This window comes from Quercus robur, chromosome 1 (genome assembly GCF_932294415.1).
Source record: "Quercus robur chromosome 1, dhQueRobu3.1, whole genome shotgun sequence".
Classification (NCBI taxonomy): domain Eukaryota; kingdom Viridiplantae; phylum Streptophyta; class Magnoliopsida; order Fagales; family Fagaceae; genus Quercus; species Quercus robur.
Genome location: NC_065534.1, coordinates 20,970,209 through 21,096,149, shown reverse-complemented (window position 1 = coordinate 21,096,149; position 125,941 = coordinate 20,970,209). Strand labels below are relative to the sequence as shown.

Here is a 125,941-nt window from a genome sequence, read left to right as displayed (position 1 = left end):
GTGATCCTATAATTTTTCAAAATTAAAAAAAAATCCAAACGGCTAATTATGGAGAAGAACAAAACATGCAACTGTCCAAGTACCTGAATACACATGAAGGTTAAAGGTGGTGCTCGTACGGTTTGAAATTGTCTCAAATTTTTAATTTAAATTGATTATGTTTGTTTGTTTGTTTTTTTTGTTTTTGTTTTTGTTTTTTGTTTTTTTTTTTTTTGGTGAAATGTAAGTTTATTTCTTATCCACTATGAAAAGTATTCTTTATTCACCAAAAAGAGATATTCCTTGCCCACGAAGGAATATATATTGAACTTTTAATTATAAATAGACAATAATTTTACACAAGTTTGGTATCTTTACTCAATGGTCCTCCCACAAGAAAAGAGACTTTGACACATGCATTTATATATGCCTACATGTGACATAACATGATCATGGCTTGTAGCAAGATCTTGAATTGCCACGTGACTTCAATGAGACTTGACAAATTCTCACTTATGCAAAGTGATTAAGTCTCTACAAAGAAGTTTCAAACACATATACACTTAGATTATGTTAGAGTAGAATTCTATCTATCAATTAAAATATAGATTATAAAAATGAAGTTTTAATAGTATAACCTTGCCCATAAATAAAACTTGGAATTAAATAGTTAAAAGAAATTGGCTAGATTCTGAAAGAATGTCACGTGCATACTTGTTTATTAAAATTATAGAACATATGGCATATGGGCTCTTTTTCTAAGAAAATTATAACACATTTTTATTAATATCTCTAACATTTTTTTCAAAGAAAATTAAGTAGCTTTTCCATAAAAGAACCACAAAATGGCTAATTTCATATTTTCGTGATATCTCAATTTAAGTTTGATTCTTGCTAGTAAACAGTGAAATTGAAAGAGAATTTCATGCTTGTTAATATTTATTAATAAGATGGTTTAATTTTCAACCAAAGCTTGGTTAAACTCGATTTAACTTGTATAGATCAACCAAACTTAGTTTTAACTTGTGAAGAGCCACATTTAATCAGTAGACCTTCAATTAATTTGGTCGACTGTGAGATTGCAGACCGTCAGTAAGATGGGTTGTTAGTAACTATTACACACATTAATGATCTGGTTCTAATTTCCTTAACAAGGTCTAGACGTTACGGGCTTCAACAAACAGCCTCAGACAGCTAAGCTGACCATTGTAAAACCGTTACAAGACTTTAAACAAGGATATAATGGCATTCAACAGGCTATTCAAAGCCTCCAAAGTTTGGCACAATAAGTGCCCCGAGCATTTATTCACAGACATGCTATATAAGGCAAACAACAACAAGTGAGCAAGGATGAATGCATACACTTATGCACTATACTCAGACTATCTCTTACTTTATTCTGTTTTTCAAGGAGATAAACTGACTTAAGCATCGGAGGCTCCCCTGGGACCCTAAGTGCCCTCTTACATTGTTTCTTTGAAACAGGTACTGACGGTCGTCCATACCACTGACGAGGAGCATACTGACAAGTGGCAATTTTCTGCTTCTTTAGTTTGGCGTCATCTGTGGGAAATGATTGAGTTGCAATTCTTTCTGGCAAGTCATCGTATCTCTATCGACAAAGTTTCTCAAGACACATGGACACTTTCACTTCATCACCTCCTACGGATTCAACTGTCATGGTTGAGCAAATCCGAGCTCGAACATTCGATGGCCAAGAGTTGATGAAGCAAAACACAAAATTCAAATAGCAAGGATGTCTCGAGAACCGAGGACATCCTAAGAATAGCAACGCTTCTCCGGTGCGACATGATTGGAACAATGACGAAGGCCACAGCCCAAGCAGCAACAAAGCGAACTGAGGACATCCTAAGAATAGCAACGCTTCTCTGGTGCGACATGATCGGAACAATGACGAAGACCACACCCTAAGCAGCAGCAAAGCCATCTCTGAACAAACCAGGCAGACCATGCCCGATAAGGATCAGATGTTGAAAGCTATGAGAAAAGAGTTGGATGAGATCAAAAGTGCCACAAACTCACCTTTCATTGCCAAGGTACTCGAGCGCCCTCTTCCCCTCAAGTTTAAACTTCCACAATTGGAGGTTTATGACGGCACGAAAGATCCTCTTGATCACGTTAGTGCATTCAAAACAATCCTAGACCTTCAGCAAACACCAGACGAGGTGAAATGCAGATCCTTCCCAGCCACCCTCAAGGGGGTTGCTAGAGAATGGTTCAGCAAGTTACCAACGGCCTCAATTGATAACTTTGAGTAGTTAAGCGACTCCTTTGTTTGTCACTTCATTGGAGGCTAGCGGCATAAAAGGCTCACTGCATACTTGCTGACCATAAAACAGCAAGAAGGAGAAACCTTAAGGGAGTATGCGAGGTGTTTTAACGAAGCGGTGTTAGAAATTGACAAGGGCAATGAACAAGTTATAATGACGACCTTTCAGGCAGGGTTGGTCAACCTAGATCACATTTTATCTCTAGGAAAAACTACACCAATGCCAATGACAGATCTGTTGTTCAAAACCCAGAAGTATGTGAATGAGGAAGATGTCTTGGCCGCTAAGAGCTTAACAGGCAAATGAAAGAAGGACGAGGAGATTGATTTGCAGAATAGAAAGAAGGACCATAAATTCAATCCTTTAGACAGTCGAGCTAGCAAGGCTAGTCCAAAGACTGTAAAGAAGAGATTGAACTTGACTCCTTTACTAATGCCTATTGATAAGATTCTCATACAAATCAAAGACGATCCAACCCTGAAGTGGCCAAAGCCCTTAAGCTTAAGGCCAAAGGGCAAAATTTTTTGGAAATACTACCGATTCCACGAAGGTAATGGTCATTCCACTGACGAATGTCGTGAACTAAAGGGGTAAATTGAGGAACTCATCTAGAGAGGAGTTCATAAAAAAGGAATATCAGCCCAGACCAATGAAAGACGGCGTGTCCAATGATGACTAGAAGGAAGAACGGGATCATCCAAAACCAACGGTAGGGGAATTTAGATGATTACTGGAGGACCACACCGGAGGTTCATCCACGACCCTGAAGAAGGCTTATCAGAGGCAAGCTAACTACGTCCACGTGACTTAGCCAGTGATGAAGTGTCGTTATACAGATAACGTCACCTTCTCTGAACGAGATGCAAGAGGGATTAGCATAGCGATCCTCTTGTCATCATGATAGCCATTGAGGGATTCAATACAAAAAGGGTATTGGTGGATAATGAAAGCTCCGCTGACATCATGTGTATGACGACCTACTAACAGATGAAGCTAGACCCAAAATGACTCCAGCCATTTGAGTCTCCTCTAGAAAGCTTCAGTAGAGGTCGAGTCTATCCTAAAGGGTGTCATCTCCATATCCATTATGGCAGGCAGTTATCCAACACAAGGAACAAAACAAGTAGATTTCTTGGTGGTCAGCTATCCTTCCATTTACAATATCACTCTGGGACAATCAACTCTTAATCGTCTAAAAGCAGCAACCTCCACCTATTGCCTTAATGTGAAGTTCCCAACTCCCAATGGGACTGGAGAAATTAGTGGAGGTCAGCCACTGACCAAAGAACGTTATAATGCTATGTTGGCATCCAAAGAAAACCATCCTTAGATGATAGGAGAAGAATCAGAGACGACCGACAAAGAATATAAGCCTGCGAAGGAGACCTTCCATCTAGAACTGGTTGAAGGTGACTCATCAAAGGTCAGAAAGATCGAGGGAAAGCTCCAGTCTCTGTTGAAAGAAGAAATCATAAACTTCTTGAAGAGAAACTTAGACGTCTTTGCCAGAAGCTATGAAGACATGCACGGTATTGACAAACGAGTAATTAGACACCACTTGAATGTCTGCCGAACCAAGAGGTCCGCTCAGCAAAAACGATGAATATTCGCCCAGAGCGAAACAAAGCAGTAATGGAGGAAGTAGACAAGCTCCTCATGGCAGATCTCATTTGCGAAATCTACTATCTAGAATGACTTGCAAAACATCATCGCGGTAAAAAAAAAAAATTCTATGGAAAATGGAGGATGTGTATCAATTTCAAAAACCTAAGCAATTACAATCAGATACTTATGAGTGAGGAAGACCAAGAGAAGACCCTGTTAGTAACCAGCCAAGGTCTGCATTGCTACAAAGTCATGCCCTTCAGTCTGAAGAATGCAAGAACAACATGCCAGAGGCTAGTAAATCACATGTCCAGCAAGCAGATAGGCAGAAACGTAGAAGTTTATATGGACAACATGCTCGCAAAAAGCCGAGAGGTAAATTCCCATCTGGACGACCTCCAGAAGGCCTTAAACACTTTAAAGAGGTATCAAATGAAGCTAAACCCAGTCAGGTGTATATTTGGCCTCAAGAAAGGATTAAAGCAAACCTAAAGAAGGTAAAGGCTATACTGGACATGGCTTCACCAAAGAACAGCAAAAGAGGTACAAAGACTGACAGGACGAATTGTGGCCTTGAACAGATTGTCTCTAAAGCTACAGATAAGTGCCTGCCTTTCTTTAAAATCCTCAAGTAGAATGGACAAGTGCGAAGCAGCCTCAAGGAGCACTTAGCAAAGCCTCCCCTCTTGAGCCTGTCAATACAAGAAGATCTGTTCTTGTATCTGGCTGTATCCCAGATGGCAGTCGCTTCAGCCTTGATTCATGAAGAAAACAAGATCCAACAATCGATTTACTGCACAAGTCAAGCTTTTCAAGAGGATGAGATGAAGTACCCAAGGATGGAGAATTTGGCATTTGCTTTGCTCGTCACTTCGAGCAAGCTTCGTCCATATTTTTAGACTCATGCTGTCATTGTAATGACAGACCAGGCCCGATGCAGCAGGGTGCATGGTTAAATGGATGATCGAGCTCAGTCAATTCAGCGTTGAGCACAAGCCGAAGATAGCAATCAAAGCCCAAGCTTTGGCAGACTTCACTGTTGAATTCACGCTTCCAGAACCAGACTTTAAGACAGAATACTGGATAGCCTATGCAGATAGCTCAACTATTACAGGCCCTGGTAGGATCAGGTGTAGTCATCATCTCACCAGAGAAGAATATCCTCAAACATGGAATACAACCAAAATTCCAAGCCAACAACAATGAAGCAAAGTATGAGGTCGTCCCCACCAGCTTGAGGATAGTCAAAGCCCTGGGGCCCAAGGACTTCAAACTGAAAACCGACTCCAAGCTCGTCGATTGGACAGACGACCAACGAATAACGAAGGCGAAAAAGGAAATACAAAAGAATTTAAGACTACCTTAACAATTGGTTGACTACTTTGACGATATCAGGATTGAATAGATCCTAAGGGAAAGCAATTTCGAAGTTGACAAAACTGGCTAGGCTGGCCTAATCCAGTAATGTCACAGACCAGCAAGGAGTGCACTTGGAAATACAGACGACCTTAAGCATGGAAGGACTACAAACCTTTCCAAATCAAGGAAGATTATTGTTTGCTGGTTAGGAATCCCAGGAGTGATTGTCTCAGATAATGGTCGTCAGTTCGACACCATAATCACCTGGGAACCCCTAAGTAAACGGCTAGACAGAAGTCACAAATCGAACTTTATTAAAGATCATTAAAGCTCGACTTGAGGGGGCTATGAGAATTTCTTTTGAGTATGATAAGGCTTTCAACAACTAAAGTTACAACTGAATTGCCTACCACTACCTACTTGAAGTCAGAAATGAGGAGTGGCTTGATATCAACAAAAGATGTCAAAACATCAGGTAAGCATAAATTTTATTAAAGCATTTCTTTGGAGCATTTCTTTTCAGTCAAGTTATTTCCCTTACAATCCCTTTATTAAGGTGAATGAAATAAAAGAGCTTCCAAGCTATTCAAATGCGTGATTGTTCAAAAGTAATATAAGCTCCAAGGACGTTAATCAAAGCTCCACTATCAGGCACAAAGCTTCAGAAGTAAGTCCATGATACAGACTCTACAGATGAGCATAAAGCTTGATGAACCAGAAATTTGTGGTCGTCATTATACGTAGATTGTCATTCACCCAGAGAAGACGTTACGCATTTATTATGCACATTGATGACGAAACGTAATGGACGGAGCAACGGTCATAGAATGAGTTGTGATCTCTAAACAAAGATTTTGTAACGCACTAATCATTGAGCATAAATGCAGCACATCATTGCCCATTAATGAGGCATATAACTATAAAAGAGAAGATAACAGAAGTTAAAGGTACACACAAATACTCTATGAAATCACTTTCAACTCATTTTTCACTCTAGAATCTTTCTCCTTACTAACTTAAGCATTGGAGGTGGTTTGGCTGATGCCACACCAGCGTGTTACTCTTCCCCTCAGTCCATTTTGCAGGATTCTCACCTACAGAGACGACCCCATTCACAGCATCATCCATTCACTACAATGAGGAGCTCAACTATTGATTTTTGCATCATCAGTTTGGCGCCGTTTGTGGGGACGCTAATCATTCAAGCCATCTTTCTCAGTGACAAAAGAGTTCCTCGAAGTACGAGATGGAAGTAGAAACTGGACCTTAGCCAGATGCTGTGCAACAACTACAAATCCAAGCCCTTTTGGCCAACGTGGATGAGCTGACTTGCCAGAATAAAGAACTGTATAAAACAATGGAGTTTCAAAAAACAGAACGTTGGTGGACAGGTGAAAACCAAAACGAAGAAGAATCAAACTCTCAAGCCAATAGGCTAGACAAAACTTTAGGAGAAGATTCCACTAGGGTGGAGAATGAGTTCCGCAACATGAGAAAGGAGGTGAACGAACTAAAAAGCGCCATGAAGGACAAAGGTAGAGAGAATCTAGATGGGATGATTTGAAGGACGGACTCACCATTCACCAATGAAGTGCTAAATTGTCCCCTCCCACCAAAATTTCGTCTCCCACAATTAGAGTCATATGACGGTTCCAAGGATCCCTTGGATCACATCGAATCGTTCAAGATGCTGATGCTGTTGCAGATGACCCCAGACGAAGTGATGTGTAGGGCATTTCCAATCATACTAAAAGGAGCGGCCAGAGTATGGTTTAGCAAAATACCTTCAGGAACTGTTGCAAACTATGAACAACTCAGCAAGAGTTTTGTTTGTCATTTCATTGAGGGGTAAAGACATAAAAAACCAACTAGCCATCTTCTTAACATTCAACAAGCAGAAAGAGAATCACTAAGATAGTACGTCACTCGATTCAATAAGGAACTGCTGCAAGTAGTTGAAGCTGAAGATCAAGTCATCTTAACCACCTTCCAAGTAGGGTTGTTGCCAAGGGATTTCTTCTTCTCAATCACTAAAAGTCCACCAAAAACAGTTGCGGAGTTGCTCCGTAAGGCTCAGAAGTACATGAATGTAGAAGATGCGGTGCTCGCAAAGGAAAATGAAGGGAAATAGGAAGAGAGACGAAGGAACAAGCAGCAATCGCGATAAGAAGAAGGAAACACGAAGTGTTGGGCAGGCCACAGGGAAAAAGAAGGAGCTTCCAGACAGGAAACCCAAGTTCACCAACTTCACTCCTCTAATAATGCCAATTGAGCAGGTCCTTATGTAGATAAGAGATGATCCTTTCCTACAATGGCCCAAGCCAATTAGCACTCCATTAGAAAGAAGAGACAAGAGCAAGTACTATAGATTCCACTAGGACCACGGGCATCGTAATGATGAGTGCAAACATTTGAAAGACTAGGTGGAAACTTTAATTCGGCAAGGGAAGTTGTAGAAGTACATTAGAAAGATGGAACCACACAGGTACCAACGAAGGGACGACCAGGACAGAACTCCGGAGATAGGGGATACCAAACCCCCTGTAGGAGAAATAAAGACGATCTCGGGAGGACTAACAGTAGGTGGAACATTGAAGTCCTTGAAAAAGGCATAGAGAAGGGAAATAAACAGCGTCCATTCACGGCTCCCTCCAATGAAGATGCCAAAGAATGACGAGCTTGATATTGTCTTCTCAAAAAGAGACGGTCGTGGCATCAAGTAACTGCATGACGGTCCACTAGTAATCATGCTTAGAGTGGAAGAATTCAACATCCACAGGGTGCTCATTGACAACGGAAGCTCAGCAAATGAAGCTGGATAAGAAAAGGACCAGGCCATTCACCTCGCCTCTAGTAAGCTTCACAGGGGATAGAATCGTCCTTAGGGGCATCGTCACTCTAATTGTGATCGCAGGAACTTACCCAGCACAGGTCAACAAGGAAATTGATTACCTCATAGTTGATTGCCCTTCAACATACAACATCATCTTGGGAAAACCTGCACTCAATAGACTAAAAGTAGTGACTTCAACATATCACTTGAAGGAAAAGTTTCCAATAGCTCATGGAGTAGGAGAAATCAGAGGAGACCAAGTTCTAGCAAGTGAGTGCTATCAAGTTGCCCTAGCATCGGGAGAGAACCACATATGGGTAATCAATGATCAGAACTGTGTGTCGTTTTCACAGACTTAAATAAGGCCTGCCCAAAAGACAGCTTCCCCAGGAGATTCGACGAAGGTATTGAAGATCGGAACAACACTCCCAACTTTTGAGAAAGAGAAAATGATCTCCTTCTTAAGGGCAAACTAAGATGTTTTCGCCTGGAAACACGAGCATATGCCCGGGATTGATAGGAAGATCATACAACATCGTCTCAACGTCAACCTAGAATGCAAACCTGTACAGTAGAAGCGGAGAATATTTGCATCAGAACGCAACAAAACTGTAACTGAAGAAGTAGATAAGCTGCTGAAAGCTGATTTGATCAGGGAATTCTTCTATCCAGATTGGCGAGAAAACGTGGTCAAGGTAAAGAAGAGCAACGATAAGTGGAGAATGTGTGTTGATTTCATAGACCTGAATAAAGTCTGCCCAAAAGATAACTTCCCCAAGAGATTCAATGAAGGTATTGAAAATCGAAACAACACTCCCAACTTCTGAGAAAGAGAAAATGATCTCCTTCTTAAGGTCAAACCAAGATATTTTTGCTTGGAAACATAAGGATATGCTCGGGATTAATAGGAAGATCATACAACATCATCTCAACGTTAACCCAGAATGCAAACCTGTACAGTAGAAGCAAAGAATATTTGCACCAAAATGCAACAAAGTTGTAATTGAAGAAGTAGAGAAGCTACTGGAAGCTGATTTCATCAAGGAAGTCTTTTGTCCAGATTGGCTAGCAAACATGGTCATGGTAAAGAAGAGCAACGGTAAGTGGAGAATGTGAGTCGATTTCACAGACCTGAATAAGGCCTACCCAAAAGACAACTTCCCCTTATTAAGGATTGACCAGCTAGTAGATTCAACTGTTGGACACAAGCTCTTGAGTTTCATGGATGCATTCTCTGGATGCAACCAGATTCTTATGAATGAAGTCGATTAGGAGAAGACCTTGTTCGTCACTAGCCAAGGGTTATTATGCTATAAGGTCATGCCCTTTGGACTGAAGAACGCAAGAGTCACCTACCAAAGATTGGTGAATCGTATTTTCTCTCACCAGATTAGGAGGAATGTGGAGGTGTACGTGGATGATATGTTGGTGAAAAGCAAGGATGAAGCCAACCACTTGGACGATTTAAAAGAGACCTTCCGCACATTAAGCAAGTACAATATGAAGTTAAACCTTGCAAAATGCATTTTTGCTGTTACTTCAGGAAAATTCTTGGGATTCATGGTGTCCCAACGAGGTATAGAAGCAAATCCAGATAAAGTAAAAGCAATAATTGAGGTCAAATCACCAAAGATAGTAAAGGGGGTGCAGAGCTTGATGGGAAAGGTTGCAGCCTTAAAGATATTCGTCTCTAGGGCAACAGACAAGTGCATGTCATTCTTCAAGGTATTGAAAAGAGCTTTTCAGTGGATTGACAAATACGAGGAAGCCCTTGCCAAGTTAAAAGAGTACCTGATGAAGCCACCTCTACTAAGCCCCTTGGTGATGGGAGAAAAGCTGTACCTCTAGTAGTATCCAACACTGCAGTAAGTTCGGCATTGATTAGAGAAGAAGGGAACATCTAGAAGCCAGTTTATTATACCAGCCAGGCATTTCTAGGAGCAGAAGTAAGTTACCTAAGGATGGAAAAGATAGCTTTCGCATTATTGGTCGCCTCTAAAAAACTCCGTCCTTACTTCTAAGCACACCCTATTGTCGTCATGACAGACTAGCCCATAAGAAAGACGATGAACAAGATAAACGCAACGGGACAACTCATTCAATGGGCAATTGAATTGGGCCAAATTGACATCGAATATCAACCTCGAGCAACAATAAAAGCCCAGGTACTGGCAGACTTCATTGCAAAATTCACTTACCCCTGTAAGAAAGAAGAATCCCCCATGGAAATATGGACGGTCCAAATAGATGGGTCAACCATGAAGAAAGCGGGAGGAGTAGGAGTAGTTCTTATACCTCCAGAAGGAGAAACATTGAAATATGCAGTCAGATTGTAGTTCCCAGCAACAAACAACGAGGCAGAGTATAAGGTATTGTTGACAGGGCTAAGTCTAGCAAAAGCTTTAAGAGCAAAGAGTCTCATCACCCAAGCTGATTCTTAGTTAATAATAGGATAAGTGAAGGGAGATTATGAAGCCAAAGAAGAAAGGATGCAGAAGTAAAAAATTGTCCAATGATTCTCACAGCACTTTGACAGTTTAAACTTTGTGCAAATCCCTCGAGCCAAAAATGCAAAAGCTGATTTTCTAGCAAGATTGGCCTTGTTAGACGATTACAATGTGACCTCCGAACTATGTGTAGAGAGAAGGGGGTAGCCAAGTACAGAAGGTGAACAAGTCCTAACGATAAAAGAATAAGATGAGTGGATGGCTCCCATCGTCCGTTACTTGAAAGAAGGATGGCTCCCTGAAGATGAAACAAAAGCAAGGAAGATACAGATCAAAGCAGCTCGCTTCGTCATTATTGACGACGTGTTGTATAGACGAGGATATTCGCTCTCATATCTAAGATGCGTTAGTTCAGAAGAAGCAGATTATGTACTCTGCGAGATACATGAGTGAACCTGTGGAAACCATGCTAGGGCAAGATCCTTAGTAGGAAAAGCGCTTGAAGTAGGATATTACTAGCCAACCCTACAGAAAGACGCATACAACATCGTTAGAGCGTGCGACAAGTGTCAACGCTTCGTAAATGTCCAGACGAGACCAGGAGAGATGATGACACCCATCTCCTCACCATGGCCCTTCGCCTAATTGGGAATTGATATTATGGGTCCATTCCCTCTAAGAAAGAAGCAACTTAGATTTCTAATAGTTGCAATTGATTACTTCACAAAATGGGTAGAAGCAGAGCCAGTGACGACGATAACAAAGGCTAAAGTCACAAGTTTTGTGTGGAAAAACATCATTTGCAGGTTTGGAGTCCCACATGTCATAATATCAGACAATAGAGTCAAGAGTCACTATTCTTCTCCAAGACACCCTTAGGCCAATGGCTAGATAGAAGTGACGAATAGAAGCTTGTTCAAAATTTTCAGAGCTAGGCTTGAGAGGGCAAAGGGGGCATGGCCTAAAGAACTATAAAATGTCCTTTGGGCATTTAAGACGACCACAAGAGTTCCAACAGGAGAAACACCATTTAGATTGACATTTGGCACTGAGGCCATCATACTGGTGGAAGTAGGACTGAAGAGCTACTTAGTCAAAACATATGAAGACCAGAAGAATCAGCAGGAGCTTAACAGCAATATGGACCTAATTGACGAAGTCAAAGAAGAAGCTATGAAGCGAATGGCCAAGCACAAGGAAGCAATAGCCAGATACTATAACAGAAAGGTTAAGGTGAGAAGGTTCAACATAGGAGACCTCGTCCTTAGGAAGGTGTCATAGGCAACAAAGGACCCATCCCAAGGAAAATTGGGACCAGCCTAGGAAAGCCCCAAGGTAATCCGTCATTCTAGAGAAGGCTCCTACTATCCGAAGTCTCTAGATGGCTAGGAACTATCTCGACCATGGAACATAGAACACTTGAAGAAATACTACCAGTAAGGAATGCTTTACATTTCAAGTTGCCTAATCTTCATATCAGTATGTATGGCAATCGTCACTTTCATCATTCATAAGATCAGTCATTCATAAGATCAATAATACATGAAATCATTATCCATGCGTATTCATTAATGATTATCCATGAACTGTCATGTGCAATACGTATTTATCAATGATTATCCATGATAAATCACTATCAAAATGTGTGCAACGTTTAGGAGTCGTCCTTGGGAGACGTCTCAAGGACCTCTGTCATTAAAATTTCAAACCAAAAGCTATTCACGCACAGCCAACGGCATCATAGCCATCGAAGTTGTTGATACACAACTACCAAAGTCGATTAAATCAGAGTTGTTTAAACACAATCAATATAATCGTAACAAAAAATGGTTAACCTAAAAGACGCTCCAATACCACGACTCTAAGTCACGAGTAAGGCGCAACATCGTCATTCAAACATGACTCAAGAAAAAGCTATTCAAACACAGCTAAAAAATACTATGTTGTTCAAACACAACTAAGATCGTCATTCAAACATGACTTGAGAAAAAGCTGTCGAAACACAGCAAAAAAATTCTAAGTTGTTCAAACACAACTAAGATCGTCATTTAAACATGACTTAAGAAAAAGCTATTCAAACATAGCTAAAAAATACTAAGTTGTTCAAACAAAATATTCAAACATGACTCAATAAAAAAGTTGTTTAAACACAGCTAAAAAATACTAAGTTGTTCAAACACAACTAAGATCGTCATTCAAACATGACTCAAGAAAAGCTGTTCAAACACAGCTAAAAAATACTATGTTGTTCAAACACAACTAAGATAGTCATTCAAACATGACTTGAGAAAAAACTATTGAAACACAGCTAAAAAATTCTAAGTTGTTCAAACACAACTAAGATTTTTATTTAAACATGACTTAAGAAAAAGCTATTTAAACACCGCTAAAAAATACTAAGTTGTTCAAACAAAACTAAGATTGTCATTCAAACATATCTCAATAAAAAGCTATTTAAACATAGCTAAAAAGTACCAAGCTGTTCAAACACAACTAAGACCGTCATTCGAATATGACTCAATAAAAAATCATTCCAACACAACCTAAGGTAAAAAGCTATTCATATACAAGCTAAGTACGAAAAAGCTGCTCAAATGCAAGCTAAAACATTGTCTTAACACAACTAACATCATCATAAAGGGTTGTCTAAGCATAAAAGAGTTGTTTACTGCAGCTAAAAGTAGGAAATCTATAAACCTATCTATAATCGTCAAAGGAATTATTTAGTTGCCCAAAACAATGGGTCCAAAGGAATTGTTTAGTTGCCCAAAACAACGGGCCCAAAGAGAAATATTGTTCTTGCCTTGCAAAGAAATTAAAAAAAAAAAAAAAAACTGAAAAGAAAAAATAAAGATTATTGCTTATCAGGGACAGGGTCTGCAAGGGTTATAATAGTGGCCTCCTTTATTCTTTCAGCAACGTCTGTGGCTTCCTCCGTCACGTTCTTCGCTATAGCCTTAGAGCACATGAGCTATTTCTTGATGTCGTCCACGGCTAAGCCAGAAAGGTCCAAGCTAGGATGGTGCTTTGCCATCGACTTCACGAGAAGATCAAAGCCCTCCATGTAGTACTTGCACAATTCATCAGAATACTCATCAGAGTCTTTAAAATCTTGTACCGTCGTGGCCCTAACATTCTGTAGCTTCAGCTCTAGGTTACCAATTTGCTTGTCCTTTAGCTTGCAGAAGTCCTCTCCACTTGTAGGCTTTTATCCAAGGTTGCCATGGGCTCCTTGTCATTCTCAACTTTGGCAGGGAAAATAGCAACCTTGTTCGTAAGCATCTCATTCTCAGCAGATAAAGATTTGACCAAAGGCTTAGACGTGGCCACTTTCTTTTCTAAATCCAAGAGCTTCTCGGAGACGAATAGGGACTCCCCCAAAGCCTACAAAGAAATTTTCTCCCAACAGAAGTAAAGCAAAGGAAAAAGAAGAAGCAGAGATGACCAATGACACATACTTGCACAAGCTTTTGGATGTGAGACGACATCACCTCACTGGATGACTTCTCCATCAGAGGGCTCAGATCATCCACAAAAGTGCCTCATAAGCCTTTAAAGCTGCTGTGTTAGCATCATCCCAGAAGGTAGGAAGGAAAGATTTACCACTAGCCTTTTTCTTCTTCCTAATCTCCTCTCCACTAGAGGCAATCATCTCCAGTGACGAAGTAGGAGAGGCAAGGTGCTTAGCAGGTGAGTGAGAAGGAGGAATTGTTGACGCAGGGTCTTTCTTAAAAACGTCACCAATCTTCTTCTTGGATAAAAGACCACTGATGGTGCCACCCTTGGCCTTCTTCTTTTGGGCCTTAGCTAATTTCTGCTTGCTAAATCTAGTCGTCATTCCTGAAAGGACAAGGCAAAAAGTTAAAAAAAAAAAGGAAAAAGAAAAGAAAGAAAAAGGCAAAAACATGTACTTTTTCTCATAACTTCCAAATTCTTCCAAACCTTTGTAGACGGTTCCGGACCCAAAAAGTGTAAATACAAGGACTGAGGAGAAACAAGCTCGTCAAAATCTTTGACGGACTCAAGATACTTCTTTGCTTTCTCAGCGTGACACTGGTACCTCTTCTTCAGACGAGGACGCTGGGAACTGCAAAACAAGAGTACCAGTAAGCCATCTATCATTGTCACTCATAAAAAAAGGGGGAAAAACAATTGAAAAGACGAGAAAGACACACCAGACACAGGAACTCCCCAACTAGAAAAAACTTGAGGGCTTCATCTAGGTCCTCACTAGGGACGAACTCCCAATCACTTCCAGAGATAAAAAGGAAATTTGGCTTCCAGTTTCGGAGAGACGATGGGTAATCAAGGATTAACCTAGAAGCCATATCCTACAACTTAAACTTATAATAGCCGGGGTCCTTAGATTTCCTCAAACGATAAAAATGGAGAAACTCGTCCCTCCTAATGACATCACCATCATTGGCGGACATCCACACCACCATGCAAGAAACAAGGATCCGCCAAGAGTTAGGCACTAGCTGTGCTAGAGTGAGATGCAAATAAGAAAATAGTTCCCTAATGAAGGGATGAACAGGGAAACGAAGGCCACTGGCAAAATCGGCCTCGTAAAAACAAACCTCATTGGCATAAGAGTAACAAGCCTCTTTGTCACTCAAGATCCTAACTTTTATAGAGTCAGGGAACTGGAACCTATCCTTGATTCGCTGCTCGTCTTTTCCCATAAGGGAACTCAAGATGTTCCAGGCTTTATAAGGGGTGGAAACAGAAGTGGCCTTCGAGACTACACGTTCATCAGACGAGGATAACCTCGTCTCCAGGTCACTAGACCTTACCTCAGACATCCTCAACAACCTAGCTACCTCAACAGAATGGGAGACTAAAGGAAACAAAGAAGAAAGGACAAAAGTATACGGACAGTCCTTCCCTACGAAGGAACTGACCCTCTCAAGACGCTCCCCCTCTACGGACTCAAGTAAACTACCTAAATGAGTAAAAAAGAAAGCTATCAAAGGACAATCTGCTCTAACAATAGAATAATCTACCATGGAAGAATCAGAAAAGAAGAAGAAGCGCAAAGGACTTACTAGGAAACGCAGAACAGAGAAAGGAAACTCGGAGGAGAGACAAACTCTAGAATAGAAAACTGAATAAGGAAAAATATAGAAGAAACGAAAGAGGAGGGAAAAATGCAAAACAAGCGGCCAAAACTCAAGCGGGAAAGCCGAGACATGTTCACACGTCAAGTACATCCTAGCCGTAAACGTGGTGCCCAACCACTCAGACATCAAGTCATCATAAATGCGTAGTACATGGAATACGAAGTGTCAGACGAATTTATTCTCATCTCGTCTAAAAGACGAGAAAACAAACAAAGGGGGTAGTTGATGAACTAGAAGTTTGTGGTTGTCATTATATGCAGATTGTCATTCACCCAGAGAAGACGTTATGCATTTATTATGCACAATGATGATGAAATGTAACAAATGGAGCAATGGTCACATAATGAGCTGTGATCTCCAGACAAAGATTTTGTAAAACACTAGCCATTGAGCATAAATGCAGCACATCATTGCCCATTAATGAGGCACATAACTATAAAAGAGAAGACAACAGAGGTTAAAGGCACACACAAATACTCTATGAAATCACTCTCAACTAATTTTTCACTCTAGAATTTTTCTCCTTTACTAACTTAAGCATCAGAGGCGGTTTGGTTGGCGCCACATCAGCGTGTTACTCTTCCCCTCAGTCCATATTGTAGGATTTTTCACCTACAGAGACGATCCCATTCACAGCATCGTCCATCTGTTACGACGAGGAGTTCAACTGTTGATTTTTTTTTGCATCATCAAAGCTCAAGTAGTCAATCTACATCAAGTCGTCGGTTAAGATTCCACAGATAAGCATAAGCTCAGGTAGTCAATCTGCATCAGACCAATGATACCGATTCTACTGAAGAGCATAAGCTCAAGCGGTCAATCTACATTAAAGCAGATTTCGCTGATGAGTATCAATTCAAGTTGGCAATCTATGATACAAACTCTATTGCCAAGATCAACTCTGAGGTATAAAACCCATTATGAAAGAGCAAATCTTCAGTAGCCAATTTAAACCTACGCAATGATAAGAACTCTATTGTCAACTCGTCAGTAGTTATCGATTCTACTGAAGAGCTTAAGCTCAAGTGGTCAATCTACATCAAAGAAGATTCCGCTGATGGGTATCAATTCAAGTTGGCAATTTATGATACAAACTCTATTGCCAAGATCAGCTTTGAGGTACAAACCCCATTATGAAAGAGCAAATCTTTAGTAGCCAGTTTAAACCTACGCAGTGATACGAACTCTACTATCAACTCGTCAGTAGTCAGTTTACGTCATCTCAAAACTGCAAACTTCACTGACGAGCATAAGTCCACATAGCCAGCTTGTAACACCTTTACAAAGCTTCAACAACATGTTTTCACCACAATTGATGGTACAAACTCAATTGGTAAGCTAAACTTCATGAACAAGCTTGAACTATGTCTTTTATTGGCGAGCTTAAAGCTCAAATATACATTATTCCAACTCTATCGATGAGTTTAAAGACGGTTAGCTTATGTTATCTCTATAAAGCTCTGATAGCTTATTTGTAGCATGACAATGTTACAAACTCTATTGATCTCATGACAAACCTCAAAGTTGTAAAATTCCTAAGGGAATGACACCAAGGTTCAAACAGCAAGCTTTAAAGCATAAAGCATGATAGCAAAAGCGTTAAAGCGAAAAGCATGATGGCAAACAAAGCATGAAATGTAAAAGCCTCAAACAAAGAGGCGACCATTGTTTTTTTTTTTTAATTTTTTTAAGGCCTCAAAACATGAAGGCAATCATTGTTTGGAAATAAAAGCCTCAAAATAGGAGGCACCCATTGTTTATAACTTTGAAATAATGGAAATAAAAAGAACTAAGCTTGCCCTGAGGGATGATCTGTAGATGCAGTGATGGTTTGTCCATCAACACCCTCATCAGTAGCATCACCTCCTCTGACAGCAGCAGCAACGTCCTCCCCAACAACAGTTTTCTTAACTTCAACTTCAGTTTCAATTTCAGTAAGAACAGAAGCAAATTCTTCAGCAACTCGGCTCTTCTCCTCCTAGGCTTCATCAGCAATCATTTCTGTGTCCACGACTTCAAAATCCAAAGCTGAGAGGTCAATGGCTTCACCCTGGTGCTTCAACATCCATCTACGGAGAAGTTCAAAGCCCTTGAAATACTGGGAGAAAAGAAGGTCGGAGAAATGATCGGACTCTTGGAATTGAGCAATCACCTCGTCTCTTGCCTCAGCAGTCTGGAGGAGAGCAGCTTGGAGTTCATCATCCTTTTGAGCAACGAGCTTCTTCTCAACCTTTAAAGCCTTTTTGAGCTCATTCGCCTTCTCCTTGGATTTCAAGGCCTAGACCATAGCTTCCACTAAGTCCTTTCTCAGACGAGAACTTTCAACCTCAGCAGACTCGGCCTTAGATTGAGCGATGACCACTTTCTCCTCAACACTCAGGTAGTCAGCTGTCAGTCGAAGGGACTCACCAAGGACCTAGAAGACAAAGACATAGCCAAATCTCACATCTTTGTAGAATGAAATCCAAAGAAGTGCTAAAGGAAAAAACAAATAACATACCTATACCAATTTGTGAATATGATGACTAACAAGCTTGTGAGAAGGTACAGCAGAAAGGCCCCTTAGCTCCTCACCAGTGATGATGTTGTGGGCTCGGCCAACGGTGGTAGCTGGGTCCTCCCAAACACTTTTCCCAACCTTGCCTTTCCCTTTGGAATGAGTGACGGGAGGAGCGATGACCGATGAAGGAAGTGCAGCCACTACCTTCGGAGAAAGAGTTTGGGAAATAGGAGCCTGGAACAAGGCTAGAGGGGTAGGCCCTTTAAACTTTCCTTCGCCAAATTTTTGCCTCTTTGCATTAGGGGCCAACGAAGATAGAGGCTCACTCTTCATGCTTCTTAGACGAGTGTACTTTTCCTTACTTTGCCCAGTTGCCATCTCTGCAAAAGACGGACGCTCGTCATTATAAAGAGATTTTCTCGTCATAAGAAGTGCGTAATCGTCAGTATAAGGAAAATTGCTCATCATTCAAAAGTTAAAAAAAAAAAAAAGCGAGCATACTTCTTTCTTCGAGAGGAATTTTTTCCAGCACTAATTAGGAAGGTTCAGGTCCAAGACAGCATTCGTATAACCGACGAGCACCTACAAGACCCTTAAAGTCCTCAGACGAAAGAGTAAGAGCAAACTCCAAAGTAGCTTCAACACGTCCTTGGTATCGCTCCTTCAACTCAGGTCGTTTAACAGTTGCAAAGCAAATAAGAAAGAAGGTTAGAAAATAAGAAATGAGCAAAACGAAAATAAAACAGAAACAAGAAGAGAAAAAGTGCGCACCAATAGTGGGTATTTCCCATCTTTGCAATAACCTTGGGACCTCACCCCAAAGGTCGTTTCTCAACATCTCAAATTCTCCAGACATAAAAAAGTAACGTGATTTCCAATCATGAAAAGAAGTAGGAAATTCAAGGACTACCTTGGTTTGCTTATCCCAAGGAGAGAGTTCAAAGTACCCGTAGTAGGTAGAAGGTTTCAACTTATATAAAAACAGAAATTCATTTAGGGTGATCATCTCCCCGTCATGAACCATGAACCATATGGCCATACAACTGAGGACTGTCCTCCAGGCATTAGGAAGAAGTTGCCCAGGAGCAATATTAAGATTGGACAGAAGGTGGTGTATGAAAGGGTGAACAGGAAACCTTAATCCATAGGAGAAAGCAGCCTCATAAAAGCTCACATTCCCGTGAGCAAAGCTACAAGCTTTCTCACCATTATGAGGCAGCCTAGAGATGACCTCGCTAGGATTTTGGAATCTTCCCCTAATGGATTCCAAATCCTTACCATCTAAGAAATATTCCTCAGAAAGAGCATGGAATGGAGTCACAGACGAGGATGAAGAAGCTCGCAAAGATGAGCGATTACGTGAAGAAGGAGTTGAACACTTGGGAAGTTTAGAAGGAACTGAAGGTCTCAAAGAAGAGGATGGCTTTGCCTGTGAAATTTCAAAAACGAAATCGCTGCTAGAAGAGGAACTAGACTCTGATTCACCAACCCTAGCCTCAATTTCTCTATCACCCATTTCTACGTGATAAGAAATCAAGGGGTAAAAATTGAGAAGCACTGGCCTAAAAGCAGCACAATCACGGGGAAGAAACGACCTAACTCGAGGATGTTTTCGACCAGACTTCTCAAGAAAAACTCTTAATCTAGCAAAGAAGAAGGAAACAGAAGGACACTCACGCCGAACCAAAGACAAATCAACCATAAATGGAGTTCTAAGAAGGAGAATCTTAACGAGATTTTGAGAAGTAAGGAGTTTTGATACTTCAGACCTCAAATATGAAATTGGCGCAGAAAGAGGAAGAAAGAGGATGAAGAGTTTTCTTTTTTCTAAAAAGAAAAGCTTGGTTTATGGCGCCAAAAGCTCAAAACACATAAAAACCCTCACATGCACGACCAAGGCATGAACTACACGTGGCCAGTACTTGACAAAAAATCGCGTCTCCATTAATGAGATAGGATGGAAATTTCGGGAAGAGGAAAAGCAATCAAAAAACACCAGAGTTATTCCTCTACTTGTCTCAAAGAAGGAACGACTAAGGAATAAGGGGGCAACTGAAGAGCCATATTTAATCAGTAGACCTTCAGTGAATTTGGTTGATTGTGAGATTGCAGACTGTTAGTAAAATGGGTCGTTAGTAACACTGATGACCGTTACACACATTAACGATCTGGCTCTAAATCCTTTCCTTAACAAGGTCTAAACGTTACGGGCTTCAGCAGACAGCCTCAGACAGCTAAGCTGATCATTGTAAAACTGTTACAAGACTTTAAACAAGGATATAATAGCATTCAACAGGCTATTTAAAGCCTCGAACGTCTGGCACAATAAATGCTCCGAGCATTTTTTGACAAACATGCTATATAAGGCAAATAACAACAAGTGAGCAGGGATGAACGCATACACTTATGCACTATACTCAGACTATGTCTTACTTTATTCTGTTTTTCAAGGAGATAAACTAACTTAAGCATCAGAGGCTCCCTCGGGACCCTAGGTGCCCTCTTACATTGTTTCTTTGAAACAGGTATTGACAATTGTCCATACCAGTGATGAGGAGCATACTGACGAGTGGCAGTTTTCTGCTTCATCAACTTGTATGATCTTTTTCCCATGTTATTAGAGCATTAGCATTCGGTATTTACAAAAAAAAATTTATTTTACACCACACAAAACATCCCATTTCTTAATTATCTCATCTATTCATTAAAATATTATTTTCACCAACTCTTTCTCTTTCTCTCCCTCTTCATAAAAAATAATTAAAAAAACCCAGCTACCACAAGGAAAAAATCTAACCACCACTCCCATCAACCACTGGCATCAACACAACCAAAACCATCACCATCAACCCATTTTTCCTCTCCATTTCCTTGTGTCTAAAAGCTTACCACCACCATAAAAAATATTTTAAAAAAACCTAGCTACCACCAAGAAAAAAAACTAACCACCACTGCCATCCAGCAAACCCACCATGCTGCCGGCCAACAACCACCACCACAACCACAATAGCCACCACCATGCCAACCACCAAAACCATTAAAACAACCACCAACACCCGTTAAAAAAAAACCACCAAACCCACCACCAACAAAAACCACAAGAAATAGCAACCACAAGAACCACCAAGAGTAAAAAAAAAAAAAAACAAATAAAAAAACACAAAGAAACCCACCACACCAATCTCGTTGACAACCACACCACCATGCCGTCAACCACGGCAATCTAGAAACCCACCAGGCCAAACTCATCGACAACCATGCCACCACGCCGGTCTCCACCTCACCATGCCACCACTCCAATCAACAAACCTAAGACTAAAATCCACCAACCCATGACTAAAATCGACCCATGGCAGCAACCCACCTATGTTAGCAACTAGAGAGAGAGCGACAGAGAAGATAGAGAAATAAAGAGAGGATAGACAAAGAAAAGGGAGAAACAAAGAGAAGAGGGAGAAGAGAAGGGAGTGAGGAAGACAAAGATGATGGAGAGTCAGAATAAAATAATGATATTTAGTTTTACAATCTGTGAATAGTAAAGTGTAAATGTAGAAGTGTATTGTAGCAGGATTGAAAAAAATTTACCAAATAAACACCTGGGTAATGCATGTACTTAGTGGTTTAATGCTTAAAAAATAGGATATCCGGAGTTTACAACTCTAATGCTCTTAGATCTTTAAACTATTTAGTTGATTCTCTTGCAACTTGGGCCCCCTTTTGTAATTGTCCCAATGCCATCGCCATCTTCTCTCTCCCCTCAGTTATTTTGTAGGTAGTGAAGGCAAATGATTGTGGTTGCGGATCTTTTCCTTAATAAATTTTGTACGGGTTCCATTATTGCATGCATTTAAGCTTGTGGGGCCAGAGAACTTACGACCCGGCCCACTTTCCACTAGGGCCCAGGGCTCGTGCCGAGGAGGGTGTGCCAAGGAGGGTAGTTGCCGAGGACGAGTAGGGAAAGACTAAATAGCCTAAAGACGCAGCCGAGGATGACCCTGTCCTCGGCATCCCAAGACTTCGAAGGGAAGAGTGACATGTCATCAAAAGCAGCCTCCAAAAGGCCCCCAGAAGAAGAGGCGAGTAGAATGGAACCCACGTGGGGGTACGGTGTGGAGGTGGTTCAAGGTAAATATGTCCCCTCCACATTGAATGCGTCCACAAACGTCCTAACCATATTAATGAGAAAAGACGCTTGAACAGTGTGGTTTCGGTTATTGCAACTAACAAAAAGCAAGGGGAGGCGGCTGATGAGACAGGTACTTGAGTAGGCACCTGCCTGATCAACAGGTGGAGGGCCAGGATCAGCCAAGAAGGGCTATATAATGTGAAGATTGATGCGCCAAAAGGAGGTTGGGAAAAAAGACCAAGAACTAGAGCCTCCCAGTCCGACTCAAGGAGAAAGACTCCTCGAGCGAACATGGTTTAATTTTGTATGAACACCACGACCAATCACCGTTCGGTGACCAAAGCCTAGCCTTTCAAACTCATGCTCTACAAATTATATTGTTTGGACCCTCAACGTGCGAACCCAATACTATTTTGGAGCCGTCGCGAATTGAGTCCTTACAAAGCTGTTAATCATCTATTTTAGGAAATTCTTTATGAAAAAAAAAAAAAAACTGTAAAAAATGTAAATAACATTTTTCATAAAAAATTTTCAAATTCAGACAACTACTCTCTTGTTGAAGTTTAGAACTATTTGCAGCTAATAAGAAATAATACTAATCCATAGAAGATCTCTGTTATGTTATTGCATGCGTTGCTCTTAGAGGTAAGAGCTAACATGGCATCCACTCGTGACATCGTACCCTTGTACGCAACACTCCTCGACGCTTGCTCTTCCACCAAAAACCTCCAAAATCTCAAACGTCTTCACGCCCGAACAATTAGACTCGGCATTTCACCTCACGACTTCATCCGAACTAAGCTCATCTCCTCCTACGCCTCCTGTGCCCAACTTCACCAAGCTAACCTTCTTTTCTCCTTTGCCACTCGCCGACCCACTTACCTTTTCAACACTCTCATCAGAGCCTACTCATCTCTCAGTCTCTTCTCTCACTCTCTCTCCCTTTTTCGCCAAATGCTCCTTGCTGCCAAACCCATTGACCGCCACACCTTGCCCGTTGTGCTTAAATCGTGCGCCGGGTTATCGGCTCTACGGCTTGGCCGGCAAGTCCACAATGCGGTTTTGGTTAATGGGTTTACCTTAGATTTGGGAAATTCGAACGCGTTGATAACAATGTATGTTAAGTGTGGTGATTTGGAAAATGGGCGTAAGGTGTTTGATGGAATGCCTGTGAGGAATGAGATTTCTTGGTCAGCGATGATGGCAGGGTATGGGATGCATGGGTTGTTTAGTGAAGTGTTTGGGTTGTTTGATAGAATGTTGGAGGCTAATGAGAGGCCGGATGGCGTGACTTTTACGACGGTACTGACAGCTTGTAGTCATGGTGGTTTGACAGACAGAGGGAGGGAGTATTTCAAGATGATGCAGGGGAGGTTTGGGGTTAAGCCAGGGCTGGAGCACTATACGTGTATGGTGGATATGTTGGGGAGGGTAGGCCAGGTGGAGGAAGCGGAAAAGTTGATTTTTGGAATGGAGATAGAGCCTGATGAAGCTCTTTGGGCCGCATTGTTGGCTGCTTGTAGAATTCATGGGAAGCTGGAGGTGGCTGAGAGGGTGGCAGAGAAGGTTTATGGGAAGCGACTGAGTGTAGAATCTTTGTGAATCATTTTGCTGCATGGACTTAAGATTGTTGCTTGAATGAGTTCTATAGTTCAAGAAGCTATGTTGGGGAAGACATTTTGACTTCTTGGATCACCATGAAAATTGAAAGTCATTTCTGGAGCTGAAGCATTTAGCAAGCGAACAGATAAGAGTGCTCATTTCACCTTTGCCAGCTTCTTCATTTGAGAAATACCTTTTGGTGGCAACTCATGGAAATGCCATATCAAAGTATACCATAAATTCTTTAGTTTCTTTGCTCTTCCTTTGCATGGTTTAAGTGTTTCTTGATGACCTTGCTATCAATATTTAAGTGATATTGATCGGTGAGGGATGATAAGAACACGCTACAAGTTGTTACATTGACCAGAAGATAAAAGGGGTTGGTATTTCATGAGTGGTAGAAGAGCTGAACTGAAGCTACTATTAAAATGTCCAAAATTGGGGAAAGGAGCCGTTAGGATAGTTTGGCCAACAAATAGAGATCATTATACTTTTCAAGAATATATTCATAAATTTTAAGGTGACACACTTCTTTCTTTATACAGATGTTATGTTCGTTATTGTGTCTTTTTCAAGGGATTGAGGTTGTGAGTTGTGAATAATGATTGATTTGAGATTATGACAATTATCATCATCATAATCTGCTCAATTAAGCTCTGTAAGGATCTATTTTTTAGTGTAATTTTTTTTAGTTCCATACCTAGCTTCACTAATAACATAATATGCTTGTACAGAAATATTGAATTAGCAATTTTATTTTCTATGTAGACTATGACGATGTATTGGCTTTCATTCACCTTCACATTCAGGCTTCATTATGATTGGTTCCCTGTATGTCATTATTCCTTTTGTAGCTCTAGTTACAACAGTATGGCAAGATTGACCGACTCTTTCTATACATATATCATTCTTCCTTTTGGAGTCTTCCATTTTGCATTAAAATATATACTTGTGTATCCATACATATATACATGTGTGTATATCCATATATTTGTGTATGTGTATCCATATATACTTGTAACATCTGCCATTTTTAGATCATTAGCTTTGCATTGTGGTGAAAGAGACTCAATCTAATTTAAAGAAAATGCAAAAAATATCCCTGAATTTTGATTCAAAATCAAACTGATCTCTTACTATTATTTTTTAATTTGAAATTTCAAACCTGTGAGGTTAAAGAAATGACTAGATTGTTCCTTTTGTAACACTTTGGTTGGTTCCGTAGACAAAAAAAAAAAAATGTTATCACACATGTTACACATGCTTTCTTTTAATAAAGAAAAAAATAACTTTAATGTAAAATTTGTTTGGATATTCTTCTTCTTTCATTTCCTGAATAGATTAATTAGTCATGGTTCTGAAGCTAAAAACATTTCACATGCAATCAATCTAAAACAGAAATTTATAGGCGAAAAATATGATGTCTTTACTCTTTAGCTTGATCAGCAGTTCACAAAAAACATATATTACATTCTTGTGTCTGTTGCTAAACCTCAATAATGTTTTTTAATCATCTTCATAAGATTCATTTTCAAAGGTCTGAGGTACATAACCACATAGTTTCAGTTCAAGGGACAGAAGCTCTAACATTGCATGAATGCTATCTGTTTCAGCATGGCAGTTATCGCCAGCCACAAATTCGTGAATGCTACAATCAATTTCAATTGAACTAGATCCCGGTTTCTTTTGTATTCCACGGGCCTTCATTGTCCTTCTAATCTTGCTAGCACCATCCCACCTACCAATGGCTGCATATATATTCGCAAGGAGAACATAATTGGAATCGCCACTGGGGTCCAATTCAGAAAGATAATTCATTAACCTTTCAGCCAAACTGACATTCCCATGAGTCCTACAAGCAGCCAGCAATGACCCCAACACAACTTCATTTGGCTTCATTGGCATGTTTTCTATCACATTCAGTGCATCTTCCAACCTGCCTGCACGGCTATAAAGATCCACTATGCAGCCATAGTGCTCTATTCTAGGGGTAATTCTATGAACTCTCTTCATTTCATCAAAGAATTTGAGCCCCTCATCAACTAATCCAGCATGGCTACATGCAGTAAGAGCTCCTGTGAAGCTGATCCCATCCGGCTTGAACCCTTCCTTCTGCATTAAACCGAAGAACTCCAGAGCTTCTTCTACATGACCGTTAACAGCAAAGCCTACAATGATTGAATTCCATGATACCAAGGTTCGCTTCGTCATTTTCTCAAAGATTTGACGAGCAAATTCGATACATCCACATCGGGAATACATGTCTATCAAAGAGTTACTTATCCTAATATTGTCCTTAAAGTCTTGCTTCATAACAAATCGATTCATCCATAGCCCCAAACCAAGGGTTCCCAAATTGGCACATGCGGAAAGTACTGCAATAATGGTGACATAATCCGGTTCCACTCTGGCAAGCTGCATTTCTTGGAACCATAGCAACGCCTGCTCAAAGTGATCTTTCTTACCAAACCCACCAATCAAAGCAGTCCAAGAAATCGCATCTCTCTCAGGCATTTCATCAAACAGCTGTATTGCGTCCTCAACTTTCCCATTCCGCATATACCCATTAATCATAGTATTCCAAGACACCGAATTCTTCACACCCATCTCATCAAAAACCATTCTCGCAAGATCCACGCGTCTGCATTTTGCGTACATATCGAGTAGTGCAGTACCGACCATGACATTGTTTGTAAGCAAACCAAACTTGCGAACATAAGCATGAATTGAAGACCCAAAAGCCACACTCTCAAGTGGGAAATCAGCACAGGCCGAGAGAAGCGTAATGAAAGTGACGTGATTGGGTTCGACCCCAGCTAGTCTCATGCGTTGAAACTCTGCGGCGGCTTCGGGCAGTTGGGCATTTCGGCAGTGGCGAGCAATGGAAGAAGTCCATGAGACAACAGGGTCAATGGTGGGCCTGTTGGTCTGTGGGAGGGAGACACGGTGACGGTGGTTTGGTAAGGAGGAGGGTTGGGTTGGGAGTGGTGGTTTGGGTGTCTTCGGAGGAGAAGAGAGTTGGGTTGGAGTGGCTGTGTTAGTGTAGGCGGTAACGTTCATTTTGTTGTTCAAACTTCAAAATACCGTTTGTTTGATGAGTGGATCGAATGGAAAGAGAACTAGATAGAGAGATGAAAGGAGCTGCAATACCTATGAAACAATCTCAGCCATTGATTAAAAAATTAAGAAAAAAAGTTAAGAAAAGTAAAAAGTTGAAAAAATATTGTGAGAGAGGGTGGGTGAATTGCACTTGGATCCTAATCGAGAGGAGTTAACGTATTCTTTATTCACTGTTATTCTTGATGAGTAGCAAATATTTTTTTTACAAAAGATAGAATCTGGAACATAGTTACGTGGATTTGATTTTCACCACAAATATAAAAAGATAATAAAGTATAGGATTGACCAATGCACTGGTTGGCCTAGGGGTAAGGGCCAACATCAGCCATATGTTTGAATTTTATTGTGTTGATTCTCTTTGGATCTTACTTTATTCACCTAGCTTTTTTTGTGTGAAAGTAGTTAGGGTACTGTCATGGTCACATTCAAATTGGGAAGTGAAGGTTTTATTTTTGTTTTTTCTGAATAAGTACGATACTAGGTTAAGAGAAGGTGTGTGTACACAACTTTTGTTGCAGGTAGTGGTTAATTTATCATAGTCACACATATCATCAAATTGTGGCAAAAATTAGAACAATTTCAATGGTCCTAAATGATCAGTTGAGTTAATGAAACATTTCAAATTCATGCAAAAGAGAATGAACTTTTGACACAAATTTTATATGGTCAATTGTGAGTTTTGAAGAAAAAATGGTGAATTAATATGAAAGTGAGATAGTGTACTACTTTAAGTGGATCACTTGAACATGTTTGTGGCAAAATGTGTGATTGCGGAAGAATTGATATAGCAACAAGTGATGAATCGAATAGTATATTAGTAAAATGAGAGCCTTAACACTTGGGGGAAAAAAAACATTTTTTATTTTGGTAAACTGGATAATTATATTAAAACTAAGTGGTAGCCACCACAGAATTACAAATACGATCTTGGGTCACGCCCAACTTATCCGAAAACAAAAGACTAGCAATTACAGAAGGAGGAGAAGCAAATACAACAAAATCATCCTCCATATTAGCTCCTAACTTGGCAAGAGCATCTATGCAACGGTTAGCTTCTCTAAACATTTTAACACTATACATTGACATTTCCCTATAGGACTACGTAATGATTCCAATTTCTCTTCTGCTGACAATAAACTTGAGTAGCTTACCTGATGAAGCACCAAACCTCCCAACTTCATATGCTTTTGCAAAAAAGCCTTACTAGCACTTTTGAAGTCTCCTGCACCAATTTTCAGGCTAGCAACCAAGTGTCCTCTCCTATCCCATCCACTGCTCTGATCCTGAATCTACTTCAGACTAGCTCTACATTACGAAATACCACTTGGGGAAACTCGAAGAGCTCCCCTTCATTCGTTGCTAAGCGAAGGTCTTAGGTCTTCAAATCAACTCGTGCCTTTTCAAAGAATCTTGCACCTATGGGCATACAACCTAGCAGGGCCTTCCTAGGCATTATCATCATGATAAGAAATCAATTAGTTTTTAGTATAAAAAAAATTAAAATCCAAATCCCTTATTTAACGACAATTTTATGACCTAAACACACTGTACATCAGCTTTGAAATTATGATTAGGAATTTATAAAATTATGGAATAATATGAAATAAACTATATGTGTTATATTTTTTCTAATGCATTTGGGAGGTAGAATAGTAAAGAAAAAAAAGATATAGTTTTATTATTAAATCATTCATCTTTTTATTTATATTTTATGCAAATAGGGATAAAATCGATTTCGCTTCCTTTTTATTAACAGTTTATAAAAGTTCTATAAATATTTGAATAAAGTATGAGGGAGAAATTGTTTTTTGGTTATTGACATTGCCTGGATTGCACGCCATCGGAGTTTCATTTTCTTCCATCCAAATCTAATAGTGTTTCTGTATTTTCACGAAGTATTTTATTTCTATTTTTGATGATTGTAATTGGTTGGAAGATTTGCCTGCTCAGTTTATGTAGGCTGTTATATCTTTTTTGAGGAGAAGATAGAAAATAAATCTTTATTGAACAAAGAAGAGCGAATTGCAATATGATTCTAAAACTAAGGGGAGGTTCCCCTGTCCATAACTGATCAAACTAAGTACAAAAAGCAAAATTTACCAGTTGCAGGGCCTCCTTTTCCTCATGTCTGGGATAACTAGCCAATGGGCATCAATAAACATGCAACACATACTCTCTACACTTACAAAATGGTATTTTGGTGATGGATGAGCTCACTGTAACTGAGCTATGGTTCATTCCGTAACTGCATGGTATGTAGGCTGTTATTTCTTATGTACCCATGTAATTTTTTAGTAATAAATATACTTCTAATTCTTTTTTAAAGGGTTCCATATGCATATCCTGGGGCTCCCACAGTTGGCTAAGAGGGAAAAGAAATAGAACATTTAGGGGAAAATCAAGAAGTCATGATGAAAATCTGAAATTAATTGATGCTTGATAGGTTTTTAAATGACATCAAGTCTTAACAAATCAAAATGAAATAGGTATAAAAGCAGACTACATAATTCAAGGAACAACAAACAAAGAAAGTATAAATTACTGCTTTTATCTACATCACTGTTCCAGTTCTCAGAGCTCAAGAATGAAATCCTGAATCACTGAGGGAAGTATACCTTGGGCACTTGAATTCTAACCATGAAATTATTGTGTGCAATCACCAAAAGGAGATGCTCCTTGAAAGCACAATGTAGATATATTGGGATCAACTAAATAACCAACATTTTTGAGAAGAATGCATCAAAACCCAATAATCAAAACTGACTGGGACTTTACTCATCGACCATCAGTAGAAGTGAAGGAATCTGCAAATCCAGTAGGCCTTGCTGGAATACTTCCCTTGCTACTATTAATACTAGTAAAACTGACATTGCTTTCTGTTTCCTGCCAAGCCTTTAACATCTGTGGAAGGGGCAGACTGTAATCAATTCCAGAGATATACTCTGATTCATCAGTCATTGGCTTCCATTTTTCAACGAGTAGAGACAGCACATTCACTGCATGGCCCATATCAGGCCGATGATTTGGCTCCCTCGCAGTACAATGTCCAGCAAGTTCAGCAATGATAGAGATGCTCTCAAAGGTCTCTTCATCTACTTCGATAGCTGTATCAATGGCAGCCATAAGAGTCTCTTTGTTTGATTTGATTCGCCAAAACCACTCGGCCAAGTACCGGCTTTCCTCTGAGCGACTCTCATCAAGTGCCATTAATCCAGTCAAAAGTTCCATCAACACCACTCCGAAGCTGAACACATCAGCTTTAGTTGTGATTTTCCCCATCACTGAAACCCATAGAAATGATATATAAGGAGACTCTATAAGTGCATCAAACCATGTGATATAAAGACGAAATTTTGAAAAGGCTATCATCTCAAGAACACCCAAAGATCCTGACCCTTTGATGATCAAGAAATTTTTTACCTTGGAATTCAAATACAATTGAACAGTATAATTTGGACATACACTAAGGATCAGAGTAATAATTCTATAACCATATCATACTCATTGGAAGCAGTATTTAGATTCACTTTTTTAATTTCTTTACACCACATACTTGCATATAGTTGTGTTTTCTGAAATCTGCAGTTTAGTTTTGATCTCTACTAGAACAATCTTTGTCAGAAAAACAGAAACTTGAAATAGCTATGTTGCAGGTTGTCAATCACCTTGGAGCTTTTTCAGAAATAAAGCATATTAAAAAGAAAAAAGTTTTGGGCTAACAAAACATAGAACTAATTAACAAGAACAGGAAAGAAAAGCTTGCGTTTGGTGTAAAATATAAGTAAATGTGCATTCTAAATAATGTGGGAAGCGTGAAGTAAAAATTGTTCTAATTTAGTCTTATTTAATTTTGGGGTCACTTGGATTTTCTGTTAGGTATTATTAGTTAATTAGGTAATTAGTATTTTATTTCCTACCATCAAGATTATTTTTGAAAAATCATTAATGGGGATTTCCAAAGTCAATTAGAACTATTGTTTCCTAAGTCCACTATAATTAGGTTTAATAGTACCTGTTTTATTAAGTTGTGACCTCAGCAACTCAATAAAATTCTAATTTCAAATACTCAGAATTGGAAAAGCTTTACACAACTGAGACCACAAATTACCTCCTTTTGCAGTTTGGAAATGGAATTAAAAGGCATTAGAAGGGGTTAGGCATGCCATCTTAGAACAGACTAAAAACTATAAAAAATATGAGATTATATACAAAATGCAAGAATGTTATCAAGATTATCTTCACAGTAGTAGTAAATCATAGCATATGTAGTTTTGTTTTACATCCTCAATATCTATGATCTAATATCTAACCAATGCCAAAATTGAGAATTCACAGGGGGCCAAAAAGGAAAAAAAAAAAAAAAAAAAAAAAATCTTACCAGCATATTCAGGTGCGAGGTATCCAAATGTCCCAGCAAGCTTAGTAGCAATAGATTTCTCACCATCTGGAGCAAGTTTGACTAACCCAAAATCTGAAACTTTTGCCCGAAAGTCATTACCCAAAAGAATGTTTGAAGACTTGAGATCTCGGTGTATAAAGGTTTCACGAGCCAGATTATGAAGATACTCCATTCCTCTAGCAACATCCAATGCAATTGAGAGCCTCCTGGTCCAAGATAGTGGCTCCAAATTCAGGCTCTCCCAATGGAAAAGATGCCTGCTTAGAGCACCCTGAGGCATATACTCATACACAAGAATCCTTTCGTTGCCTTCGATAGAGTACCCCAACAGAGATACCAAATGGCGGTGCCGAACCTTAGACAGAACAGCAATTTCAGCCTCAAATTCATCCAACGCTTTGCTGCCAATCACCCCACACTCCATTCTCTTAACGGCTATTTTTGTCCCATCTTCTAATTCACCCTTATAAACAGTTCCAAATCCACCCCGGCCAAGCTCATTTTCTGGTGCAAAATCTTTAGTCACCTTGCGGAGAACTTGAACAGATATGATCAGGTTCCCAGACTCAATCACATGAGAATTTTCAGTTCCGCTGCTGGTGTCACTTGTAGAACTAGTTCCAGTTAGAGTAGACAAACTTCCAGTGGTGTTATTCGTGACTGCAATCTTAACCATATTTTCTCGATCAGATGGGTCTCTAGGATGAACCACAATGGAACTAGGAGCTTCTAATGTGTGTTTCCCCTTCTTACAACAGTATACAGATAAAATAATCACCAGAAGAACCACAACTGCAATAACAGCAGCTCCAACCAAAATAATTATTGTTTTCAATCCTTTGGAGCTTTTTGGTTGAGATTGCTCTGAAACAGAACTAGAAGAATTAGAGCTTGAGCCCCTACGTGGGGGAGGTGGTTTATAGGATGGTGATTGTTGTGCAGAGGCGGAATGGGGTGATGTATTATTAGAGGGAGAATCTGGACTCATGGGTGGTGGATTCTTAGCAGGTGGTGGATTCTTAGCAGGTAGTGGAGCCTCAGTCTGATTAGCAACAAACAGAGGATTTCCCTCAGTAATAACCTTCACACTTCCCGGAAATTTTGGTAGTGGTGGCTCAAGATTGTTTTCGCTCAAATCCAATAATCTCAATGATTTCAATTCAGTAAAATTATCAGGGACTATACCATTTAAATTGTTTCCTGCAAGCCTAATTTCCATCAAAGAGTCTAATTTTGCAATTGAAGGACTTAGAGTACCATTAAGCCCATGTCTTGGCAAATTTAAAATAGAAACCTGGGAATTGGGGTTGCAACTCAATCCCAACCATGGTCCACTACACGGGTCATTACCAGACCAGTCAGAAGCAAGACTCGAGGGATAATTCACATCACCAAGAAAATCCAAAAGTGCAATAACATCAGGGGAACATTTTATCCCAGGATCAGGTTGACAAAAAGAATTGTAAGCACAAGAAACATTACCAGCTTTAAACTTTGGTATTGGACCCATTAGCCTGTTATTGTTCAAGTCCAAGTTGTCAAGCTCCAAACTTGCTAAACTCTCAGGAATCAGACCAACAAGTTGGTTTCCATTGAGGTTGAGATCTTTCAAGGATGTCAGGTTTCCTATGCCTTGTGGAATAGTCCCTGTGAACTGGTTTCCATGTAGCCAAAGCTGTGTCAGTGAAGTCATTGATGCAATTACATCAATTGGACCAGTCATCCCTCCACCACGTTGATCATTCAGCCACAAGATCTGCATCAATGACTGTCCAAAACTAGCTGGAATCACACCAGATAAGTTGTTATATGAAAGCTTCAAGTTTGAGAGAGAAGGTAATGTGCCTAGAAATTCTGGCAATGGTCCGGCTAAATTACTATATACCAAAGAAAGATTTGTCAATTGAACGGATTTTGCTAACCCATCTGGAAGAGACCAACCAGTACTCGCATTAAGAGGATTGTAATCCAAAGCCAGAACACGAATACTGCTAAGTTCATCAAAGAAATCAGAGGGAATTGAATCGAATTCATTATAATCTAGGTAGGCAAATTCTAACTCTGACAACCCACTAAAGGTGGGCAATGACCCATTGAACTTGTTTCTTTGAAGGCCCAAATTGGAAAGCTTTGAGAGTTGGTTAAAGTTTTGAGGCAAAGGTCCTATGAGACCAAGACTCTGAACCTGAATCTGTGACACTTTATCCCCTGAACAGATCACATGAGGCCAAGATGGAGGGCCACATGGGTCATCATCTCCATTGCCAGGCCACTTGAGAAGCTCTGGATTCTCCAACCCTTCTCTGAAATCGTTCAGAATTTTGAAGTCACTAGGGTCTGTGACACTATTTGCCACTGTGAAAAGGCACAGGGCAACACAAATGCACAGCCCAACCTCCATGAAGAAAATAGCAAATGCCAATGTACTTAGAAAACCCACATGATTGCTAAAACTCACTCGCTCATATCACCAAAGTACAACATGCAAACAAAGACCCAGATACAGTAAAAGAAGAACAGCGTGATTGGGAAGTGAACTAAGAAACAGGCATGCAAAAGTAAAGGTTTTTATGAAAAATGGTGAAGACCCAAATGGGAAAATGGAGGTTTTATGTTGGGACAAAAACTGTTAGATAGAGATCAGCTTCTACTTTTGTGGTTTTTATCCATTTCTCGATGGAATAAACCTGAAAGCAGTAGTCCATCTCCACGATGACTGTCTCTCTCTCTCTTTGCCATCCCTATCTTTTTCACCTTTTTTGTTTGTTTCTGCTCTCTCTAATTTACATTTTATTATTTAATAAAACATCTTATATTCTTATCAAAAAGGACTGTGCCGGCTTGGGCAACTTGAAGGGGACACAACACATAGACATAGGAGCCACATAGGAACTAATAAATGTTGGAAGCAAAAAAGTTTAGTAAGTGTTTACAATTTTTTTCACAACTATTTATATAATAGGCTATAAACGACAGAAAAAAATTAAAAAAAAAATTCATATAAAGATAACATACAACATACATATCATCACAGTTTATTAGATAAAATAATTATGGTAAAAATCATAATTTTTTATGTAGTATTAGAATGAATAAGCAAGAGTGAAAAAAATAAGCAAGAGTGAAAGTATAAAAAAAATATATATATTTTTTATTTATTTATTTATATTTTTTATGATGGGATAAAAAAAAGGATTTTGATTTCACTAGCTTTGGGTTTGGTATAAAATCAAGAAAAAACTTTTGAAAATAATAGTTTACACTTGTAGGTATGTTAGGCTCAAAGCTAAAATTGTGGGTCCTGCAAAGATTATAGGTTATGATGTCGGCCTATTGAGAAGAGTGCTCCGGTAATTTCGGTTTGGAAGTTGCTATTCCTCGTAGTCGTAGGTAGACGCAGCATCTCTTGGGACTAAAAAAATTCTCTGCAGGAAAACAGAATTCCGGGATTACCAGATTCTTCTTGAAAAATAGATGAGAAAAATATATTCTCTTTGAAAAATATTCTTTACTTTTACTCGGACTCTTGAAGAAGGAGAATTGGTGGAAGAAAATGATCAACAACAGAAATCATTGTAGTGTTAGAAGAGAAAGTGAGCGATGATTTAAAAAATAAATAAAAAATAGAAGAGAAATGGCCAAGTGGGATAAATATTTTTGAGAGAGGGAAAAAAGAAGAAGGTTATACATGATATGTTATTTTTATAGCTCAAAAGAGTGTAAATCGATCATTTGTGGTTGGTAAAAGTTTATCAATATATATTTGTTAGGACTAGTGTCACATTCATAACTCTTTTTTCACAATATTTTTTATATTTGTTAAAATAATTAACTGTAAGTAATGGACATAAATTTTTTTATGCAAATCATTATTTTTTTTTCATTCATCACAAACTCAGAATCAATTAGTTCAATAATAATAATTGTTATAACAAGAAAAAAATTACTTCAATAATTTTTTTAAAAAATTATGTCTGTTACACTTGTGATTTGTTATTTGTAAAATGAAAAATCAATTAAATATTTGGCTAAACATGTGAGGTGCTAGGCGGGCTCATAAGTCCTAACAAACAATAAAATATTCATAATTGAAATTAGTATTTGAAATTAAGAAATAGAAAAAAGAATATGCTTCATGTTCGAAATTTTAATGCAATAGACTTTTACTTCTTTTCTTTGTCCGTTCATTTTTGTGGTCAATACAATGGGATTGAATCTATTAACTCCTCCTGGCTCCAAAGTCCAATGACAAGATATTTCAGACAACGCAGCCCCAATAAATTAATAATTAGTTTGTGTCGGCTAGTTCTTTCACCACATGACTTGAATGAATTTTGGCCATTAATTTGTTACTCTATGAACTAGGTTAATTAACGAGGGGTGAAGAGCCGGAGCTCAAGCTTTTAAGAAAATTCTATCCCATAATTAAGTATTTATTAATATTTAATTTGTACCATTAAAGGTCAAGAGCTTTGTAAATTAATTAGTACATCTTCATTTACAAAGTGTTTGATTTGATATTTTTATTATTATTTTAATGTGGAGGTTTAATTAGAAACTATCCTCTAACATTGAGTTTAAAATATAATTTACTCTTTGTGTGTTTGTATTTTCCAATGATTGTTTTTAGAGAAAGCAAGAGGATGTATAACACATTTTATCCTATTTGTATAATTGTATTAATAATTCTCATATCAAGAACTTCGACTAATACTTCCCAGTGATTTCAACAGAAATGTTCAATATTTGAATCCATATTTCCCAACTATCATATTAATTATTCTTACAAATTATGCAACATATGCAAACTTGCAAACTTGTAATGAGTTTCTATAATTATGTGCTCATATAATGCCCTACAAGCATGCTCGCTCAAATGATCCTGCATTAGATGTTGGTGGGAGGAAAAACCCAGCAAAAGCAGAATATATTTTCGAAGGAAAAAATGTAAATATACTAATGAAGCTATGAGATTTGAACTTTATATGCTCGAATACAATGAGTGCCATGGCGGGGCCACAATACAATTTTTGGTAGACTTAGTAATCACTTGCTAGACACGTTTCATATCTTTGATTTCATTTCACACAAAACAAAGTTTAGACCAAACTCGCTAGTCTAACAAGACTTAGGCCGTTTTGTTAGATTACCTTTGGTCAGAGTTTAGTCTCAATAAGCCGTTAGTACACTACCCAAATCCCTGTGTTCTAACTTAACAACTAATTCATCTCAAAGACCAAACTCTTTCCTCAGGCGTTTCCTTGAGCGAAATGTAGCTTTCGTTGAAAACAGTTCATGTGTCCAGCTATCGCTATCTAATAAAAATAGGAAGATGTTAACCAACACCGTATAGCGCTTGTTAAGAATAGGCTACTGTAAGGTTCAGTTAATATAAAATTGCTATGAATTGATGTGAGAGGCTAAAAATATGACTGAAGTGATAAATGAGATTTAAAAAGTTAGCTCAATTGATTCCACATCCTACAAAGCTGATAAAAAATCTAATATAAAGTAAAATATTTAATATAAAGCAATTTCTTAACAGACCATTACGGTGTTTGTTAACACGATTCATAAAATATTAAAAATATAATCCTATCTTTTCATAAAAAAAAAAAATACAAATAATCCCTACTTCCTAGTGGTTATTCTCTGATTGTTGCACAAAAAGGGACCCCTTTAAAAATTATAAGTACCAAGTTATTAATTAGGGTTACATGGGGTTAGAATCTAGCACTTTGAGGTTTTATCTTCTGGACATCCTGGACAATGACAAATTTGTGTAAGAACTAGAGTCATGCTCTTGAAATTGCTTCCTTAAACTGCCTTGGCCAGCCCTTGATTTTTTTTTTTTTTTTTTTTAAATTTTTTATTCCTTGTTTGCATAATCTGTGAGATTTGTGCGTACACATAATTAACTTGCATTGATTGATTACAATCATATGTATCCCTAAAAGCCTTTCACATTAGTTTTAATTTTCTAGATGAATTTTTTTTTTAACCACTTTGGAAGAATCTCTTACAACCTATTACATGACGATTTATAAGCCTATTTATACAAATTATTTAAACAAGTCACATAACTTATTAAAAATTTCATGTGATTAGAAGTTCTTGTAAATGGTCTTTTCAACATCTATGTGGTAAGTTGGAGGAATTTTCCTCCAAATCGATTTGGGTAAACTTTTTCTTTGTGGCAAAAATTGTCGGTATTGGGCCATATGCTCATGCCCAATAGACATCCATGCAAACAATTCGCTATCAAAGAAAACCCTAATTGTAGAGTTTATTGTTTGGAGCTAACTAAGTATACTTTTTTAGACAAGAAAAAGTTGCTCATAAAAGGAGGTGGCTTCCCTCAGCCACCCATTAAGAATAAACCCTAACGTCCATTCTCTTTCTCTTGGTGCTCTTTATATGTTCCATAGTTCTAGGGTCGTATTGAGAAATTTCAATATTTTATCAGCGGACTATTGAAAGTGTTGGTATGTGGGAACCACATGGTTCTTACATACCAATAAGTCCCAAGAGTTTGTAGCGTAGGGGGATCTAGTTCATTACTTGAAATAGTCAAAAGATGACTTGATTCAACATTTTTTGGTTTTACTCATGTGAATTTAAAAGTCTTTGTCAAAACCTAGAGATAATTGTTCATATCTTTATAAATACGACTATAGAGTATAGAGGTGTTTATATTTTGAGTGATATTGAAGATATGACAAATTATTTTACATAAAGCTTAGAAATTGAATGTGTCACTAATCACTAAAAAACAATTCAAATATTCATTTATTAAGTAGTTAAAGTTCGCCAATTACATTCATTTATTACCACATAAATTTGTATGATTTGTGCAATAAAATTCGTAATAACTATAGCATTTTCCTTATTTATTTTCTCTTATAAACCATATTCATATCCGAACAAAAGAAATGGGAAAGGTAGGTCTCTCTCAACACTTGATGCCTAATTACTTTTTGCTTCCTTTTATAAGAGAGAGAGAGAGAGAGAGAGAGAGAGAGAGCGAAAAATGCACTTAGGAGAGCGGGTATTGGTTAACTCTAATGGTTAATTTTATTAATTAAGTAGTTACTCTAATGGTTAACTCTTATCAGGTTAGGCATTTAACAAATCTAGCAGATTAATCTAAGTTGCTTTGAAGCTTCCAAAATTATTTCTTTTTAATGACTTTTTGGCATAAAACCCTAAATATTTGCTCACTCAAATGATTCTAATAGGATATTGGTGGGAGATGTGTAGGAGGCTTTTGTAACGAGTAACAACACATCGACCAAAGTTAGACAGAGTGAGGCCCATGTATTAAACAAATCAATATTATTACTAATGCCTAATGGTAGAGCCGTAGAGGAACTTAGGAATTGTGACCTATTGAGGATATCAGAACTTTAGAATCCAAATTTAGTCATAGTAGCTTTCTCTCATCCACTTTGTGTTTAAAAACATAATATTGTTAGAGACATTATGATGTACAAGCATGCCCTTGAAAGAAAACAATATGAACCAATTAATTAATTTAATGTTCATAAAGCTATATAGAGACTCGACTCCAAGCATTCCAAAGATGAAAAATTTCGGTAATATTTTGCAAATCGATCAAAAAAATTCAAATGTAAAGTGAGCAAAAGTGGTTCATGATGTTACAACCAAAAAATCATATTCTTTGAAGTATTAATTAAACATCATGAACCATAAAAAAGACAGTCACATTATGTATCCATTCGCACATATATACCACCGTAATGATACACAATGAGACCCCATTAACAACTGAAAAGTGAAAATCGTTAGAAACTTACATGTGAAATATCATACTTTATTTAAAGATCCACGAAGCGAGTTGATGGAGTTGAATAACTTGAATTCACCACTAAAAACAAATTAGTATTCTACGTGTAGCTCTCCACATTTCACTCATTTAAAGAAAATCTATGTTGAATAAAAAAAAGAAAAAAGATATCAATTCCGATTCTTTTTCTTTTCCTATATGTTCTTCACAACCAAACAAAGCATTACTTTTTAGCAAAGAAATCTTCAGGTACACATCGCAAAGAAAGTATAAAAAAAGACCATTTTGTCTTTGACAGTGCTCATGGTTCTCACTTCTCAGTTCTTACATCATTAGGAAGGAACTGAAATGCTAAGGGAATGACATAACTAAGGTTTCTCACTTTCTCAACTAAATTATGGGAGAGAAACTAGGAAGTACAAACACTTCATTTAGGGTGCTTACCCATTTTGTATTGACCGTTTTATGTTATAATTTTTCAGAAATTGTTCATATCATTGTATTGTATTCATATCTGTACTCGTATTTATGTTTATGTCCGTCCTTATTAGGAGAGAAATGGCTACTTAAGTAAACGCCCACACCCACATGCCAACTTAGTTTTTTTATTTTTATAAATCCTGTTATGCAGTATGCACATCCTCACATAGGAGAGAAAGCCCAACAAAATCTCATAAATCCCATATCAATTTGACAACGCATTTAAACCTTATTATCTCTACATTTGAGAAGAAGTTTAAACAGAAGCAAGTAAAGAAAAGAAATACAAATCTGAAAAATGTCAATTTTGACAATCCGACAAAAATGAACTAATGAGGACATTGACATTATTATGAAAGCATTAAATATTTATTTCCGCTATCCTCCTCAATGTTTCTCGTATTGCCAATCCTCAACAAAAGCATGTGCCTCAACTCTCAAGATGTCACGCTGTCTATTTGGTAACCACAAAAAGCCTAAGAGGCATATCAAAAAGTCCCACCATCTTCTCTAGGCATTACAATTTAACATGCCGACGAGATCTAGTCGGCATATTAAATTGTAATGCCTTAGATTCCCTAAACAAACCTTAACATTCATATTAGTTTACAACAAAATTAATGTTTATTTTAGAATAAGAATATACTTTTTCTATTCAGTTAACAATTTTTTAAAATACTCATATATGATCTATTCTATATTTTATTTTATTAAAATACCATTTTTTCTTAAATTTTTCCAACCGTTTCTTTTTCTTTATATGCAATAATCATCGTTTATTCTATTTCTTTACATTCAAGAAGTGTAAAGAAATAATAAAAATATTGTGCATAAGCTACTGTGACTTGTTTGTTTATTTGCATTTGCACCGTAGTAAAATCTCGTTTGGCATAATTGTTTTATAATCTATATGGGTGATTTTGGGTTTCACTGATTATATTTTGAGTTTATGCTTTGATATATATATTTATTATATATATATATATATATATATATATATTTAAATGAGCTGGAATGAATACTCTAGAATCAAGGGTATTTAGGAAATCGAGTAGTGATGTGTGAGCTACCATTGTCTAGTTTGGAAGATATTTTTTGAGGAAAGATGTATTCTTCCAAAAAATGATGAATAATAGATTCTATCTTTATTCTAAAAAAAATGATGAATAATTAGCAAAATGTATAATAATACAAATATATACTGGCCCATTTCTTTTTATTTTTATTTTTTCTTTTATAAACTCCAAAGTACAGTAGAGAACATCATATTCCTTCTTATTCCATAAATTGTCCCAAATACAGTGCTAATATATTTAAATAAAAGGAGATATAGATAGAGAGATATAAATAGATAGGAGATATAAATAGATAGATATCACAAAGATGTCAACCTCCAAGATTCGTGTCCAAGTGCCATTATTAGTAAGATATACTACTGGAAGTGGAACCATTGCTTTGGAATAGAGGAAAAGTACTAATCATAGCAGGATTAACGAATTTAAATCTGTTTCATCAAGAAAGCAAATTTACCGACAGTTTCCTTCTCTAAATATTGTTCCTCATATCCTTGAAATGTCATTTTCATCAACTGTTATCTGACAAAAGCATCCATATTAATTGAAATAATTTCATGAAAAGATAACATCAAATATTTCGGCTTCAACTATATGTACTTTCTCACTTTTTTTTTTTCTCTTATCTTCACGTCCTTTTCTCCCTCTCAACTACTCCATCGTATCTCTTCCCATTCATATATTTTTTTTATAGCGAAATTACACCAATCTTCAAACCATTAAGGTTTTATGAATTGACGTTCTCCATTGAGGTTGATTTAAATAAATAAAATATATAAGTTTATGCTCTCATTATGACTCGAGTATGAAATAAAGATTCACACAAGAAAAACGATTACAACAATCTCTTTTCTTTTTTCTTTTTAACGAACCTTAGCCTCAACCTCAGTCTTGGCAAGACTCTGCAAAGCACTATTGATCGTTGCAAAGCACTATTGACTATTGAGCAATTCACGTATCATTTGATATAGACAACTTTTGTTTTTAGTTGGATTACACTAGTCTTAAGTCTTAACATCTAATCGAGCTACGAATACAAGTAGGCAGCAAAGGGGGAGGGGCAGTTAGGCTGCCTTTTTGTTAACAATAAATCTTCAGTCGCTTAGTGTTGTTATCGGTGTGAGTTGTAAGGAGTCTTGGTCTCAAGTCGAGAGCTGGGGCATCATAATAAATACAACATATAAATCATACTCTCACACATTATGACTTCCCTAACATAATATTATCTTCTTCTTCTTCTTCTTCTTCCATTTTTTTTTTTTTTTTTAAATTTTTAATTTCTACTTAAACCATAAACAAAATGACATTCCTTTCTTAAGGCCTGTGGAGGGATGGCTATTCCCCCTTTAGGTTTTGTATAAATGAGTAGACAACTTAAAAATAAAAAATAAAAAGAAGGTAGATTCCATTAAGTTAGCTTGAGATTTGGATTAATGCCAACTAGGTTTGAGACATTTCAAAATTGACAAATTTGATTTCTAAAACTAGCTTGGTTCCCTAAAACAGAGAAGAGAAAATAACTAACAAGCCTAATAATGTTTAGAAACTAAGTTGGCTTTAGAGACCAAATTAGTTAGTTTTGAAATGTCTTGGACCTTATTAGTATTAGTGCAAACCTGAAATTTACCCCTAAAAAATATTGAATATATTTTGTTAAGGATGTAAGAGTGAGAGAGAATTTAAACTTATTTATTTTATATATAAAATCTCAAGAGTGAAAACAGGAATATCATTTCATAAAAATTGAAAGGGAGGTTTTTGTAGTAATTTAACTAAATTTCTTTCTTTCACGCTATTTCAAAAGAGTATGAAACACGTGCGTGGGCGCATGCCGGAGATGACCTCTCTTAGAACACGGGGCGGCAACGCATGTAACTTATCTCATTTAACAATTCTTTTTCCATCATCAAATTCTTAAAGAAAGTCTGAAAACTTGAACTTTGGTTGGCATATTTCTTTGCGAGATTCTACAACAAGAGTCTAAACTAATATAAAAGGGTATATATGTATGGACCCACTTAGACCTTGGAATTAGAAATTCTTGAGCATCATGATCTCATGAATATGATGATAGGCTTTAGAATTAGAATGTCAATTTAATTTGAGAAATGGTAAATGCTATTACATACCTATTGTTGCACACAATTGTATACAGACTTTTTGAACTAAAATTGTGACTCGAAATCAAGATTTCAATGCAAAAACTGCGTATGTACACAGTTGTGCGCAACAATTGGCATGAAATTAACATTGCCTTTCAAGAAATCCTGTTGGCTCAAGAAGTGATGCTCGCTCTGTTGTCTTTCTTCCTATTCCTAAGCCACTAAATAATGAAAACAACTGACAGGCAGTCCGTTGGGATTAAAGCATATAAATTTGGAAAGGAAAAGTAGCTCATATCCGATTGAAGAATTTGGATTGATAATTCTTGAGCACTGATTGAATAACCACAAGATGCAAATGGTGAAGAGAACACTAGTTAGGCCCATATCATATCATATAATTTGACTTTAGAAGTCCATCACATACTCCCCAAGAATACAGAGAAATGAAAAGTAATTTTCCTTTAAAACAGAAATGTTGGTTAATTTTATCATGCCTAAGCTATCTTGGGAGTTTTGGGATGGGTTTGAAACTTACATCTAAAAGGCCTTCATCTATTTTTCTCATTCCCCTTATTTTACTTAACCAAAAAGACAATATTTTTTCTATAGTATTTTTTAGGTACAGATCTTCAGATTTTATTTATTTATTTATTATAGATACAGTTATATTTTTACATAATAAACATTAAAATCAAATAAATTAATAAAAACAAATCAATAAAAACAATCCTGGATAACTTTTTGTACTGTTTATTTTGTTAAAAAAAAAAAGAGTAAAGACCTAAAAAAGGGTTTTAGAAAGATATTATATATTAGTTGATTTAAAAATAAACTAACATAGTAATATCAGAATAAAATTCGAGTACACAAATAAGGTTTTTTTTTTTTTTTTTTGAGAAAGAAGTACACAAATAAGTTGATTTGTATTCATAATTACCAAGCTTATTGATCTCGCGACTTTGAATTGATGTGCCAAATGGGACCAATATTAAGAGCATAATTTCTGCTATGGTGACGAGTAAACTGTTTACTTTGAAGCAGCTTTGACTATCTATCTACCTCTGAGTGTGAAATCTAAACTAACCAACAATCAATATACACCCAACAATTGCGCTGTCATTGATGACTCGTGAAATTTTCAATTCTTTTCCTTTAAGATCAACAATTATTATTATTACTAGTCGCTAACCCGTGCGATGCACGGAAAAGTTAAGCAAAAGTTTAATTTTTTATTTTATTTTATTTGAAAACAAAAGTTTTAAATTTTACTTTTACTTAAAGTTATGATCACTTGAAAATAAAAGTTATAATTGAAAAGGGAAAAAAATTCTAATACCAATGATAAGTCCAACACCAATAATAATTTGGTGACAAATTATGTAAATAATCTAATATAAAAAGATTGAAGAAATTTTTAACAAACCTGAAATAGCAGTATTATAAGTTGGAATAATGTAAATAATCTAATATCACTCAACCTATTTTATAATTTTAAAAAATCAATCAGTGAGCCCATAAAAAGAAAATCAATTAGTAACTACCGCAGAAGAGAAAGTGACATGAGGATTGCATATTGCATAAGTCCAATCCGTATTTTCCTCTTAATATTTATTCTTGCTCCACCATATTTTAATTCTCTCATCTTTATTTCTTTGTTATTTTTTTTTTCTCTTATCTTGAATTGTTCTCATCCACACATTTAAATTATTTTTACTTTCCCAATGCCTTGACTTTTCTTTCCCAATGGCTACATGATCAAACGTTCTATTCTTTATTCTCATCCTCACAAATCTCTTCCTCTCACTCCATCTCAGCCTCTTCATTCTCTTGCTCACAAATTAGTTTCAGTCACATAAACAGTAAAAATGCAAGATTTTTCTTACATATTGCATCGTCATCATGCTCTTTTCTTTTTCTTTTCTCTTTTTTTTTTTTCAAAAGAAGCATTCATCTCAACGTTTTGATAGATCTCATGGTGGTTGAGGCTTCAACAATAATGATAAGGTGCTATGAGCCTGTAAAATACTACTTCACAGGCTAATAGCATAAGGTGCTATGAGCTGGTAGAGGAAGGCAGGGAAGAGATGCAGAGCATCGTGAAAGGTAAGGCAGAGTATCGGGTTTTAGAAAACTTTTATTTTGTGGGTATGGTGGGTTTTCATAGAGGAATCTGTGGGTCTTTAGATGCGATGCTTTGCTATTGGTTTGCCGCGGGTCTGATCAAGGAGGAGCTGATAGAGAAAGGCGGGGAAGAGATAGCAGAGAATCGTGAAAGGCGAAAGGCAGACCATCGGGTTTTAGAAAACTTTTATTATGTTTTTTTTTGTTTTATGATTTTTTTTTAAAATAATTTGCTGATGTGGAAATTTGTGGGAGCTTGAAAAGCTTCGGTTTTATATGTATATATAGATTATGTTTAAAATTTAATACTAGATAGTCTGCAAGAGCATATAAATTCAAGGTTTGGTGATGAAAATTTGCCACCAAAGGAGTAATGCCAAGGACACTACAACTTTTACTATATGAAACTTATAAACGTGATGTATCACAAATCACCAAAAATACATTTCAAGCATATTAATTAGGTGGTTGAAGTCTACCAATTACATATATTATCACATCAATTTGTAAGTTTTATTTAGTAAAACTTGTATCTTTATCATTTTTCTTAAAAAAAAAAAGAAGAGATGGTTCAAGTTACACTTGGTGTAACTTTTATAAACTTACACATTTTTTACACCGTAGATTTCTAAAAGATCTAACGGTTAAAAAAAATCATTAAATGTTATTGTTTTCCACCTTACTATCTAATTAATACTAGCATTCTCTCTCTCTCTCTCTCTTTCTCTCTCTCTCTCTCTTTCTCTCTCTCCTTATTTATTACTTTCCACTATATAATATTTTCTTCAACACAATCTAACAAAAAAAATTTAAAAATAATCCCATAATCATTGATTTCAGAAAACTACCCATAACAAGAGTCAAATGACTTTCAATTTGCTCTTTAAAATAAATAAATAAAGGAACTTATTTATAGTTTGTAAATAATTATTCAATATACTTTGTCCAGACTAAGGATACTTATTTTTTTCTCCTTTTTTCAACAATCTACAGGCTTATAAAAATCAACTTAACTTCTTTGGACTTGCATATTATAATATTGCCTAAAATATGTTAGTTCTTCCAAATGAATGAAAATGATCTCAGTTCTCTTTGAGATGAATATTAATTTTACATTATTATTCAAATACAATGAAGGAATGTGGCTTCATTTAGTGATGGACTACCTCACAAAGGTAGTGGCATCCCGTATTTCTTCTTGACAACTTTTGATCCATCTGCCAAAGATGCAATGAAAGATGAGAGGTCTTCATTCATTGTCAGCGAGTATCCTCTTGAAACTTGTGGAAAGATAGACCCTGAGAACCCCAGTTGTGCAAGAATTATACTCACAGGAAAGGTGAGTTACAAAATCAATTTTTATCTAATTTTAATATTTGGATTGCCACATAGCTTGAAGAAAAAAAAAAAAACTATATATATATATATATATATATATATATATGAGTGTCAAGACTATAAGTGACTATTTTGTCTGTCTTTCTAGTTTCCAATTTGCTCATATTTCATCCATTCTTATGCTTGAATATGCTTAAATATGTTATCCAACTAATTAAAGTACAATTTTTTTTTTTGAGAGAGTTTTAACCTATGACGTTCGCTCCTGATAATAACTCTTTATTATCAGACCAAGACACCAATCAGTTTTTGGTGTAGGTGGGGATTGAACCCCAGATCTCTTATACAACCATTAGAGATTTTACCAGTTGAGCTAACTGGAACCTACTAATTAAAGTACAATTGTAGAGACAAGTTTAAGAAATCTACATCAGGTGCCAAAGATCAAAGTTAACGTCACTAATTGGATAATATATGTGTGTATAAGAAAGAGAACCTTTTTTTTTTTTTTTTTTTTTTTTTGGTGAGAAAGAAGAAAAAGAACCTTATGTGTGTATAAGAAGATAGAGCTAAATTATTAACATTATGGGATTAATTAGTGATATCAATAGGTGTGTATATATATGCACACTACAGTAAGATGACAACTGAAGTAATATTATTTAAATATTTTAAATCATAGCTTTTTTATTAGATAAATTAAGGATTGCCCATTAGATAATGATAATAGTGGAAAGCAATAAATAAGGAGAGAGAGATTTGCTAGTATTAATTAGGTAGTAAGGTGGAAAGCAATAGCATTTAATGATGTTTTTTTAACCGTTAGATCTCTTAGAAATCTACGGTGTAAAAAATGTGTAAATTTATAAGAGTTACACTAGGTGTAACTTAAACCCATCTTAAAAAAAAAAAAAAAAAAAAAATGCAAAAGTGCAAACTAAAGAATACAAACTATTGCCAACGGGAGCTTGGCTCAGTTGGGTATAGTTTGTTCGCTTTGCTTAACACGCTCAGGTTCGATTCCCACTACCAGCAGGAGTCTGTTGGTGGACATCATATCCCTAAGCGTGTGTGCTCTGCCCAGGGGTTTAATATAACCATAAACACCCCAATTTTTTTTTCTCAAAAAAAAAAAAAAAAGAATACAAACTACCATTTGAATTGAAATAAATCTTGCAGGCTATAATTGGTTCAAGAGAAAAAGAGTGGTACTCCATAGGGGTGTGTAGCCAACCTGCCAACCTGACAAAACCGACCTGACCTAACCCAACCCGCCAGGTTGGGTCGATTTTTAGGGCTTGGTGGGTTGGGTTGGGTTACAAAAATATTTTTGATAGCGGGTTGAGTTGGGTTTGGGTTATAAAATTCCAAACCCGCCAAACCCAACCCGACCCACCTATATATTTAATATATATATATATATATATTTAAAATATATTATATAACTAATAAATTTTTTAAAATAACTAGCTCTTCTTATCTTAAATAAAAGCCAATTAGTTCACACAAACCCTAGTAAATTACTATTGTTGTTTAGTTATTAGTGTTGTTTGCTTTTAAGAAGTTACATTGATACTAATCTTTTGGTTTTTTTAATACATTTATATTTATATTTTTTTTCTATTCAATTTAATAATAATAATAATAAAAAATTTGTCAAACCAATGGGTTCAACCCGACCCATGTGGGTTGGGTTGGACTTATGTGATGGGTTGGGTTGGGTTGAATTTTTTTTTACCCACCATGGTGGGTTGGGTCAAAAAATCCCCTTAACCCGACCCATGCACACCCCTAGTACTACTCTATGAGGAATCATTTTAAAAGTATGGTATACCTATAGACTACCATGCATTGATTAATCATGGAAAGTCATTCATTTTAGTGACCCTAAGGAGTCATCCATTTAAGAAAACTCCATGTGTACCCTCATAATAAGCAAATTGAATCACATGAGACAATGAGGAGAAGCCCCCAACACCTTCACTTTACATAATGTATTTACAAAAAATGGTTAAGTGAAAATTAACCTGATGTGGAAATTTACCCAGAGGTTATATACAATTCAGAAAAGGAATATTATAGAAATAGATAATAGCATCTACTAGTAGTGGAAAATGTCCAAAACCAGCATTGCAAATGGACAGCAAAAACCTGCTTCAAGAATTATCTTTTCTGTATCCAGTAAGTGATAATTCCCACATGACACAGACCTAATTTATCAACTTTGACAGAGTCATTCAGAAAGCCAAGCAAGAAACATGTTTTGCTCAATAAGAGAGAGAGAGAGAGAGAGAGAGAGAGAGAGAGAGTTCAATTGATACAAAAACCTAAGCCACATGTTTTAAACTGGTTCATAACAAATTTAGGCATATGCATTAATCAAAGGATTCGGTATTACTACTCTTTTTTGTGAATGATATTATGATTTGAAGAACAAAGGTGTCCAAAATTCTGAATACAACGAATTGCTACGGAGATCTATGCCATATAACAAAGATTGTGTAAGCTTCAGTAACAGTACTATGTCTCTAGGACCTCAAAACACACACACACACACATACATAATTAGCAGCATAATAGAACCTCAATTCTACTGGTGGAATCATCTTTGAATCCTACAAAGAGTGGCAAACTAAGATTAGTCCTAGGGGGGGCACTGCCCCTAACACTTCAATCACCAAAAAAATCTTTATTTATCCAAAAACCTAACTAAATTCGTCCAAAAACAAAAAACTTAACTAACACACACCCTCCCCGTCAACTCTCTCTTGAATACACATATTGCATCATGCTCCCATCTGAACTTTCTTTTGGGTGCAACCCTGAAGGATAAAGGTTTTTGATAGATTAGATAATAGTTATTATAAAGTTATAAACATTTAAAAGAAGATTTCTTTTAATATTATCTTATAAATGACTATCCATACATACATGTAAAAGTAAAATTTTACTATAATACTCTAAATCTCTCACAAATATTAGCTTTGGCTCCCCTCATGATAAATTTCTAGTTTTGCCCCTGCCTACCATGATGAGTAAAAAATTAATTTCTAAATTTAAATAACAAACATTTACAATTAACTTACTATTTATTAATGTAAATAGAATATCATATACAAAGGTTTACAAGTGGAAAACAAATTATAAGAGCAGAATGTAAAGCAAATACCTTCAAATTAAGCTTCTTTTAAAAATGGTAGAGTGTCTTGTTGGTACTGTTTAATGGATTCAATTACTTTTACAGAAAAGGCCTCATCCTCTGGGTAATAAGCGATGGGATCAGATAATAGTGGACTTGAAAGGTTGAGCGCACCTTCAAGCATTGCATGAAGACAATAAGCTGAATATGTAACATTATATCCACCTTCTTGGACAATAAGAAGGCGACCGCCGGTATGCCTATTTGCCAAACTACGAACTATCTGCCCAATCTCTCGATAACCATTCATCGTCAAGCATTGCCTTCCATTTGGATCAAACTAAATCACATGTAATAACTGTATAAGAAACTCCATCTTTATCAACATTAACTATTGATCCCTTATAATTTACATGAAAAGATTTTAAGAATCCACAAAAATAGAACAGATAATTAAGCATTGCTTCATGACTAACTTCATTGACCAATGTCTCCACTCTTCCCCATATTTAAGACAAAAAACTTATCTCTATAGATGATTTTCCTCTGCCCATAATGCAATAATCATTTTACCAACAATGCCAAGTTAAAAGTACCTGACTTCCTTACCCCGAATGTCAATTTTTAAATGGAGAACAAGTTGTGTCAGTCCAAAAGGTGGAGCTTAAATTCAATCCCCCTCCCAAATATATATATAAAGGTGAACTCTTTACTCTCTACGTTGCTGGCACCCTCAAGCATATAGAAAGTTAATTTCTCTTTGTTCAGACCTTACAAGATGGCTTTGAACGCTAGTGTTGGCTACAAGTGAGAGCTTAGACTTTGGATTTTGGACTATCAGCTTGCCCTTGTGGCTTGTATCTTGCGACTATTTCCGTTTTTTTGGTAAATCCCTTTTTTTCTTTTTGACTTACCCAAAACATGATATATTTTTTATTGGACAAAGTTTAGTTATAAAATTGATTATAGCCTAAAGCTACAACTTTACACAATATCTTTTTATTGGAGGTGAATTTTGCCAAATTCACCATTGGATTACATCTTCTTTTTATATCCCCATGTTTGCAAAAGAAAATTAAAGATCAATAGCTTTGTCATCGATAAATTGTTTAAATTGCAAGTTTTTGTAGTTTAAAATTATGCATAAAATATAATCTTATAGATCATATAATAAACATATCCGATTGTCACACAATTTGACATATGTATTAAAAGCATAAAGAACATGCAATCCAACGGTTAGATTTTCAAAATATAGAGTAATGTTAATGATATTGAGTAAGGTTGTAGCCTAATTTTGTAGCTAAACTTTGTCATTTTTTATTTATTTATTTTGATTTGTAAGTTATATATGAACTTATTGGGTCTTCAATCTACAATCTCAACATCCACCTAGTTCTTATGGGGAATTGCCAATTGAGTTGAAGCTTGTTAGGAACCCGGTGGTTCCTAATGGGGATGGATAAGAATTGTAGGAGAATTAATGGGAATTGTAGGGAAATTGACTTAATTTGAGATAGTCATTCTCCATAGAGAAATATTAAGAGAGAGAAAGAGAGAGAAAGGAAATATACTAAGCAATGAGTTGGTTTATTCTTCAATGATAAAAAATGTGATTACAAGTAGGTATTTGTAGAACCATAAAACTATTCTATTGGCTCACATGGCTTTATCCTAATGGACCTAATATTCCCCATGTGTATTAATAATTCCAACATGTGTTAAATGTGATTAACATGCTTGGAATTGTAACTAACTAACCAACTAAATGCAAAATTACAACAATTATTATCTATATACCTATGGGGTTCCTAACAAAGCTCATTGGCAAGCAAGTTATGTGTGATCTCTTTATCACAATGAACCAAAGCTATTTGTTCATTTATTAATTCTTTCAAACATCCTGTCTTCTTCTTCAGCTGAGTTCTAGCATAACAGCTTCTCTTGTTTCATCTTAAGAAATGATAAATAGATACAGCAAACGAGGACCCAATGTAGTCACTATTGAATTAAGAAAATCCTGATTCATCTCATTTTTTTCCTTGAGTTCACTACAACGAGAGAATAGATTCATCCAATTTATTTGTGTTGAAAGAAGGGATTTACTTCAAACTTAAGTTTTTTCCCAGCCACAAAATGAAGGACAGATATAAACTCATTCCTGATCTGAAGTGCCTATTAGGAATGGTCTGATACAGTACAGTACAATAGGAGACAAGGGAATGCAAAGGGAGGGATGTTAAAAGGGTGCCTGCACCTAAAAGCAATGATTCACTTGCACTGCCCCCTTGTCCATAGGGGCCTATTGCATAAAACTGAAACAACTGCTAGATTGCAGCCTCTTTCTCTCTCTTTTTACCGGTAGTGAGGGACAGACTCACTCATACAGCCAGCAGGGAGGGTAGCACTACTGCGAAAGACTACCTAGAAAAAATGTTGCAGGCGTGAAGTGTGGTGGGCCTTGGCTGGGAAAGCATAGCATAGGGAGGAAAGTGAGCTTGGCTGGTGGAAGATCTAGGGGAGGCTGAGTCATTTGATGGAAATCAAAGGCTTTATCCCTATAGAGAAGGAGGCCCTTTAAAGTAAAGGAAGTGCTCCAAGGAATGTAAGTGAAGTACATAACCAAGAAACTGGGTATAAATTTTCTTGAGCAGATATATTTGAATGATCTGGATAGTTGGTTTTCTTAAATTTCTTCAAATGTGCTTCTTATCCTTAGAATTATTCCTTTGTAAAGCTAAATAAAAGTAATAACGAATAATATTTATTTGACTCAACAGTCTTCATGAGAAGACACCTGAAGACTGAATTCCACTGCATAGAAACATTGGGGTCAGACATTAATAAAAGAAAGAAAGAAACACTGGGGTCCAAAGCTTAACTTTAGAGATAGTCCAAAGTCCTGATTTTAGTCAAATATATACAAAACCCAGCAAATTGCAAAACCAAGTAGACCAAACGATAGCACATTTTTCATCATATATCCACCATTCAGTCTCCTTTTAGAGATCTTTAAAATTATGTCATGATCCTTAGCTTGTTATTACATTCATATTCTACCTAAAAGAAAAAGGACATTTATTGTTTTTTAAGTTCAACTTAGGTGTCACTTTCTCCTTCAATTATCTCCATCAAAGAATCAGGTGTATTCAATTTCCTGTATGACTGTATCCTAATCACTTTAGCACTTCCAATATCCCTTTTTAACAGTCTAATTCCATAAAATCCCATGGATCATGTTTTCTGAATGCTCTAATCATATATAGGTTTTATGCCAAATCTCAATTAAACATGAACAGATGAAAATCAATTCTGAGCATATGTCTTCAATAAAATTCACTAAATATTGGAATTCAGAGAGAGAAGCAGAGAAAGAGAGAACTTACAGCACTTGAATCTTGGCCAACAACCCAAACTATCATATCAGGCTCAAACTTTTCAACTGCTGGAAGGACCAACTCGGTCATGGCATACACATACCCCCTATCACCAGTGCCATTTGGTAGAGGTATATTCATATTATACCCAAACCCTTCTCCTTCACCAACTTCATCAACAGATCCATTCTGCGGATGAGATGGACCCCAAGTCCCATGATTCATATGAAGGGAGATGGTAAGAACTTTATTTGACCTATAGAACCCCTCTGCTGTTCCATTGCCATAATGAACATCAATGTCAATAACTGCAACCTTTTGACACCCAGAATCCAAAGCCAACTGAACAGCAAGACCCGCATTATTAAGGAAGCAGTACCCATCAGCTTGAGTAGGCTGAGCATGGTGACCTGGAGGCCTAACCAATGCATACGCAATTTTGCCACAGCCATCGAGTATATGCTTCATTGCTGATAGAGTAGTACCAGCAGCAAGAAGCGCGGCATCCCATGATCCAGGGTTCAAGAATGTTCCGGTACAAAGCATCTTTCCTCCATTCCTATCTGCTTCAATTAGTTCATTTATGTATTCTGGCAAATCAACAAATTTGAAATAATATCAGACTCGGATGTAACTCATGCCAGCAAACTTAAGACAGGTTGTTACATTCAAAATAATCCCTCCCCCAATATTTTCTTCCATACATTATTTGATTTGCAACAAATTATAGGGAAAGTATAGCAAATTGGGAGTTAATCAGTCCCACAGCTTCTAAAATTCTAACACATTACAACATTTTAAGCTTCATTGCACAGAATAGAATTTTGACTGAAATCCCATTTCAGTATAATCAGGAAATCATCCCTTGCACTTGAGGGAAATCAAATTCCAAGTAAACAAAAACAGAACAGGAATTCAACTCCATAAACCCCACCTCCTTGCCACTCTTCAAAGTTTACTAATGAATCAAACATGCCATTCAAAAAACATCATCTTTTTTTGCTTTAAACAAAACAAAACCGAAAGACCCAGATTCAGTTTGAAGGCAGACTATCTTAATAACAAATAAAAAGAAACAAACTGAAACCGGCGGATATGTACCTTGAGTGTGGAAGGAGAGCAATTGAGGGACGAGAGCAGGTGTGCCAGGATGCCAAGAGATGTAAGGAGAGATGGGGCCCCGTTTGAGAATGGAAAGCATGTTCTTGACCCTGTCTGAGTTCTCTGGGTGCTTTTCTAAGACGTCAAGAAACCCAGGATCCATGCCACTGTCGAAAACGCCTGTGCCAGTTTCGTGTTTAAGCATCCCCTCGTGCCAGAACACGTCTATGGGGTCCATTGGAGTTGGAGAAGTAGGCATGATAGAATTGGAAGGTATTATTGTTAGAGTTGTCAGTTTGGGAGGGAGTAGTATTAGAGGATTTTGGAACCTCCTTCGGTTCTTTCTGCCGTGCTCTCTCTGACTCTGATGAGGGTGACAATACAAACTACACTCAACACTACAGTACTCTACTTTTTTTTTTTTTTTTTTGGTTGTTGTTCGTACTCTACACTTGTTGCAGTACGATGAGGATGAGTGGATGATAAGGCAATCTTTAGATTTCATGACTGGCAAGCAGTGGCTTGGTGATGGTCCCATTTCGCCTCTTCGGCCCATCTAAAACACAGCCCCAAATCATATAGATTTGGGTTGGCTGGTAAAGCTTATTTTAAACCCATGGGCCATGACTTTTCCTCAAACTTCTCTTATATGACAATTTAAAGCCATCTTACCTGCCTTAGCAGACGGGTTTTATTCATCCCGCAGTGCAAATGGAGTGGGGATAGAGTTTAACATTTTCCCACATAGGCACATACTCACTCGAACCAATCTTTCTATATTTAAACAATTAAAAAAAATATTTTATAGGTTTAAAAAAAAAAATTATATATATATATATATATATGTGTGTGTGTACAGCTGTCAAACTTTAAAATTTTTATTTTTATTTTATAAATGTTGTATACTTCTATTATTGAATATATTTTTATGTTTTAAGATTTAAATTGTTTATATATTTTTAAATTGTTGTATTGTTATGTATGAATTATTTTTGTATTTCTTAATACTTGAATTGTTGTATTGATATGCTTTGAGAAGATTTTGTAATGTTATAACTTTTTTTTTAAAATGTTTTAATTTAATGTATTCAAAATAAGCTTTTACTAAATTATATATAAATATATGTATATTAAACTTGAGTGTGGCGGGTTGGATATCCACTAAAACAAGGTAGGAAAAAAACCTGCCCTAAAGTGGGAGTGGGGATTAGAAAACCCACCCCATACCGTGTTGCCACTCCTACTCTTGTTGATTGGCAAGCAGTGGCATGGTGATGGTCCCATTTCGCCTCTTTGGCCCATCTAAAACACTGCCACAAATCATATAGATATTGGGTTGGGCTTTGGGTGGTGACCTTTGTTGGGTTAAAATGAATTGACCCATTGCAATTAATTAATTGATTAACCAAGTTAATTAAGATCAAATTTCATGCAATAGCGTGGTAGAACAAACAAATCACCAATTATACTAAATGCAGCGGAAAATAAATTTGACACGGGTGAATGGGAAAAACCACAGAGACAAAACTCCATCGGGTAATTTTAAGGTCACCACTCCCAAAAATCTACTATTATCAATCACAAACAATTACAAGTATAAGGAATCTTACCAAACCCTTTAGCCTATCTTGAAATACCAACCTACAGTTGAACTCTTACCCTAATACCCAATTGGACTTGTATTGTAGCAGTAATCTTTTCATTCAATACACGAATCCCAGTACGTGACTAAGCAATGATGCACGGATCCTAGTACGTGACTAACTCCTTTGCATGAATCCCAGTACGTGACTAACTCCACAACAATCCTTTGATTGATGTAGTTGATTTGCAACAACTTCACATAGAAACATCAATAAGATCTTCAATGATGGTGTGAGAGACTTTGCTTGGTTACAAAACCAAAGGCGTACAAGAAAAGCAACAAGAACTCTTTCTTCAGTAGGAGGAGGTTAGAGTTTCAAAAAGAAAACCTTATGAAACTCTCTAGGGTTAGGTTTTTCTTTTTCCACCTCCTTGTTTAAATAGGAGCTCAATGGGCTCTCCTATTCCAAATAGGTATACATAAACCTTGGGCTTTCCTAATCCAATAAAGATTATATAAACCCATAAACAAATAGCCTTTTAGAATAAAAATGTTGCTGGCTATAGTCTGAATCCCGTAAGCTCGATAGATGAGACATGTGTTGAGTTTTAATGAATCTTGACAGATCGTTGTTGAGGAGGTATTGAGACCTACAGATTGCACTTTTCTTGAGCAGTTCTTAAGTAATCTTCATGTCTTCAATGTAACCACTTGTAACGATCATCTTGAACCTACTTAGATTTACCTAAATACAAGTAAAGTACGTTTTGTTAAAGGATATGCCAATTACATAAAAATATGTCCCTTACAACTTTGATTTTAAACCCATGGCCTTTTCACAAACTTCTCTTATATGACAATTTAAACCCATCTCGTGGGTATTTGTTTTACACGCTCTTAACGGATGGGTTTTATCCGTCCCATGTGGCAAATGGGGTGGGGATGGGGTTAACATTTTTCCTTATACACACTTGCACACATCTCGTTTACATTTAAACAATTAAAAAAAAAACATTTATATAGGTTATATATATGTGTGTGTGTTGTGGGGGGGGGGGGGGGTGCGTGCTTTTAGCTTTCATACATTAATTTTTTTAAATGTCTTTTGATGTTGTATACTTGTATTATTGAATATGTTTTTATGTTTTAAGATTTAAGTTGTTTATATATTTTAATTGTTGTATTATTATGTATGAATTATTTTAGTGGCGTGTACAAGGTTAATGGGTTGTTTACCATGCTATGCTCACAATCTATTTGTTGTTGTGTGGGTTATGGATATCCTACAACAGGAAGTTCCTAGAAATGCAATTCTTCTACCTTATTGACAATTCCCTAGTGATTCCCAAGTAAGCTCTCTCCTTTCTTAGTTTTTCTCTCTCTCTTTCTGATATCTCACTAAAAAATGTCCAACATCCTTCTCCTTCCTCTTCCCCTTTATTTATAGGCTTGCTTAGTGGGTTTGTCATGATTGCATAGAGTGGCTTTTTGTGCAAGTGGGGCCACTTTGTGATTATTCCTAACAAAAAGGGGGGTCCCACTTTGGGAATGGGTATGTCAGTTTTAGAACTCGCGATTGACGCTGGATAGTTCTCGGCAGGCGATCTCTCCTAAGGCATTATCGAGATACATTAAAGACAGGTTCTGAGCAACACTAAACCCTGAGATTATAATAGTTCTCGGGTTATCCTTGGGTTGAATAGTATGGGTCGGGCCAATGGTATGACCCACATGCGATCCATGGCCTGTGGGCCCACAGCTAATGAGCTGGTGGATCCATTCACCGTATAATAGCCCCCCTCGATTCCTTCCCCATCTTTTAGGGATGGAATCGAGGTTTCACATTTAATGATCGGTTTTTTTCTAATCATATCAATCTCTAGCCATTAATTGCAGACAAAACAACCTGTGTCTTTGGCACACGGGGCAACAGGCTGTTATATCAAACGGCTATCATTACCTGATGGTTCATATACCGAGGCCACGCGTGTCACGCCCCAAGCCTAATTGGGTCCAAAGCATGAGAAAAGGACCACAATATTGTGAACTCTCCACAATATAAGTCAGAGCTCTATGAGACATTTGCAAATAATACAAATTACGAATCATGTCTCCAAATATATATGAAATTCCAAAACTCCAAATGGATCAACATCAAATCACAATCCTTCCTAGGATAGGCAACCTCAACGACAGAATCTAGGCCTACCATGCACAAGGCTAACGAACCTCAAGAGTCCAACCTCCAATAGAATTAGCTACGGCCTCCATAAATTTAGTAAGTTGAGTCACCAACCAATCATAGCATAAATCTCTCAATTAGCATAATGCTCCAATCACCACCAATAAAACAAGCTCCATGCTCGAGGTATAGCAAATTTATCTGAAAATTTGTTGGAGAGTGGGATGAGCTAAAGCCCAGTAAGTAGCATAATTAATGGGGGGTGGGGGAAATGCAAGTTTCATGATAATGAGCATTTTACAAAACGTATTATAATTTGGGAATTTCCATTTAGATCATGCAAATCCTTTTTTTCTTAATAACATGACAAGAATGATTCAAAGAATGTAGCACCAAGCTTTCTCAAAATATTTCAACATGAAACTACATACTATTTGCAATGAGCTATCAAACACCCTTTCAAAACCTGAAAATCCAACCCAAGGCCACATGACAAGCCCCCATAAAGACGTTAGGTATGCAACAAAGACATCAAGTTATGCCATGAAGACATCAGTTATGCCACGAAGACATCAATCCACCACAAAGACGGGGTGTCAATATACTAATGTCACAGAAACTACGACATTTGGCTGGGTAATCACATGTCACGGCCCAATGGTAAAAACATGAAGAGCTCACAGTTTACATGAAATCAGAACACGGTTCAATTTTAAGTAGTTTCACAAAAACCTTTGAAATGCCCCATATATTCACAAGGTCCTCAAATTTTGCAAAATCATTTTGTGTCAATAACATTTTCTATCAATTTCCCAAATAGCACAAGTCAAGATAAAACATTTTTAGAATTTGCAAATAATGCAATAAAAATCCATTCCCAATAATTTTATCAAAGATGCTCATCTCTTCCGTACTAACAGATCATGCATTTCCCCATATGCAATATTAAACATGATGCGTTTTCATATATAATCATATATAACATAGTCACAACACAATACTTTTTAAGAAAATATAGTTTCACAAATAATTTTCCAAAATATGTTTGACCCAAAAACAAAGTTTATGCAATGTGGTTATTTTCCAAAAATCCCATTAAAAAGCTACTTACCTCAGCAGTCCAATCCAAATTTACCTCAATCGAGCATCACATTCAACAAATCAAGTTACTAGTTCCATCACCAAGTACCTTGGAACCTAGAAACACAAGTATCAAGCCTATTAATAACAAGGCCTACTACAAAATTACACTATCAAGTTTGTCTCCATAAATCATAAAGGATTCCCTTAAAAATCAAACCTAAGGCCCTAAAGCCTAGCTTGACCATCCCAAGACAAGTACCCCTACCCAAATGAGAACCAAAAAGACATACAAGAAACTCATAGGACTACAACACAACCAAAGCCTTTAATTTCCCTTTTGCAAACAATATGCATTTACCAACTTGATACAACGTATGTCGCTACCAAACTATGATAAAATTAGCCAAAGTAAAACACTTGTCAAAGAAAGCATATATGAACTTACAAGCTAAACCACACAACAAAAGCTTAGAGTAACTTCCTTAAAGTTTTAGCATCCTAATCACACTTTCAGATAACTTCCAACAGGTCAGCCATTTTTATAAAATTCGTTTGGTCCACTTAGCATTATCCAAAATGCTTGAAATTAAATAGGGAGAAGCCTTTATATATCTAGTATGTACCACCAAAAATTAAGCTCAAAGTGATTTTTCTATAATTTATTAAAAATCACATAATGCTGCTTACTCAAATCTGTCAGGGACAGATTTACAGTCCCAAGAGAAAATCACTATAATTTTAGTACTATTCCAAAAGTTTTGAGACTTGATTAACCTTAAAGTTACATGTGTTAACACACATAAACAACTAGGATTACAACTCATAACCTAATATAACAATCATCTCAAGTCAAGAATTTCAATCCTATAACTCATATAGGCAATTTATCAAACACTTGGTAAGCAAAAGACACATGCTCACATTACTTGCACAAATATTTAGTTAATACCACAATCACAACCACATATGCCAAAGACATTTCAAAATGCAAGGAAACTCTCTTTCAAAAAATTAACCCCAATCTCCCATATAAATCAAAATCCCAAATGATTTCTCAAGAAACCCAACTCACATGGTTGCCAAACAATAAATCCATATCACCCCATTAAATTAAAACCTCCAATCAGGTCTTAAATGTCCCAACAAAGAGCAATCTTAACAATATAGGATAGTAGGGGTTTGCAGAAAACCCACTGACCCACCAAACCCGACCTAACCCAACCTGACCCGCTGGATTGGGTAGGTTTTTAAGGCTTGGTGGGTTGGGTTGGGTTACAAAAAAAAATTTTATGGCGGGTTGGGTTGGGTTGGGTTTGGGTCATAAAATTACAAACCCGCCAAACCCAACCCGACCCATCCATATTTAATATATATTTAAAATATATTTTTATATTTAATAAATTTTTTTAAATCAATTGTAGGGCACTTATATATATATATATATATTTAAATATATATTATATATTTAATAATTAAAAAAAAAACAATTGTAGCGCAGCATTTCCTCAGTTTCTCCTACTAATACTAATTTAATATATATAAAATATATTATATAATTAATAAAATTTTTTAAATAGCCAGTTCTTCCTATCCTATATAAAAGCCAATTAGTTCACACAAATCCTAATAAATTACTATTGTTGTTTAGTCATTAATGTTGTTTGCCTTTAAGGAGTTACATTGATACTAATCTTTAGGTTTTTTTAATATTTTAATATTTTTTTTTCTACTCAATTTAATAATAATAATAAAAAAAAATTTCAAACCTATGGGTTCTACCCGACCCATGTGGGTTGGGTTGGGTTGGACTTATGTGATGGGTTGGGTTGGGTTGGATTTTTTTTGACCCACCATGGTGGGTTGGGTAAAAAAATCCCCTCAACCCGACCCAACCCGACCCATGCACACCCCTATAGGATAGAAACCCAAAGATATTAGAGGGTGGGTCATGGAGATTTTACCTTACATTCATGTTGGGAGAAGTCAAACCATGGAGAAGAGTTTGATGACCAAAATTTTAGAAGCTAACTTAGAGACCAAGAGGGAGGAGAGATTTGGGAGAGAGAGGTAGAGGGATTTGTGTGTTTGTTTTTGTGTTTGAGTGTGAAAGAAGAAGAGCAATCGGTCAAGAGGGAGAGAGATATTTGTGAGGATGTGTGGTTGAGAATGAGTGGGTAGGTAGGAGTGTCACGTGTGGGTATAAAAATCTGACCCCTCTTTTTTTGTGTGTGTGTGTGTGTGTGAGGGGGGGGGGATGGGTAAAGGTTGGGGTGTTACAACACGTGTAACGGTTACAGAAGGGGAATTAATTATTTTCCCTCCAAAAATTCACTCAATGCTCCCCAAGATTCCCCCTCTATAAATACTACTCATTTCCTTACTTTGTTTCCTTCTCTCAATCTCTATTTCCTCACTCCTTTGAGCAACCTCCCTTTTTCCCGAGACCACTCTCCTTAGCGCGTTATTGTAAGTTCTCTACTCCCTGTTCTCTTTTTTCAAGTTTTCTTCAAATTTTGTTATACATACAAATGGATTTTGCACATCTTCTTAGAACTGAGGCTGCCTTAGCAACCTTTAGGGCTAGGTTCGATATCCTTTTAAACGTAGATATAGAGTTCTGCCTTGAAGGAAACATAGAGAATGATAGACGTCCTCGGGTAGTGTTTTTTTCTTTAATGGCTATTTTAGAAGGGGGGTTAGATTTCCCGTGGACCCCTTATTACTTAGAACACTTAGTTTTTATGACCTTTGCCTCGACCAATTGCCATCGAATTTCTATAGAGTGGTGAGTTGTGTGAGTCGGCTTAACAACTTGTATGGGCTTAGGACTCAACCACCACGACATCAATTTCTTGTACAACATTTGTGGTGCCTCAAGGATGGGTTACTACCTACAATTTTGAGACACTGTTGTCCAGTTAATATCGTGCCTCCCCGACTCCAATAAGAATTTGGTTGGAGAGTATGATAAAGTGAGCGGGAACTGGCTTGCTGGCAAGCACACTTGTCTAACCTCACCTCGAGACATTGGTCGATATTCCCTTTCCTTTTCATTTTTTGTACTACTCGGAATTACTCTCCTAATTTTGACTGAGGATTTTCCCTTTAATTTCGTTATTTTACCGCAAAACTTTGTGATCTTTTTAAATTCCTTTCTAACGAAGTGTATTTTCTTCTGTTGAGCCGCTACTAAACGTTTTAGGCCTGATCTTAGCACCGTGCATTCCCGAGACTTGAACTTTGTACTATGCTCGAAGATATTCGTGCACTAAATGGTTAGCTAAGAGCATCACACCTTATCCTTGGTTACGTTCCTTCATACACTAGCTACCAAGATCCAGGGTAGGCTCTTACCGTTGGTAGCCCCCTGCTTGCATACGTTGACGTTTTTCTCCTAGGTTTCCTTTCGAGAGTTCTTTCTCTTGGTGAAGCTCGGAGAATAGGTCCTCATTAGATAAGAGAGGGTTCTTTGCTCCCTGTCAGGAACAATTCTGCTGATAGAGTATTCCACAGCAAAGTCGATCACATTCTAGTTGAGGAGCCAGCTGCCGAAGAACCTGTGGCTGAAGAACCAGGCTTTGAAGAATCTAACTCTGAGATGGTTGTAAGGCGAAGGATGATCATCGATCGCTTCATCCCCAGGGGCTAAGCGACAATTAGCTCCCCAACAGCCACAACAACATACTCCCCCACCTTCTCCTCATAATCGCAAGAGGCCAAAGGATTCCTTTGATCCAACTGAGCAACCTACTGACCCATCCTTTGGTCCAATGCTGGTCTCGACTGCCGTACCCTTAATCGCTCAGGATCCTTCCCTTGAAACAAGGCTCACTGAGATGGTCGGCTCCAAATTGCATCTTTATTTGTATCTCCCTCCCAAGGTTAGCAAAGTGTCTTTATGTTGGGAGACAGCCCTCTCTTAACTGATTCCTCTATTAGGAATTGGTCCAAAAGGCAAGGGGGCCGGATTGCAGATAGTCTTAGGTAGGTACTTCTATTGCCCGATGACCTATAATACTTCTTGGACGGTAGTGATGAGGCCATCTCCCTCAGGCTGAAATGACACACCATCGCGGTAAACCTTAATTTTTTTTTTAATTTTAATTTTATTATTATTTATGTACTCTTTGCATTTTCCCCTTTGACCTGACCTCTCCTTTTTTATCCTTATTGTCCTATTAGGCTGCACAGATGACCCATATCCTTGAAGGCCAGCTCAAGGGTGCTATGGAAGAAGGAGATAAGGAGAAAGCCTTAAAGGAGGTGTCCGAGTCTACCTTTCGAGAGCAAACTGCCGAATTAGCTATTGCCAAGCGACAATCTGTAGAAGTTGAGAGAGCTCATGTGGCTAGCAAGAAGAGAGTGGCAGACTTAGAGGGTAAATTGGGTGAAGTAGAGGTCAAGCTCCCTTAAGCTGAGAGTGTCATCTTAGTTTGGGATAAGGAAATAGCTGATCTGAAGGTTGCTGTGACACAAAGTGAGCAAAATTTCTACAACATGGGCATCACTGATGCCGAGAACTCCAGTGAGGCTGTTATGTTTGAATCTCAGCACTATGGATTTAGGGAGGGGTGGATAGTAGTTGTGAATGCTCTTCATCTCCCTGAGAACTCTCCTTTCAGGGATCCCCAGAAAATACCTCTACCCAAACCTCCCCCTCGTCCTCTTGTCCAAACCTAGGCCTCGATTGAAGAGGAAGACAGCCCCAACATGAGGAGTTGGTTGAGGAGATTGATTCTCACAACATGATAATCGATCTTGACAACATGACCACCCTTGATGCCGCTGAAATGCTGCTGAAGGTCAAGAGCTGCCGACCTCCTTTCCTGATCCAAGCCCCTTAGTGACCGAAGATATTGCTATCGCTCCCACCGACTACGCCCAAGATCCAAATACTTAAAACATCATTTATTTATGTATTCTCACTTTTATTTATTATATATTTCTCTTCTTCAAATTATGTAAGAACTTATTGATGCTCTCTTATTTGTTATTTAATTTTGTATCTTGTTTAGTTGTAAAGTATTGGGTAAACTTATTAAGTCCTTTCGGTGGACTAAACACCATTTCATTTATGAACTCTTGTGTTTGTTTTATTTATACTCTACTATTTTACTTTTCTTTTCCTTTGCATACTAGCCTCGTGCTACTTTTATCCTTCCTCTTATGCTCTTTTATATAAGTATTGCTCATACTTTAAGATAGTGTAATCCAAGTCCCATGCAACTTGTTGGTAATGATTCCCTCCGAGGTTCACATAAACTTGGACTACTACAAACCGAGGACAAGCTCTTGGCCTTAGTTTATTTTAATACTTCCACCTCGTCGGTGGTCAAAGTTTCCATCCTTGAATCAGTTGATAAGTTTCCACCTAGTGGGCGACCGGGGTCAGGCCTGATAGGCCACAAACTGAATGACCCATTGTGATAGAAATTAATTAATTAATTAGCCAAGTTATTAATTAATCAATTTATCATGCAAATGCGTGGTAGCACAAACAAATCACTAATAAACTAAATATGCAGCGGAAAATAAATAACACGGTAATTTGTTTACGAATGGGGAGAACCTAATGGCAAAAAACCCCACCGGGTGATTTTCAGGTCACCACTCACGAAACTCCACTATTATCACAACAAGCGGTTACAAGTAAAGGAATCCAAGTACCTTACCGACCTACAATTGAACCTTTACCCCAATACCCAATTGGACTTGTTCTGTAGTGATAGTTCCCCTTTCAGATGCACGACTCCCAGTACGTGACTAACTAATTGCACGGATCCCAATACGCGACTTCAATCACCAACTAAGAAGGTTGTTGGTTGCAAAGTTCTTCAGTTCATCCACACGATGAAGATCAAGAAGATGCTTGGTCACAAAACCCTACGGTGCATATACACAGCAACTTCTTCAAGAGAAAGAGATGAACTAGGGCAAGAACTTTGTCTTCGGTCAGAATTTGCTTGAACAGAGTTTGCTCAAAGCTTGTGCAACTTATGAACTATTTGACGGCCCTTAAACTGATCATTTTATATGTCTAGGGTTAGGAAAAAAGAAAGCCCAAAGACAAATTCATGGATCCCAAGAAAATCAGATTGGAATTTTGAAAATCTTAAATCTCGACAGATAGAAGGTGTCGAGAAGCTGTCGAGCAGGTGTCGAGCACACCGAATGTAGAACAGCTTTCTTAAGCTCGATAGATGCAGCTGTCGAGCTTTAATGATTTTGCACAATGAACTTGTTTTCTTCAACAGACTTGAAGGCTTCAATATTTGATCTTGAAACAAGGTTTCTTGAAGTATTTAAAGACATCCTAAATCTACCCAAATACAAGTAAAGTGCGTTTTGTCAAAGGATAAGCCAATTACATAAAAGAATGACATATGTTCCTAACAAGTGAAACATATATGTCCTAACAATCTTCACCTTTGGCAATCCGTGACAAAACCACAACAAACAAATGAATATATGAGAGAAGTCATAAATCACTCAACTCATATTCACTTGTTGAATACAATAAAATTTATCCTAACACAAACTCTTGAAAAATTTTACAAGAAGAGAGTTTATGGCAAGTAGACTTTGACAACCTGTATTTCTGAAACACTTTAAATAAAACTCATTAAGGCATCTTCGTGTGAGACAGAAATAATAGATTGCATACAAGTATAAGAAATATATGTATAAAGGGAGAAAAGAAACAACACATGAAGGGGTAAGTGAAAGAAAATATACATCAATATAAAGAAATGAATAAGTACAATGTATGTCTATAAATGGTCACAAGATCTCATGTACAAGAGTAATGTATCTAAAAAGAAAGAAAAGAAAAGATACATACTATCCTCACTACATTCCTCAAAATGTATCAACACTCCCCCTAACAAAATGGTCCTATATTAACTCTCCCCCTAAGATAGACTACTCTCATACCAAAACTACTCCCCCTTTTTGTCACGAATGACAAAAGGTAAGAGTGTCAAGTAGGCATCTCAACGGTAGAGCTAGCATCTCGATCAGCATCATCCAAAACATCATCGTCATCACCATCATCATCATCCTCATCCTCAGAATCAAAAGCCACGGAAGAAGGTGGTGAAGGAGAAGCCTTAGGAGCAAAACCACCTATGGACGCTTGTCGCCGTGCAATACGACCGACACGAACGTTCACTTGATACAACTCCGTAGAGAGTGTATCTAGGCGAGCATTCATGTGCTGCAGCTGCGCCATGATGTCTTCTAAAGACGCATCGCTTGAAGAAGAAGGAGAAGCCGATGTGGATGGAGCAGAATAGGATGGAGTTGAACGGGAGGAAGGAGTTGCTGAATCCGACTGCCGCGACCAAAGCTGGGCCTCGCTACGTTTAATAGTAGCATAATCTATGGCACACATGACGGTAAAATGGTTGGAAGAGGGAAAAGAAATGGAAAAATGGCTAAGATCCTCGTGATAGCGGAAGGAAAGATGAGCTTATCATAGAACGCTGAATCTAGATGAACATCTATAATAGACAAAATGAAATGAGAAGGGAAATCTATGGTAAGATGCTCAAGAAGCGATAACAAAAATCGAGCACGAGGCTCTGTGATAGAGTTATAGTGAGAGAGGGGATGCAAAACAAAAGTCATCACCAGGTTCATGAATCTAGGACCTTTAGCAAAAGGTTGACATGGTGTAAAAAGACGCTCACCCCAAGCAGTAGGGCGCTCACAAAAAGCAGACATGAGCTCATCCCAGGACACAGTCCTCAGACGCTCACAACTAGGATAGTCAGGAAACTTTATCCTAGGGACCCGAAGCACATCCGCAACAAGCTGCGGTGTGATAGGAATGCGTGTACCTCGAATGCGAGTGAAGAAAAGAGGTACTGAATGATCAATCCCGTGCATGTTGGAATAGAACTCCTGGATAAGCACGAGAGGACAGGTGACCAGGACGTCACACAGTGACTCCCATCCGCTACTGTGAATGACAGAAGGAAGGTCGGTGTCGGCAAAGTCTGTCAAGATGACTTGGCGTTCCGAATGAATGCCTCATCTAGAAAAGTTCTCCGAAAATGCCTTAAAGGCATCATCATCACGGAACCGAATATGAGATAGAGTAGGATCAGACGATGAAGAAGCACCGGAATGAAGAGGATTCTGGGCTGGAGTGGATTTACGCTTAGGTGCCATAGACACGACTAACGTAAACTAACAAAGAGGGAGAGAAAGAATGACAATCAGAAAAGTCCCAAGCAGTTTCAAATATATCAAGTATATTGAAAACAAGTACGTATGCATGGGAAATGCATGAATATGTGACATGTAAAAAAATTTGCATCATGGGCTCAACCCAATCCAAACTTATCAGCACACAATATATAACACACATCTAAATGCATGACAATATCATTATAATGCTAATGTGATGCAATGTATGAGATTTTAAACACATTTAAGTGAAAACCCATCCCAAAATTTCAATGAAAGCTCATCAATTTTGAAATACCCCAAAATTTTTTGAAAGCCCCAAAACCTAGGTTTCAAAACATGAAATGCATGAAGGAGAAAGGATTAGAAGCTTACCAAGTAAAGAGAAACTTGAAAAAGCTTGAAGAATCCTTGAGGAACAAGTTTGGAGTGAGATGAGACTGTTTTGGGAGAGAAAACAGAGAAGTATCGAGAGAGAGATCAAAGAAAATGATTTCCGGATCGCGCAGAGGCCTTATATAGAGCAACCAGTAAATCTCGACAGATGCAGGTATCGAGAGGTATCGAGGGATCTATCGAGGAGGTGTTGAGAAAATGCTCATTGATAGCTGAGGTGTCGAGGAGGTATCAAGGAACAACACATCAGAATCTAGAACAGAATCTCGATCGATCCACCAGGTGTCGAGAAGCTATCGAGGATACAGACCCAATCTCGATCAATCCACCAGGTATCGAGGTGCAGGTGAGATTGCGATAAGAAAAAGCGTAGGAAGCTCGATAGATAGCTAGCTATCGAGGAGGTGTCGAGCCAGCTTTTAAAAGTAGTTTTTCAAGATGTGAAAAACACAGACATGAATGCAATCCAACATGCAACTCAACCGATGATCCAATTAACATATTAAGCTTTTAAAATCATCTCTCAAATAAAATTTAAGCACGTAGATCTTCAAAAACACACACACACACACACACACTAAACAAGTCTAACCAATTTTATATTTAAAAAACAAGTCAAGACAGTTTAGTGAGCATACATGAATACATGTAAAACCTCGTGATGGCCAAATCACATCATACCTGCACATGTATCAAGAATAGCAAAGAATATCGCGTGTTGTGTGTGAAGAATATCACAAGATTGCATAAGTGTATGCATGTTATGACGATTTGAGATATGAGAAAATCACTTTAACTCACACACAATCATAACTGCTTGATGGGGACTATCACTTTGAGGTACATCCTATAACTCCCACATCTCCTAGAATACACGTTTAATCATATTTAAAGCATTTTTGATCTTTTTGCTTTTGATTTTTCTTTGCATATTTTTCTTTTAAGCATATCATGCATGGGCTTATCAGAGAAAGAAAAGAATTACCCAATGATATTTGACATTCCAATTTTGCTATGCCTAAGCACACAAATGTCATTGACACTGCACTTTTGCTATGTCGAAGCATATAGGTGTCATATTATAATTGGCGGGCAACAGTGGTGAGATGGTTATTTATGCCTTTCTCTCAGGATTTTTTAATCCTTCCCGTCGAAAAGAGTGATATAAGTGTTAAGTTTAAGAGACAACTTACTTGCTTAGTTGTGCATAGAGTTGCTCATCTAAGCTACAAATGATACAAAGTTTAGAAGACTTTGTTTCAATGGCCATCCAAGGTACACAAGTACCAAAGTACACAAAACACACACTGTTTTTGTATTTTTCTGATTTTTTAATTTTTTTTTTTATGAAAAACAAAAAAAGCAAAAACTGAAAAATAACCAAACAAAAACATGTTAAACAACCAAAGTATAAAAACTAGACTGACTCAAAACATAAAATCAAAATACCTAAGTAATGCACACACAAAAACAAGAAGAGAGAGAGAAAAGTGACAGAATCACTTGGAGCCCTTTTCCTTCCACACTTTGGAAGAACCTTTCCGTCTAGCAAACCCTTGAACCGGCAGTGAAGGGGAAGAATTAAAACCATTCAAGTTCGAAAGGAACATGAGGGCTTTGAGAAGATCTCCAAGGGGAGCAAGAGAGGATTGAAGTTGATCCTGGTTCCTAGATGCTATCATGCTGTTGCTCTGTTGAGTGGCAAGCCACTTGTAGCAATTTGGTCGAGTATGACCGGCAGCTCCACAATGATGACAGAGATGCTGCTTCTTTTGTTTAGGCTTTTGAGAGTTAGCCTTCTTAGCCCTAGGGTTTTTAACATCTTTCTTCTTAAGCTTAGGGGGTGCCCCTAAGATGGATTTACCCTTGTCTATGTTCTTACTAGCTAATTCAGTTTTAATCTCATTGTTCTCAGTTTTAACATTATTAGCAGGAGGAACAAAAACTGTAGTACTAGAAGAAGCAGTATTAGAGGAAGAAAGACCATACCCTAAGCCTGTTCGATCTGAAGCAGATTTCTGAATGCTTAGCATCTCATCCAGCTTTACGCTTGAAGTCCTTTCCAGTTGAGCTCTGACTTGACATAACTCTGCTTCATGCTTCTTGGTCTTCTCAGCCAAGAAATTGTTTTCAAATCTTAGCACCCCAATAGTCTGATTAGCCTTATCAAAATTTGTGGAAAGCTCTTCACGGTCAAGTTCCACATCACTGAGCTTCTTGGTGGTTAGCCTATATAGTTTCTCATGCTTCTCAGAAAGCTTGTATAGTTTCTCATAGGCTGTATGGATGTCATCTTGATCATCCATCTTCTCAAATTTGGATTCCACCAATTCCTCTTCTTCAACCACATCTTCAACAATCCCATCAGTAGGATTGACAGTGGCCGTGAAGGCATTTAAGATTCCGTCATCCTCATTGTCGGAATCATCCTTAGGCTTAGTGTCGCTCAAGGTAACAGCAAGTGCCTTGCTCTTCCCAATGCTCTTGAGGTATGTAAGACACTCATACTTCATGTGACCAAAGCCTTGACACCCAAAGCACTTAGGTCCTGAGAGAATAGTGTACTGACCACCTTCCTTAGCATCCTTCTTCCCTTTGTCTTGGCCTTTAAACTGAGAAGAACTGGATTGCCTGCAGTCCTTGTCAAAACCCTTTCCATTGGCATTCTTCATAAACTTCTTGAACTACCTGGTAATGTAGGACTTCATCTTGGAATCTTCATCATCAGAAGATTCATCTGTTTCACTACTCTTGGCCTTCAGTGCCATACTTTTGCTTTTACCCGACTTGCCTATTCTTGTCAACCCTAGCTCGTAGGTCTGCAAGTTTCTAACCAGCTCAGTCAGAGGAATCTTGTCAATATCCTTTGATTCCTCTATTGCAGTAATTTTAGCATGAAATCTCTCGGGCAGAGATCTAAGCACTTTCCTCACAATCTTGGGTTTAGGAATAGTTTCCCCAAGATTGAAGGCTGAGTTCACTATGTCCTTTAGTTTGGCATAAAACTCATCGAAAGACTCATCCTCCTCCATCTTTATCTCTTCAAAGCTTGTAGTGAGCCTCTGAAGCTTTGAGTCCTTGACAGCCTTGGTACCCTCATAGGTTGTCTGGAGAATGGTCCAAGCCTCCTTGGCAGTTTCAGTTGAGGATATTTTATTAAACTCCTCATTGGTGACTGCATTAAACAATGCATTCAATGCTCTGCTGTTGAAGTTTACCGCCTTAATCTTGGCATCATCCCAGCCGGCTGGCGCTTCTGTAGGCTTAGTCCAGCCTATCTCCACAGCTTGCCACACTTTCTTATCTAAAGACTGCAAGAAAGCTTTCATGCGTACTTTCCAGTATGCATAGTTAGTGCCATCAAGTAAAGGAGGTATGATTAATGAATGTCCTCTATCCATGACAAACAGGGGTCAATGGATCAACACAGTAAAGATTAAACCCTAATCAGAGTGTGCCTACTCTGATACCACTTGATAGGCCACAAACTGAATGACCCCTTATAATATAAATTAATTAAGTAATTAGCCAAGTCATTAATTAATCAATTTATCATGCAAATGCGTGGTAGCATAAACAAATCACCAATAAACTAAATATGCAGCGAAAAATAAATAACACGGTGATTTGTTTACGAATGGGGAAAACCTAACGGCAAAAAACCCCCATCGGGTGATTTTCAGGTCATCACTCCTGAAACTCCACTATAATCACAACAAGCGGTTACAAATAAAGGAATCCAAGTACCTTACCAACCTACAATTGAACCCTTACCCCAATATCTAATTGGACTTGTTCTGTAGTGACAGTTCCCCTTTCAGATGCATGACTCCCAGTACGTGACTAACCAATTGCGCGGATCCCAGTACGCGACTTCAATCACCAACTAAGAAAGGTGTTGGTTGCAAACTTCTTCAGTTCATCCACATGATGAAGATCAAGAAGATGCTTGGTCACAAAACCCTATGGTGCACATACACAACAACTTCTTCAAGAGAAAGAGATGAACTAGGGTAAGAATTTCGTCTCCGGTCACAGTTTGCTTGAATAGAGTTTGCTCAAAACTTGTGTAACTTGTGAACTATTTGACGGCCCTTAAACTGATCCTTTTATATGTCTAGGGTTAGGAGAAAAGAAAGCCCAAAGATAAATTCACCGATCCCAAGAAAATCAAATTGGAATTCTTAAAATCTTAAATCTCGACAGATAGAAGGTGTCGAGAAGCTGTCGAGCAGGTGTCGAGCACACTGAATGTAGAATAGCTTCCTTAAGCTCGATAGATGCAGCTGTTGAGCTAGCTATCTAGCTTTAATGATTTTGCACAATGAACTTGTTTTCTTGAACAGACTTGAAGGTTTCAATACTTGATCTTGAAACAAGGTTTCTTGAAGTATTTAAAGACATCCTAAATCTACCTAAATATAAGTAAAATGCGTTTTGTCAAAGGATAAGCCAATTACATAAAAGAATGACATATGTTCCTAAAAAGTGAAACACATATGTCCTAACAAGGCCGAGGCTAGACTTCTATCCTTAGAGATATTCGATAAGGTTTCTACCTAGTCGTTGACCAGGGTCAGGCCAAAGTTAGGCTTCTATTCTTAGAGCAATTCAAAGTAGAGGCAGATCATAATATATGAAGACATGATATTATAGATGTACAAATGGTTGATGATACTCCAATGCTGGGTAAATTACATAGCAAGCACTTCTTCATGTCTATCATGCTTAATGATACTATCTTTTCAAATTTTGCACGTTCCAAGGTCAAGGGAGTGGTCTTTCTTCCATATCTTCCAAGTAGTAAGCACCAGCCCTAGCTATTGCAGTAACTTTCTACGGTCCTTTCCAGTTCAGAGCCAGCTTTCCCGCGTTTAGATCCTTAGTAATTTCCACCACTCTACGCAGCACTAAGTCTTTTGCACCAAACTCCCTTGCTCTCACATTCCTATCATACCTTTGGGCCATCTTCTGTTAATAATCTACCAGTCGAATAGTAGGCCATCTCTTGGCACTCTTCCAATAAATCCAACTGTTCCATCATTAACTCATCGTTACTGTTTGGAGAAAAACTTGAGACCTTCATGCTGGACATGCTTATCTCCACGGGGATTACTGCCTCAGTCCCATAGGTCATGGAATAAGGAGTTTCGTAGGTAGATCTTCGCGGAGTCATTCGGTAAGCCTACAGTACGTTCGACAATTCTTCAGTCCACTTACCCTTTGCTCCCTCCAACCTTTTCTTCAACCCACTCACAATTGCCTTGTTCGTCGCCCCGGCTTGGCCATTACTCTAAGGGTATGCTGGGGTTGAGTATCTATTCTTGATCCTAAGGTCACTACAGTACTTTAGAAAAGCTTTGCTATCAAATTGTAATCTGTTATCTGATATCAGTGATTTCGGTACCTCGAACCTTGTAACTATGTTTTTCCATGATAGGCCAAGAATGTATTGACCCTTTCTGATGAATTAATTAATTAATTAGCCAAATTTATTGATTAATCAAATTAATATACAAAATACGTGGTAGCACAAACAAATCACCAATTAACTAAAGTGCAATGGAAATTAAATGATATAGGTGATTTGTTTACGAATGGGGAAAACCTACACCGCAAAAACCCCACCGGGTGATTTTAAGGTCACCATTCCCGAGAATCCACTATTATCAATACAAGCGGTTACAAGTAAAGGAATCTTAGTACCTTATACCAACCTATAGTTGAACCCTTACCCTAATACCCAATTGGACTTGTTCTGTAGTGACAATCTCTCTTTTCAATCCACGGCTCTCAGTATGTGACTAACCAATAGATGCGCGGATCCCAGTATGTGACTTAATCACCAACTTGAGAAAGATGTTGGCTACAAAGTTCTTCAGTTCATCACACGATGAAGATTAAGAAGCTCCTTGGTCACAAAACCCTACGGTGTACAAACACAGCAGCTTCTTTAAGAGAAAGATGAACTAGGGCAAATGTCTCCGGTTCACAATATGATTGTGAAAAACTTTTACATTGAGTTGCATCTACTATGACAGCCCTTAAAACAATCCTTATATATGTTTAGGGTTGTGAGAAAAGAAGGCCTAAACATATACCCATGGATTTGATGAAAATCAGCTCTAAAAAACTGAGTTTCATAAACCTCGATAGATAGCTATCTATCGAGCTAGCTGTCGAGCCATGGGTTGAAACAGCTTTAAACCTCGATAGATGCTAGCTGTCGAGTTTTAAAATCCAACACTTCTTCACTTGATTCTTAGACAGACTTGCATGACTTTAACACTTGAACTTGAAACCTTGTTTCTTGAAATATTATACTCATCCTAGATCTACCAAATTACAAGTAAAGTGCATTTCGTCAAAGGATTGACCAATTACATAAAATAGTGATGTATGTTCATAATATTGAATCACATATATCCTAACAATCTCCCCCTTTGGCAATCCATGACAAAACCACAACAAACAAATGAAAATATAAGAGAAGTCATAAATCACTCAACTCATATTCACTTGTTGAATACAATAAAATCTATCCTAACACAAACTCTTGAAACATTTTGCAAGAAGAGAGTTTATGGCAAGTAGACTTTGACAACCTATATTTCTGAAACACTTTAAACAATACCCATCACGGAATTTTAGTGTGAAACAGAAATAATAGATTGCATACAATAAATATGAAACATGTGTATAAAGGAAGAAAAGAAACAACACATGGAGAGATAGGTGAAATAACACACATCAATATATATATATATATATATATATATATATATATTTATATATTTATATAAACCTAATATAAGTACAATATATGTCAAATGGCCACAAGACCAATATACAAGAGAAATAATGTATCTAAAATAGAATGAAAAGAAAAGATACAAAAATCCTCACTACATCACTTATGCACACTCCCCCTATCTCCTATACTAACCCTCCCCCTGTAAGTATGACTACTCTCATCTCAAAACTACTCCCCCTTTTTATCACCAGTGACAAAGGGGTAAGTACATCAAGTAGACATCTCATCATCACTAGGTGAGCCAGCATCATCATCCTCATCAGCGTCATCACTATTGGAGCCATCGTCACTCTCATCCTCAGAAGCCGATGGAGATGGAGAGGAAGCCACAGTGAAACCACCCATAACAGCTTGTTGTCACGTGATACGACCAACACGGGTGTTCACCTAACACAACTCATCGCTGAGAGTGTCAAGGTGAGCATCCATTTACACAAGCTGTGCCATGATGGCCTCAAGTGTAACTCCACCCGCTGAAGACGAAGGAGCGGAGGCGGATGAAGCGGTAGAAGCTAGAGGAGTTGCCATTTTTGTTTAGGGCTGCCTCGGTCGAAGCTATGCTGCGCTCCATCAAACGGTAGCTGCATCTATGGCACACATAAAAATGAAGTGGAGAGACTCAGGATAGGAGACAGAGAAATGGGGAAGGAGCTGTGTGATAGCTGAAGGAAAAATGAGCTTATCAAGGGTTCTTATAGACATCTATAAGGGAGAGTATGAAGTGAGAAGGGAAGTCAATAAAAAGATACTCAATGGGGGATAACAAAAAGCGAGCACGAGGCTCTATGATAGTGTTATAGTGTGACAAAAGATGAAGAATAACTGTCATCACCATATTAAGGAATCTCGGACCTTTTGCAAAGGCAGAGCAAGGGTTGTTTTGATGCTCACCCCAAGATGATTGTGTCTCACAAAAGAGAGACACGAATTTGTCTTTGGACACTGTCCTTAGACGCTCATAGCCAGGGTAGTCAGGATGCGCTACCCTGGGAACATGTAGCACCTTGGATATAATATTCGAAGTAACTACCATGCGTATACGCCGAATGTCCTCTCCTGATCCTTGACGGCTAGTGCAATCTAGTGATAACCCTGAAAAGCATCCAAGAAGCTCATCCTTGGATGACCTTATGTTGCATTAACTAACTGATCAATCTTCAGGACAGGGAAGGGATCCTTAGGACATGCTTGGTTGAGATCGTTGAAATTGACATAAACCTGCCACTTGCCGTTCTTCTTTTTAACCACCACGATGTTTGATCATCATTCTGGGAAAAATACCTCCCTGATAGCCCTAGCCTACTTTAATCTTGCTACTTCCTCCTTCACGGTCTCAACATGTTGCTTGGCTGACCTCTTTGGCTTCTGCTTCTTGGGAAGGAACAACAGATCCATATTTAGTTTGTGAGTAATGAACTTGGGGTCCACCCCGGGAACCTCGTACGGGCTCCAAGAAAACACATCTAAATTTTGTATTAGAGTCAGCAATACGGCCACCAGATATTCTTAAGACATACTCTTGCCGACTTGGAAATATTTATTTTCATTGGGAAGCATCCTAACCTTGATTAGATCCTCGGCACTATCAACCCCCTCGCCTTTCACAGGCTCCTGTAATTGCTATAATAGGTCCTACTCGGTTGGCTCCTTCTGCTTGATCTCATGATTGATAGCTATTACTAAACATTGTCTTGCAACTTGTTGATCTTCCCTCACTATGGCAATTCCACCTTCGGTATGAAATTTCACCTTCACATGCAAGGTAGACGGCACGACTCCCATAGCGTGGATCCACGGTCCCCAGAGAATCGCAATGTAAGATGAGAAGGCATTTACTACAATAAAGTTCACCACCACCTCCTTTCCTTCAATATTACCAGGTAATGAAATCTGTCCCTTAGGGAGTACCACCTTTCCGTTAAATCCTACCAAGGGTGTGTTATACTTAGATAGGTCCTCGGGCTTTAATCCTAACCCCTTATGAAGATCGGGGTACATCACTTCAGCCCCACTTCCTTGGTCTAGTAACACTGTTTTCACTACAAAACCCCAAATTCTAGAGGTGATTATGAGGGCATCATCATGCGGCTGGGTCGTTCTTTCCAAATTTTCATCTCTGAATTCAATCGGCTCCCTACTCAATTTCAGCCTCTTTCCTGGCTGATCATTGTCCTCAGCATCCTTTACCGAAGTCACATTTAGGGTCCCTTTACGTAGACTCAAAGTCGTGCCAATTAAAGCCGCATGTATATCCTCTATAACCCCTAATGGCGGTGGGAGTGTGTTCCCTCATTTCCTTGAGGTCTGCCCTGCTGTACTGCCTTCTGGTGCAGCTATGAACTCCTTCAAACCTAGCTTTCACAAGTAGTTCTAAATGATCCTTGAATACCTTGCACTGCTCGGTTGTGTGCCCCTTTTCCTGGTGATATGTACAATATAAATTCTGATTTCTCCTTGCTGGGTCACCCCCCATCTTACTTGGACATCAAAAATATGATTCATTTTTAATCCTTTCCAAAATATTTTGAACGGGTTTTTTGAATGTTACATTGATCTCCCCAGTTTGGGTATTAGGCTCCTAAATTCTAATTTCTCTCCTTGGTCTCGACTGAAAACCCCCGTGCCGTGAATCCTTTACATAATGTGAAGTGGCAGGGGCCTTACCCTTACTTTGTTGCTGGTCATCTTCCAGCCTGTTGTACTCTTCGATTTATCTCTTAAGTTGATGAATACTTTCGGGAGGTTGCATGGTTAACAAATCTCTCAGCTCAGAATCTTGGGAAAGTCCTAACCTAAAAGTACTGGTGGCCACATTCTCATTACCTCACCCGATTTCATTATACAACTCCTAATATCGGTTGGCATAATTTCGAAGAGTTTCTCCCGCACCCATCTTCATGGACAGTAATGCATCAATGGGCTGGGGTACTCGACTACAAGTAATGAATTAAGCCCTGAACTCCTGAATTAGCTCCTCAAAGTTGTGGATTGATCCCTTCTTCAACTCATTAAACCACCTTAAAACTGTAGGCCAGAGATTGGAAGGAAATACCTTGCATATAAGTGAATCATTCTGACTATGAAACGGCATCATCTGGATGTAGTGGCTGACATGTTTGACAGGGTCCGTCTTATCATTATATGAGATGAATGGTGGGCAGTTAAAATGCCTCGGCATTTAAGTAAGCTCAAATTTGTCAGAAAATGGCGACTGAGTGGCTCTCCGTAGTGCCTGATTTATTGCGTCCATTACAGCGCTCTCCAACTCTCTGACCAGCCTGTGTAGATGCTTCATCTCCTGATTCCTTCCTTCATGGATCACTTGCTTGGGGATGTAAGATGCTGATCTATACCCCTGCGAAGAACCTTCCCCCGAATCTAGCCTTACTACTTGCTCTTCGTCCATGTGATCCTGGTCCCTTCTTTATTCTCTTTCACTCCTTCTCAAGCCCCGAGATGAGCCCTTAGAATGACTACCCGTAGAACTCGTCGAATGCCGGTCTTCCATGTTTAAAGGTAGTAGATTTTTCCTGGACCTTTAGCTAAGTAAGAGATTCCCACAGACGGTGCCAATTGTGTTCTGTATAGCTCGGTTAATGGAATGTTTACTAGGTTGTACTCACAATATATTTGTTGTTTTATGGGTTATGGATATCCTACAACGGGAAGTTCCTAGAAACACAATTCTTCTACCTTATTGACAATTCCCTAGTGATTCCTTAGTAAGCCCTCTCCTTTTCTTAGTTTTTTTTCTCTCTTTTTGATATCTTACTCAAAACTATCTAACCCCCTTCTTCTTCCTCTTCCCCTCTATTTATAGGCTGGCTTAGTAGGTTTGTCATGATTGCATAGACTGGCTTTTTGTGCAAGTGGGGCTTCTTTGTGATTATTCTTGACAAAAAGGGGGTCCTACTTTAGGAACGGGTATGTCAATTTTAGAACTCGTGACTGACACTGGATAGTGCTTGGTAGGCGATCTCCCCTAAGGCATCATTGAGATACATTAGAGACAGGCTCCGAGCAACATTGAACCCCAAGATTATAATAGTTCCTGAGTTATCCCTGGGCCAAACAGTATGGGTTGGGCCAATGGTATGGCCCACATGTGATCCACGACCTGTGGGCCCACAGCTAATGAGAAGGTGGATTCGTTCACTGTAAATTTTTTTTTTTTTTTTTTTTTTTTTTTTTTTTTTTTTTTATTTCTTAATACTTGAATTGTTGTATTGTTATGATTTGAGAAGATTTTCTAATGTTAGAAATTTTTTTCAATGTTTTATGTGTTTTAATTTAATGTTTTCAAAATAAGCTGTTAATAAATTATACACACACGCACACACACACATTGGCTAGCCATGATTGCAAAGTGTCACTTCATGTAGTCGTTACTCACCTCATCATTTTTATGGTTAGAACCATTTTTTTTTTAAAGAACATTTAAGATTCAACCATTCCCTTTTTTTTTTCTTCATCTAAGATTTAGCCAAGAATGTGTGTGCCGCATCCGTAATATGCAACATATCACTCACAACACTTGAAATCCACTAGTGTAGGGGTGGAGAATAGAAAACTCGCCCCATACCCATCCTATTGCCACTTCTACTCTTAACTCCTAAGAAAACGAGGATAATTACAACTTACTCACCCGTGGTTAAATCCAATTTCATACTGGCTAGCCGTGGTTGCAAAATGTCACTTTATGCAGTCATTACTCACTTCATCATTTTTACTGTTAAAACCTTTAAAAAATAAAAATAAAAAGAACATTTAAGATTCAACCATTCCTTTTTTTTTTTTTTATTAAAGATTTTAATTTCATATAAGCTAGATTTAGTCGAGAAGGTATATGCCACATCCGCAATATGCAACATATCACTCACAATACTTGAACCCCACTAGAGTGGAGGTGGCGAATAGAAAACCCATCCTATGCTCGTCCCATTGCCTCTTACATAAACTCTCAAACAAGATAATATAAAGATTAATCTCATAATATATTATTTTTTACCCATTTTCCCCTCCCAAATAGGTCGTAATAGTTTGGCCCTATTACAATTTATACTTTGTTTGCTTTGGTAAAAAACCTTTATTTTTTATTTTTAGTGTCTGGCATGGTGAAAAATATAAGTCAATGGAAAATGTAAGCATGGTCACCAAGTTGCAATAACTAAATTTGACAACTAAAATTTGAAGTAAAATGAAATCATTAGTTTTTCATTTACATTCACAAATTTGGCATTTTATGGACAAATTAAAAACTTATGCCATTGGTTTATATAGATAATTAGCTTTATCACATTTTTGTTGTTGGGTTCTAAGACTTTAGGTTTAAATGTATTAGAACTTCAATTTGTAATGTTGGCAAACCATGGTCAAAACGTTTAGTCTTGTTTTAGACTTGCTCAAAGTATGTTTAAGTGTAAAGTTGGAATCGAGTGTACTGTAGGATTTACTGTGTAAATTTGCCTGGCTTAATCGATCGAAAATTAGACTTGATCGATCGAAGCTCGTACAGATTATTTTTCTGCAGAATTTTCCAACTCGGCCCAAGCTCGTATGACGTGTAGGGTTTTATGTTTTGTCTTAAGTATAAAAGGAAAAACAACCTTAGCCATGTTTTGTTGTTGTTGAAGTTGTTGTTTATGCTGTGTATGTGAATCTCTTGTGAGATCTAGAGGTGTTTGCCTTCACATATACTTAGAGTTATGAAGAATCAAGATTTATGTCAAGAGCTTGATGATCATTCAGTTGCTGCATTAAGAGCTTAAAGATACACAAACGGGAGTGCTTGTACTTGCTGTGAATCCAAGAAAGAAGTAGTTCATGGACTCGGAGCTGTCACGTGGTCGTGGTAGTAAGTTTCCTACTCGAGGTAGCAATAGGATATTAGTGGTCTAAGTCGCTATTGTGTGAACTTCAATTCTTTCATAGTAGATTTGTTTTACCTTGAGGATAGCTAGGGTAAATCCTCCCCAGGTTTTTTACCGGTTTGGTTTTCCTGAGTTATCATATCATTGTGTTCTTTATTTTTCGCATTGTTCAATGATATGATTTATATGTGTTAACCTAGATTTGCATAATTTACCTAAGTTAATCACTTGGCTAAATAACTAGGTTAATCTGGTTGCGTTTAAGGGGTCTAAAAACGTACAAGTGATATCAGAGCAGGTTAGCTCTAATGTTTAGATCCTTTGATTTAAGAGTTGATCCTTGACCCCTGTTGTCATGGATACTTGGAAGTTCTTATTGCTAGTGTTTCAATTTCTCAACTTTTGGATTGTGTCTCTTGTTGCTTTTGTTAAGCATTTCCTTGAGCATCTTGGTATAATTACATGTGATAATAACTATCTGTGTTATACTGCTTTAACCGCCTTAAAGGCATGTGATTCTTGTCTTTGGTATTTGGATAGTGGTTGTTCCAAGCATATGACAGGAAATAAAGCTTTATTCAAGACACTCTTTGAAGGAAAAATTGGGACAGTCACGTTTGGAGATGGAAGCAAATCTGTGGTCAGAGGCATTGGAACTGTAGACATTCTAGGGTTGCCAGTCTTTGAAGATGTCTGGTATGTTGATGGATTGAAGGCTAATTTACTCAGCATCAGTCAGATTTGTGACAATGGATTAAATGTTCTTTTCACCAAGTATGAATGTGAGATACTTGATGGAAGAGGTGATTGCATGTGTATTGGTGTTAGGACAGCTGAGAACTGTTATGGTATAACTCCAAGTATAAGCAACAAGTGTTTTAGTGCAAAGATCAATCAAGTAGACTTATGGCATCAACGGTTGGGACATGCAAGTCATAAGCAATTAGAGAAGATTTCCAAGTGTGATACAGTTATTGGTTTGCCCAAGTTTGAAAAGATAGAAAAGTACATATGTGGACCATGTCAGATGGGTAAACAAGTGAAGTCCAAACATCCATCTGTGACTGAAGTTCAAACTTCAAGACCTTTAGAGTTGTTGCACATTGATCTCATGGGTCCTACTAGAGTTCAGAGTTTAGGTGGAAAGAAGTATATTCTAGTTGTTGTGGATGATTTCACTAGATATACTTGGGTTGTGCTTTTAAGAGATAAAGTTGAGGCTCCTGAAAAGATGATACACCTGTGCAAGAAATTGCAAGTTGAGAAAGGAACTGTAATAGACAGAATTAGAAGTGATCATGGAAGGGAATTTGAAAACACAAAGCTGGCTACCTTCTACAATGATTAAGGTACACATTAAGAGTTCTTTTCACCCAAGACACTACAACAGAATGGAATAGTGGAACGGAAGAATAGGGTTGTTCAAGAGATGGCTCGTGTCATGCTACATAATAAAAAGTTGCAAAGTCCTTATGGGGAGAGGCAGTTAACACTGCTTGTCATACAATTAATCGGGTGTATTTCAGACTTGATTCCAAGAAAACTTCGTATGAGCTATGGAGAGGAAAGAAGCCCGTTGTCAAATACTTTCAGATATTTGGCAGTGATTGTTATATTCTGCGTGATAGGAGAACTCAGAAAAATTTGATGCAAAAAGCGACAAAGGATACTTTCTGGGATACTACAAGGGATACTTTCTGGAATACTCCTCCACTAGTAGAGCTTACAAAGTATATAACCTGAGAACTAAAACAGTCATGAAGTCTTCAAATGTGGTGATCAATGATAAACTGTGTTCAGAAACTCATTCAGAAAACACTCCTCCAGTTCAAGGAAAGATTGTGGAAGTTGATGATCCTATTCTTGATGATTATATTAGGAAGCATAGCGATGAAGAGCTACTGTTGTTGAATGATGTTGTTTCAGTGCCATCAAGTCCAGAACCATCTACACCGGTTCATGAAACTTAACAAGAACAAGGTGAGCCTAGTCCTTCATCAAAACAAAAAAGTACCTCCACATTTCTGGTCAAAGGTCCATCTTTTAGAGTAAAGTTAAATCATTCTATCACTAATATATTGGGAAGTTTGAATGATAACGTGAGATTAAGATCCAAAGCCTTGAATGTTATTACTCACTCATGCTATCTATCCCAATTTGAACAGAAAAGGGTGGATGAGGCACTTCAAGATGCTAATTGGGTTAATTCTATGCATGAAAAACTTCATCAATTTGTTCGGAATGATGTGTGGGAATTAGTTCCTAGACCAAAGGGAGTAAATGTGATTGGAACTAAATGGATCTTCAAGAACAAGTCAGATGAACATGGTACAGTTATTCGAAACAAATCAAGAATTATTGCTCAAGGATACACACAAGTGGAAGGGATTGATTTTGATGAGACTTTTGCACCGGTAGCAAGACTGGAATCCATTAGGATACTATTGGCCATTGCAAGCCATTTGAATTTCAAACTGTATCAAAAGGATGTCAAGAGTGCCTTCTTGAATGGGATGTTGCAAGAAGAGGTATATGTTGAACAACCAAAGGGTTTTGTTGATCCTCACAGGCCGGAAGATGTCTACAAGTTGAAGAGAGTCCTCTATGGTTTGAAACAAGCTCCTAAGGCATGGTATGATAGGTTAACCTAATATCTCATTGAGCATGGATTCAAAAGAGGATTTGTAGATACTACTCTCTTCATACGAAAGGATAAGAATTATTTTGTAGTAGCTCAAATTTATGTTGATGATATTGTTTTTGGAGCTACTAATGACTCTTTTGCTCAATCTTTTGCAGATGAGATGAAGAATATGTTTGAAATGAGTATGGTTGGTGAACTAATTTATTTTTTGGGATTGCAGGTGAAGCAAACGGATTCTGGAATTTACATCAACCAAGCAAAGTATGCCAGAAATCTAGTTAAGAGATTTGGACTTAACAAGGCTGCACATGCTAGAACACCAATGGCTGCTAATGCAAAGCTAACCAATGATCCCTTAGGTGAGTCTGTTGATGTTATACTATATAGAAGTATGATTGGTTGCCTTTTGTATTTAACTGCAAGTCATCCTGATATTGCTTTTAGTGTTGGTGTTTGCTCTAGATTTCAATCTAATCCTAAAGTTTCACATTTGAATGTTGTTAAAAGAATCATAAAATATGTTAGTGGAACTTGTGATTATGGTTTGTTCTATAACAAAGAGTCAAATTTGTCTTTTGCTGGTTTTTTCTGATTCGGATTGGGCCGGCAATGTCAATGATAGAAAAAGCACCATTGGTGGGTATTTTTATGTGGGAGCCAATCTTGTTGCTTGGATGAGTAAAAAACAAAATTTTGTCTCTCTGTCTACTGTAGAAGCAGAATATATTGCTGCTGGAAGTTGTTATCATAGCTTCTTTGGATGAAAAAGCTTTTGAGTGATTATGGGATAACACAAGACACCATGGTTGTTTATTGTGATAATTCTAGTGCTATTGATATCTCTAAGAACCCTATTCAACACTCTAAGACTAAACACATAAAAATTAGATATCACTTTATTAGAGATCTTGTTGAAAGAAAGATTGTGGTTCTTGAGTATGTCCCTACTGAACGTCAGAATGCTGACATTTTTACCAAACCTCTTGATAGAAATAAGTTTGAGACACTTCGTCAAGTAATTGGTGTAATTATGTGTCCCTGATCATCTTTGGCTTTCATGGTCCTTGTGCTTCACCGCTCTACTCTTTGTGACCATTCCTCTTTGTTGTTTTTGTTCTCTTTGTTTTTCTAGGATTTGCATTGCATAACATTCATGCATTTCATTCTAAGATGTTTTTGTTATTTCGTTTCAAAAAATTAAAAAAAAAAACACAAAAAAAGGGAAAAGGGAAGCAAAATGTGTTTTGCATTATTTTTCTTTGATTTGAAATCTAGGTTGGCTAATTTGTTTTTCCATAACATGTTTATGTACCTTGTTTAGCTTAGATGAGCTTATTTATTGTACTTTACTAGTTTGAGCTTTGTAGTGCATGTTGTGTGGGAAGATGTTTGTAGTTTTTGATCACATGATCTTGATCTTGATCTTGAAATCACATGCCTTTGATTGTCGGACTTGAACTTATTGAGAAAGGCATAAATAACCATCTCATCATTGTTTGCTAGCCAATCATGATCACCTTAATGCATATTGTAAGATTTTGTGCTCGAGAAAGTGTAGCACATGCACAAAAAGGACATAAGGTGTAGCCTCGGTTTAAATGCTAAAATTGGTGTGTACATTATTGGACTATAATAAACTCAATCAAATAAAATTGGTGTGTACATTATGAGGCAAATCAAGACACTTACATGATTGCAAGCTTTTATTCTAGGAGATGTGGGAGTTATATGATGTAACTCTTTAGGTGATAGTCTTTTTCAAATTTATGTGATGAATTTTGTAGAAATTGTGCTTGATTACTATTCATATATCACCTCACATGTATCTCAAGCTTTTGCTAGTTGTACACACTACATAGGTTACTCTTTGCTAAACTTTGTACATGTTATTGTGTGTGATTTTGTTTTGGCCATCCAAGATTGAAAATTCCATGAGTTTAATGCAAAATGTGTTTGAAGTTTGATAATTTAAGGAAAATTGATTGAAAATCTTAATTTTGGGAGATCTTGGTTCAATACAACTGTTTTTGAAAAGCATTTCATCTCATACTCATGCATTCTATTCATAAAATACTATACTTTGAGGAGTTTCTGCTTAAAATTGTTTTTTTTTTTTCAAAAAATTGTTTTTTCCAAATTTTCAATCGATTGAACCTGTTTCTCGATCGATCGAAAATGCGATTAAAATTTTGGTTTGAATCTGACCGTTTTGATCGCTGCTTAATTGCTTTTGGATCAATCGAATGTAATTTTCAATCGATTGAATCTAATTTTTGATCAATCGAAAATTGCATAGAGAGTTTTTTAAAACTTTGAGGTTTCAAGTGTTCTATCACTTTCAAACTTTTTCAAAAACACTCTCTCTTTATTCGATCGGTCAAGGATTCAAGCTCAATTTTTTGTCGTTTTCCCTCAAAATTTTTGCAAGGTTTTTGTCTTCTACAGCCAGTAAGACCCTTTTGCCCCTCCTTTTTCATTTAGACTGTGTTTGGTTGCTGTAAAACGTTTTCCGGAAAAGGAAAATATTTCAATGTGTTTGGTTGCATTTCAAAAAATTTTTTGGAAAATATTTTCTGGTGTTTGGAAAAGAAGAAGGAAAACACAAATCCAGAAAAACACAAGCCACAACCCAGAAAAAAATCATCAACTATTGCGATCTCGTCGGCGCAATCTCGCGAAGGCGAGATCGCGATCTCGCCAGCGCGATCTCGCGAAGGCGAGATCGCGATCGACGGCGCGATCTCTCTCTCTCTCTCTCTTTTTCCGGAAATCCTTTGAAGTGAAAATGAGGGGAGAAATTCATTTCCGGGTCAAAGGTGAAATTAGTGGTCAACCGGAAATCATTTTCCGGAAAATAATGTTTTCCGTGACAGCCAAACACATGGATTTTCCGGAAATTGATTTCTGAAATTGGTTTTCACCCAATTCAAACGCAGCCTTATTTTCATGTTTCATGCATTTTTGACATGCATATTGGGAAAATTTTGAACCTAAGGAAAGTTTGGGGATTTTGATGTTTTCAATCTTTTCTTTGGAAATTAATCAATGGGTTTTTATTGTGGGATGATATATAACTGATCTATGAGAATTAATTTGATCAATTTGTTGAATTGGAAATTCTAGGGCTTGAAACTACTCGATTTGGGGATTTTGTTCCATTGAGCTTAATTTAATGAAATTGGCTTGTTAGATTGATTGATTTGAACATTATTTTATGTTATCTATCTTGTGTAATGATCAATTGATCAATTTGTTGGGATTTTTGAAAGTGGGTTTTCAAAATTTTGGGGTTTTTGATATAAACTCTATGCTCAAGCCAATTTTGTGGTTTTAAAGTGAAATTGAACTCATTCTCACTACATTAGAGCATGCATCATGTGTTGATATTGTTCATGTATCATATAGATTGTTATTTTCTATATATTTTTGTGCCAACTTGCAGTCTGCCTTTGGTTTTTGTTTTTGTTTTTGTTTTTTTTTGTTTTTTGTTTTTTTCTCTATCTCTTTTGTGTTTGTCCTGTTGATCTTTAGCATCATGTCTAGGAAGACTAGAGCTAATAGGAAACCCTCTTCTTCTTCTATCCCCACCTTTGATAGTGAGAGGTTCCTTGGTGAGAAAAACTAGGAAACTTATGAGAAGCTGAACATTCGTAGGAATGTATGGGCTAAGCGGAAGGTAGTGTTAGATGAGTTAGATGGTGAGATTCGGAGAAACTTTGAGTGTAGGGGTTGGCTTCCTTTGTTGGAAATTTCACATCCCCCTTCGGCTACCTTGATCAGAGATTTCTACTTGAACCTCTCTGTCCACTCCTATGATTCCAACACTCTAGTGAGAAGTTGGATATGGGGTGATGAGTACATCGTTACTCCTTCGGTAGTGGCTGATGCTCTTGGGGTGCCACTGGCATCCTGTTTATTCTTACGATAAGTCTCCTCCCCTAAATGACATTATGTCATTTATTACTGGTACTTTTATCCAGTGGGATTTTGATCCTCGAATCATCTCTCACGAGTTGACCAAGATTCACTATCTTTTCTTTTGGATTTCTTGCCATTTGATCTAGCCCATCTCTCATTTGCACACCATTCCTATAGAGAGATGTGTGTTTTTGTATGCCCTTGTCACAGATGCTCCTATGAGCTTTCCTCATCTTTTCATTCGTTCTTTGATTGAGGTTCATCGGAGTAGTTCTACTGCTCATACTTTTTTCTTTCCGGTTTTTATTTATCGAATTCTTTTGCATTTGGGTTTAGAGGAGTTTCCTGTGTCTGAGCCGGTTCATATAGTTGCTCCTATAGGTACCACCTTTCTAAGGTAGAGGGCTGCTCAAATGAGAGCAAGCTCTAAACGCCCTAGAGTTGAGTCTTTTGGTGTCGCATCTCCTCCTTCCTCTACCATTGGTGATACTTTGGCTGAGGCATCTGTCAATCCGACTGCTGCTGCTGCTGTTCCTCCACCTTTTACTTCGGATGATTCGAGCATTCGTCATATGTTGGAGACTGTCATGACTGTTCAGGTGGCTCATGGTCAGCTTTTGGTGGACATGCTTGATGAGCTTCGATCCTTGAGAGCAGATTTGGAGAGTTTTTGCCGATCACCTTTGCCAGCTCCTTTTGATGATGAGTGATTGCCCTTTGGCAATTCGTCATAAAAAAGGGGAGTATATATGTTTAGGAGATTTTGTTGATAGGGGGAGATTTTTTTTTTTTTTTTTTTTTTTGTTGTTTTGGAATTGTGGAGCTTTAGATTGTATCTAGGTGCTTCATCATGTATTTATATATTTTTTTTGGCTCATGATGTATTTTGTTTTAGTTGAGTTGTCTATGATAAGGGGAGATACTGTGAAGTGTTTATTTCTGTTTCTTGTTTCACATTGTACTACATTGATTATTGATTTATATTTATGAGGTTATTCATGATATATGTCTTTATTTTTATGTTATGTGAAATCAAGAAGTTATTTTTGTTTTACTTGTATTTTCCACACATGCATTTATGCGTTTGTTGAGTGTTTCAGGAATATACAGGTTGATTCAGTTGTGCTGCTATTTACACTTGCAACTGATAGATAGTAGTTAGGATGAATTTGTTGTGTTGGGAAATGATATTGTAATGGGCTATTTTTTGTAAATTTTGAGCACTTTGTTTAAGTTTGTGTTTTATCACGAATTGCCAAAGGGGGAGTTTGTTGGGTTCTAAGACTTTAGGTTTAAATGTATTAGAACTTTAATTTGTAATGTTGGCAAACTATGATAAAAACATTTAGTCTTGTTTTAGACTTGCTTAAAGTATGTTTAAGTGTAAAGTTAGAATCGAGTGTACAGTAGGATTTACTGTGTAAATCTGCCTGGCTCAATCAATCAAAAATTAGACTCGATCGATTGAAGCTCGTATAGATTGTTTTTCTGTAGAATTCTCCAACTCAGCCCAAGCCCGTATGACGTGTAGGGTTTTATGTTTTGCTTTAAGTATAAAAGGAAAAACCCTAGCCATGTTTTGTTGTTGTTGCAGTTGTTGTTTATGCTGTGCATGTGAATCTTTTGTGAGATCTAGAGGTGTTTGCCTTCACATATATTTAGGGTTATCAAGAATCAAGATTTCTGTCAAGAGCTTGATGATCATTCAGTTGTTACATTAAGAGCTTAAAGATACACAAGCGGGAGTGCTTGTACTTGCTGTGAATCTAAGAGAGAAGTAATTCGTGGACTTGGAGTTGTCACGTGGTCATGGTAGTAAGTTTCCTACTTGAGGTAGTAATAGGATGTTAGTGTTCTAAGTCGCTATTGTGTAAACTTCAATTCTTTCACAGTGGATTTGTTTTACCTTAAGGATAGCTAGGTTAAATCCTCCCCAGGTTTTTTACCGGTTTGGTTTTCCTGGGTTATCATATCTGTAAGGTTGAATTTATTCAACCATCTAAATTGGCTTTATTCCGTGCCAAATTTGCTTGTAATTCAGCATTTAGTAACCCTGTATTTAGGTGGGTTTGTTGTAAGGGTAGTGAGTGAGATAGAGTGAAGTTTGCTCAAGAGTGTGCAAGAAAACAGAGACTCGCGGCTGGGACTCGCGGGTGGACTCGCGGCTGCAAACCGCCAGAAGCTGCACACGTGCCAAGCATGCTGGAAGATGAACAGTCATGCTAGCTGGAGCACTACAGGACAAAACAGGACAACTGGCCATACGGTTAACTCGCGACTGGATCTCGCGACTTGGTCAAGCCGCGAGGTCAAGCCGCGAGCCACCCCTGTTTTGTAAAACCTGACGTTTCACATTCCTCTCCCACTCCAGTATAAATACCCCTTTAACCCACGATTGAAAGAGAGCTTCCAGAGAGAATTTTGAGAGAGAAACCCTAAAGAAAAACCAGATTGCTTCACCCACAATCTCTACCTTAGAGTCTCTTCAAATTCCTCAACTCTCTTCCTCTCCATTGTCAAATCCTTGAGAGGCATTGTACCAAACCTGGTTCTCACCATTATCATCGCTGTGAGACAGTTGTTTGGATTTCTGGGAAGCAGTTAGGAAGGAACCAATCTTCATTGGTTGATGCTATGGTCTAGTAGCGGAATCCGGGAAGCTAGAAAAGAAAAAGGTTCGGCGCAACCTCGTTGGAGCAAGAAGCTTGGAGGGCTTAGGTGCACTGGGTAGATTAGGCTTGGAGGGTCTATTGCTGTCCTTGTATCCCAACTGTATTTTCTAGTGGATTGATTACCGCTTGGAGGGCGGCGGAGAGGTTTTTCGCCGAGGACTTCGGTTTCCTCTTCGATAACACATCGCGTGTTGTCTTTGTGTTTGCATCTTCCTTCCTCTCTATCTTTGCCTTTATTTTATCTGCTGTGGTTTTATTTTGTTATGGCTTAGATAGTTGTTTAACCAATTTCATATTATAGCATGTGTTAAGTTTCCGCACACTTGTTGTTTGACATATTGCTTGATTTGGTTAAGTTGCTTTTTGGGGGTCTAAACGTTCAAAGGTGTTTTGTACACGTTTTTGAACTTTCATTTGGTATCAGAGCGGGTACACTGCTGTTGGTTTCATTACCATTGTGTGATCCTTGACTCCCTTTTGAGATGGATAGGTCTCAATTCCTAAATGCACCTCCATATTTTGATGGTAGTAATTATGCTTTTTGGAAGGTTCGTATGAGAGCTTTTCTCTGTTCTATTGATGAATCCGTTTGGGATGCTGTTGAGATTGGTTGGACCAAACCTGAGGCAGCCAAATCCACATGGGATAAGGTAGCACTTGCTGCATCTAATGCTAACAGTAAAGCACTCAATGCTATTTTCTGTGGTGTGTCTCCAGATGAATTTCACAGGATTACTCACATTACCATTGCTAAAGAAGCATGGGAGATTCTGGAAACAACTTATGAAGGCACGAAGAAAGTGAAAGACACCAAGTTACAAATGCTGACCACTCGGTTTGAGGAGCTCAAAATGAGTGAGGATGAGTCTTTTGACTCTTTCTATGGGAAACTAAATGAGGTGGTTGTCAGTAAGTTCAACTTGGGGGAGAAAACGGAGGACTCAAAGATTGTAAGGAAGATCCTTCGATCATTGCCGGAAAGTTTTCGTGTTAAAGTGACAGCCATTGAAGAGAGCAAGGATCTTGACGACATCAAAGTACATGAGTTGGTTGGTTCTCTGCAGACTTATGAGATGTCGCTGCCCAATCAACGGAAGGGTAAATCCCTTGCTCTAAAGACCATTAATGAGAAAGTGGAAGATCAAGACTCATCGGGAGAAGATGTGGTTGACAAAGATGTAGCCTACCTTGTCAAAAATTTCAGAAAGTTTTTGAAATTCAAAAATAATGGCAAATTTGATGATAAAAGAAAATTCCAAAGTTCTGGAAGGGAGAAGAGGGATTTCAAAAAGAAAGATGGAAAAGAATCCCAACCCACACAAGGTGTCACTTGTTTTGAATGTAACGGGCACGGACACTTTAAGAAGGAATGTCCGAATTATTTGAAATCGAAAGGCAAAGTGTATGCCACGACCTTGAGTGACTCAGACTCGTCTGACTCAGAATCTGAAGAGAGCTGTGATGGAGAGGGGAACTATTCAGCTTTTATGACTATTGCTCATGTTGAGTCTTCGGATGAGTTAAATCTGCTTGTACGAGACCTTGGAGAACATAGTGATGATGAGTCACTAGGAATTGTTGAAGAATCAGAAGCTGAAGAAGATGAAAGCACAGCAAATCTTCAAGAGAATTATAACTCACTCTTGGAGAAGTTGGGTGAATATACAAGGGTGGCCAAGGCTGCTGTGAGAAAAATGAAGAAGGCTGAGGAGGACTACAAAAGTCTTCTAATTTGATATAGGGAGGCCAAATGTGAGATAGAAACACTGAATGGTGAGTTGTCCGAAACTTACACAAAAGTGAGATTTCTTGAGAATGAGGTTGTGCAAGCGAATGTTAAAATAGAGAGGGTCACCACCAAGAAGCTAGATGATGTTATATCATCTCAAAAGAGCTTTTCAAACAAATCCGGATTGGGATATACCGGAGGAAGTAGTTCATCTGGAAATGTCACTAAAGAATTGAAGTTTGTAAAGGCCAAAGGCCTGTTCTTTAAAGTGAAATGTCATATATCACTCTCACAATGAGAGATGATTGCCTCAAAAAGATCAAAAAGATCAAATGTTATGATTGAAAGTGGAGTCAAATGAAAAGCTCCAAGTTATGTTATCAAGATGTGTGGGAGGTCATATATACATATTTCTATAATTGAGATTGGTCACATGATCTAGTGCTAATTGTGTATGCTTTGGTTGAATTGATCATTGAAGCTTCACATTAGACGAAGGACTATCTCATTGTTCGTATCCACACACAACACACAAGTTTATGTTTAATAAATGCCATATTCATTTGTGTGATTGTACTTGATAAAATGTGTTTTCACATGCTCAATCTGTGTTAATTCAAGCACAAAAAGATTTTTGAGTGTTTTAGGTGTTTTTGGAAAGTATTTTGTTTGAAAAATCTGAAAATTTCAAAAATACTGTTTTGCCCTGTTTTGGCGGCTCAGTCGCGGGTATGTCAAGTCGCGAGCCTCAGTCGCATCTTCGCTGGTCATTTTTGGCGACTTGTTCGCGAGTGGAAGGTCCAGTCGTGAGGTTCACTCAGAGATTTTCGCGGCTCAGCTCGCGACTCACTCGCGGGTAGACCTTCCAGTCGCGAAAAACACTTAGAAAAATTTTTCAAAATTTTGTTCTTGAGTGCTTTGGCGGCTTGAGCTGGCGACTGTGTGGCGACTTAATCAAGTCGCGAAAATCGCGTGTTTTGCAGAAACAGGAGCAGTTTTTAGACTTTTTCAGTTTTCCCTCGAACTTTTGTGACTGTTCATCTTTTCTCTAAACTATCTCCCTCCCAAACACTCCGTGCTCCCATTTCCAATCTCCATTGTTGCATTCTTGTAGCTCAAAATCGTCAAGTTCCAGGTATGGGTTTTCAGTTTTACACTCTTTTCAAATTGATTTTTCGCATATGATTGTGATTTTGAAATGGGTTTATGTTTCGGTTTCTGCTCCTTGTTCATGCTTAGCTTGTGGATGCTGTTGCTATAGTTTGTGTTGATGATAGTCATATCCTTATTGCTCTTCATCTTGTGCTTAGCTAAGTGTTTCTTTTATTTTAATCTGAACTTTGAGCTGTTGAGTTGTTTCTATTTGTTCATTTTGAGGTTGTGAGTTTTGCTGTGCTAAATTTTCATGTTTTATTGTGTTAATCTATTGGGAGCTTCTGTTTGGCTCAAAATACTGTTTGTATGTCATATCATTTTTCCATTATCTGTCTCAATGTCATTTATCTGCCTTTAGGATAGTTTCTCCATGTTGTTCATGTGTTTCCTATCCTAGGCTTGGTTTATCCATGTGATTGAACTAAGTAGCTTATTGTTTAAGTTTTCAAAGTTCATTTGTATGGTTGATATCTCTTTGTTAATTACATGGTACTAACTGGTTATGCACATATATTGTTCTATGTTGTTGTGGCCTTTTCTGATTGTTCACAGATGGTTCCCTCACCTCAGAAGAAGAAATCTATTGCAAAGAAGGCTGACAAAAGATTAAAGATGGATTCTAAACTGTTTAGGTCAGTTCACCACTTTGAGAGATACAATGATCACTTCTTGAATGCAGGAATCATTCAAGAAAGATTTGTAGATTTGGAGGACTTAAGACAAACCTTTATTCCCAGCTGTTTTGAAGGTAGAGGATGGGAAAAGCTTTTGAGTGGTTTCCCTGTTGTATGTGAACCTCTAATTAGGGAATTTTACTCAAATGCTGTGATAAAGGAAAATGAATTAAGTTGCTGGGTGAGAGGTAAAGAATTTGTCTTGGATGCTCATGTCATAGATGATGCATTAGGGCTTGAAGGATTAGATGATGAAGAATTTATCAATTACAAGGATAGGAGTGTTTCTATTGAAACAGTTCAACAAAGGATAGGTGGGCAGAGAGAAGGGAAATGTTTGAATACCACTGCCTTTCCAGTGGACATGAGGTGCCTTACAATAATCATGATGTTTAACCTCTATCCCATTAAGAAATTGACTACAATCAATTGTGCTAGAGCAGTTTTTCAGATGGATCTCAAAGAAAATAATTTCATAGACATAAGTTCCCACATTTATGACACCATGGTGGATGAAACTAGAACAACCTCTAGGCCTAAATTGATCTTTCCCAGTTTGCTAATGAGGATTTTTAGAAGGAAGGGTGTTCCAATCCCTTAAGACATCAGTCCCATGTCCGCACCCTCTGCAATTAACAAGCTTACCTGCAAAAGGATAAGTGTTAGGCTTCCAGGAAAAGAAGATGAAGGTGATGAAGGAGAGGCTGTCCTAATGGAAACAGAAGCAGAAGCAGCAGGACATGCATCAACCTCAACACCTAGGAGGAGTGGCAAAAGACACAGAGCTTCAACTTCTGCAGATACACCTCCAGATGCTTTCCAGATCATTCTGGAAAGGCTTGATGGGATCAGGGCAGTCCAAACTAAGCACTCTGACAGGATGAGAGCCATGCAAGACCAGATTGATGTCTTGGCTGCTAAACTTGACAGCTTCACAACTCAGCATGACCAGTGACCCTTTGGCCATTCCGGTCAAAAAGGGGGAGAAATTAAAATGTCATTGATGATGAAAAGCAGAAAAGCAAATCTTAAGGGGGAGTAATGTGTTGTGGGGGAGTTGTCATAGTTATCAAATTCAGAAACTTTGTTTTTATATGCTTATGTTTTTGGGATTTTTGTGAATTTTGTGTATAGCTGTTTCTAATTCATAACTTATACTCTTGGTTTAAACTTTAATATATTTTGATGATGTTATTCGGAATGTTTTTGTGGTGTGTACCCATGTGCTTTTGTAAGCTTTTAGGGTTATTGTTTTGTGCATAGTTTGTAGGCTTTATGGTATGTACCTTGCTTAGTGCAGCCTTTATGCTATGTTGAAATCAGTACTTTAATCTAAATGTTCTGAATTTTGGTTTATGTACTGTCACTCTTGTGCCCTTGTAGGATTGTTCCTAGATGCATATGCCTTGTGTGTTATGCATTGGTTGAGTGTTAAGCATACAAGTGTCTTGCCTTGTGCTTGTTAACTTGTATGTTCTTGTGTTCATTCCAAGTGTGAATGAGCACTGTGATCACTACCTTGTGGTGTTCACTTGGTTGATCAAGCCATGGTTTGTTTATTAACTCCATCTTTGCTTGATCTCATATTTGCCTATTTCATATGCATTTATAATTTTCTGCTTACAATGATCATGGTGTATTGTTGTGTTTCAGGAGTATTATGTTCATATGATTCAAGTGCTTCACAGCTTCTAGAGTTAGGTGTGAGTGAGTTTTGTTCAACTGTTCCCAACTCACATGTTAAGTCTAGAGTCTGTTTTAGGGTTTTGTCACGGAATAGCCAAAGGGGGAGATTGTAAGGTTGAATTTATTCAACCATCTAAATTGGCTTTATTCCGTGCCAAATTTGCTTGTAATTCAGCATTTAGTAACCCTGTATTTAGGTGGGTTTGTTGTAAGGGTAGTGAGTGAGATAGAGTGAAGTTTGCTCAAGAGTGTGCAAGAAAACAGAGACTCGCGGCTGGGACTCGCGGGTGGACTCGCGGCTGCAAGCCGCCAGAAACTGCACACGTGCCAAGCATGCTGGAAGATGAACAGTCATGCTAGCTGGAGCACTACAGGACAAAACAGGACAACTGGCCATACGGTTAACTCGCGACTGAATCTCACGACTTGGTCAAGCCGCGAGGTCAAGCCGCGAGCCACCCCTGTTTTGTAAAACCTGACGTTTCACATTCCTCTCCCACTCCAGTATAAATACCCCTTTAACCCACGATTGAAAGAGAGCTTCCAGAGAGAATTTTGAGAGAGAAACCCTAAAGAAAAACCAGATTGCTTCACCCACAATCTCTACCTTAGAGTCTCTTCAAATTCCTCAACTCTCTTCCTCTCCATTGTCAAATCCTTGAGAGGCATTGTACCAAACCTGGTTCTCACCATTATCATCGCTGTGAGACAGTTGTTTGGATTTCTGGGAAGCAGTTAGGAAGGAACCAATCTTCATTGGTTGATGCTATGGTCTAGTAGCGGAATCCGGGAAGCTAGAAAAGAAAAAGGTTCGGCGCAACCTCGTTGGAGCAAGAAGCTTGGAGGGCTTAGGTGCACTGGGTAGATTAGGCTTGGAGGGTCTATTGCTGTCCTTGTATCCCAACTGTATTTTCTAGTGGATTGATTACCGCTTGGAGGGCGGCGGAGAGGTTTTTCGCCGAGGACTTCGGTTTCCTCTTCGATAACACATCGCGTGTTGTCTTTGTGTTTGCATCTTCCTTCCTCTCTATCTTTGCCTTTATTTTATCTGCTGTGGTTTTATTTTGTTATGGCTTAGATAGTTGTTTAACCAATTTCATATTATAGCATGTGTTAAGTTTCCGCACACTTGTTGTTTGACATATTACTTGATTTGGTTAAGTTGCTTTTTGGGGGTCTAAACGTTCAAAGGTGTTTTGTACACGTTTTTGAACTTTCAATATCGTTGTGTTCTTTATTTTCTGCATTGTTCAATGATATGATTTATATGTGTTAACCTAGACTTGCATAATTTACCTAAGTTAATCACTTGGCTAAATAACTTGGTTAATCTGGTTGCGTTTTAGAGGTCTAAAAACGTACATTTTTCTATTTCTTTTTTAATTTTTTTCAATTTTTTATTGTTTGTTTAACATTAACTTTGTGCTTCGAGTAAGTTTTGAGGCAATGTGTTGCTTTTAGTCTCGAAGCATTTTTAAGGATGTTATTTAACTTTATGTTAATGGTATAGATTCGAAAGAGTTTTGATTCTTGCACATTCACTATTTCACGTTTGATTTTTCACATCCACTTTTATGAATGTAAACTAATGTGAAAAAATATTTTTTTTTTCTGATTTGAAATTGCCTCAAAAGAGAGAATTTTACCAAGGTAAGCGAGTTTGGATGATAAGCAACTTTCCAAACACACAGTAAAAGACAAAAGCGGGTAAAGGTGGGAAGAACAAAACGTAAGGCCTTATTTGTATATCATCTATACACAATATCAGTTTCACAATTTAAATTTGAACATCTTAAAAAAAAGGTGTACATAGTGAATTGAATAAAAGATAAAAAAAAAAAAAAAAGAAAAAAAAAAGAAAAAAAGATTTAAGTGATAACCCAATAATAATAATATTTTTTATGGTATCACATGTACATAGTTTGAAGTTTATCTCTGTTTTATCTCTCTCCATCTATTTACCAATCAAAAAATAAAAAAATAAAAAAGGACAAAAAGTAAATGAAAGAAAAATATCTAGTAGCCAGTCCAAGAATTCTGTGTGCTAGATAAACTTTTCCAAATGGCTTAGCCTTAGGTTTGTTTTCTTTGTTTCTCGTGCAGAGCTTGGACTTAAAATGTGAAAGTTCAAATAGTGTCTAAAACACCCTTGAACGTTTAGACCCCCAATTACAAAACAACCAATTCAAGCTTTATGACAAACACTAAGTGTGCGGAAAATGAACACAAGCTATAAACAGAATTGGTAAACAATCTAAGTTAATTAAAATCACATCGACAGCAGAAAATAAAAGGCAAAGATTAAGGGAAGAGAGATACAAACACAAGGACAACACATGATGTGTTATCGAAGAGGAAACTGAAACCCTCGGTGTAAAACCTCTCCGACGCCCTCCAAGCGGTCAATAATCCACTAGAAAATATAGTTGGGATACATGAACAGCAATAGACCCTCCAAGCCTAATCTACCCGATGTACCTAAGCCCTCCAAGCTTCTTGCTCCAATGAGGTTGTGTCGAACCTTTTTCTTTTCTAGCTTACCGGATTCCGCTATAATCCATAGCATTCGCCATCCTTGGCATCTTCCAATGCTTTCCAAAACTCCAAAAACACTCAACACTCTAAATGGGTGTGGGTAGTATTTGGATAGAAATCTCCTCTTAATGGGTATGACAATGAGAGAGGGAATGAGAAGAGACTATAAAGATTTCTCTCAAAGAATGAGTAGCTTTCTCTAATTGGGTGGGTGTTTTGAAGAAACCTCTCTTAGGGTTTTTCTTTCTGAATGGCCACACATATTTTGTGGGAATGAGGGGTATTTATACTGGTGTGAAAATGGAATGCAAAGAGTCAGTTTTTCTAAAATAGGGTTGGCTGGCGACTTGACCTCGCAACTTGACTGAGTCACGAGTTCAAGCCGCGAGCTAACTTAATGGCCAGTCTGGATTTTTGTCCTGTAGTGCTCCAGGTGGCATGACTGTTCAGCTCCCTTGCATGCTCTGTGCGTGTGCAACTTTTGGCGGCTTGCAAGCCGCGAGCCTCCCGCAAGTCCCTGCTTCACTGCATTGTCTTGAGCATTTCTTCACACTCTCTCACACACTACCCTTACATGATTCCCAGCTAAATACAGGGTTTCTAAGTGCTGTATTACAAGCAAATTTGTCATGGAATAAAGCCAACACATGGTTGATTAAATTCAACCTTACAAAATGATCTTCAAATTAACAAATATGGTATGTTGTAGTGTAGACTCATATTTGGAGTGCTGAAACTGTCTCGAGTTCCATTATCAGGTTTCTACATCTAGTACAGCGATGTCACCTGTGGACTTCTATAATAACAGGTTACCTCATGAAGCAATTATATTGCATTAGGAAAGACGTTGAAGCCAGAAGTGAATATGAGAGAATCAAAACATGCAGGTATGTCATAGATGACAGGATCAACATGCATGATTCTTCACAAGTCGAAAACAATAATAATTTGCTATTATGCATGTTTTTCATTAGTCAATATGTGGATGGCTGGATGCTATATATATTTTCTGCTTATGTAGATTGAATAGCATCAATGGGTTAGATCTTGTTTTAGTTTAACATAATGCTTAGATATGAAAGAAAAAAATAACTGTCTCACAGCAATATTGTAAGAAAATTAAAAGGGAATTTAATTAGTTTTATTCCATATAATTATCATAGGCCAATATAGGCGTCATTGATGTAAAATGTAAAATAAGGGACTGAGATCCAATATACCAGGTACAATTGAATTCAGTAAGAGGGAAAAAAAAGTTTACTTTTTTCCTGTACCATTGGATCAAATACAAAAAACCAAAAAAAAATTATGTCATTATATTCACTCGCACCCAGTGTATATAATATCTTAGATATTGCATCTTATTATCTCAGTCCTACAATAGAAAATTACAAATGTAGTAACTAAAGTGATTTGATAATCATAAATTACTCTCAAACAATTTATAGTTTGAGCTTTACTTAAAAAAAAAAAAAAAAACCAGTCTCGTATATTTTCAGTTTTAAACTAAAATTTTCTAACCAAATGAATCGATGATTAAAGCAATTTGCACTTAGTGAAATGTTATAAAACTTATTTCCCAGAAGTAGAGGACTAGAAAATTCTTTATAGCAAACTTTAACTGATTTATGAGGTTAATCAATTTAAGAATAAAAAGTCAAATTAAATTTTCATCCCTAATTAATGAAGTCATTGCATACCTATGCTTTGATGTCGAGGCTCAGGACTCGGGAAAATCAATGGGATCCAATATAAGAACTTGTGGGTTATTTCAAGAATTTCTAACAATTTTTATCCCAACATCTGTCTTCTCAGGCAACTCTACATTTTAATGTTTGACATCATTGTAATTAAATTTCATGCAGAATTTCAAATTCAAAGACTTGATCAAGTACAAAATGTGGTGTCACATAAATCTGGTATCTTCTCATGATACATGGATATCAAAATCCTCATTATTATTAAGAATATATCTGCCGTACTTTGACTAGAAATTTTTTAACCATTATCAAATCATTCTTGGCCTTAAGTTTTAATACGGTTTGTTAAAGATATATAAAGCCCAATTCTAATATATATATATATATATATATATATATATTAAATTTAGAAGAAGCCCAATTCTACTTGAGGTGATAAAAATTAACAAAGTTTTGCTACAACCTTACTATCAATAAAATAAATATTACAACATATTTTAAAAATCTAATCGTTGAATTGCATGTCTAAATATTACAACATATTTTGAAAATCTAACCGTTAAATCACATGTCTTTAATGCTTTTAATACACATGTCAAATTTTTTGTTAATCAAATATTGTTTATTATATGAACTATAAGCTTATATTTTATACATAATTTTAAACTACAAAAACTTATAATTTAAACAATTTATTGATAACATAGCTATTGATTTTTAATTTTCTAAAATTTTTGCAAGCATGGAGAATATAAGAAGAAAATGTAATCCAATGGTGGATTTGTCAAAATTCAATTTTGTAACTAATCTTTGTCCTAAAAATTATATTTGTACTATAAGTCTATTAAACATGGTCAATATATGGTTAGTCTAAGGTTTTGCCTTCATTGTAATATGAGATTTGTATTTCGCTCATAGATAAGATGTGTAGCCCCCAAAAGTTTATCTTCGTAGACGTGGGTTGTTAGTTTGAATCATGTAATTTTCTTGCGTTCTTTCTTATTCTCTTCTATGTTTCCTCTTCCGCTCTCTATAACCTCCAATTTATTTAACATTGTTTATTATCCTATCATTATACTACATTCTGCAATCAAGCTCGTCTAGGGCAAGTTTCATTTTTCTTTTAAAAAATCCTTAAAATTGTTAAAAATATATTAAGTCCAATAGCGTAGGCCTAAGCCTAATCTTACTTAGTGTACAAACCATGGTACAAATCCGGTATTCCAATAAACCCAATACGAGTACATATAAGAGACTAAATCCTAAACTAACTATATTTAACTATGATTAATAGACTTGTTGTACAAGTATAATACTTGGCTTGCACATTAAGTAAGATTGGGCTTGAACCTGTACTATTGTACTTAATATATCTTTAACAAAAATAAAAAAATAAAAAAAAAGAAAAGAAAATAATCTTTCTAAAGTGCTCTATAAATTTTTTTGGTTAAAGTGCAAACTATATCCCTGAAATTTTAGTATCTTTGGATTTTATACTTTAGAGTTTCAGAATTTGTATTTTACTTCCTAAAGTTATATTCTGTTTACATCAGCAGCACCTCTATCAATATTTTTAATTAAATGTCACATAAACTTGTCATGTGTATTTAGTTAACTCAATAAAATGATGTCACATGACATAATAACAATGATGTGGCATCATCTTTAAAACATTAAGTTTCTTTTTTCTCCTTTTTCTTGGGGGAAGCCTATAAGAACAAATTTTAATTAGTTAAGTTTTTAAAGAGCTTAAATGAAATTTTCAAAATTTTGGGGGTCAACTTAGCTCCGTCCTTTATGAGTACACGCAAATCACAATTTTTATGAACAATATGAAAGAGAATCGGTGGTAGAAAGGGGTATGCGGTAGTACAGACAGGGAACACATGGGAAGTATAATTGGTCCTTTCCTTGAAGGAATTATTGGTCAAAATAGGAACAACCAAAACCAATGTCGTCAAACATTTAAACTTGATTTGATTGATTTCCAAACCTGTAGATGCTAAACCGGAATAGAGGCAAAAGGTTTTTAAATCCAAATCTAGGAACTGTGTTTTAATTAGAGCATCATTAGCTGGTAATTTTGGTTTGTGATGATGCACACATGTTATAACAAGATTTTGATTCAAATTAGGACAGTAATTAGGCCTAAAGGTCAAAAATAACAACCATATATTAGGACAATAATTCAAATTCATGACTTCCATGCGTACGTACGTGTGTGAAGATTGAAGATGGAACACTCATGACTTGTTCTATCCTTTCCAATTAAGTGAAGTCCACAATTAACAGCTACCGTTTCCTAACAACTCTTCTGATAAGGACACTCATTTTACTACACACACTTTGCTCAAGTTAGATTACATCACTTACACTAATACTTAGGTGAAAAACAATTCAATCACCCCTTAATACATACATAAGTTGATTAAGTTGTGGTAACGTGTGTGAGAAAGTGTGTATATATAAACTTTTTGGTTTCCTCCTCCAATTTTTCATTGTACAAAATGCATGCAGTCAATATCAAATCTTCAACCTTCTTAAAAAAGTTTTACTCCTATTTTCAAGAGATTTATCAAACAGAAGCATGCTCCGCCCCCACCTGGGAGTCAAATCTTGACAACCCATGTTCATAGTATGTTAGTGTCTTAGCCTATGTGGAGAGAGAGAGGGAGAGAAGGTTGTCCATTTTGAATTTTGGAATTCTTTGTTAACACATTTAGTATTATTTTTATTTTTATTTTTTTGAGAATGAACACCTTTAGTATTTAAACCATGATTTTAAAAACCGAAGTAAATAAAGATAAGGAACTGAAAAATGGAGTAGGTTTTGGTTTCTTTTGGTCCAATTGGTGGTCTAATTGGTGATACCATAAATTAATAATATATAATAAAATTATATATTTAAATTATGGGGTTTTTTTTTTTTTTTTTTTTTTTTTTTGTAGATACTTTCTATTGATGTAAATGCACTATTGTATTTTGGAATGTAGTTATCTTCACATTTTATAACCAAGAATATTATTCTATTGGTCTTTAACGTTATATTAATTATGTTACATGTCTTCATCAATCATTGTTTTTTTCTTCATTTTTTTTTTTTTTTGGGGGTCTTCTATCTCAATGTAACGTATTGTGGACGTACATGAGTTGGATTGGGTCAGGTTGAGGGGTTTTTTCAACCCAATCTACCATGGTGGGTTAAAAAAAAATCCAATCCATCACAAGGGTCCAACCCAACCCAACTCGATCCACATGGGTTGGGTTGGGTTGGACCTATGGGTTGGACACACACACACACACACACACACACACACACACATATATATATTTAATTACTATTATTAATATTAAATTGAGAATTAGAATAACACTACCATAAATAAGAGCAAATTTATAACCAAATAATCCTGAGCATAATTCCAAACTAACACAAATTATATGAAAAGAACTTAGGATTTGGGTTTTATTTAGGAAAAGGGGTTAAAAAGGTAAATATATATTTTTATAATATATTTTAAAATAAATTTTATAAAATATATATATATATATATATATAGATATTAAATATAGGTGGGTTGGGTCGGGTAAGGCGGATTTGTAAATCTTATGAACTGAACTCAACTTGACCAACTGTAAAAACAAATTTCACAACCCAACCCAACTCACCTACCCCTAAAAGTCTACCCAACCCAGTGGGTTGGGTCGGTTTTGGCGGGTTGGTTGCACTTGCACACCCTTATATTGCTTCTTTTTTTTTGGCTAAATGTGCGTGTGTATATGCTATTTTGGTTGTTTGCTCTTCTTTTTTTTCTTCGTTTGGTTCTTTGCTTTTATTTTGTTTTTAATTGGGCATGATTTTTATTTTAATAAACTTTGTGGGATTTTTTTTGATTGATTGTTTGTTTGTTTTTTTTTTTTTTTTTAGCTGAGCACAATTTTTTTAATAAAGGCATATGAGTCAATGTATACCAAATTCATTTTCCATCCTCTCATTTTTCTTCTCAATCAAATAAATGAGTTTTCCATTTCTCCACCTTTCCTTCCATCCAAACACATATGAGAGTATTGTGAAAATAAACCCACATACGCAAGATTAAAGAAGAGAGAAGAAAAAATAGACACATGGAATTTATGTGGTTTGGCAATATGCCTACGTCCATAAACGGTAATAGAGAAAGTTCTACTATAAAATTAAGAGATTACAATAGTAGCATAATAACACTCTCACAAGACCCAAACTTGAAATACACTATTGACTCTCACACACACAGAGCACCCAATTGTATTTACACTAGACCTTGTAGATATCTCTTTCTCTATACAATTATGTAGCTACATCACATAATATATATAATAGGCAAGGGTCAGCAATGTATTACGACACGAAAAGGCCCCACTGACTTTGCCAATCCGAAGTCAAGCCATAAACACAAAAATGCAAAAATTAAATCTCCTCTATCCTTCAATTCTTGGTTTGCCTAAGTTTGAGAGTAAGACTAATTAGAAACTAGCTTCCATTACAAAGGTTAATTAGTGCTCAAATGGAGGAAAGGAGGAAACTTGGACTTTGTTATAACTATGATGAAAAATGGCAAATGGGGCATAGGTGTAAGGGAGCTAAGTTGTTTTTACTTAAAGGGTGTGATATGGAGATTGAACAAAAATTTGGGGTGCAATTGGTGGAGTTGGAAGATGATGGGTGATGTAGGGACATCAAGAAGCTGTGTAGGCATTTGAGATTATAGTTGCTTCTGTTTAGAGGTGGTGTCTCTCATTGACTCTGGAAGTACACATAATTTCTTGGATGCTACTGACTTGGATAATCTGAGGTTACCACTTGATACATCATAGATTTTAGAAGTTAAAGTGGCTGATGGCAGTATTGTTTAGACATTAGGGGTGTGTCATGGGGTTACCCTCTTTATTCAGGGTATAAATTTGGGTTGGATCTTAATGTGTTGCATTGAGGGGGGGGGGGGTGTGCAATGGTTCTTGGAACCCAATAGCTGAGTACATTGGGTGCGATTATTTGGGATTTCAAGCTATTGACTATGAGGTTTTGTTACTTGGGTAAAGAGGTGTTCTTGCTAGGTTTGCATTTGTCACCATAAACTTTTTCAGAGGTTGACAAGCTTTTCACTGATTCAACAAAGAAGGGTTTGGTTCTTCAAAATATAGCTATCAACACTACTAGTCCTAACCAACCATTGCTACCTACTACTCTGTCTGCCTTGTTAGATCAATTTTCCAAGGTATTTGACATCCCTTCTAGATTGCCTCAAATCCAAGGGCATGAGCATCAGATTGTACTCAAGGAAGGCGCAAAACCAGTCTGTGAAAGGCCTTATAGGTATCCCTATTTCCAAAAATCTAAAATTGAAAAGATTGTCAATGAATTACTTCATGTTAGTTCTATCCAACCTAGTTAAAGTCCTTTTTCTTCACTTGTCCTTGTTATTAGAAAAGCTAATGGTAGTTGGAGGATATGCATAGACTAGAGGGCTTTAAATAGGGCTACTGTTAAAAATAAGTTTCCAATACCAGTGGTAGATGAATTATTGGATTAACTTGCTAGTACTACCATTTTTCTAAGTTAGATTTGAGATCAGGGTACCACCAAATTTGTATGAAACCTGAGGATATTCCTAAGACAGCATTCAAAACTCATGAGAGTCATTATGAATTTCTTGTGATGCCCTTTGGTTTGACAAATGCACCATCTACATTCCAAGCTCTTGTGAATGCCATATTCAGATCTTATTTGAGAAAATTTTTCTTAGTTTTCTTTGATGATATCTTGGTCTTTAGTTCTTGCTTGGAAGATCATTTGTCACATTTGAGAGAAAAGAAGGAGATTAACAAGAGAATTCATTCCTTAATCCTTTGTACAATTATACTAGCATGACCCTAGCTACTCTAACCGCCAAATGCTCCCAATAACTAACTAACTAACTAACTGATATGCTACTACTAACAAATACACTGACTGTCATTTAGGTACAATAACCTACAGCCCTCAATTAGGTACAAAACTATAGTTGCCTATCATTATCCCTCTCCATTTACAACACCTTTCCCACAAGGTGAGGAAAGATAAGTTGTAGTTGATGCAATGATTCCTAAGTGGCATCTTTAGAAGGACAACCAAACTACTGGACTAAAACCTCAGTAATCACTCGAGACCTTAAGGCCTCGGTTTAGGTTCAATTTGCACTTGACCTTCCTCATCCACAGGTGGCAAAGTTGGTAAAGGATGGATATACTGACCCATCTTTAGCTTCAAGCATAATACATGGAAGACAGGGTGAATCTTTGCTTTAGGTGGCAAGTTTAGCTTATAAGCCACTGCACCAACCTTCTGCAGTACTTGGAAGGGACCTAAGTACCTTGGTGACAGCTTCCACTTCCCCTTGTAAGCCAAAGTCCTTTACCTATAAGGTTGTAACTTCAAATACACCTAATCACCAATAGCAAAAGACCTGTCCTATCTATGCTTATCAACTTGAATCTTTATCTACTCTTGAGCAATAGAGAGCTGCTTTGGAAAACTACCCAAGATAGCCTCCCTTTGACTTAAAAGAGAGTCCAAAGCCTCCACTTTAGTGGTACCAGGTATGTAAGACTGCATTGTTGGGGGTAGGAAATCCATACAAGGCTTCAAATGGAGTCATCTTCAAGCTAGTATGGAAATTAGAATTGAAGTAGAATTTAGCCAATGGTAACCATTTAGCCCATCTATGGGGTTTCTCACTAGTGAAAGCTCGTAAATATTGCTCTAAACTCCCGTTAATAACCTCAGTTTGCCCATCAATTTGAGGATGATATGCTATTGACATGGCTAATTCAGTCTCCTGTAGCCTAAACAACTTAGACCAGAATAAGGAGGTGAATGTGGCATCTCTATCACTCATAATAGAGGTAGGCATACCTTGAAGTTAAAGACATACTGCATATACAAAGCTGCCACTTTAATAGCAGTGTACGGGTGAGAAATAGGCACAAAGTGAACATACTTAGTTAGTCTATCCATCACCACCAAAATCTCCTTAAACCCTTATGGCTTAGGTAACCCTTCCACAAAATCCAAGCTAACATCAGTCCAAGGAGTAGTGGGGATCTTCAATGGCTGCAATAAACTAGTAGGGACAGAAGTCTCAGATTTAATTCGTTGACAGACATCACACTCCCTTACATACTTCTTGATATCAGCCTTCATACCATGCCAAAAAAAATTCCTTTTTAGCCCTCTAAAATGACTTAAGGAAGCCTAAATGGCCTGCCACAAGACTACTGTGAACTAAATGTAGAGCTTGGGATTTTAAAGGGCAATGTAACCATAAAAAAATCTGCCTTTGTAAAAAATCTGCCCATTTTGCCAAGTAAAACCCTTAGGAGTAATACCAACTTAAATGGACTGAATAAGCTGCTGCAAGCTTTGATCTTGAGAGTTGCTATCCCTAAGTATTGTCAACTAAGTAGGATCAAGAACTAAAAGGAGAAATAGACAGCTAGTCTTTTGTAAATTAGCTTGTGGAGGCAAGTTAGGGCTTCTAAAAAGAGCATCAGCCACTTTATTCTCACTTCCCTTTTTATATTCCACTACAAATGCATAACCCAAGAGCTTAACAAGCCATTTCTGCTGAGCAGCAAGAGTGGCAATCCTCTGTTCAAGCAGAAACTTGAGGTTTTTATTGTTAGTCCTTACCACAAAAGTTCTTCCAAGCAAGTATGGCCTCTATTTCTTGACAGCAGTTGCCAATGCTAACAATTCAGTCTCATAAGTGGACAAATGAAGGTGTTTACCCTTTAGGGCTTGGTTGTGGAAGAAAATGGGTCTCTTGGCTTGCATTAGGATAGCCCCCAAACCAACACAAGAAGCATCACACTCAATGAAAAAAGGTTTTGAGAAATTGGGAAGAGCTAAAACTGGAGGTTGAATCACAGCTTCCTTGAGTTTGTTGAAGGCCATTATAGCTGCATTAGACCAATGAAACCCATCTTTCTTAAGGAGGTCTGTTAAGGGTTGAGCAATAGCTCCATGCCATTAAATAAACGTTCTATAATACCAAGTGAGGCCTAGGAAACCTCTCAAAGCTTTAAGAGTGGTTGGAGCAGGCAACTGCTACATAGCCACAATCTTCTTAGGATTTGCCTTGACCCAATCACTAGATATAATGTGGCCAAGATATTCAACCTCACTACACCCAAATACACATTTGGACTTCTTTGCATACAACTAATTAGACAATAGGGTGTCCAAAACAATTTTCAAATGTGACAAATGACCTTCCAAGCAAGAACTAAAGACCAAGATATCATCAAAAAAAACTAGGACAAATTTTCTCAAATAAGGTCTAAATATGGCATTCATAGGAGCTTGGAATATAGATGGTGCATTTGTCAAACCAAAGGGCATCACAAGAAATTCATAATGACCCTCATGAGTTTTGAATGTTGCCTTAGGGATATCCTCAAGTTTTATATGGATTTGGTGGTAGCCTAATCTTAAATCTAACTTAGAAAAAATGGTAGCACCAGCAAGTTCATCCAACAATTCATCTACCATAGGTATTGGAAACTTATCTTTAACAGTACCCTTATTAAAGCCCTATAGTTGCAGATCCTCCAACTACCAACGGCTTTTCTAACAAGAAGGACAAGTGAAGAAAAAGGACTTTGACTAGGTTTGATAGAACCAACTTCAAATAATTCATTGACAATCTTTTCAATTTCAGATTTTTGGAAATATGGATACTTGTAGGGCCTTTCACAGACTGGTGTTGTGCCTTCCTTGAGTACAATCTGATACTCATGCCCTCGGATTGGAGGCAATCCAAAAGGGATGTTAAATACCTTGGAAAATTGATCTAACAAGGCAAACAAAGTAGTATGTAGCAGTGGTTGGTTAGGACTAGTAGTGTTGACAGCAGTAATTTGAAGAACCGAACCCTTCTTTGCTAAATCAGTGAAGAGCTTGTTAGCCTCAGAAAAGTTGATGGTGACAAATGCAAACTTTGCAAAAACACCTCTTTACCCAAGTAACACAACCTCTTGGTCAATAGCTTGAAATCCCAAATGATTGCACCCAATGTACTCAGCTATTGGGTTCCAAGAACCACCGCAACCCCCCCCCCCCCCCCCCCAAAATGCAACACATTAAGATCTAACACAAATTTATACCCTTGAATAAAGAGGGTAACCCCATGACACACCCCCAATGTCTTAACAATACTGCTATCAACCACTTTAACTTCTAAAATCTGTGATGTATCAAGTGATAACCTCAGATTATCCAAGTCAGTAGCATCTAAGAAATTATGTGTCCTTCCAAAGTCAATGAGAGACACCACCTCTCTATTCTTTATCCTTCCCCTAACCCTCATTGTTTGAGAGGAAGGGCTACCCACTAAAGCATACAAAGTAATTTCAACAGGAGCAATTATATTCTCAGATGCCTGCACAACTTCTTGATGTCCCAACATCACCCCATCATCTTCCAACTCCACCAATTGCACCCTAGATTTTTGTTCAATCTCCATATCACACCCTTCAAGTAAAAACAACTTAGCTTCCTTACACCTATGCCCCATTTGCCATTTTTCATCACATTTATAACAAAGTCCAAGTTTCCTCCTTTCCTCCATTTGAGCACTAGTTAACCTTTGTAATGGAAGCTTGAGTTTCTGATCAGTGTTATTCTCAAACTTAGGCAATCCGAGAATTGAAAGTTTCCCATTATCAATTACACCACCCCTAAATCCTTTCCTACTACTTAGCAAATACACTTCTTGGATTTTAGCTAACCCAAATGCTTCATTAAGGGACTTAGGTACTAACATTCTCACAAGTAGTCTAAATTCATCCTTCAATCCACTCAAAAAATAGCTAAGTTTGTGAGACTTAGATAACCCCAGAAGCTTGTTAGAGAGAATTTCAAAATCACCTTTTTAAGCTACCACAGATGAAGTTTGCTTAAGACGGGTAAGTGCCTCCATAGGGTCATCATAAGCTGTGACTCCAAATCTGGTTTGTAAAGCTTTAACGAAGACATCCTAGCTAGCAAAACCCCTAGCTTGTTCAACATTCTGAAACCAAATTAAAGCTTCCCCATCAAGATGATACAATGCCATAACCACTTGTTGATGCTTCGGAGTGTTCTAATAAGTAAAGAACTACTTTGCTCGATATACCCAGCAAGTTGAATCTTCTCCTTGGAACCTAGGAAACTCCAATTTCAGATTCTTGATAGAATTCACAAGCAAAGATTCTGAATTTCCCACATGATTGTTGACGAGAAGAGCTCAAGAGCCTAAACTTGGAGCTTGTTGTCGCTTCTACTCTACTTCAACCATTCTTTGCATGAACCTATTAATGGTCTACAATTTTTTCTAAATTTCTTGTAAAGCTTGCTCATGATTTTCTGAAACCCTAGCTAAAGCTGCCATTTTTTCTGAATTCTGTGATTTGGAATGAGTTTTTGTCATGGTGGTGTAGAAGGATCGGATGTTCTAATACCAATGTTAGGAATTTTGTGATAGAATTAAGAATTAAGGTAGGTCACTTTGAGGGGACCTGAGCCTTCGTAGCAAAGAAGAGAGAAAGAAATGAGAGTACAAAGGATTAGAGAGAAAAGGAGATTAACAATAGAATTCATTCATTAATCCTTTGTACAATATGATTCTTGATCTATATACTAGCACGACCCTAGCTACTCTAACCGCCAAATGCTCTCACTAACTAACTAATTCGCTGCTACTAACAGATACACTAACTGTCATTTAGGCACAATAGCCTACAGCCCTCAATTAGGTACAATGGCCTATAGCCCTCAATTAGGTACAAAACTACAGATGCCTATCAAATGGACCCTTAAAGTCTTTGCTTCTGAAAGTTCAAAAACGTGTACAAAACACCTTTGAACGTTTAGACCCCCAAAAATACAACTTAACCAACTCAAGCAATATGTCAAACAACTAGTGTGCGGAAACTTAACACATGCTATAATATGAAATTGGTTATAAACTATCTAAGCCATAACAAAATAAAACCACAGCAGATAATGTAAAGGCAGAGATAGAGAGGAAGGAAGATGCAAACACACAGACAACACGCGATGTGTTATCGAAGAGGAAACTGAAGTCCTCGGCGAAAAACCTCTCCGCCGCCCTCCAAGCGGTAATCAATCCACTAGAAAATACAGTTGGGATACAAGGACAGCAATAGACCCTCCAAGCCTAATCTACCCAGTGCACCTAAGCCCTCCAAGCTTCTTGCTCCAACGAGGTTGCGCCGAACCTTTTTCTTTTCTTGCTTCCCAGATTCCGCAACTAGACCGTAGCATCAACCAATGAAGATTGGCTCCTTCCTAACTGCTTCCCAGAACTCCAAACGATTGTCTCACAGAGATGATGATGGTGAGAACCAGGTTTGGTATAATGCCTCTCAAGGATTTGACAATGGAGAGGAAGAGAGTAAGGGAATTTGAAGAGACTCTAAGGTATAGATTGTGGGTGAAGCAATCTGATTTTTCTTTAGGGTTTCTCTCTCAAAATTCTCTCTGGAAGCTCTCTTTCAATCGTGGGTTAAAGGGGTATTTATACTGGAGTGGGAGAGGAATGTGAAACGTCAGGTTTTGGCAAAACAGGGGTGGCTCGCGGCTTGACCAAGTCACGAGATCCAGTCGCGAGTTAACCGTATGGCCAGTTGTCCTGTTTTGTCCTGTAGTACTCCAGCTAGCATGACTGTTCATCTTCCAGCATGCTTGGCACGTGTGCAGCTTCTGGCGGCTTGCAGCCGCGAGTCCACCCGCGAGTCCCAGCCGCGACTCTCTGTTTTCTTGCACACTCTTGAGCAATCTTCACTCTATCTCACTCACTACCCTTACAACAAACCCACCTAAATACAGGGTTACTAAATGCTGAATTACAAGCAAATTTGGCACGGAATAAAGCCAATTAGATGGTTGAATAAATTCAACCTTACAGCTTCACTCTCACTTGAAGGCATTTTTGCATTGAAATAACTTCAATTTTTTTTTTTTTATTATTTTATTTTATTTTATTTTTTGCTTTTGATCAATTAGTTTAATTAGTAGTCATTATTTAAAGTTATATTTTGCATAAGAATCTCATTTGAAAATATAATATAATGTCACAACTTACTATGAGGGAAAGGAAATCATACAAGTGTATTTGTTATGAAGAGCAAAAATATAAAGGTATGACTTACTAAACATAGGCAAGTCCTTGATATTTCCCAAACCTTGAGGAAAACCACACATTTATTCACAAAAATAAAATTCTACAGTAATAGGATTAGATTAAGCATTATCGAGAACCACCATTTATCTTTTTCTTGTTAAAGTTTTTAGTATCATTATTATACTAATAGTAACACTCCCCTCGAGATGATCATTTTGCTGCTGAAGGATTAGATCTAGCCTTCTTATACTTTCACACGCCAATATTATTCTTGTAGCTGAGTTGGACTTTGTATAAAAATCCACTACCTCCAACAAATTGGATATGAACCGTCGGAAAGTGGCAGCAATATTGTTCCCCGATCGATGGAGCGCATATATATGGTTGTTACGGTGACACTCTTGTGGCCGGAGTCTTGAAATGTGCAAGGGAGGCTAATTCATGAACTGCATCGGCAATCTTCACGATGCATGGTACAACAGCGATTAGAGTTAAAGCAACTTCTGCAGATGGTATGATATCTTGGAGATTAGCATCTTTCAAATGGTATGTATCAAGCATGAATTTCAGGTTTTCAGTAGCGGTTTTTAAGTTTTCAATGTGGGCATTAACTGATGTTGATTGGTTCATTTTTTTGATTGTTGATGCTAATTCCCTGAGAGCTTTTCCAGATTCTGAGCAGATTTTTGTGCTTGGATCTTGAATTTTGCTTCCGAACTCATTGAGCGTCTGTGAGGATGGCAAATCACAGGTCAGTGAATTAACTATACTTCATGAGTCATGATTAAGGATGTATGACATTGTTATTATTATTATTTGTGTTTTTTTTTTTTTTTTGAGATAATTACAATTTGCTGCTAACCCCACAACTAGAATAATCTTTTTCTCTAAACTCTCAAGGACTTTATACATTAATTGAAAGTAATTTTTATTTATTTTTTTAAAAAAGAAAGATTTCTCATAATTTTTTTAAATAAACAAAAATATTTTCAATTAAAGAATAGAAATAAATATATAATTATCATTTCATAAATTTGATATGATATATGACACCTAACAAAACAATCAACAATAGTTCATTGTCATATAACAAATTTGATAATATATTATGATGACTTTAACACATAGGCGAATAAAAATAACTATAAGTTAACAATATAAGTTTACTCTTGAGACGAAGTTATAGAATTTAGAAACTTACATATTATAAACTTGACTGATTCAAAAATATAAATTGATCGAAAATAATAAGTCATTGCATAAAAGAGTGATACTTGCATGGAAAATTTTTACACTATTTGGAATATATGTGAACTTATTTGTAATGTAATATTAAGGTACTGATATTGAAAATTGAAAAACACTAATAAAAGACGAAGGGAAATAAAATTTGGTTTTTTTTTTTTTATCTTGGACGGAGGGGGATCTTTAAATGGTCTACTCCTGCCCTCCAATCCGCCCTTGTGTAAGGGACATTCGGGGGCCGAAAACCAAAAAAAAATCATATGTATATATACGTGTGTGCATGTATGAGTATACACTTCAGCCAAAAAAGAAGAGTATATACAATTGTTGTCTACGTAATCTTTGCAGAAGAGTGTTCTATGCATAATGACTTGTGTGAATTAAATCATCTATTTAGATTTTGAGTAGTGCTGATTTACTTGGATCTTAGAGTTAAGGCAGTTGTTAAGAGTGTCAATTTTGTAAGCGCATTGCCTAGTTAGGGTTCCAATTTTAACGTATTGTTTCCAAGGATGACAGAACCCAAAACGATAGTGCCACAGTTCCCATCTTGCTAGATTAGCCTGAAAATTAAAAAAAAAAAAAAAAAAAAAATTAAAGAAGAAAAATTCAAGTAGCCATGAAATTCAAATAACTATTTTTTTTTTTTTTTTTGAGGTGTAAACAAGAGGATTAGGGTGACAATTTTATACTCACCATAGTTTCTTCAGTGTTTTTTGAAGTGAGAAGACTTTTATATCCTTGAAGAAATGGTTTATCACACAAGGGTTGTCCATCCTCTGATATTTTGAAGTATTCACCACTAAATCCTGTAAGTTTGTATTGGTCAATATTGAGAAATTAAATTAAAAGAGAAGAAGAGGAAAAAAAAAAAAAAAAAAAGAGAACAGAAAGGAATTATATACTAAGGACACTAACATGACATGAGACATAGTTACAAGGAATTCTTGAAAAATTAGGACATGAGTTGGTATACAAAAAATAATTAATAGGCATATTCTGTTTCAATATTTAAAAACATAAATATGGTTTTTCCTCCCAATACATTATATATGGATACATATAAGAGTGTTTTGTTCTTGACATATTGGAAATGGATGTCCAACATAAATATGACTAGAGTTATGGAGTGTTCGTGATTTTTATATATGGGGCATGAAAGTTTCATATTTATTTTACTATATATATATATATATATGGAGCATAAAATATATATACCTTCTAAGAAATTCCCAAGCTTTTCAATGTTGTTAGCTACCAAATTTTGAAGTTCCTCTCCAATCCAAACGGGACATATACAGATGCATGTAACAAAAGTGATAAAGCTACCCATGATGATTGTGGTTACCCTTTGATGGGCCATGCGTAGCACCTTATCTTCTCGGTAACTCGAAACAGATACTAAGGTGAAAGTCAATATGAATATGAGGAGCCCATAATCATACCTTGTCTTCATTGTGGGAAAGAATCTTACAAATGTTACTGTTGCAGCTGCATGCATTACAAATCTAATCATGAGTTTGAGAATTTTGAACCATAACATTAAAAGGTTCTGGTGTATTTAGGCAACTGTTAATAAATTATTTAAAAAAAAATTTGACATCACTTTTATTAAAAATATAAAAAGTCATAAAAATATTTATTAGAATATATATTAGAATTAGATCTGTCTGCAACATGTTACCTATTATAACGACGAAGAATCCAAGTACAATGGGCTCTCCTTTCTCACCAGCCAAAGTTGCTAGGTAATGAACTCCAAAACCTAGAGCACCAGATGAAAACGTTGCTAGCATCCTGTTTAAGCCTTTTCCCAGAGTTGCTCCTATAGAAGATTGGAAAAAAATCAAAAAGAAAAACGTTGCCAATTGTTAGTTCCAATTCTGAAGCTGTTATACCATAAAAAATTGGTTTATATATCGTGGTAATTAAATAAGTTCCAAGCTTACCAACAGAAAACTCAAAGACAAGAACGACTGTCATGACAGCCCATATTAAATTTTCGCCAATACGATCATAGAGTGGTTGGATGTAGTAGAATAAGGAAACCAATGTGAGAGCCAGTCCTACTTTTAGCGAATGGACAATTCTCCTTGGATCATCTTGTCCCAGTTTCTTAATCTTCTCTGCCACTTCGACTATCTTATTAGCCAATAACTTGTGCCATACACATGCACGAGTGAAAGGTCCAGCATTTTCAATACTTGGAGCAGCAATATTCATTGCTATGGATTGAAAATGCAAGATTGCAATGGTTGAGAGAGAGAAGAGTAAAAAGAGAGGAGTAAAAAGAGAGAAGGGTTTGGATCTATGATGTTTAGTAAAAATGTCTATTTATACGTGATAAATGTTGAATGGAACTTTATAGTACAATTTTTGTGAACAACGTGAAAAAGAAGCCCCGAAATGGGAAGGGGATATGGTGTGGTGGGCGGTGGTTAGGGGGCTATAATTGGCCCTGACGTGTAATCATTGGAAAAAAAACGGTCCAGCTAATTACCTGAAAGGTTCAAACTATAGTTTGTTAGATTTCCAATTAAATCTGTAGATTATTTTTAATGAAATTGGGGCGAAAGGGTTTAAATCCAAATCTGTGAACTTTTTAGAGAGAGTTAAGTCTTACTAGCTAGCTTAATTAACGGGTATTCTGCGCCGTCTAGGTTTATGATGGAGAGATGTTAGACAAGTTTTTGGGTGTAAAAGCATGGCCTAAGGTCAAGTGAGTTTCAACAATTTGAAAAACAATAACACCATAGTTAGAACAGGCAAATTAATTCATGACATCCATGCCTGCAAGTTGCGTCCCAGTGTTGTTCTATCTATTCCTCTCCTATGGAAGTTGATTAAACTTGACCTTTAGAAGAAATGGAAGGAAGGAAACTAGTCAAGTCCACAATTAACAGCTGTTTGACTGTATCTACTTCTATTTTTCATTATACAATACGCATGCCGTGAAATTTGATCTTTAAACCATATTAGACAAAATTTTTTTTTTTTTTTTCTTTTTCTGGAGAGATCTATAAGAAAAAGTTGCTCGATTGCTCGATCCCCCCTCACCGACAGGGCACAAAATTTGACAAGCTATGTTTAAAGTATGTCATTATCTTGGCCCCAAGAAAAAGAAAATAGAATAAAAGATGTGATTGATTTTGATATTCCTAGGATTCTTTTTTTACCATGTCTAGTGTTTCATCATCGCTGACAAGAGGACTTCTAGCTAGGAATTTGGATTTTTTTTTGATAACCCTAGCTCCTAGAAATCTGGTTGACAAGAGAATTCAAACAAAGTTTTATCTACTTTCTCATCTTTGCGCCCACTGTAATAATTTATGTCTTGTTAGTTTACTATTGTTATACTTGTGTACTGTTGTTTTTCTTTGACCTCTCTGTAACCACGTCAATCGGACCGCCCATGCACTACCAGTACCAGAGGCTTTAAGCATGTCTCCCACATGTGCCATATGCACTCTCTCCTAGTGGCGAAACTAGGAAATTTCTTCAAGGGGGTCATGCTAAATATTTTTTTTGAGAGTCGGGTCATGCTAAATATATATATATATATATATGTACATCAAGTATATACGCATAAAATAAAATATGTTTATAACATGATTTATTATATGTTATTTTCTTACATTAACAAAGTATTTACATCAAGTGTGTGTGTATATATATATGTGGGTTCTAGTTAGCTCAACTAGTAAACTTTCTGATGGTTAAATAAGAGATTTGTAATTCAATCCTCGCCTACATTAAAAACTGATTGCTGTCTTAGTCCAGAGGCCATAATAGGTTGAAACTCTCTAAAAAAAAAAAGTGTGTCTAATATATATATATGATTTCTTACTCCTTACTATTAAAAATCCACATTTATGATTTCTTCTAAAAGGAAAAAAAAAGTCCATATTTCTAATTTTCTAAAAACAATAAAAAATAAATAAAGAAGGTTTTATTAAAAATATTTACTTATATATTTCTAAGATGTCTCCTAAATATTATTTAGTTGAATGAGCTAGAGAAAACATTCAGTCCGGCTATGGTGTAAAACCAGTGTTTTACGCCAGCCAATAAACTCCTGTCACATGGACAATCTTAAGTTCCCACTTAAATCCCTCTCCAAATTAGTGTCCAAATAGAGAACGAAGAAAGAAGTCAGACAAAAGCTCACCGCCACAGCCCTCCCTCTTCCATATTTACTTGCCCAAACCTCCACCACACCACACACCGGAGCTCACCGCCACAGAGTTCGCCGGAGCTTACCGCCACAAACACAAACCCAGTTAGAAGCTGATAGTTTTTAGAACCCTTAAAAACACAATTAGATTAACTTAGGTAATTAGCCAAGTTGTTACTTAGTCCAATTTAACAAAACTAGGTTATCACAATCACAACAATCATGTCATGCATAGCAGCGGAAAGATAAATAACACAAAGATATGATCACCTAGGAAACCAAACCGGTAAAAACCTGAGGATGATTTAACCTAACTATCCTCAAGGTAAACTTGAATCCACTATCTTGAAAGAATTGAAGTTCATACAATAAGACTTACAAGTCCTACGCTCGACTTCTTATTACTACCCACCAGTAGAACTTACTGACACGACCACGTGCAAGCTCCGAATCCACGGACTCCTTCTTTCTTGGATTCACCATCAGATACAAGCACACTCGCTTGTGTTTCTTTAAGTTTCAATGGCAGTAACTGAGTTGATCATCAAGGTGTAGATAATATCTCCTCCTTGAAAACCCTAAGTTTGTGTAAAGGAAAGCTCCTCTAGATCTCACAAGAGATTTACACAAACAGCAATATGAGCAACATTAAAATGTGGCTAGGGTTTTTTTTTTATTTTTATTTTTTATACTTAGGATAAATTAGAAAACCCTAAACGTTTTAAGCAAACTAGGGCTAAGTTGGAAATCTGCAGAAAAACACATTCTGCCCGAGATTTGATCGATTGAACCTAAGCTTCGATCGATCGAGCTAGGCTGAAATGCACAGTAACTTCTGCATCAGCTCGATTCCAACCTTACATAAAAGATACAACTTTGAGCAAGTATAAACACAACTAAACATATTGTTTTGATCATGGTTTGCCAACAATATACATTAGAGTTCTAAATACATAAAAACCTAAGTCTTTAGAACCTAACAGAAGCAAACAACCAACCCCACCGGCCACCACCAAATATGACCACCAATCATAGGCGAAACCTATTGGCACCGCCAAAGCCTAACCCTTCAACCACTAAACCCATTTGCACCACCAACCCCACCGGCAAAACCCACTTCAACCACCAAACTCACCAATCACCGGCCAAACCCACAAAGTCAAGACCCAAAAATACAAAGAAATTTCACAGCAAACCCACCATAAAACAAACCCATAACAAACCTCAGTTTCTTTCTAAAACTTGAAATCAATAGTGGAGAAACCAAGATTCACCGTTTGTAGTGGTGGTGGTCAACGGCGATGGACTAAGACTGGTTTTGGCCTTGGATGCCTCACGGTGAAAAAAAAAAAAAAAAAAAAAAAAAAAAAAAAAGAAGATGGAGGTTTGGGCAAGCAAAGATGGAAGAGGGAGGAAGCTTTTGTCTAAGGGCTGTGAGTTTTCTTAATTCGTTCTCACGCACAGCTCCGACAAACTTTGTGGCGGTGAGCTCTGGTGTGTGGTGTGGTGGAGGTTTGGGCAAGCAAATATGGAAGAGGGAGGGCTGTGGCGGTGAGCTTTTGTCTAACTTCTTTCTTCGTTCTCTATTTGGACACTGGTTTGGAAAGGGATTTAATTGGGAACTTTAGATTGTCCACGTGGCAGGAGTTTATTGGCTATTATGATATAACAGTAATTAGAGGAAAAATAAATTGCATTAATAATTTATAAACTTTTTTATATTTTTATGAAATGCATTGAATACACTTTGAATTAATGAGTTACGTATGGAATAAGAATAATTTTGGGAAACAAAATTGATGTATTAGTCAAATCTAGGGACTAGGGGGCCACTATAAAGATTTATACATAAATTTTTATATTTTTACCAAAAATAGAAGAAGAGCAATTTTTGGAAACCTAAAGGGGTTGGCTTAGTGGTTTCTAAGGCCTCGTGATATTCATGAGATTCTGGGTTCAAAATCTCTTTTCAGTATCTTGCGGCCATCTCTATGGAATTCCTCTCTATAATAAATCGGTGTGTGTGGAACAGGGGGGCTACATATGCTCAAAGAAATAGTAAGATACTTGAAGAGGTTTAGATATCCTTGTTTACAAAAAAGAGCAATTTTTGAAAATCCAAGGGGGCCATGGCCTACCCTAGCCCCCCTCCATCAACCAGTCTCTTTGCATAGCTAGCACACGTAAGGTGACATGTGTCACCATTGTAGACCAAGGGTGGCTGCACATTGACTTCAAGTCCTTAAGGTATTCAAATGAGCACCTTGAATCGAAAAAAAAAAAAATTATGTACATAATTAATTTTAAACTAAGCTATTTTGACCAACCTAAAAAAATATTGAACACCCTAACTTAAGAATCTCAAAATTTTGGGTTCAAAAAAAAAAAAAAAAAAAAAAAGACCCCACAAACATAATCCTTAACCCCATAAACAAAAAGTTTATATAAAAAGTCTAAATAACAAAAATAAAAATTAGCTTAAATAATAGCAAAAATAGTCATAACAATAACAAGAAAAGGTCAAACAACAACAAATGAACAAAAATATTAATTCTATAGCTTTTGACTGGAGTTTGTGGAAATGTTTTATGTTAGAATCTTTTTTATTTTTTATTTTTTTTCCCTTGTATGTGTGTTTGTTTCTGAAAAAAGAAGAAGAGGCAATTGTCTCACATTACTTAGGGACCCGTTTGGTGGGAGGAGTGAAAAAGTGGGAGGGTAAAAAATTGGTGGGAGGATGGAAAAATGGAATGATAGAAAAAATTTAGCTTTCCCTCGTATGCGTTTAGTTGGAGGGGTGGAAAAGTGGGAGGGATGAAAAATCTTTTGTTTGGTTGAAGAGAAAAGTGGGAGAATAGAAAATGTAGTTTATATAAATTTACTCTTATGCCTTTATTACATAATATGTAAGAAATAATTTATTTGTACTCATTAAATAATATAAAAATTAATGCATCACACATATAAATTTATATTAATTTTTTTTATTATGTATACTACAATCTATTTTATATATATACACACACAAAATTCTGGGTGGAACCAAAAAAAAAAAAAAAAAAAATCCCTATCATTTAATTGGGGTCCCTATAGGCGCCAATAAGGTCAATGTACTTTTTATTTCAATAAACATCTTTTATTACAACGAAAAGAAGACTATTACTAGGCTTGAAAACATCTTTTATTTATTTATGTATTATTATTATTATTTAATTTTTTATGTAGATTTATTCAAGTTATGTTTTTATTAAATTTTGTATAATTTAAATTTTTTCAAGACCATCCAAAAAAACATGAAACATGTGTAGACACCGCATTTTGTACCCCTTACGACTCGGACTCTCATTCCCCAATGATGCCTGAACTCTAAAGGTTCAAGGCCAGTTTAGAGTCCAATCAGATATCAAATTGACTTGAGGAGTGTTAAAATGGAAAATATAACCTTTTAAATAAGCAAAAATCTATTTTTGAAAACAAAAGATCAAAGTGGTTGTCGGCCCATGTACATGGGCAGTGGCCTACGTACATGGGCCAAAGCATGCATACTCAGGCACACTCCTGTGTACACAACTAGGGTTTTAAAAGTATGAAAAAGACAAGTTTTCTGCAATAATAACTGAGGTTTGGAATGAATCCCACATCGTTAAGTCTTCTTAGCTAGCTTAATTAACGAGTCTAGCTAGGTTTGCGATGGAGAGATGTTAGACAAGTTTTGGGTGTGAAGGCATGGCCTAAGGTCAAGTGAGTTTCAACAATTTGAAAAATAAGAACACCATAGTTAGAACAGACAAATTCATGACATCCATGCTTGCAAATTGCAACCCAGTCTTGTTCGATCTGTCCCTTTCCTATGGAAGTTGATTAAACTTGACTCTAGAAGAAATGGAAGGAATGAAACTTAGTGAAAGTACACAATTAACAGCTGGTTCTACTCCTATATTTTTTCATTATACAATACGCAAGTTGCTCCTCCACCCCCCCCAAAAAAGGGCACAAATTTTGACAACCTATGTTTAAAGTATGTCATATCTTGGCGCATGGAAAAAGAAAAACAAGGAAAAGAAAATAGAATAAAAAATCTGTTGATTTTGAAATCAATCGGATTCTTTTTTACCCATCCGGATAATTGGGGAGATGAAAAAGTAGAAAGATAGAAAATGTGCAGAGAATGAAAAAGTGAGAGCATAGAAGAGATTTTAGTTTTCTTTTATAATATTTAATTGAAAATGAAAAAGATGAAATTAAAAACGTAGTTTATATAAATTTACTTTCATGCTCCTATCAAATAAAAAAGATAATAAATTATAATTTTATTAAAAAATTGTATATGAATGGGCACTTTCTTTTATATATACAATTATAGTGAAGCGTTGCACAATAAAGTGAAGAAACCAAGGAAGAGAAAGACAAAAAAAGAAAAGAAAAGGATAAGAGCATCCACAGCAGATGTTACAAAAAAAAAATGTCATTTTGTCACACCAAAGACCTACTTTATTATTTTACCACGTCATTTTACAATATTCCATTTATCAGATATTTTATCATTCAATTCTATACATTAAAATAATATTTACTACACATTAAAATAATATATCTAACAGAATAAATAACAACCACAACACTGCTGCTACCGCCGCCACCACCACCACCGTGGCAACCACAATCCATTGCAAAACAAAAAACTAAAAACAAAACCACCACCACAACCCCCATCATTAACAACCCACCACAAAACCCATTAAAAACAAAGCAACACCCACTAGCACAGCAACTCAAACCCAAAAAACACTCTGATCAAGATCTCACTCACCTCAACCCACGATCAAGATCTTGATCAACTCAACATCGATGCCCATCAAACCCAGAAAACACTCCGATCAACTCAAACCCACTAGCACCGGCAACCCACAATCAAGATCTCACCTCACCTCACTTCAATGTCAATGCCCACGATCAAGATCTCAACGTCAATGCCCACAATCGTGACGAACACTCCGATCTCACCTCAACGTCGATGCCCACGTCGATTCCGATCGGCGATGACAATGACGATGCCCGGAGAGATCGGCAATGACAATGTAAAATGCAACCGGTGAGAGATTGGCAATGATGGATCAAGATCAACAATTTATAAGAGAGAGGGAATCGATGAGAGAGAAGAGAAAAGAATAAACTGAAGAGAGAGGAGAGAGAAAAGAGAATAAAAAAATATTAATCAGTTATTCCATTTCCTTCCGTACAGTGGCAAATATGCAACGGCACTGTTCATATGTTGCAAAAATTATAGCATTTGGAACATCTGATAAAGAGGGTTTTTGGTGTTTGGTGTGGCAAATGTGTCAAATATTTGGCATTTGGCACATATACCACATCTAGTGTGGATGCTCTAAGTACGTTGCACTGTGCGAGACATTTTCGTCCGCTTGTTTTCTGTCCAATTTTCATCCATTCAGGGAAATTACATTCGGATGCATTTTGGAAGAAAACACTCAGTTCCACACATGTAAGACCTATATATCACTAAGACAGATTTCATGAGACTGTCTTATATAAGAAATTTTTTTTACTAAGGAGTTAAAAGAAATCCTTTAACGGAGCTATTGAGACCAAAGATCAGGTTTGGACCCACATTATTGACTAGGACAACAACGATTACCAAATCATTACTTGGCTACATAACACGTCAAAAAAGAGGAATTTACCAAGGTAAGCATGTTTGGATGAGGAGCAGTTTCCCAAACGCACAGTAAGAGACAAAAGTGGGTAAAGGTGGGAAGAACAAGAGTAAGGCCATATTTAGATACTCCATGATAGGATTAATAGACACTCATTTTTGTATATCATTTGTACACACTATCACTTTCATGATTTAAATATGAACTTTAAAAAAAAAAAAAAATGTGTACATGGTGAATTGAATAAAAGTCAAAACATGGGATTCAAGTGATAACTCAATAGTAATGAATTTTTTTTTGGTGCCGCATGTATGTGATTTGAAGTTTATATCTCCCTATCCCTTTCCAACTATTTACAAATCAAAAAATGAAAATAAATAAAGAACAAAAAGTAAATGAAGAGAAAATATTTAGTAGCCAGGCCAAGAGTCGATCTGTGTGCTAGCTAGTTAATTAGATAAACTTTTCCAAAGGGCTTAGCCTTAGGTTCGTTTTCTTTGTTTCTCATGCGGAGGTCAAACTTAAAATGATGTTGAAATTAACAAATATGGTAAGTTGATTGCCTCAAGTTCCATTATTAGTTTTCTATTTCTAGTATCGATGTCACTTGTGGACTTCTAGAATAACAAGATACATCATTGAACATTCATATTTGATTAAAAGGTAAGTAAAAAGACAAAAACGTTGAAGCCATAAGTGAGTATGAAAGAATCAAAAGTCAAACCACGCAGGTATGTTAGAGATGACGGGATTAACATGCATGATTTTTCACTAGCCACCTAGTATTCACGTGCATTCTGACATAATTCATGACTTCAACATTTACCCAACACATCACAGCCACACATTTTGAATATAAGATAACAAAAAATTGCAACAGCTGCTAGAGAGAGAGAGAGAGAGAGTGTAAACGCATTTGACATTTCTCTAGTGAAAAATGAAAGCATGGTGCGTGCTTGGGCAGAGAAGACAAACTGACAAATTAAAACCAGTAAAAGATAATTTGGGATAAACTGAAATTTTGAGCTTATTTGTAATTTTATTTTATATATTTTTTTATTTATAGGTTTTATTGTATTTTTAATATTATTTATAAATCTCATTGTATTATTCAGCTTATTTTTCAATTTTTTTTTCTACACTTTTAATAAAAAATTTTCAATTTCAGTTAAATAAATTGTTCCTAAACGAACCCTAAGAATTTTTACTGTAAGAATGAGTGAAGCAGATTGACTGAACTAGGCTGTGGTGTTGTGATGGTATAAATTTATAATTTCTTTTTGGAAAATTTTGGAGTTTTTCCAAATGGCAAGACTTAGGTGCTGTTTCTTAAAATTCTGTTACGTGGCTTTTTATTTATTTATTTATTTTTCTTATAGAATATAAGTGTATTTTTTAATTAAGTAGCCATATGGTTGAATTTTAAGAAAAGAACTTAAAATACTGTATATAAATTTTGTCATTTTCTAAATTGTTTGGTATGATTATACAAATTTTTTCTACAAGGCGCAAAGGATCATGTTTGGGAAGGCCAAGGAGAATTTTCTTAGGTTCTTTTTTAAATCCGGTGGCATAACCCCCAAGCCATCAAATAGCTTCCTCCCTGTCAAAAACAGTAATTAATTTGCTATTATGCTTGCTTTCCATTAGTCAATATGTGTATATATATATATATATATATATATATATTCTTCGCTTATGTAGATTGAATAGCATCTAGGGGTTAGATCACTGTTTTAGTTTAACATAATTCTTAGATATGAAAGAAAAATAACTCTGTGTAAGTGAAAATCAGAAGGGAATTTAGCTTTATTCCATATAATTATATGGGCCAATATATATGCCTCATTGATGTAAAATATATAAGGGATTGAGATCCAATATAATTTCTAGACACAGGTACAATTGAATTCAGTACGAGGGGAAAAAATAACTTTTTTCCTCTACCATTGGATCAAATACAAAAAACCAAAAAATAAAAAAATTCTGTCGTTGGATTCACTTGCACCCAGTGTATATAATACCCTTTTTTTTAAGAAACCAGTGTACATAATACCTTAGATATTGCATTTTAATTATCTCAATCCTAGAATAGGAAATTACCAATGTAGTAACTAAAGTGATTTGATAATCATAAATTACTCTCAAACAATTTATAGGTTGAACTTCACTTTAAACAAAAAAAAAAAAAAAAAAAAAAGCCCATACTCGTATTTTCAATTTTAAACTAAATTTTTTTAACCAAATGAATCAATGCTTAAAGCATTTTGCACTTCGTGAAATGTTATAAAACTTATTTTTCAGAAGTAGAAGACTAGAAAATTCCTTTTAGCAACCCTTACCTGATTTATGAGGTCAGCCAATTTTTTATTTTTATTTTTGAAAACATGGGGTCAACCAATTTAGGAATAAAATTCAAATTAAATTTTCATCCATATTAATGAAGTCATTGCATTCTGATGCTTTGAAGTTGGGAATCGGGAGAATCAATGGAATCCAATAAGAACTTGTGGGTTATTTGTTCACCTTGAACTTGAGTCTCATAAAATTTTCCAGAATTTCTAACAATTTTTATCCCTTGATCTTTTTCTTACTATTGATTTACATCTACCTTCTCAAGCAACTCTACCTTTTAATTTTTGACTTCTTTGTAATTAATTAAATTAAATGCAAAGTTTCAAATTCAAAGACTTGAACTTGTTCCAAATGTGGCTTCACATAAATTTGGTGTCTTCTCATGATACTTGGATATCAAATTCCTCGTTATTATTAATAGGATAAATTTTAGCAACCTATCCTAAGATTTGAACTAATGCCAACTAGGTCCAACACATTTCAAAATTGACCAACTTAGTCCTTAAGCCCAACTTACTCCTTAAACATTGTTAGCCCATCCGTTAGTCATTTAGCCCACTATTCTCTCTCTCCTTTTGCAGATTCTCTCCTCTTTCATGTCTCTCTCTTCTCTCAACTCAAGATTTCTCATTCCTCTTCATAACCCTAAATTATGGGCCCCAAAATCTCAAGCCACAACTGCCGCCACCGCCACAGTCTCAAGCCACAATCACCACAAGCCAACACCAGTACCACATTGGCTCTCTTTATCGGTTCTTTTTCTCTTAAGCTCAGCCATGGCTGAACTCCACAAAGCCATACCACCACTAATGGCAGCTGAGCTCACCACCACCACCACTACCATTAGCCAATGTCTTCTCCTCTTTATTTCTCTCTTATTTTCTTCTTTATTTTTTTAAATTTATTTTCTCCTTTTGTTTTTGACCAAACCCCTTTTGTGTTTGGTATTGTGATAGCTTTTTGGTTTTGTTAATTTAGGGATTGAGTTTTTGTTGGTTGTAGGGATTTAGTGATTTTGATGTTGATTTGGGTTTGTAAAATGTGATATTGGGTGTTTTGAGCTTGGCTATTAAGGTTTGGAAAATAGGATATAGGGATTGATTTCCAATGGGCTTGAATGTACTGTGCATATGTGCCTAAATCAATGATGTGTAAGATTTTTTTGTGGTAGTGGGTTTGTGAAAAACTGACAATGGTGAAGAGACAATGATTTTGTTTGGTTTTGTACAAGAGAAGAATTTGATGGATTCATTAGTCAAAATCTGTGCATGTCTTGCTGATTTGGTATAGGTTTGGCTGGGTGTACACACAAAGAGAGAAGAGAGGGACAATAGAGAGAATAGAGGGTAGGGGAGAATCAGAGAGAAGAGAGGGCTGACTAACAACATTAATGGTGTTTAGGGACTAAATTCAATTTTAAAATTTCTTGAACCTAGTTGGTATTAGCCCAAACCTCAGGGCAAGTTATTGAAATTTACCCTTATTAATAATATACCTGCCTTATTTTGACTAGAAAATTTTTAACCAT

General features: G+C 36.9%; 5 protein-coding genes and 1 long non-coding RNA gene across 9 annotated transcripts; 2 read left to right on the top strand and 4 right to left on the bottom strand.

Moving 5' to 3' along the window:
• The first annotated feature begins 22,841 nt into the window (after window positions 1–22,841).
• Window positions 22,842–24,768, top strand: LOC126725078 (putative pentatricopeptide repeat-containing protein At3g11460, mitochondrial). 2 transcript variants are annotated; one of them, XR_007655314.1, is made up of 2 exons: window positions 22,842–24,385; window positions 24,634–24,768. XR_007655314.1 is itself a non-coding variant. In XM_050429587.1 (1 exon), the coding sequence occupies exon 1, from the start codon at window positions 22,882–22,884 to the stop codon at window positions 23,863–23,865; it is 984 nt and encodes a 327-aa protein (XP_050285544.1). In that variant the 5' UTR covers window positions 22,842–22,881; the 3' UTR covers window positions 23,866–24,467. The 2 variants fall into 2 exon arrangements, 1 of the variants encoding a protein (XP_050285544.1); XM_050429587.1 differs by lacking the exon at window positions 24,634–24,768 and having other exon boundaries at window positions 22,842–24,467.
• A 498-nt stretch (window positions 24,769–25,266) lies between these two features.
• LOC126725071 (pentatricopeptide repeat-containing protein At1g05750, chloroplastic) lies at window positions 25,267–27,205 on the bottom strand. Its single transcript, XM_050429573.1, has one exon. The coding sequence runs from the start codon at window positions 26,923–26,925 to the stop codon at window positions 25,372–25,374; it is 1,554 nt and encodes a 517-aa protein (XP_050285530.1). The 5' UTR covers window positions 26,926–27,205; the 3' UTR covers window positions 25,267–25,371.
• Window positions 27,206–29,394: 2,189 nt separating this feature from the next.
• On the bottom strand, window positions 29,395–34,153 carry LOC126725063 (receptor protein kinase TMK1-like). The gene is made up of 2 exons (XM_050429564.1): window positions 31,364–34,153; window positions 29,395–30,266 (listed from the first exon to the last, which is right to left on the bottom strand). The coding sequence occupies exons 1-2, from the start codon at window positions 33,783–33,785 to the stop codon at window positions 29,761–29,763; spliced, it is 2,928 nt and encodes a 975-aa protein (XP_050285521.1). The 5' UTR covers window positions 33,786–34,153; the 3' UTR covers window positions 29,395–29,760.
• Window positions 34,154–44,370: 10,217 nt separating this feature from the next.
• Window positions 44,371–45,281, top strand: LOC126725059 (uncharacterized). The gene is made up of 2 exons (XR_007655300.1): window positions 44,371–44,952; window positions 45,034–45,281. It is a non-coding gene; the product is annotated as an uncharacterized LOC126725059 (long non-coding RNA).
• Window positions 45,282–45,984: 703 nt separating this feature from the next.
• On the bottom strand, window positions 45,985–54,396 carry LOC126725048 (histone deacetylase 8). 3 transcript variants are annotated; one of them, XM_050429553.1, is made up of 4 exons: window positions 53,926–54,396; window positions 52,834–53,414; window positions 49,478–49,787; window positions 45,985–46,268 (listed from the first exon to the last, which is right to left on the bottom strand). In XM_050429553.1, the coding sequence occupies exons 1-3, from the start codon at window positions 54,182–54,184 to the stop codon at window positions 49,485–49,487; spliced, it is 1,143 nt and encodes a 380-aa protein (XP_050285510.1). In that variant the 5' UTR covers window positions 54,185–54,396; the 3' UTR covers window positions 45,985–46,268; window positions 49,478–49,484. The 3 variants fall into 3 exon arrangements, with proteins under 3 accessions (XP_050285510.1, XP_050285504.1, XP_050285497.1); XM_050429547.1 differs by lacking the exon at window positions 45,985–46,268 and adding an exon at window positions 48,684–49,130; XM_050429540.1 differs by lacking the exon at window positions 45,985–46,268 and having other exon boundaries at window positions 49,379–49,787.
• A 56,934-nt stretch (window positions 54,397–111,330) lies between these two features.
• Window positions 111,331–121,239, bottom strand: LOC126725041 (aluminum-activated malate transporter 8-like). The gene is made up of 7 exons (XM_050429529.1): window positions 121,228–121,239; window positions 114,159–114,366; window positions 113,894–114,034; window positions 113,428–113,700; window positions 112,906–113,018; window positions 112,629–112,772; window positions 111,331–111,693 (listed from the first exon to the last, which is right to left on the bottom strand). Exons 1-7 carry the CDS (start codon window positions 121,237–121,239, stop codon window positions 111,352–111,354), a joined length of 1,233 nt encoding a protein of 410 aa, XP_050285486.1. The 3' UTR covers window positions 111,331–111,351.
• Between the last annotated feature and the right edge of the window lie 4,702 nt (window positions 121,240–125,941).

Excerpts from the sequence above, each read along its gene's own strand:
- LOC126725078 (XM_050429587.1), top strand. The coding sequence starts at position 22,882 with ATGTTATTGCATGCGTTGCTCTTAGAGGTAAGAGCTAACATGGCATCC.
- LOC126725071 (XM_050429573.1), bottom strand. The coding sequence starts at position 26,925 with ATGAACGTTACCGCCTACACTAACACAGCCACTCCAACCCAACTCTCT.
- LOC126725063 (XM_050429564.1), bottom strand. The coding sequence starts at position 33,785 with ATGGAGGTTGGGCTGTGCATTTGTGTTGCCCTGTGCCTTTTCACAGTG. Across the intron at positions 30,267-31,363 it reads CCTCGCACCTGAATATGCTG|TGATGGGGAAAATCACAACT; the intron begins GTAAGATTTTTT and ends TATGGGTTTCAG.
- LOC126725048 (XM_050429553.1), bottom strand. The coding sequence starts at position 54,184 with ATGCCTACTTCTCCAACTCCAATGGACCCCATAGACGTGTTCTGGCAC. Across the intron at positions 53,415-53,925 it reads GCTCTCCTTCCACACTCAAG|AATACATAAATGAACTAATT; the intron begins GTACATATCCGC and ends TTGATTTGCCAG. Across the intron at positions 49,788-52,833 it reads TTGGCCAAGATTCAAGTGCT|TTTGATCCAAATGGAAGGCA; the intron begins GTAAGTTCTCTC and ends CATGTGATTTAG.
- LOC126725041 (XM_050429529.1), bottom strand. Across the intron at positions 114,035-114,158 it reads TGTCTTTGAGTTTTCTGTTG|GAGCAACTCTGGGAAAAGGC; the intron begins GTAAGCTTGGAA and ends AATCTTCTATAG. Across the intron at positions 113,019-113,427 it reads GCTTGGGAATTTCTTAGAAG|GATTTAGTGGTGAATACTTC; the intron begins GTATATATATTT and ends ACAAACTTACAG.